The sequence below is a fragment of the Lonchura striata genome, chromosome 2, assembly GCF_046129695.1.
Source record: "Lonchura striata isolate bLonStr1 chromosome 2, bLonStr1.mat, whole genome shotgun sequence".
Taxonomy (NCBI): Eukaryota; Metazoa; Chordata; class Aves; order Passeriformes; family Estrildidae; genus Lonchura; species Lonchura striata.
The window spans coordinates 87,906,443-88,037,395 of NC_134604.1; the positions used below are offsets into that span (position 1 = coordinate 87,906,443).

At 38.8% G+C, this 130,953-nt stretch overlaps 4 protein-coding genes and 1 long non-coding RNA gene across 5 annotated transcripts; all 5 read left to right on the top strand.

Annotated features, from left to right (window-relative positions):
* Positions 1-4,301: 4,301 nt before the first annotated feature.
* LOC144245940 (uncharacterized) lies at positions 4,302-7,730 on the top strand. Its single transcript, XR_013339507.1, has 3 exons — positions 4,302-4,396; positions 5,015-5,123; positions 7,536-7,730. It is a non-coding gene; the product is annotated as an uncharacterized LOC144245940 (long non-coding RNA).
* A 140-nt stretch (positions 7,731-7,870) lies between these two features.
* On the top strand, positions 7,871-26,638 carry IL1RL1 (interleukin 1 receptor like 1). Its single transcript, XM_021538756.2, has 11 exons — positions 7,871-7,960; positions 8,792-8,867; positions 11,051-11,252; positions 11,527-11,695; positions 11,776-11,938; positions 14,035-14,103; positions 15,102-15,234; positions 15,327-15,484; positions 20,866-21,009; positions 22,967-23,125; positions 24,921-26,638. The coding sequence occupies exons 1-11, from the start codon at positions 7,958-7,960 to the stop codon at positions 25,268-25,270; spliced, it is 1,626 nt and encodes a 541-aa protein (XP_021394431.2). The 5' UTR covers positions 7,871-7,957; the 3' UTR covers positions 25,271-26,638.
* A 3,960-nt stretch (positions 26,639-30,598) lies between these two features.
* On the top strand, positions 30,599-50,290 carry IL18R1 (interleukin 18 receptor 1). Its single transcript, XM_021538734.3, has 14 exons — positions 30,599-30,775; positions 31,836-31,891; positions 32,081-32,247; positions 33,143-33,227; positions 34,733-34,851; positions 35,890-36,130; positions 40,763-40,940; positions 41,850-42,003; positions 42,505-42,567; positions 44,738-44,894; positions 45,073-45,206; positions 46,042-46,203; positions 47,707-47,865; positions 49,526-50,290. The coding sequence occupies exons 4-14, from the start codon at positions 33,220-33,222 to the stop codon at positions 49,924-49,926; spliced, it is 1,776 nt and encodes a 591-aa protein (XP_021394409.2). The 5' UTR covers positions 30,599-30,775; positions 31,836-31,891; positions 32,081-32,247; positions 33,143-33,219; the 3' UTR covers positions 49,927-50,290.
* Positions 50,291-56,353: 6,063 nt separating this feature from the next.
* IL18RAP (interleukin 18 receptor accessory protein) lies at positions 56,354-75,089 on the top strand. The gene is made up of 11 exons (XM_031506418.2): positions 56,354-56,361; positions 62,323-62,454; positions 63,497-63,764; positions 63,919-64,093; positions 65,359-65,533; positions 67,184-67,252; positions 67,410-67,530; positions 69,261-69,415; positions 70,284-70,421; positions 73,905-74,075; positions 74,699-75,089. The coding sequence occupies exons 2-11, from the start codon at positions 62,331-62,333 to the stop codon at positions 75,064-75,066; spliced, it is 1,764 nt and encodes a 587-aa protein (XP_031362278.2). The 5' UTR covers positions 56,354-56,361; positions 62,323-62,330; the 3' UTR covers positions 75,067-75,089.
* Positions 75,090-78,131: 3,042 nt separating this feature from the next.
* On the top strand, positions 78,132-109,777 carry SLC9A4 (solute carrier family 9 member A4). Its single transcript, XM_031506416.2, has 12 exons — positions 78,132-78,570; positions 80,747-81,210; positions 86,478-86,737; positions 89,801-90,018; positions 91,975-92,177; positions 93,357-93,443; positions 94,699-94,769; positions 97,050-97,211; positions 102,856-102,952; positions 104,611-104,742; positions 105,441-105,528; positions 109,479-109,777. The coding sequence occupies exons 1-12, from the start codon at positions 78,294-78,296 to the stop codon at positions 109,775-109,777; spliced, it is 2,358 nt and encodes a 785-aa protein (XP_031362276.2). The 5' UTR covers positions 78,132-78,293.
* The last annotated feature ends 21,176 nt before the right edge of the window (positions 109,778-130,953 follow it).

Sequence of the window (130,953 nt, forward strand, 5' to 3'; positions counted from 1 at the left end):
CTAAGGACGGAACCACCTGTGGGAATGGAAGATTCTGGAGCCTCAGCAAAGTGTTTCAAATTTCCATAAGAGCAACAGATGTGCTGCACAGATCCTTTCTGTGGTAGGGTTTGTGGTCTTCCCATGGGGATCCTACTGCTGGCCTGGTGACATTCAGACACTCAGAACAGCTGCTGTTGTTTTCATTTTGGCTGCTGTATCCAGACCCTGTGGGATGACAGTGCAGCTGCTTTCGTTTTGGGGCAAGGCATGAGGCAGAGAAATTTAGAATTTCTTTAGAAAAGGAAACTGGTTTTAAGATACAAAGGCTTTTTTAGTGATATTATGGTTTTTGTTTAAATACTGTCCTTGGCCTGACAAGCATAACTAGCATTGTTAGATCTTTTATAAACTGCTGGTGATCAAATAGCTTATCAAGTAATGTATCAATGTGCAAGCCAAAGGAAGGAAATATTTGCCCTCCACATAAAAAAAAGCACAAATATGATTCTGTGATATGATTGCTTTATCCAATTACTTCCATCAAGATAGTCACCTCTATTTCACATCCTCTGAACTGTAATACATTATCTGGCATCTACAGTGTATTTGAAAACCTCATATGATACTTACTGTTTCTGGCTTGGTGGGATGAAGGAGCGAGATGAGTAGGATAAAAATACCCTGATGGTTAGGGTAAAAAACTTAAATTCTTCTTGTTAATCCTTTGCTGTCTACATGCATGCCCTCACTTACTGCTGTGTGGGAGCCTGTCATGCCAGTTGACCTTGCCTGGCCACCATGGTCCCACCAAGCTGCTCTATTCCCCTCTCAATAGGATAGGGGAAGGAAATATTGAAAAAAATCCATAGGTTGAGAAAAGGATAGGTGGATGACTTATCAATTACCACCAAAGGCAAATCAGACTCAACTTGGGGAAATTATTTTAATTTGCCAATTATTAACAGAATAGGATGGTGAGAAAAAACCCCAAACTAATCCCATCCTCTCCCAACCCCTCCCTTCTTCCCAGGCTCAATTTGACTTCCAAGTGTCTTACCTCTTCCTCCTGAGTGACATGGGGGAATGGAGAACAGGGGTTGTGGTCAGTTAATAACATTTTGTTATGAACTTCCTGCATTCCTTCTTCCTCCTCACACTATTCCCCTGTTGCAAAGGGGGTGTCCCTCTCTTATGAGACACTTGACAAACTTCTCCAGTGTGGGGCTTTCCATGGGTTAGAGTTCTTCACCAACAGCTCTAGTGTGGGTCTTTACAGGGGCTGCAGCCCTCTGGAACAGACTGCTCCAGTGAGTCTCACCTTCTGGAAAACCTCCTCTTAAATGGCTCCCCTGTGGCCTCAGCTCCTGCCAGGAACCTGCTCCAGCATGGACTCTCTATGGACTACAGCTTCCTTCAGGTCACATCCACCTGCTCCACTCTGGCATCCTCCATGGGCTGCAGGAGGACAAGCCGTGTCATCATGACTTTCCCCATGTGATACGGTCCTGTTGCTAGGGTGGTTTTCTCTGGCTAGCCCACACCCTTTAGGATCATGTCAGGAGTGGCCGCCCCCAAATCTCTGCTGCAATTTCTCTGGGTGACGGCGCACACAGAGGCACACAGACCCTGCGGCAGCTGAGCAGGCAAGGCCCTGCACCGAGGGTTTGGGGCAAAGGAAGCCAGAGGGGCCGCTTGTTTGGGCTCCGAGAGGCTTTATTCTCAAGGGGGATCCAGGGACAAATGACCAGGGTTAAAGGGGAGAACAGCTGCTTTTAAGGAGAGGAGGATCAGGGGGAGGATACAGCTCCTGGCCAATGGCCAAAGAGCATGGGAGGAATATAGGGTAAGGATTAGCCAGTGGGGGATAGGATGGGAAGTATAGGATGGGGAGGCTTGACTTGCCAAGAGATTACTGAGACAAGGATGATGGACAGGGAAGATTCTAGAACAAGGGGTGTACATTCTCTTGACAGACAGGGGACAGGGCTATCACTTTAGGGACAAATAAGGAGACAGGGAGATTGGAATGGGGATTGATATTTCAACTGGTGGGAAAAACTGAGGTAAACAACTTCAGGGACAAACCTTCTGGGGAGCAGAACAGGGTACCTGGAACACACTGTTGCAAACTTAGAATGAAAATACCTAAACAAATCAACTCAGGAGAAACTATTGCAACAAATCAAACTGTAAAAAACCAACTACCACACCCATGGTCTGAAAGGGAATCTTTGCTCCAGCACTTGGAGCACCTCCTCTCCTTGTTCATTGAAGGGTTGTCTCAGCCCTTACTCACAGTTGCTGTGAAGCAGTTTTTTTCCTTTTCTTAAATATGTTTCCATAGAGTACCTACCAATGTTGCAGACGAGCTCAGCTGTGGCCAGCGTGGGTCTCTCTGGGAGCTGGATGGAACTGGTTCTGTTCAACATTGGGGCAGCTCTGGGTGTCTTCTCACAGAAGTCACCTCTGTACCCTCCCAAGTTTTGCCGAAAGCAATACACTCTGGTTAAGAATGTATCCACCAACAGTGTCTTCTCGGGGTAACTGTCTCAAGCTTCTCAGTGAAAGGAACCATCAGAGCTATTTGGAGACAAGCCCCTCCATCACCCACAATGTAAGTGGTACTAGGGCTGCATGACCAATGATAAAGGCCAGGGGAAACCTTTTCCTTGGAAACAGTCCAGCTCTATTAGAATACTACAAACCTTGAAAAATCTTTCTAATTTCCCTTTTACAGAAAACATGAGATGCCTTTGCTACCCACAAGAAGCGGACCTTGTCACACATGAACAGGAAGAACACTGCAACCTCAGCAGGCTGGATCCCCACCAGCCAAAACACATTCGACCTGACACAGGTGTGGGCACACCCAACAACAGCGTCCCCTGCCATCCCACCGTTTGCCAATTCCATCAGAGCCCCCTGGGCTGGCCTCAGTAAATGCACATAGTGAAACCATTCCTGGTAAGGTCACTTCTGTCTGAATGTTTCCCTACTGTGTCCACTGACAGCCTGCAGGCGAGGTGCGGAAACTGTACCCAGCAAATGTTTCCTGGCTAACAGAGTCAGGTATCAGGCAAGCGAGGCTAATGTGCTGCTAGGCTAAGCACTGCTTCTTGGAGCAAAGTGAACTCTGAGGGTGCTGAGTTTCTGTTTTCTTATCTCTGTTTTTTATCTCAGGACTTTATCTTTTTTCAATCTCATTGTTTTTCCTCTTGCTTGAACTCCTAACTCTTAAGAGGTCAGTAACTTAATTCAGTCTGGGTTTTCAGGTTTTGTATCTTGTGTGGCTTTAGCTTGCATATTTTTCACAGGAATAATTTTGCCAACATATTTAAGTTCATACACTCGTGCTGTGCCAAAACAGTCAGTGAATCACTGATGGTTGAATCTCTGGATCATTGACTCCTAGTACTGGTAAGGACCTGTGGGGCCAGCTGCATTCTTTGTGATACCAATACTAAATTGTTCTTTAACACTGAATGGCAGCTCCACTAGTTTCCCAGCAAATTTCTAGTGCTTCGCTACATTACCTTTTAAAAGATTTTTCTGCAGTCATGCTTAACTATTCCCTGCTTTTGTTCAAAGCTATTACTTCTTGATCTCTTTGCTTCAAGAACAGATGATTCGCTTGCTTGCTGTAGTGCTATGCATACAGGCTGCCAAGGGAGCAATTAACCCCTCAAAGAAATCTCTTGAGGTATTTCTGTAATCTCTTTTTTCCATAAATTTATCAGTAGGATTTTGTTTTAGAAGATGGGCCCTAAGTTGCAAGGCATTCAGCATTGATTTTAGTTTCTTATGAAAGCTACAGAATGGCTTTTGTTCAGCTAACAACAATCCTCTTTAGCCAGGAGCTGTTTCCCATCGGCACCATGATCTGGGAACAAGCTGGGCATGGGGAACAGACTACAGGATTAAGGGCTCTTCTGAGGTATGAGCAACACTATGAGCACCTCTGGTCTAAGTTTCAGTGGACTTTGTCATAGAACAACCTTTTATGTGCCTAGAAAAATGAAGTTAGCTTTACCTGAATATATTTAACCCTTTCCTAGATGAAAATGACTTGTTGTGGTTAGAGGATATTGAACCAACCACTGAATGCAGATGGTTACTCCAGAATTTTCACCAAAGTCTCTTACACCAGGAAATGAGAAAGACCTTGATTCTGATGAAACCTCACAAACTTGAGCAGGGAGTAATTTGTGAGCTTTCGAAGGTAGAAGTCTGAACTGTTTGACCAAAACATTTTGAGATTTCATTGTTGCAGGTTGGTTTGCTTATTTTTTTAGCTCTTTTTTTTTTTTTTTTTTTTTTTTTTTTTTTTTTTATGTCACATAGTAATTACAACCCCACGGATCGCTTCAAAGGAAATATAATACCAAGAGCTGGGGAGACCATGGGTGTGACATAGGTAAGGTTTTTGCACACTGGCACAAAATTGGTATATCTTTGTGTATTGATGTGGAGTTGTTGCATGCTGACAGTAGAGTCCCAGGAACACTGGCAGGAACAGATAGAATCCACAACACTGCCAGGGAAGGGAAACAAATGTTTGAATGACCATAGGATAAAATATTTCCATCACAGACTTAATTTAGATCTTGGTGCAGATAACTGGTTTTTCAGCACCTTCTTCGATCAGCTTAGCTTCAGTGAAACAGTTTCCTGCATTAAAAACTGTTCCTGATTCTCCAGAGACTTTTCAAGCTGTTCTCGGGGAGCTGCTGCTGGACTAGACCACGCAAAGCTGTTACTTGTTTTCAAGCAGAATCTGTTTCAAAGTGCCTTCTGCCATCTGAATGTCTCCTCTCTGTGCTCCCCAGCCAGCAGATTTATTTTACTATAACTTTGCTAAAAAGAAATAATTTGCAATAAAGGAAAACCTGTGCTAGTGGTAAAAGTATCTGATTAATTAGAACTATAAGATGCTGTTATAGGTACTTAAAGTAAATTGCTACAGTAATTTGCATGTTGTGCTCTGTTGAGTGGGAGGTGTCTCAGAATTAAGCTGTGTATCTTGTTGCTACAGATAGGAACTGCTGAAGCCAGATAAAAGGAGCTCACAGTAATATCTGGTACAAGATAAGACACATCGACAGAGAACAAGCCACTTGTATGCTTTTTGATTTTTCCATATGGTAGGTCAAATTTTTATATTGTCATTTAACCAGAAATAATAGAAGTATTTTATAAGAAAGTTTATTTCAGTTCAAATAGTGTCGTGACTAACATAAAAATTTACCTTGTAGTGAAGTGTATTTAGAAATGGATTTTGCCATCAGTTTCCTTGTATATATTTTTACTAATTTGACTAATTAGTAAAAAGCTTCACTCCACAATTGATTTTCCAGAGTTTAGCATATTTATGTATTTTTTGTTTAAAAATATTTTTTAAGAATAATGCGTGTGTCAATTCTAGAAGTGCTATGCTTTAATGCTGAAATTCCTAAATTTTATACTTAACACCTGTAACGTGTAATTGTTAACTCTTGTGAATGCTAGGTTTGGGAAGTTGAGTTTTGCTGTTGCAATTTTAACAGGACATTTTTAGTCAGAATGCATTTTCTGGTTTGATAGAAGAATGAAAATCACTTCCAAAAGGTGTATGGATGTATATATCTGTAAAAAAAAATTCACAAGCCTGCTCTTTTGTGGTATACTTACATTGTAAAGTCTGTTAAGTTTTTTGGGTAGAAATTGCAATACTATTTCCAGGTTTTGTTAGTATGCTAGGTAATTTTGTCACTTATATAAACAGTATTATAAACATCTTGTTGGAAAATAGAATTTTGGAAAGAAAAGCAGAAATATGTTTTTAACACAGTTGCCTTCAGAGAAGTAAGGAGTTAAGCCCCAAGGACCACTGCTTCTGCAATATACACAGTGGGTTCCCCCTTCTCTCACCTTCCTTTGGATCATTAGGAATTAGGCTTTGACCTACTCAGCTAATTGTCCCAAATTTTGGATCTAGTGCTTTTTCAGCACCACACTGAAGTTCTTGTTTACAGAGCTTAGGCTTACACTCCTGCCATGTGTAGCTATAGGAAGGAGCTGTAAGGCACTGCAGAGCCTGTCCTTCTCTTGCTGTTTTCTGTCTATACCTGCAAACTCTGTTCGAGTTCATATTGAGGTAGTTTGGTGTTTACTGCTGACTTCAGAAAATTCAAACAGAACCATGTTGCTTCTTTAATTGCATGAGCTCTTTGAATTTTCAGGGAACATTCCTCTTTTATTAGAGCCCTCTATATTGTACATATTCACACACACATCACCCGTACCCTACTTGAACTGCTGGTGGTACACAGCAACTTAAAAATGGAGGGAAATTCAATAAAGCAATCATCAAATTTGTGGGAAGCATCTCAGCTTAAATATTCTGCATTCTTTTGGTGCAGGCTGGTAGCCCAGTATGTGTAAGGTCTGTCAGATATATTTTTTCAGTAAACAGAAGGCTAACTGCAACAACTGGCAAGTATGGAGATAGGAAATTATGAATTTCTTACTCCTGAATCATTCTGGCACTTGTTAGAAAAGTTGGTGAGGGCAAGTAATTGGCTGTCTCCCTTCCTGGAGAAAGCTGTATCTTAAAAATGGTGGAAGCACATCTCCTTGCTACTTTCTGATAATCACCAGCCTTCCATTTCTAGGGCTGCAATAGCACTGGCAATAAGGGACTTGCCAGAGTTTCCAACAGTGGTATTACTTGTGGCTAAATTCCTAATAAACTCTTACAAATAAAATATCAAATGAGAAAACCCCCTCATTTTAGAAAGACTCCAGACTTAGTCTATGAAATTATTTTTCTTTAAAAATCAATCAGTTTAGTTTTTGTCATCTTGCTGAGGTATCACTCACTTAAACAAGATAGCTCTAAAAAATAAAAGGGCGGTTAATATAACTGCTGGCAGACCTTGTCAGGGGCAAATAAGTTGTTGGAACAAAACCAAAGACTTCGGCAATAAAAAGCCTCCCAGTAGAGAAGGTATATTCTGGATATTTTTGCTCCCTGATAGTGTTAGAAATGATTCTAGGAACAAGCCTCATGCTCTAAATGATGAACAAAGCTGAATGCTTTGCTGTGCTGATGTTGTGAATTTCATTGTGCCATTTTGTGACATGTCTTTTTCTCCTAAGGGTCTGTCCAGTCCTAGGTCACTCATAACCTCTGTTCTGGACCACCTTGTTCATTCCTTCCAGGGCAAAACTCTTGATGTTAGTGTTGAAAGGTATCCTCTAAAAATCTCCTCAGTTGGCCTAAGGTTTCTTTAAAATTAAAGAAGTCAGTGGATTTGCACTTACATGTGGTGCTTTTCTCCAGCAATAATGAAAGCAAGTAGAGTCTCATAAATAATGTTTCTCCTGACTGGTCACTCACTTCCTGTAAAAGGCATGGCATCAGTTTTGCTGGGACATTAACGCTGAGATGCTGCATTTTTTGCTCTAAACCTCATTTTTCCTATGATTTGAGAATATCCCCGCAATGAAATGTGGATATATCTACAATGAAATTCTCACACTTTTCTAACACTGTTTTATTATTGTTTTTTCAGAGATTAAGAATAACCCTCTGGATATTATTAAACCTTCTAAAAGAAGAAACTTTCCATATCAATACAAAGCTGATAATATTTCTGAAAGCTCAAAACTGAGTTTGCTCTGAATTTCAGACTTGGCAAAAACATAGAGCTTGATAACTCTTGTCAATGTTTATTTAGTCTGGAAGTTTTTGGCACTGAAATAAAAATTCCTTGCAGTAAGTGTGACGACAGTACTTAACATTTCTTGCCTGTTTTTACTACTCCCCTTGTGCTCACTATCTTCAAGATAAATTATATTTCCTTTCTGACTTATTTTCTCTTGAAAACAACTTGTCTATTGTCTGTAGGACTCTGTGACTGCTGCTTACTCACACACACCCGAAGAACCGACTGCTCTGTGATCTGCAGTGAAGAACTGCATTCAAGGCTTTGTCATGGTAAGTAGGATGCATACAGGATTGCATGCCTGCTGTCTCCTGAGATATTCCTGGATTAGGTCATCTTAATGCCCCTGATCAAATGGTCAGGTTTTTTAAATACAGGGGTTTGCTGGAGAGTTCTTGAGCCACACCATGTGGTATCAATTACAGCTGGTGCGTATCAGACACAAGTAAAAACATCAGTGGGATACAGGACCTGCCCTGCTGCTGTTAGCTAAGTACAATATTATGCTCCTTTACCTACCTTTCCAGTTCATTTCTTCAGTTCTCCTTCAGCTTAGAATTGTTTATGACACTCACCTGGTTTTGATCTTAATGCCTAACACTTACTTAGAGAAGCTGTCACTGAAGAGAGCTCCTCTTTCATAAAAATACATGTAAAAAGTATTTTGCATCTAAACAATTGATTGGATGTAACCTTAATTCAAAACCAGGGTGTACATTTTCAAACCCAGGATCTGTCCTTTTCCAAGCTGGGGAACAGTTTCTCTGCACTTGACTGTGAAGAGAATGCCAATGTACATTTATCTTCCTTTAAAAAAAAAAGCAAGCAAGTTGAAAGAGGCTTCTGCCTGAGGAGCATCATGAGAGAGTAATTCCCTGACTCCCACTAAACTAAGTCATAACTATAGTTTCAATTATGATAGAACAAATAACATCACCTCAAAGCTGCAAAACTGCTGCTAGGTACACACACTTTACAGAACAGCTCACATGATACAGTTTATCACTGCATGATAACATTTTCTCTTCAATTTTCTGATGTACAATGATACATTGCTGATGCAGTCAGAGTATATTCTAAGATATCGATGTTTTTCTTCTTAGTTTAGAAATATGATGGGGCATATAGATTTGATCCTCCTGTCTACCTTCCTCTCGGTTTCCATGACATCTGAAACATGTAAGTCATGTTTTAAAAATACTTTCTGATAAGATTTGTTCTGTACACATCTGAAGGCTGTTTCCAAATTGGTGGTTTTATTTTTAAGCCTAAAGATAGAGAGTTCACCTCAAGCCAGAAATCATAACTTAAAATCTAGATTTTAATGTATATTAAAATGCACCAAACACTATCTATTTCTATGGCAGCAAGACTAGGTTCAACGTCTGCCACTTGACACCTCTGCAAGCAGAAAGAAAAGGGTCTTGAAAGAATTTGAGAGTAGCTGGTGCTCCAGGTCCCAGCTGGGCACAAACTCCAAGAGCATGTTTTAACTGCACTGAGCAGCGTGTATGCATATGCACCCTGCTGAATCAGGGCTGTAAATGGGTGCTGTCCTCTACAGAAATGCTCTTTAATGTCCTGGATTTGGGGGTGTAACAATAATTTTTCCCTGCACAGGGAGAATGTCCAGAGCGGTAAACTATTTCTGATGGGCCAGCTCTACTGACTCAGCCATACAATGCTGAGCAGTGACACAGTGTTGCACAGCACTCACGTACTTCTATTCTCGAGCTGAGATGCTTATTTGTCTGAAAAATTCTCTAAGATATGATCTCTAAATATTTCTTCATATTCTCAATTTTACAATAGGAATGCTAAAGTTCAAGCAAATTAGATTTAAGATTCCAAATTCTGCTGAAGAATTTGCTGAGATGATTTTCACAGATGTCATTGAGTTTAGATGAGGCTTTTCTTTTTCAATGTCTTCTCTCTCCACACTATTTTTCATTGAAGAAATCTGTATTTTCAATGTGTTCCATCTTTGATGGAGCAATGTTGCCTTTTCTGACCCCCTTGATATGTCCCAGTGTCTTTGCAAGACTTGTGTGCGGGAAAACTGCTAAATGATGTGGTTGGGGTTACTCATACTCATACTTGGCTAATTTAGGAGCCCCAAATTAATAAGCAAAATGACAATATCAGTGGAGATTGACCACTTCTTTAGAAAGAACCAGGGCAGAAGTGTTCATCATGTAGGGGCTCTCAACTCCTGATTTGTACACCTACATGTCTAAAGCCACCACTGGGAAGTGTAATTTCTGATAGGCACTGTCTGTTTTGGTTAGCTGTTTGGTTATCTACTCTCATTTTCACACTCCCTTACCTACTGCAGCTCCTCTGCCAATCTATCTCAATCAGTTTCATTTCTCTGTATTAAAAAGGCATGAAAAAAAACACTCTTTGTTCTGTCACCATCCTTGCTCATACTCCCATCTTTTTCTTCTTAGAATGCAATTTAACTTTCAGATTAATGTTTGTTTTCAGTGGCCAGTACAATATTCAGGTACCTGAGCACTTAAGTATTTGTCAAAATTGCTTGATTCTAGTTTCTCTGGGCCAATTTCAGTACCCAAAAGCAGAAGTATACTCAGCTAAAAAAAAAAAAAAAAAGTTTAGTGTCTTACTCCCAGATTTTCTTATGTGTGAGCACATGTAGTTTATTTTTCTAAGCTTCTTATTTTTTTTAGTTGTTTCTGTATCTTTTCACCTTCTCACTTTCTCATCGGATTCTTCCTTTCAGGCTATCACATTGCTTTCATTTTTCCCCACCCCATTTTTATGAACTTCAGAGATAAGCTGTTTTTTTGTGGTTTTATTTTATATTTCCTAAGGATCTAATCTACAGACTTCCTTCTTCTGTGATTTTTTTCTTCCAAAACAAAAATCAATTTCATTTCTCTGTATTAAAAAGGCAGGAAAAAAGCACATACCTATTGCATAAATAAATATTCATTACACTGAAGTAAGGAAAGATAACTACATTAAAGCCAGCATTTTTCTTTGTTTTAATTAATTTTTTGATTAAAAGCAGTATTTTAGGCAAAGATTTACATAATAAGATCATTGTAAGAAATCACTATTTTTCAATTAAATCCTCTTGTTTTTTACTGTATGCCCACTTCGAACCTCAAGATTTGTTTGTTTGTTTGTTTGTGCCCCCCATGTTAGTTACTGTTTTTGTTAACAAATTGCTTAATAACTCAAGGTAAACAAAATCTTTATTGAAAAACAGTCTAGTGAAAATAAGCTTGCTATGTTTCATCTCTGGGCCTACTGATCTCTGTCAGAATGCCAAGTTCTCTGTCTCAGCAGACAAAATTTTAATTTATCTGAGAATTTAATCTTTTGTTCTTTTGCAGTTGATCCTGTGGAAGGTGAGGCTTTAGTTATAAAATGTCCCAAGTGGAATTCACCTGTGAAAATCACCTGGTATCACACGGATACTCTCAAAATAATTCCTGCGGAAGAGGAGGGATCACGAGTATTTTCCATAGATAAATTTCTTTGGTTTCTGCCGACTTCTAGAGAGGATTCTGGAAACTACACTTGTGTAACACATTTGTAAGTGCCACATGGAAAGTGGAAGATGTAAGACTGGCAAGAATATATATTTTGATAATATATTCTAATTTTAATTTTTGGACATGATGACTTTTTTTCCATAAGTTTTCAGCCTGCAATTGCTATTTTTATGGCAGATCATTAAAACCAAGCTACAACCGAAATATAATAATCATCCACATGTTTATAGAATGACACACATTTGTTATAAGCATTGATATATTCCATGTAAAAATACAATTACTGACTGACATACTTTATTCCATTTTGAAAGTTCAAGTAATCGCACAAAGTCATACACTGTGAGTGTGCAAGTGCATTCATACAAGCCAGGAGAATGTTTCCAAAGTCCGATTCGTTACCCAAATGACACTGGAAGAGGAAAAATTGTTTGTCCTACCATTGATAACTATAAGAATGCTACTATTGTCCAGTGGTATAAGGTAAATAAAACCCTGATAGTGCCAGTGTAGGTCAGAATACTAAAAAGCTCTTTGCAACCAAACACATTTTTCTTTTCCAGGACTGCAAACCTCTTCAGGGACAGAGATACTTCAAAAAAGAGAAATATATTTATATTGAGAATCCAAGAAGGGAGGATGATGGTTATTATACATGTCACTTTATTTATACCCATAAAGGAAATGTGTTTAATGTATCAGCAACAAGAATTTTCGTAAGTGAGGGTAAGACAGTAATTCTGTATCTTGCTAAGATTAAAAGACTAATGTCAACTTAGAGCAAAGGAAACTCCTTTTGTACATTAAAAAGAGAAAGTGTTTTGGTTGGTTTGTTTTATCATAGTTAAGATTTACATCAGCTTTATTAGATTAATTTTGTGGCTGGTCACCCACACAGAGCAAGATGGGGTAGTCTGCTCTGTTCTCATTCAGTTTTTTGTTTAAAAGATTCTGATGACTCTGGTTGGGTGCTGTGGTTGTTAGAGTTCTCTGGTAGCACATTTCCAAAATGAAGGATCTTCTCAGTGGAATGCCACAATGCTCTGCTTTCTATTTCTTGAGTGCAGCAAAATCTGTGGCTAATGAGGATTGTCTGGTGCTCACTAGATCAGTCATGTGTTGAGGACCTACAGCTTAGTACATTCATTTGATAGCAGGACTGAAAAAACTTTTAAATTCGTCTTAAATGAGACAAAATGAAGACGATATATATATATATATATATATATAAATAGAAAATGTATGGATCTCAGTCATTACTATGTGTCTGTGATTTTGAACATAGCCAATATGACTGAGATGTGTGGACTTTGGGTTGCCTCTAGGATGCATTCTCCTCAAGGAAACTTTGTATTTGGATGGTGTTCAGGAAACGGCACACAGAAATTTACAGCTTCAGATTGCATCAACTTGCAAAACTTCAAAATGCAACTTCATTTCTGCTATCAGATCAGTAGAAAAACAGTCAGAAAGACCTTTTCTCGGGGGGTGGTGGACATCTTGAGTTTGGCTCATGTGGTTGTTTTGTTGCTGTTTAGTTAGTTTGGTTTTTTTTAAAAGCATCCATCTGCAGAGTGAATATCAGGCCTTTTTGCTTTGGGAAGGTTCATATCTTGTGGGAAGAATGCAGGAGCCCTGGATGCAGCTTTTGCTGCCGTGCCCAGATCTCAGTAACAGAGCTCATTCTGATTATTCTGATCAGGACAGATTGAGCAGAGACCTAGTTCAGCAGCTGGGAAATGTGCTTTTCCTCCTTTTCTACCTGCTGCTCTACATGATCACAATCATGCTTTCCATGATACTTCTCTGCCTAACAATTTTTGTTTGAATGTACTTCTTGGGTTACAACAAAAATTTCTGGGTTTTATTTGGCCCAAGGCATTCAAATTTACAAGGCCTTTGTTACATCCAGACAGATCTTGAAGATCATCTAACTTCCTTTTAAAATAATTGCAGAAAGAAGACATCACAACATAACTGTGAAATCTGGGCTGGGTCTGGCATGTCTGCTCCAGGTTTTGCTAAATTCCAAGTACTTAATGTCAACTTTGAGTTTTTATCAGACCTTAAAATTGGTATGCTGACAACTGGAGCTGTTCTGTTTTGTTAGTATTAGAGAGTTATGATATATATTCCTGTTGCCTTGCAGATCCATACTGATCCAGAGGAGTTTCTGCCTCCGACTGCTGGCAGCTAAGAACTTAGCATAGTCAGATAGCTGGGAAGCTACTGGCTTTCTTCTGACTTCTATTTTATCATATCCAGTCAGTCTGGGAAACAGGAACCGAAATGTGTTCCTAGAGAATTTTTTGGGAAATACATGTTTCACAGAGGTGCCTTGAGATGGAAAAGCTTAATGAAGAAAGGATTAGAAAGCCATATATTTGGAGTTCAGATACTGCATAAAAGTACATATTCGCTATTTAATATAATTGATATGAGTAATTTCTCAAATGTCTCTTAATAAAACCCCAGAACAGTGGAGAAATTATAAGCCTATAACAGCATTTGCTTTTTTCCCCCACTCAGCAGCTAAAACAGTACTTCAAAACCTATTTTTTTTCCTTACTTTCTATATACAAAGGTAAAAATTAAATAGATGGGAAGAAAATACTGAAACTAATAACATATACATACTCCTCAGAGATATTTGGTTGTTGGAATAAAACCAGATGATCCTAACAGGATGTGAAACACTGTTAGTTTGCAATTCTCTTTTGTGATCATAAAATATTAATTGTACAGATTACAAGCCTTATATTACAAAATGCATTTTCACAGCTTGTTAATGCATGCTTTCTTTTCCTCTTTGATTTATAAAGTGAAATACTCACCTCTACCACCTCAAATCATATTTCCAAAGAATAACGATGTAGTAGAGACAGAGCTTGGTGAGTACAAATTTTAATTTGTTTTTAAATTAACATTTTGTAATGGTACAGTAAACATGGGTATTTTCAAGATGTAATAGTGAAACTTTTTGTCACAGTTTTGCACCATTTACCAGATTTAGTTGACTGACATTCACGTTCTTTTATTCCTCTTTCCCCAGTTGTTCAGAAATTAGATGCTCAAGAACAAGCTTCCTCTAGTAAGATGGTCAGTGCCTAGTGCACTGTGGTCTCTGCCTATCACTGTGGCAGTGTTACACAGAGAAAATTCACTTTACATTTGAAACCCAATTGCTGTACTGGTTGTATTGTCTCTTGTTTGCAAAAATGAAGGTATTTCTCCATGCTCCCTAATACCAAATCGTGATCTAACCATAAGATTTAATAATCTTATCTAAGACCTGCTTAGATTCAGACTTATGTGGAAACAATTTAACATGTTTGAATGATGCTTTCTTTCAGTGCAGTGGTGACCCCTACTTTGGATTAAATATTTCCTAATGGGAAATATTTAATAAAAATATTTTCCTGTTTCAGTTTTGCTTTGACTGGCTTGCTTTACTTTTGTCCAGCTTGAATAAAATCCAAGGATAAGGCTGCACACAAGTCTTATGCAAAATAATAATATATACTGAAATTTAATTAGACTATTTCTTTGTACATTTGTGTGTCAACCATCATATCCATTCTATGTTCTTCACTAGCTGATTATATGTGTCAAGCATCACAAGTAAAGGGTACATTGCCGCCATCATAGCAAATATAAGTAATTCCTTTTGTAATCCTTAGTGTGTTATTAGATTGTTTGCTGAAAATTTCCTGTTAATAATTCTTTTTGTCTCTTCTATGTATCATTTTGTCAGCAGTAGTTCAGAAATATATGTCAAAATTGTGATGAAACTCACAAGTTGTATGAAGATTTGTAGAGAAAGATGTTACGAGGAGAATACAACTTTGTTTTTCATCAAGGAATTTTTACATCTCTGTATCTTGATTAGGTGCTTCTCTGTCTCTGAGATGTCAGGCTCGCCTGGGGATTAAGAAACAGCCACTGGCTGCTGTCAGATGGGATGTGGATAACATCCCAGTGGAAAACCTTTTTTTTTCAAGATTTCATGAAGAAACTCATTTGTAAGTGGACATAACATAGAATAATCTTTCTTCTATGCAAACTGTGCCTAGCCATTAAAACCAATGGTACCATCTCTTTCTCTTTATATTAGTTTTGATGGACATGCGCAAGTATACTATGAAGAGAGCATTTTGAATATTACTGAAGTAAAAAAGGAGGATCTGCAGTCAAATTTCACATGTATAGCACTGAACATAATGTACAACACAAGAGTCACGGTGACATTACAACTCAAAGTGCAAGATAAGGGTAGGATTTTTAAATTTTGATTCTTTACAATTTGCACTTACCTTGAAATATGTCGGTGAGTTTATTTTATTATTTGTTTCAGATAATAAAAGAGTTTCAGTTAATAAGAAGCAAAACCAGCCTGCTTCTTCCCTACATGTTCCAGCCAGTTGTAAAATTCTCATGGCCGAGTCCTTGTCCTTGGGGCTGGGGAAAGAGGGGGACATTACTCAAACAGTGTCAACAAGAGTTGAACTACAGAGCGTGTCTGTTTCAGCTCTGTGACAAGAATATCCTATTTCTAAGATATTATTCCACTGTGACAAATCAAACCAAACTATTTTCTCTAGACAATAGTTTTCTGTGGTAGAAAACAGGCAAACTTTAAATACAAGTGTTTGAGCTGCTGGTTTGCCAGATTGTTTGCCTTCCTTATTATACTGCATCAACTGTAGTGCCCTTTTTGGACTGAATGTTGCACAAATCACCTCTGCAAAATCTTTATCTTCTCTGAGTGTCACTATGTTCCCTCTGTGCCACACAGAGGTGTGAGTAACTATCAGAGGTTATGCCTTGGTTTTGTTTTAAAATTCCTGGTTCTAGTAGTACTTGAAAGAGAAGGAAAATCCAGGACAGTAAATGATGGGGATAGGGACAGTCCTTAGTTCATAGAGGATTTTTTTTTTTTTTTTAATAGGGATAGTCAGATCCCTAAGCACTATTGCCAACACCTCTGAATCAGATTCCTATGGCAGAAAATGCTATTTTGTCTGTGAAGGCTCAAGAAGTAGCTGTGATCAATTGTATCCTTTTTCATCCCTTCAGATATGCTAAACCATGAAGAATCATGGCATCATAGAATGGTTTGTGTTAGAAGGAACCTTAAAGATCATTTAGTTCCAAACCCTCTGCCAAGGGCAGCAACACCTTTCAGTAGACTAAGTTGCTCAAAGCTCCATCCAACCTGGCCTTGAACACTTACAGGGATGGGGCATCCACAGCTTCTCTGGGCAACCTGCTCCAGTGCCTCATCACCCTCACAGGAAAGAATTTCTTCCTAATATGTAATCTAAAACTACTCTCTTTTCTCGAGGACTTTGAAAGTAAATGTCAAGATCTTTAACAGGGATTGGTTTTTTATAAAAGAGCGGTGGGAAGAGTAAAATCAAGTGTACTGTGATCACAGGGTTTGCACAGACCCATGTCCTGCTGTATTCTTGGCTGCTCATGACTTTCCACAGGATCATGGATTCAAAACCTAGACAAATTTCCTTGCTGCAGCCTAGACTAGAAGAGATGTAGGAGAATTGTAACAGCAGAATAGCACTCAGCAGGAAGATGGCAGGAGATGTTTTGGTTGGATAGGTGAGTTTGAGTGCAGCTTCACTCAGGAAGCTGGAAGCACACCAGCTCTGCACTGAACTACCTGATTGTGGGAGTATGCTTGGAATGAGAGGGAAGGAAACTGAGCAACAGTTTCTGCTCACTAGTTTATTAATGCCAGTCCCTTGTTGACCCCATATTACAGACTAGATGAAGAAAAACATATAGCATATCCTGTATTCATCCCATGAGTCATTGAGCCTCATTTCTGTTATGGACAAATCTTGTTTTTTATTCATAGGTCTTCAGTAAATGATCATGAAAGCTCTTGTCCGTGACCATGCTTTCACTGCTACCTTTTATATGTTCTTGTCCTTGCTGCTGTTGACAAGGTGTCTGCCTCTGCTCCTCAGCACTGCTGCTGTCAGCAATGCTATGTCCAGAAGTGGCTGGGCTCTGCTTTAGTCTTCTTCACTCAGTCCTCACACAGCTCAGCAACATTTATGCTAAAGCAATGCCTCTTTGTCATGGTTTGATGCTGGCACAATGCCAACACCCCCATGAAAATGCACCTTCCCAGGTAAATGCTGTGAGATGCAATCCGGAACAGAGCAGAGCAGGTCCAAACTTAGTAACAAAGGGAAAGAAAACTTTAGTAAACTACTACCATGATAAAGGGGAAAAAAAAAGAAAAAACACACACTAAATCCAAAATGAAAATCTTCCAAAACAATCCTTCTCCCCCCACCCAACTTCAACAAACCACAGTGAAACACAATTAGGACCCTTAATCAAGTTATCACCCTTCAATATAATAAATACTCAGTCCACCGGGGAGAGAGGAGTCTCCCTTGCACCATAGACCCCCAGGAAACACAATTGCCACTTCTTGTGTTTCCATGTCACACATGGCACCGCGCAGAGAAAATCTGCCAGTGTGACACTCTCCTCTCCATGTCACAGTGCTCTCACCACCGTGCATGGACAGACCGCTCAGAGGGCTCCTTTAAGGGTGCTTTGCAAAGGACCAACAGGAACAACAGTTTCTCATTTTGGGACCACAGTTCCCACCACTTTCTTCTTCCCCTGGGGCCGAGGGTGAAAACAGAGATCTTCATTCTCCTGAAGACAGAGGGCATCATCACACCCTCCTCAACTTTCCTCTGTTCATTCCTGCACTGGTAGTTGCTGAAGCAGGTCACTTGGCTCACTGGCATCCTCCTAAAATATAGTCTCTTTCTTGGAGGAGAAATTGGTTCAGTCTATGGCTAACAACAAAAGTCCAGCCAAAAGCCACTCCATCATCTTCCCCCAACCTTCTTTCCCTAACATCCCAGGTGCCAGGCTGTCTCTCTTTCCTTCAAATTGAGGAGTAATATTTCACAAAGCCTTCATTTCCCAGGAAAGGGTTAAAAGTTCTGGACTCCCCTGATGGCTGAAATCTCGGCCCAGGACTCCATCTCTCATGCTGGGCACCTTCCACCCTCCTTCTGCTCTGCCGGCAAACTTCCAGGTGTCTGCAGGCTCTCTGTTTCTCTTTCCCTCTAGGTTGGGGGCAGGGGGAGGGGACAAAGGCATCTCAGCCTTCCTCCACCCCTCCATCCACAGGAGCTGGCCCAGCTCTGTTCCAGACCCTTCACCCCCTGTCCTACCTCCCCAGGCCACATGGCTTCCCCTCCACCACCCAGCCCAGGGCTGGGCAGGGGAGTGTCTGCTCCCTCCCATGACCAGAACCAAAGAGACAGTTCTCCTGGGAGTTCTTGCTTTTAACCCCCTGTGTTCTCAGAGGTGTGTCCAGCCTTCAGTGGTCACTCCAGGTGCCAATATCCAAATGTAACACTGATTGGTTTGACTACCAACTTCCTGAGAAAATTCCCTTCCGTGTCAAACCACGACACTCTTGTTTCTCAGAATAATAAAAATGCTATAGGATTCACTTGTGCCTCTCATCTTGTAAATGTGTAATAAAGATATGCACACTCCTTTTTTTTCTTTTTTTTCTTTGTTTTGTTTGTATGTTTGTATTTAATAGGAAAAAAATTCCAAATATATTATTGCTTCTTAGTGTTTCTCACAGCACACTATCCTGTTAATGTTTTTTTTTTTTAATTTTACACAGTCATTCAAAGCAGAGATAAAGTACAGCCCAAAGCATCATCTCTGTTCTTCCTCAAAGATGTTTAATGCAAAAGCTAACCTTTTGGCTCATATTTTGTAGACTAATGTGGACAGGAACTCTAGACCCAGATCTCTGCCTTCACTGTAAGTAAGTGCATCCACCTTAGATGCCAGAGAAGATAGAAAAAATTGGATGCTCTTCTGGAGTTGGTCTGGAACTCCTTTAAAAGTTGCTTTCTGACATTTTTTCTCTGGCCTTTCCAATATTAGCCCTTGTGAGCTGTTAGTTCTGTATTCCCATTGCTCTTGAACATAAATAGAACATGGCTTACTCATGAACTCAGCTGCTAAATGATGCTGTGAAGTCAAAGGGGCTTGTGGCACTTGCCCCTACTGTACTGAATGTCTACTAGTCAATTAAATTAGTGAATGTTCATTAATTAATTCCAGAGAAACAAGAGGCTAAACTAGCATTACTGGTAATTGAAGCTGCTCTTCCAGGAAGACACACACCTCTGTGGGGGTCTCGTCTGACACATTTCAAACTGCATGAGCACATCGCTTCTTTTCCGGCCTTGGTTGAATCAGTGCAAATATACACAGCATTTTTTAGGTTCAAAATTGCCAAAGGTGATACTTGAACTTATTTTTTCTCTAGATCTTTATAGAGATTTAATGCAATGCACCAGTAATTGTAATGTTATGATGAGCACAAAGTCAGCAAACGTACCAGTAAGAAACAACTGGTGCTTGGATTAGCCCCTCTGGGTAGTGAAAGGGGTTTCTTTACTTTGTCTGGATTGACGAGGAAAATGGATCAAATACTAAAATTTGAAGTGATCACTAAGGATGAGCTTCCTTCATATGCATCATGTGACACAGTTAAAAATATAGCCAAACTTTACTTTAGAAAGAACTGGTTGTTTTCTTGCTCAATCTTATTGGAAGGTGTTTCCTCCTGATCTAGTTCTGGTGAAGTATGCTTTATCACAAACCTAACATTTATTTTTCCCTTTAAATGCCAAAGAAAGAAATGTTAAGAGTGTGAAATCTTGTTAAATTTACCTCACATTTTCCCTTTCCAGAGGGAAAGGGAAAATGTATTTGTAAACTCTTCATTTATATACCTTTTCAGCAGAATTTCTCAGGCACACCCTCCACTAGACCTAATCTCTCAGCACCCCATCCAAGCTATTCTGGAACTTCCAGGGATGGGGCATCCACAGTTTTACTGGGCAATCTGTTCCAGCGTTTTACCATCCTCAATGTAAAAAATGTTTTCCATATATCTAGACTTTATGCATCATGATAAGTCTTCATCTCTGAGGTAAAGGTGGATAAATTCTAGAGCTCTTCCATGATGGAAATTGGAACTAAAGTGGGTGGCTCCTTTCTATCGCAATTTTTCTTACTCATCATTGCTATTACATGCTCCTTGACCCTCTTGAAAGGAAAAGGCAGGAGAGGACGTCATCTGACTTCAGCATCGTTTATTTTATTTCTGTGACCAGTACATGTTCTGTTTTCCTGCTTGTCTAGTGCTATCTTAGTTCTTATCTTGCAGATTTCATTGCTTGCACATGCTGTTTGTATCCTATTTGTGCAATCATGCCAGAAGCCTCCATTTGTCCTTTTATGGATTTTTATGTGTAGGCTTAGATGTCTCACAAAATGGTTATTACCAGTTTTTAAAAGCTAAAAGGTACATAAATATAATTGTCAGCTGTAGTTTTTAGCATAAGTAGGTCTGGATTCAACAAAGTGAATATTAATTATATACTGCATTATATGCTTCTAGTTAAGGGGTCTATGTGTTGGCCATGCCAGCTAGGGAAGGAAAAAACTTCCTCATCTCTGTTTTGAGCTCCTGAAAGCTGTGTCAGAAGTAAGGATATGAGCCTAAAGCTTCAGCACATGGGTTAACTTCTCTGTGGCTAACAATATATTCCTCTACCTTGCAGAGGTTCTTCCTAATGTCCTCCTGATCACAGGATCTCTAGTTTTGCTAGGTGCAATAGCACTCTCAGTTATCCTTTACCAGTCCTTCCGAGTTGATATTGTCCTGTTGTATCGGGAGATATTCCAGCCCCACTCAGTCAAGGATGGTAAGTAAGATTTGAGAAAGAAAGTTTAAAAAAAAAGAAAATGACAAATCATAGAAAAAGTAATTTATTTGATAGTTGCTAACCCATGACACCTGAGCCTGATTCTTCTCTTTCTTACACTTTTAGTAAAAAGAAGTCATACATAGCTCTGCAAATGCTTTATATTCCCTTGTTTCCTGGGTTTTGTAGCACTGAATTACATAAAATAGAGATTTAGTCCTAGTTTTGTAGTTTTTTAAATGAAAGTATTTTCCATAAAATACTGAATGACATTGAAAACCTGATTTACAGTGCTATTAACTCTACTTGTTATGTGCTCTCTAATGCAAAGGAACAAACCTGATAACTAATGTGTTCAAAGCATGTATTAGAGCAAAACAGTTTTTGTAGGCCAAAAAGAAAAATACCAATAGTGTGGAAGACATTTCTGGAGGAATACATCCCATCTAACTTTACTGGTTGCCTTCAGCTCAAGATTCAGACATCTACATTTAGTTGTATGAAATGAAAGTGTACACATGCAAGTTTCCACCCTAGACACGAAACCTGTGGCTGGGTCCAGCTGTCTAACCAAAAGCAGTTGGTGCTGTTGGGACTGCCTTAGGGCTTCAGTGAGACTGAACCCCTTTGCAGGGGGCAGCTGAAGGGTAGACAGTGCCTAATGACATGAGGAGGTACATGTTTTTAAGAGACCAAATCCAGCTAGAAGGACAATTTTTAAATCTGAAGCTTACTCTTACCACAGATGTGTAAGATATATTAGATATCTACAGCTGATCTAGTTACTTCTCATTAAAGAGGAAAGAACTATGTTTTTAAGGAAAGTTTCCATGTAAGTATATTTTATTATGAAATTAATTAGACTCTGGAAATGGACATTTCATTATTATTACACCATCACAGAATCACAGATTCACAGAGTCAATGAGGTAGTGATCATCGAGTCCAACCTATGCCCGAACACCATGTCAGCTAGACCATGACATTCAGTGCCATTTCCAGCCTTTCCTTAAACACCTCCAGAGGTGGTGACTCCAACACAATCCTAGGCAGCTCATTCCAATGCCTTATTGTCCTTTCTACAAATAAATTCTTCCTAACATCCAACCTAAACCTCTCCTAGTCCAGTTTAGCACTGTGTCCTTTTGTTCAGTCACTGCTTGCCTCAGAGAAGAGGCTAACCACTATCTGGCTACAATCTTCTTTTGGGATATTATGGAGAGCAATAGGCTCAAACATGAGCCTTCTATTCTTCAAGCTAGATAACCCCAGCTGCCTCAGCTGCTCCTCACAGGATCTATTGTTAGAATGGTTTGAGCAAGAACCTCAGCAACAAAAGAAAGGATACAGCCATTTCCACCAGAAAGAAAGAAACATTTGTGATTAGAATAAAAATGCTGTAATGGAAAACTTAATTTATAGAAATGAAGCAAGGATGAAACAAATACTTGACTTTGTATTTGGTTCTGATTTGAAGATTGTTTCCTAAGAAATGGGATTTTCACTCAGGAATATGATATGTTGTAGGAATGATGAATAAAGTCTTCAAGACGGAAGAATTTAAATGGAATATCTTGTGCTGAAGACACAGCCTGTTAGTAGCGAATTGTATCACTGAAATAACAAATGCTGAGTTTCATCACTGTATCATGCTAATATGCATTGATCAGTTGAAATCTTACTGCATATACTTTGGAATACAACCTTCACAGTACAAAGGCCAGGTTCTCCAAAGCTACAAACACACAGGACAAAACACTTGAACATGCAAAACACCAAATATGCACAGTCTTTAGTTTCCAAACATGCACCAGATGATATACGTTATTCAGAGTGGCTGGAACTGCTTCTTAGATCTATTTCAGTGACTGATATTTTTATTTCTCTCCTACTTTTTGCAATAGACAGCTCTAATGCATATTAACACAATACTCCTTCCTCTTGTTTTGCCTTATAGATGGAAAGATATATGATGCGTATGTTATCTACACCAAAAACCACACCAGTGAAGCTAATTTTGTGGAATATTTTGTTTACCAAATCATGCCAGATATTCTGGAAAATAAGTGTGGATATACATTGTGTATTTATGGGAGAGATATATATCCTGGAGAAGGTAAGTTTCAAATCTGGTAATGCGCTGAATTACTTGTCAAGATTGAGCAAATTGTGATTCTAGTCCCTTTTAGGTGTATAGGAGGTCACTCTTCATTCCTGACCTTGAAGCTTGTCTCCTCAGCAGCCATCTAGATGTCTGCTCTTTCAGGCCAGATGTCACAAGGGCACTCTGTGCTTTCCAGTGTGATAGGAAAAGCAAGCTACAAGGAAGGGGCACAGACTTCTTATCATCTTGGAATACACAGAAAACATGACCCTGACTCTTTTAAACGTCTCTTTGGAAAGTCTAATTCTGCGCAGCCATTAGCAGCCATTATCTGGGCAAAGCCACAACCAAAGCGTGCGTGAGCTGGCTTGGCTGACAAGGAAGAGGAGAAACCCGCAAGCTCAGCCAAACCAACAAACTCAGTTGAGAAAACACCTTTGCTGTTACCACTCAGGAGTTTTCAACCTTTTATGAGGGTGTTAGAGTCACAAGAAGTTCAGCTTCTTTTCACTGACATGTTCTATTTTCCCTACAATTCCCAGCATCAGCTCAGCAGAGAATTGGTATGCTTTAGTCCTACTTTCTTGTATTTCAGGATGAAATTGAGTTAATTTCCAGACCCTCCACATTATTGCATATGATTGCTGCCACCTAGGTGCGATCTGCTCTCCTCCAGAGGATCTTCTCTCTCTGTTGGTGCGCAGGCATGAAGCCTAAGCTGGTGCATTTTCTGTTTCACATTTCTGAAATCATCTGCATTGGGCCAGATGTCATACATCTGCCCTGAGCTGAGGCTGAGATCTTTGATACCCTTCTCTTCTGAAAAGTTGTGAAAAGGCTGCCTGGCCTTGGGAAAATGAAGGTAAAGAAAAGCTGCAAAATTGTTGAGCCAGACCATTCCCAGATCTAGCACAAGGAGCTACAGTAGCTCACAAACCTGTCAATGGCAAAAACTTGCACCACTTGCAGTGGTCTGGCAGCCCCCAGCAAAGGAAAAGAGGGTACATAGGGATCTGGTGATGCATCTATAAATCAGCTGGTTTGTTAAATAATTGGTGTGTTGAATATCCTCAGCTGGGCTCCCACTTCCTCTCTTTTGGCCCAGCAAAAATTACAGTGACAGTAGCACTGACCAGCTCTCCCTAACATGGTAGTGGGAAATTCAAACACCTTCTCTTATGCTAACACTCAGGTGCCCTGAAAGTCTGGATTTACCTCTGCAGGGTGAAGGCCAACACAATGCATAGACTAGTGTATAAATTAGCACATGACAACTCAGGACAATTCACTGTAATTTAACCTCACCTGGAATTAAGCCTCTTAGATGCAAGTCACCCAAAAGTCTCCTAATGACTAGTTTTCATAGATAAGTATTGCAAGATCATCTATAAGGCATTAAACTTGGTACAACACAATTCCTTACTTGTAGACTGTTGATCAAACACAATTTTGATAGTCAGATCTATTGAACTTGACCCTAGGTCACTGGAATATAAATTCCTAAAAATACTTAAAATCAGTGAATATATTAATGTTTCAACCAAAAAAACCATTTGAAATGAAAGCTTTTTGTTTTGGGCTTCTTGCTTTTCTCTCCCCCTGTTCCACTGCCTTTGGTTGGTTGTTGTTTTTTGTCTTTTTAAGGGGGTAAGGGAATAAAGTATTTCTCTGCAAATAAACAAACTGTATCAGACTGAAGTGAGATAGAAATTATTTCTGGTTACAAAGCAATGAAGATGGAGTTTCCAAACTCAAAAGAGTTTTAAAAGTAATATCAGTGTCTCTTCCTTTTCTTGTACATTGCTAGATGCAGTCAGTGCAATTGAGACGAGGTTGCAGAAGAGCAGAAGGTTGATCATCCTGCTAACACACCACCTGATTAATTCTAAAGAAGATGCTTTTGATCAACACATTGCTTTATACAATGCCCTCATTCAAAATGACACAAAGGTGATCCTTCTGGAAATGGAGACAATTGGGACTTATGGGAAGCTTCAGGAATCTCTTAGGTTTATTATTAAGCAGCAAGGAACCATCAAATGGAAAGAGGAGCACACGGTGCACCCACAGTCACCGAGTTCTAGGTTCTGGAAACAGGTGAGGTACCATATGCCACTGACACACAGGCCCTCCTCACGCTTGGCTGACACCATGTGAACAGTCTTGGAGAGCAGAGCTGCACTATCAGGATGGATTACAGCCCACAGCTGCTTTCCTTTCAGAAGGTAGGTGACTATATAGTCTGGAAGTCTGGCTGTGTTTTTTGAACTTTTTTCAGTTCTTCAGTTGAGTAATGATGGGGAAATGGATGGAAGAGGTTTAGGAAACTGAGAGGACATTTTATAGGTATGAGAGTTCTGTAAAGAAATAATCCTAGATTTTGTGGAGAATTTTGTATGTCACAGAAAACCAAATGTACCTATACTTTTTCTATATATAGCTGTATATATAACAGAAAGTTATGATTATGAATAACTGAATGCCTTGCAGGTTTACTTAATCTTTCTAATGCAGTTGATAAAATATAAATGCCTTCTGTATTATTTGACTAGAAAGTATAATGTGTATTTTGCAACTAGAAAGTATAATGTTATGCTTTTGTTAACTTTTATTTTCTGACACTTACTCCTCTTTGATTCAATAGTGATACTCACAAGATGAAATTTTATTTTTCCTTAGTATGGCTGCCTCACTAAAGGGTCTTTTGAGACTGATGTGAATATGGTGTTAAGGGAAAGAAATACACTTATATATCTATATGTAAAAATAAAATATGCATTGTTACAGGAAATAAATGCATTGATATATACATATATATATTACATGCATTGTTAAGGGAAATAAATGCACTGATACATATAAAAGAATTTTATATGCACATTAAAATATTGTATATATCTATTAAAATATTAAAATGAATGTCACACAAATGGGAAATTTGATGTTTTTCAAGTACAATAATCATGCTGTTACTGTAATTATTATCTCCAGATAGAAATAACATATTAAAATTTAGAATGATCTTTTGATACACTGACAGCATTCCTTTAAGCTACTGAAAAAATAGACTACTTTTTTATAACAAGGGTTATCCACCTTTTTTCCATGCTTTGGCCTCATGTGTAGTTATACTTTCTGATATGAAATAACCTTAAATGCAAAGGTCAGAACCAAAACTCCTTCTAGTTCAGGGGAACAGGAACAAGATATATTCTTCTATGGGTATCTCTGCAAACTTTAATATTTTTTGATTTTTAAACCCAGAAAATTATTACTGTGAGAGAAGGCTTAGTTTTCAGCTTTAGACCTGCTACAGAATAGACTTAAAAAGTGAAAATTAGATGCAGAATACTCATGTTACCAACTCCAGGAATACAAACAGGCAAGTTCTTTCATTTTACTGTAAGTTTTTATTGAATATGGATCTTCAGACTTATGGATAGCTATTTGGAATGGAAAAAAATGTGCATAAAATGTATGTATGGATATTTTTCAGCATTCAGTTAAAAGACATATGGCAAACTAGACAGTTTTTCACTTATGAGTTGTATTTTCAAGCGCTCATTCACTCATTGCTCACTTCACCACAACTATAAAGCATCAAATGTTGCATTTTGTAATTACCTCAGATTGTGTGCAGTGTTGAGTCCTGTTCCTAAAGGTACCTCTGGATAAACCTTACTGTTTCTGTGGAGGCCCCACAAGATGGATTCATGCCAGTGTGACTTGGTTTATTCCTACAGTACCATTTCTTCCCACAGGGAGCATACCAACACTAAGGCATGTGTAAAAGCAGGAAAGCCTATTGCTATAAACTATGAAGATTTTTCATATAAGCTGTTGAGTAAGACAGAATATTCACTTCCAAGATTATCACAGAATTAGTTTTTAATACCGTTTGAGTCCTGGGCTGGTGGAGTGAGTACAGCAAAGGGCCATGAGGTTGGTGAAAGGATTGGAGCATCTTTCCTATAAAGAGAAGAAGAGAGAGATGGGACTCTTTAGCCTGGTGAAGTCCCTCACCTGAAGGGAAGGTATAAAGAAGAGGGAGTCAGGCTCATGTCAGTGATGCCCAGTGACAGGAACAGAGGCAATTGGTGAAAACCTAAAAACAAGAGATTCCCTCTGAACATCAGAAAGGCTTTTTTTTTTTTTTTTTATGGTGAAGATTACCCAGCACTGGCACAGGTTGCCCAGGGAAGTTGTCAGTCTTCAGCCTTGGAGATACTAAAAAACCTCCAGGCTGATTCTGGCCAATCTTGAGCAGGAGGGTTGACTAGATAACTTCCAGCAGTGTCTTCCATCCTCAATCATTGTTTGATATGCAACTTACAAACAACCTAGATTTTCAAAAACATTTTTTTTAAAAATTAAAATTGGCCTTTTGTACTCACAAGTCCGCCTTCATGGAATAACAGAATTATAGTCTGCCTTAGCCCCCTCCTCCCCCCAGAAAGTATTCTTTCAACATAGAAATAAATAAACATAGAAAGAATAACATAGGAATAAACATAGAAATCTTATAGAAGATTCAGTTTGGATGTTTTAAGCTTAAACTAAACAGCACCAAGGCAATTTTGTAGCTGAATTATATTGTCCACAAAGAGTTTTAACCTTCTTTAGTTTCTCCCCCATGCTTCTGTGGTTTTGGCACCTCAAGGGACTCTGGAGAGCAGATTTGCTTTCACTTCCTAATAGAGCAGAGTCATCCTGCCCTCCCGTGGGTGAGCAGGCACTCAGAGATTCTGACCAGCTAGAAATCCTTTAGGGTTGAGATTCGATGTTCCTACAGCTCATATGGTTGTGAAGCCCAAGAGACTTACCACTTAAAGGAAGGTTTTAGAAGTTTTTGAGAGTTTTCGTAGAAAGCTGTTATTTGTTATGCAACATTAATATCTTAGAGCATTGGATAAGGCCTGTTTGAAAGATGATGTGTAAAATTGATAGTATAATAAATTGAATGTACCTTATATTAAATTGAATGTTCCTTACTCTTTAAAGGGTTGAAAAACTACAGCTGTTGTTTTAGACACAAATCATGCATATCCAGCTGTGTTTCAGACAGTGGGAAGACACTGGATACTGTATATCTTGTGGTGAGCAAGGTCCTTGACACAATCTCTGCTAGACAGGCAGATCCAAAAAAGTGATCAGAAAAACAGTGGGACCTGTGGGAATAAGAGGTTGTGAGCAGCATACAAACCTCAGCTCACAGCTAATTGCTAGAGGCATCCCTCAGGGAGTGATATCGGTACCAAGAATGTTTAGCATCCTTACTGATGACCTTGACAATGGGACAGACTGCACAACGAATGAATTTTCAGACAAAATCAAACTGGGGAGGGATAGGTGACCCACTGGAGCACAGGGCTGCTCTTTTGGACAGAAATTGGCTGAAGAAATGGACTGATGGGAAACCCTCAATGTTCAATCCAAGGCATGTGCTAGGTGCTGTATCTGAGATGGAACAAATCCATTCAGCAACGCAGCCTGGAGGTCAATTTAATGCAAAATAGCTTTGCAGAAATAGACTGGATGTCCTGGTTGACACTAAAGTGAACACAATTCATCAGTGTGTCCTTGTGACTCGGGTGACCAACGGCAGTCTGCACCTTACTAATGAGAATGTACTTGTGGAAAGTGATTATTCCCCTGGATGCAGCATTTGTGGGACCATCCCTGGGGCACTATGTCAAGTTTTGGACTCTTCAGTACAAGTGAGGAGGTACTGATATACTGAAGTCCAGGGGAAGACCACCAAGAGCACAAATCATACAGGGAGAGGACATGAGGCCCTGTTTCTGCCTACAATAATCTAATGAAAAGACAGAGAGAATGAATGGAACCAGACTCTTCTCAAATAAGCCCAGAGATGGGACAAAAAAGTAACTGGGACTAATTAGAACATAGGAAATTTATATTACATACTAGGAAAAAAAATTCACCATATGCATGTTCCAAAACTGGAACAGGTGCCCAGAGAAGTTGTGGAATCCCCATCCTTGTTAATGTTCAGGGCTCATTGTTTGCACCCTGAAGAGGGGCTGCACCTGAGGACTCCCAGAGGTCTCTCCAACCTAAATTATCCTGTGATGCTGTGATGTGGAGGAATGTTTGAAAGTGTCCAACTTCTGTATTTTAAAATTTCTGAGAAATGTATGAGGCTCTAACATGATCAGTTTGTAACCTGCTTTTTTGACATCAGAGGAAGATAATGCTGAAAAACTATTGAACATGACTTAACGTGCTAAGAATTAATATAACTTGTGTATAGAGATAATAGATGTAGCTTAAGAAGAACTATTGCCACATAAAAGCAAATGGGTTTAAACTGTGGTTACCTGAGCTGGATGTGTTGCAATTTATGATGGAAATAGTTTCAGTTTTTAAGTTAGCACCTCTATATAGTTTATGTTGAATGGAAAGGAAGATGTGAAAAACTGTGTGAAATAACTGGTTTTCTTTAACTGATTCTCAACTGGTCAGGTTGTCAGAGCTTCATTCAAAAATCTGCTTTCCAATCTTAGTGCAAACTTTCATGTTCATAGTGACATTTTCAAAATTAAAATCTAAACAGTAGCTATTTTTAGTCAAGTTACATATCTATTACCAGACTATAACTTATCCATTAAAATTGTATTAGTTTGAGACTAAAAAGTGTAAGGTTTATTCTCCTTTCACATATGTTCATGTACCACACAGCTAGTTATGACATTAGTTGAAAGGATCAATTGAACAGAGCACATTCTGCAATGCAGATTAAAGTTCAAAAACTTGAGAATATTTTAAAAGAATATGAAAGCAAATAAATGTGAGAAAAGCTCATGGAAAATATTGCTGTAAAAGACTGAGTCAAAAAAAGAAGTTTCCAAACTGTCACTATGAAGACTGTCTATGAAAGCAAAAAGCTGATGACATTTTACTTTACCATTTTATTTGCTGGCTGCTAAATAGTTTTCAGAGTACCACAGTTCCAATATATCAACATCTGGCTAACAAGCAAACTCAACTAATGGTATGATGGCTTCTTTAGAAGTTAATCCATACACTCACTTTGCAGCAATGGAACTACAAAATATTTCATGTCTTGAAAATTTCCATTATTCTCCCCTTGGAAGCACAGAAAAAAATATCATTGAAATGGGGACATTTTTCATAAAACCAGTGTGGAATCTTATCTTTTGCTGCCTTATCTCTTTTTTTCTGCACACCATAGTTTGGCGGGATTTTTTTTTTTTTTTTTTTTGGTGTGTGTGTGTGTGTCTGTGTGTTTTTTGAGGTCTTTGCAGAATACCAGCCTTTCAGTGTTAGCTCTTTGCACGTCCTCATTCGCAAACCAGGCAGCGATGTGGGGAGGAAGCTGTAGCAGAAGTAAAACTTCGTATACTCAGCACACTCCTTGGAAATGAGTCCTACAATGTGCGTTGAGCAGAAAAGCGGAGGAAGAGGCGTTTCGGCTAAAGACGACGGAAGACATCACCTCCTCACGCCTTTTCTTCCCCGAAAGGATGTGAGGCGGAAGAGGCGCACACACTCCACGCCCCTCCGCCTGCTGAAAAAGCCGAGCATCCCTCGCAGTGCTGGCGGGGCAGCTCTGGGTGTCCGGGGACCCCTCGCCAGCCGGGCAGCTCCGCCCCGCTCCGCCCGCCGCGCTGCAGCCAGGTGGGGCAGGGCGGGGGGCAGCGGGACGGGAGCGCCGCGGCTGGGCACGGACACCTCCTGCTGCCCTCGCTCGGAGGAGCCGAGCCCTGCCCCGCTCAGGGCATCCCGGCGGTGTGCGGGGGCCTCTCGCTGGCCGGAGACCTCTCCAGGGCACCCTGCCCTTCCCCAGCCCTGCCCATCCCCAGCCCTGCCCATTCCCAGCCCTGCCCTTCCCCAGCCCTGCCCATCCCCATCCCTGCCCTTCCCCAGCCCTGCCCATCCCCATCCCTGCCCTTCCCCAGCCCTGCCCATCCCCATCCCTGCCCTTCCCCAGCCCTGCCCTGCCCTTCCCCAGCCTTGCCCGTCCCCAGTCCTGACCATCCCCAGCCCTGCCCTTCCCCAGCCTTGCCCTTCCCCAGCCCTGCCCGTCCCCAGCCCTGCCCGTCCCCAGCCCTGCCCTTCCCCAGCCCTGCCCTGCCCTTCCCCAGCCCTGCCCGTCCCCAGCCCTGCCCATCCCCATCCCTGCCCTTCCCCAGCCTTGCCCGTCCCCAGCCCTGACCGTCCCCAGCCCTGCCCGTCCCCAGCCCTGCCCTTCCCCAGCCCTGCCCTGCCCTTCCCCAGCCCTGCCCGTCCCCAGCCTTGCCCTTCCCCAGCCCTGCCCATCCCCATCCCTGCCCAACCCCAGCCTTGCCCTTCCCCAGCCCTGCCCATCCCCATCCCTGCCCAACCCCAGCCCTGCCCTTCCCCAGCCCTGCCCATTCCCAGGCCAGCCCTTCCCTTCCCCAGCCCTGCCCATCCCCAGCCTTGCCCTTCCCCAGCCCTGCCCATCCCCATCCCTGCCCAACCCCAGCCCTTCCCTTCCCCAGCCCTGCCCATCCCCAGCCCTCCCTCCCTCTCCCACCCAGCCGCGCTTCCCTGTCCGTGCACTGCCCGGCGCTCTCAGAGTCACCTCTCTTGGACACCTCTGTCCAGGGCCCACGCTGTACTTTTTCCTTATTGCCCAGCTGGCATAAACAGCTTAGCCCTGAAAACAGTTTATTTCAACATACAGCCCTTGTTGCCGTCTCCACGCTGTCCGCAGCTCTTTTCCTCGCGCCTGGGTGGCTTTGGAAGAGGATGGGCTCTGTCAGCACTGCTGTAAGTGGTAGGAGCAAAAGATTATGCCTAAAACATTTGGGTATCAGCTCTCAAATGCCTCATTTGGAAAAAAAAAATTAATATCAATGACTTGCTATTAACTTTTCATTAATGTTAGCAGAAATTAATTTCTCACATTTCCCTTTTCTGTTTTCCTTCCTGCAATCAACAGTTCTTTTTCTTTTTCAGAAGGTTTTTCAAGCTGAAATATCTATGTATTGACTCACTTGCTGAGAGAGAAAACTCTCTGTTTCAGTGAGGAATGAGATTCAGAAGAGTTGTAAGTTCAAATTGCAACCCTCTGGAGTTTGGAAGGCTCCCTCTCCACTCACTTTCCACCTGGCAAGATTTGACTAGTAAGTAAACAGCTTTTTCTTTGAAATTAAGACAGATTTTCATTTTTACCAAGAAACTGCAATCCGGGCAGAATGGTGCTTGGATCTAGGATGGTTAAGACAACTGTTTGTTAAATATTTTTGTTTTCTTCATCAATGCTGCACAAATTATGGCGCTGTGTGGTAATATTGAAAAAAACTTAAATTCTGTAAGAAGCATTTTTAAAGAGGAAAGACTAGTGCTTTCCTTCTTTGACCTCAAAATGATGTTTATAACAGTCTCATGTTCAGAAGAATCTGTTGTGGGGGTTTTTTGTTTGTTTTTTTTTAAAGGAAGTCACAGCCCTTCAGGACCAAATTGAATTTTCCAAAAGTGTTGATCAAAATTGAGGATCAATCACTTTTATGTATCAGCCCAATTTCTGGTGATTCTAGAAAGTGGGGAATAATTTTAATGGTGCATGATTTTCTAATGCATGAGACATTGGTAATGCGCTTTACAGAATTTAAAATTTGGTTTTGTTTGAAGTTTTTGTTGGTTTCACAGTGGCAAACCATTTTTAAGAATCATATTTCATTATTAAAACCCCATCAGTGGTTTTAAACATGTATAAAACATTTAAAAAATGCTTAAAGCTGTTGTCACTTTGAACCTTATAGACAACTTATAATTTAATCAATTTTCATTGAATCTGTCATTTCCCTCTACTGCCTTAGCATTCTGTCCATTAATATTTCTGTACTCCTTTATTAGGAAGAGAATCTTTGCTTTTACTTTAAAATAAGTCTCAATTTTTTTCTGAAGATTAAAAATTTTATTCTGTTTATCGAAGATTCTTTCTGGATTAACTGGCTTTCACTAAAAGCACTTTTCTTTTTTTTCACATTTTTCTCCCCTCCTAACTTTGCATTGAAGATTACTCAAACTGCATGGCTCAAATGTTTTAGCCTACAGTAGAACAATTTCAGACAAATTGATCGTGTTCAACAGCAATGAGAGGGTAAGATTAAGGTCTTGTGTCTTGATTTTTAGTAGTCATGAATCCCAAACTTGGTCATTACTAAGTCACTTCCATTATATCATGTGCATTCATCCAACCTTCCACTGTGTGCTGATGTGATATACCAAAAACAGAAGTGGATTTAGAATTAAAGATCTGGTGTTAAATGATTCTATCTTTATGTGGTGGACCATAGTCTTGTCTAAAGGCTGTATTTCTTCTGAATGTGATAGGAAAGAAAAGCAAAGCAAAATTCAAGAAATTAAGGAGAGAGGTCCTTCTTTCCTTATGAAATGTATGCATTTGAATTTCCATGTGTAATAAGGAACTGAAATTTTGTGTTGCAGTATTCAGTGTCCAGATTCTCTTAGCTTTCTAAATCTGGATCTGCCTACCAGGCCATCTAAAAAAGGGATGTGAAACACTTCCTTCATCTTGCAGTGCTTTAAGGGATGATGGCACACTTCTAAAGAAATGAGAAGAAAGGTAAGAGAGGGGGGCAGCTACCCACTTTGGTGTCCTGGAATACTGCTGGAATTGCAGTAGCCACCTGCCTCCAGACTTTTCAGGTCAAAGGAACTTTCTGACTCCAGATCTTAGGGCAGCCTAAGGTTTACCCAATAAAAAAGAAATTGATTGCTAATGAGATTTTTTTGGGCAGATCTCAGATCTCTGAAATACATCTGATGTGTGTTTGTCTCATCTATCCATTCATGTTTGGGTCACACTAAGCAAGGTTATCTGTTTTGGACTCAGGGGTTGAACTGAGCTGATTGTGTATCTCACCTGTCTGTTTTGCAATCAAAACAGAGGCCGAGTCTCAGGAGTAGCTCTGTCTTTGACTGTGAGTTAACCTGCTGTTCTGAGGAACCTCAGAATATGCTCCAAGCCAGTCTTACTTAGCGGTGTTTTTCACTTGCCTTTGAAATAGTTGACTACACATGAAACAACTGAATATAGGCTGCTTCTTGTCCTCCCCCTCAGAGGGAATGTTAGAATTGCCCCTACAGACCAAATTGTGAAAGAAATGACATGTCCCATTGCTTTCCAACAGGCTCAAAGTTAGCCATCAACATATCCAGTCTATAACATTGTGCTGTTCTCATTGAAGGCAAGGGAAGTTTCCACTGGCTGTTTCTACAAGGTCCAGTCTTGCAAAGTTTATTCTCTTTGTGGAGAAAAAAAAAAAACACTGTCCTGTCCTTTGGTAGGTATCTGCTGGCTCAGGATTTGAGTGCTCTTGTAATATTTCAAAATGCATCCATGAAATAAGAAAATGAAACAAGCAAATCCTGAGGTGCTTTCTGAATTTGAAATGAAATTGCAAAGAAAAAAATCTAGATGCATTACCTGATGTATGAAAATAGCTCTTATGATAAAAATATATAGCTTCCCATTTGGAAAGCCCTCTTCAGCAGCAGGCAATAGTTACACTGCTCACATGCTCAAAGGAATCTGTTTCACTGGACTTGTGGTGAGCTGTGAATCTTGTGGTTTTTTTGTAGACTTTCAGACAAGCAGGAGCAATTCAGTTTCATATTTTTTTGGAGAAGAAGTGAGAAGCAACTCAAGAAAATGACTCTGATGTTTTTTTTTGTCATATTGATCATGGAATCAGCCACTGGTAAGTAAAAGTCTTCAATTCAATAATAGAACATTCAAAATATGTGCCAGCTTCTTGACAGTTGCTTGCAGTAGGAAAAGTTTTGTTTTTTGCAGCCAAGAACAAAATCTTAAAGGTTTGGCAATTACAGCCCAGCTCCAGACTTGGGAAATTTGGTCCTAAACACTGAAATTAGGAAATGAAAAAGCAAGGATGCTACCTGGAGAAACCTGATAATATTGTATGTGACCATAACCATATGAAGAGACATAGCAAGCAAGAGAAAGAGCCTGCTTCTTTTTGTGCCATTCAGAAGTGTGGTCACAAGTGTGGTAGTTGCTAAACAACAATGATCTCCGAGAACCTCAGGAGAAAGAGAGACTGAAGGCTGATTTTATTTTTGACTCTTAATCCTCGATCATGGTCCCTTTTCCATACTTTTAATAACTTCTGTATTCAAAAGTAAATTGGGGAAATTTGTTTGGAAAGGCAGACTTGAAGACTAAATTTTACACACATAATCTCATTCCAAGGCAGTTGTCCAAAGATATCTGAAGTTTTTCAGAAATGTATCTACATAATGATTCTCTTTTAATTAAAGAAGATAAGGAAATGCAAATGTTAATTTATAGGATCTGCTTTTATCTCAAACATATTTGTCAAGTGAAACCATATGTGAGGAATTTCTTCTTTCTCTTCCATTTGTGGCAGTTGCTTTACTGTAGAGTGTGGCCAGATTCTGCCCTTTGAGCCAATGTGATTCTGACACTGTGGAACTCATGTGAAAGAATTCTAGAGATAGGGAAATGTCTTTTTATTTTCAGTCCTTCATTTTCCTTCTGGTGTTGCTTTGGTAAGATAAAATAAAGGCTTGGAAAAGGCTGAGTTTTTAGTAAATATTGCAGGAATAAATAAATAAATGCTGCCAAACCATTTTGATAAAAGAAGTCTTTTTATAAAATATAATCAGCACAGCAAATCACTTTTAAGTCAGGCTAATGCAATTTTCTGAAATAAGTACTTGGCTTCCTAATATATCTTTTTCCCCTTTCTCTGAAGAGAAACTGTGTCCCCTTCGTGCCTCCATTGATGTTCTAGAAGGGGAATATTATTTTCTTTGCTATCTTGAGTCAAGGCAAGAACATTTTCAGGAAGAAGCATACGCAATAAACTGGTACAAAGAAAGTGCTGGAAAGCAGCAGTTGATAAAGGATACACACAGAATTGTTTCACAATTGAATTTTCTGGAGTTTTGGCCAGCTGAACTCAGTGACTCTGGGAATTACTCTGTCATTCACAGGTGCGTACACAACACAATGGGTAAATGTCTTGCCTGTGCACATGTCTATGATGAAGATAATTTCTTTGTCTTGTTTTCTATAGCTAGTGGCATCCATATAATAGGGGCTTAAGGAACTGCTCTAACTGCAGTGTCATTTCCCACTTCATTTCACAGTAACTATCAAGGTAGACTTGTAATATTTATAAATATCTATAAGGTGTTTCAGCCTTTTAAATGTTCTGTGAATTTTTTGATAAGGCAGGTAGCATTTTTGCTGGCTTGTGATTAATTACCTAAGAAAAATTAGTGTCAGGCCACCCTTCCATTCACTGTCAAAAAAAAGGAAACATTTGCTTGTCTTCTTCCCCAGAGTTGTTCTTGCTTGCTGTGTTGTGTGGATCTCATGCTATGAGGCTTGCCAAATCATCAAAGTGTATAGTAAAGATTAAACATAGCATAGCTGAACTCTGTTTGCTGTGCAAACCTTTGCCTGCATGGAGCCATTCAAAGAGCAAATTAAATAATTGGATTTGATTTCTTACTGCTGTAGAACACCATGGGTTAAAAGGAGAGACAAGGACAAGCCCTCATTATTTGGTGTCAGTCTTCATTGGAACACCTTGAAAGGTACTAAATCAAAGGTTTGCTGCATGGAGTTCTTATGACTAACTTGCACTAAACCCATAATTCAGCATTTACAGTTGAAGCAATGATTAATTTGAAGCAGATCACCTTGCATGTAATGATTTATGCTGTTCTCCAAGTAATATTTTTAAGGTTCTACCCAGGTTTATAAAGCATATGGGACTATGGATACTGAAAATGCTCTCCACGTTTTTCTAGAAATACCTCAGACTCAAGTTTGATAACTTACAGTTCTAAGACAGACTTCAGTTGTTAACTTCCAAGTCAACTTGGAAGCTGAAAACATATTTATGTTTTCATATATCATTACTGTTATCTTCTTACTGATATTATTTTAAAAAGTACTGATTCATGGTATATGAAATGCAAAATATTTTTAATTGTAGGGTAAATATTGAGAAAAATTTTATTCATCTATGTTAAATTCAAGAGGATTTTCTTTAGGGATGATGAATATGGTAGTTTGTCCAGTTTGTTGTGCTGTTTTGTTGTGTTGATCAGTTTTCTGTATGGTCACTTCACAAAGAAGCTATTAAATCTAAAATCTCACTCCAGTGCCACCTAATGAGTGTTGAAAAATGCGGACTGACTAATTTTGGGATGGGGAAAGCTAGGTGGAGATCATACCTGAATTGCCAGGCTACTGAAGGAGACTGCCATAACGAGTCTAAAATACAGGGCAAAAGAGAAGAGAGCTGTGATAAACTCAGCCTTAATTCATGATCATTGTGGATTTCTGATTACTTTAAGGACTTGGTGTAATAACAGTAAAGCCAGAGTAAATCACAAGAATTCTACAAAATTACTATGAAAAAGTGTACATCTCAAAACTGAAGGAAACAGCCTTACATACAGAAGAAGGAGATGACAAGAGAAGAAGTGAAGTAAAACTATTACAATGAAGTTTGTTAAAATGAGTAATTGTTGGAAAACACTAAAATGTCAGAATCCTTTATGAAATTACTTGATTTACTCATTTGCTTAAGAGAGAAACTAAAAAAAAAAAGTTTTGATTACATCAAAACATTCATTTGGAATTGAGAGTTTTGATTTTCTCCTTTATTATCTTTTCTTCTAGAGATATGTTACCTTGTTACCTGCTACATTTTAAAAATCAGTTTTGAAAGAAAGTATTTTTGAGGAAAAAAAAGTCCTTTTTTTTTTTTTAGTTTTTAAATTTCTTTCTGCTAGACCCATATGACACTGGCACTCATTTTCTGTTAGGATCAGAATGATGCCAGAATCTTGCAGTCCTCCTCTGGGAACTCTTCACAGGTCTCACTGCTGGAACAATAGGCATAAGGGGATTTTTTAAAATGGGATTTTTATGGGATCTTGGGCTTAGTTTATATGATGGTTCTTACTGTTGGCAGGCATATTAAATGCGGTACATTTTAGGAAATACAGATATAATTTCAAAAACTTTTTTTTTGCAGAGCCAGAGGACTTTTAGAAGTTTCTGTAGGGAGCAGTTGTGGGCTGTTGTAGACTACTGACCTTGTTTAAGATTTAATATGAATGAATCAAGTGGAATTATTTTAATTTATGAGTGTTTATAGTAGGTTAAAAGTTTTACTTTTGAAAGAAGATATGCTAAGTATATTTTTATTTATCTTTTTAATTTTCAACTATTTATAGATAGGTATTTGTAAGCTATATGGGAAATAATTTTCAGAATACTTATAACTGTTTAGGCAGTTTCAGGGAACAATGTGAGAATTACATATACTGCAGATTTTCAAGAAAAGAAGACAACATGTTGACAGATTTTGCAAACTAATTAAATGTAGGATTTTTTTTTTCTGATGTGTTGCAATGACAATATCCAAGAAGCAAGTGGTGAAAGTGATGTTTTTATGATATTTTAACCACATTTTTTTTTGCTTAAAGAGGAACCAGAAGTTTTACAGTTAAACCAGATGTGTCCTGCTGAGACACCCATAGCTGAAGTGTGCATATATGTGTGTTGACATGCTCATGTGTGTTTGTTACTACACTAGACTTAGGATACAAATTCAGGAATCAATGGACATCACCTATAGGCCTGAATGTGTCCATCTTCAGCAACATCCTTGAAAGTAAAAATTGTACTTATAATAAGTGTGGTAAGCAGCAAGAACTGTGTCACAGGTCTTTGGAAAAATTTGTAATTTGAATGATTTTTTTTGTAGCCTGTATCCTGTTGTTGTCAAAGAGAAAAACAGAATACAAAAAAGCGGGTCATTGGATTGCTCTATTTTGGTAACCTTGAAACTGTGAGAACTTAGAGGTTCCTTAAAAAGCAAAAGACTACAGAGAACCACAATAAACACACGATAAATTTTAAAATCCAAATATTGCTCAATTTTTCAATATGTTTAAAACAACTGAAAGATGTGGCAACACATATAAAGTTAATACTGCAATTTGGAAAGCAGAGTGACAGTTTCTACAGAAGATTGCAATATTGAGATAACACTGGCTTATTGCAGAAAAATAGCTAAGGGATTACTTAGATTTGGCTGTGTATCCAGTAAGCTTGGTTTATATTATCTAAGGTCTTTCACTTCCCTGTATCATCTTCTGAGTCAAGCTGGATTTTGTTGTTCTTTCTTGGTGGGTTTGTTGAGGGGGAGATTGAAAAGCTGTTTAACCAGAAATGGTTTTGTTCCCAACAAAATATCACTGAAGACTCTCCAACAAGTGAAAACCAGGTTAAAAATATATAACAATTCAGACACTAGCAGTTTAAAAAATACAACTAAATGTTTTGTGTGTGTGTGTGTTGAAAACCATGCTATATGACAGACAACTAGAAATTATGTACAAAAAATTAATTTTTATTTGCATGTATGGTATGGTTTTAATACTTTCCAGGGACATTCTCTTTGCCAGATTTTGGCTCATCAGGTAGAATATCTTGATCCAGTTCAAGTGGTTTCCCCAAACAGGATCACAGAAGAAAGCCTCTGTGGAGTAACAGTGCTGGGGAGAACATGTGGCTTTATGGACCCTTTTCTTTCATCTGCTGAATCTAGAGAGTAAAATAATTTGCATTTCATGGCTAGATCTGTAATTAATTCTCTAACAGTATTCAGATTAGTAGATGATGTCTAAAGAAACACACAGACTCAGTGGAATTAATTGGAATTAATGGTTATGTCCACACCTGAATTTATCTTGGTTACTGTAAGGGAGGGAGAAGACTTTCTGGGTCACAGGTGATTTTATCCTAAACAAAATATATAAAATAGGTTGTATAAACTGCACTGTGACAGAGTGACTTCTGACTGTGGTCCCACTGCTGACTGTGATTAGTAGCTCTGATTTAAATGTGTAAATAAGATGTTGAAGAAAAGGTGAGAAGAGCTCCACCCAACATGAATACTCACATGAGCTCGTCTCTGATGGAAAAGCCTTGGTAAGGCTTTTCCTGTTTGTGACAGCATAGTTAGTCGATTTACCAAAACCACTATATGTTTTTAAAGAGTCAACTACAACTAGGAGTCATGAACATCTCAAGTGGGTAGACAACCTGTGTAGCTTAAGAAAGGGCTACAATGCAAAGAGGGTAAGCATAAATACATTTGTTTGGGGAGCTTAAAAAGCAGAAAAGAAAGAATCCAAGACTTGGTCTAAATTCATCCTTAAAATGATGTCCTAATAGCTCTTCTGAATCTTGTACACTCAAAAGACATGTCAAGAATGTGTTTAAGCTGATGTACTCACCAGGGATGCATCCTTGTTCAGGTCAATATAGCATATATTGTCATATTCCATAGATATAATTGTATTGTCAAATGTTTTGTAATTGTGCATTTATTTTAGGTAATCTGCTTGGTTAAAGGAAATTATGCTTATTTGGGAGTGGGAAAGTGATAAAGGGAAATAAAAATAAATGGGTCACTGTAGATGTACCTTTAACCTAACAGATGTATTTAGAATTTATTTTTATTTTGTAACTCACCAAGCTGCATTATTTTTAGAAAGCTCCTAAAACTGATTTTGCTATATTTTTTTTCTTAGTAATGGAAAACAAAATTTCACAATTCAAAAGTGGACATTGAATGTACTTGAAAGAAATAAAAGCAGCTGTTTCAATGAAAATCATTTAACTACAGAAATTAAAAGTGCTGGAACTGGTCATTCACTGAGATGCAGCGAATTGTCTGTCTATGAAAATGACAGCATAACATGGTATAAGGTAATTACTGAAACAGTATCACTCCACTCCACTCATTGGCTGTAAAAACAAATGATTACAGGGAAATATTAATTGCAAACAAATTTTTAGAAGGATCTACAAACATTGTAAAGCCTTAATTTCTCATGAGATTAGGGAGTAAAACTTTAGACAGATACAAAAAACAAAGCTTTTGTCTGCTTTCCAATTTGTAAAAAAAAAAATATACCTGTTTCAGAATTATTAAACTAGTAGTTTGGAATGATAAAATATCTGATGTGCATGCCTGTTTGCTGATTTTGGCAGCAGCTGGTTTAGCCAGCTGCTACTTTGCTGATACAGATATTGTACTGATGCTAATTGAGATGCCAAGATTTTTATTTTACAGTTGGCATGTACTTATAAAGTAATTGCAAACTTTTCAATTTTGCTGTTTCTGAACAGTTTTTAAATGTGTAACAGATCCAGTTCTGTTCATTTTTGGTAAATCATCTCTTTGGGGTGTGCTCCTTATTCCTCTCAGGTCTCCTGGTTGGAGTAACAGATCCTCTTCACCCCAAGATCCATCAGTTTCAGGAAGGGATTTTGACTGATTTATACAGGCATCTGGAGTAGCCTAGCAAGAATGAGCTACAGCCCTGTTGTTTTGTCTTTTGGGGCCTGGGAGGATGGGACCATTGATGGATAGGGCCACAGATTGTTATGTTTTCCTCAATTGCAGTGTTCTCAGCTTCTAATGGGTTAAATGTTCAAATGTTGCATATAAGTGACCATGAGTGAAAATTGGGCCGGCACCTCTTTTGGGTCAGACACATGTCATTGAGATAGTGAAAAGGTGATGGTGACACTTCATTTAAAAAAACTTGATTTCTTTAATGTTTTGAATGCATGTTTGCTGCAGAATAGTATTTTCTGATTTTATTGATGCAGGACTGTAAGAATTATGAACATGAAACGGAGAGGGAACTAAATTTTAGAACCTTAACAGTACAAAACTCTGGGATATATACATGTAAAATTTTAATCAGTCATGAAGGAATGGTATACCACAGCACAAATACAATTAAACTTGTAGTAGAAGAAGGTAAGAAAGCTTTCTAAAATTTTGAAGCATAATTTTTGGTTCATTTTACTTAGGAGATTTTTAATTGCAGTTCTTCTTTGATAAATATATACCAGGGTGACCAAGTCTGGTAATCTGAACCACTTCAGAATAATTGGAGAAGTAAAAAAGCAGAAGTTAAGATGAAATATTACCAATTTTGGAAAATGTATTTAGTATGTTTTCCCTGCAGATTTTTTTTCTTTTTTGTCAAAATAGCTGCTCTAAGTCATACAAACTTAAATTTTACTCTGTGTGTGTGTGTATATATATATATATATATATATATATATATATATATATATATGTGAAAAAAATTCAAAAAGACATACTGGGTTTTAAGCTACTCAGTAACACCAGAATCCAGATATTAGTCTGTGAATTTAATGGAATGTTTGTGATTAATTTTATATATTGAGCAAGTATATGACTTCTACTGTGGAAGAATGTAAGTGAGGTATTAGTTCAATACTTTTATTTTAGATGCACCGGAGGCTTTCACTTTGGAGATAGTTGGACGACATGAAGTGATTGAAACAGAAATAGGTATGAAATTAATACAGAAATCTTTGAGGTAACAACTCTACCTACATGCTTTTGTTCTGATTTCTTTTTGGTTGATGGTCTGGATAAGTATAATTAAACTAATTGTCTGTGCATCATCCTATATGTGGTCTAGCCTCACATCTGGTAATATTTTGCCTAGTGATTGATACACACGTGCACTAAATGTACCCTTTCACAGAGGCAGAGGCTGAAGTTTCTGCTACAACCTGCAAGAGAAGGTTGTGGTGGTGATAAAACATCTCTCCATGGCTTTATTTTGTAGAGAGAAAACGCCATGAAGCAATGTGTAAAAGATGTATGGTTTACTCAGTGAACAGCAGTAATGAGTAATCCCACTGATACCTGATGTGGTTGAGAATGTTATTCTTCAGGGAAATGAGGAGTGTGAGGTGTGACAGTCCTGGCACTGTGTGCATGTATATCTGTACTGTCAAGAGATCTTATCTGTGCTTCTAGCTGGAAGTAGGTTAGATAAAATGACCTGCAGGTTTCTCACAGTCTTGGACAGGATATTGTGATTGAGGCTGTAATTAATATTTTAAAACAGAAATTTACCAGACTTTTTCATGTCCTCTTCCCTCCCCTTGCCTGGGGGCTTCTCTCTCTTCTGGTTACCTAATTCTTCCTTTCAAAGTCTTGCTCTGTGTGGCTCATACCTGTATCTCATTTACTAATCTAGGACCTCAGATGCTAATTTTCCTTCCTTCCTACCAATACTGCTTGGTAAATTATTTTCCTAATCCCATTATGCCTGACACCTTTCAACCTCCCAAATGCCCTTCCTGCACATTTCCTCCTCGTTACTGTGCTTGTCCCAGCACTTAGAAGTTAGCAGGGTTTGGCATCAAATGCTTACAATCTACCTGTCTTCCATCCTTTACCTGCCTTGATAAGATCATTTGATAAGGCCATTGAACTCCCTGCTAAGTGATGAGATCTGGGGAGACTGAAGGGAATGCAGAATGAGCCAGGTCCATGATCTTTAAAACCTATCATTGCTTAGGATGGTGTTCTATGATATTTGCCTCCAAATAGCTGTTGTGTGTGGTGGAAATGCTAGAGTTGCAAGGCAAATGATACTAGGTTAGGTCTGTGCAGCTCCAATTTGGATTTCTAAGATCTGAATCTGTGATGGACAGTTTTTCAGCTGGATCTTGCTTTGAAGGTTCTAGAAGTATCTGATGAGTCTTGAGAAATCAGCTTCATGTGCTCTTAGATAATTGCTGGGTAGGCCTTGCTTACTGGAAAGTATTTGTGCATGATGGTCTGAAGAAGGGCTAACACACATTTTTCCTGGCTTAATAAAGAGCATTCTGGATGTATTCCCTGGTAATGATACTGCAATAGCTTAGAAACTGTGGTTGCAGCTAACTTCAGGTCAAGCTTCCCATGACAGTTTTGAAAATCTCACACTCCAGAGCTGTAGTCTTCTGCCCTTATTTTTTCCAAGTGCAGAGTTGTCTTTTTAGTTTTGCAATTTCTTCAAACTACTGGAACTTTGTGGGGTGGTTCCTATCAGTTACACTTAGTGCTTTGAAATAGGACAAGTAGCTGACTGAGTAAATGACTTGTTCATGTATTCAGGAATTTCCAGTTGTAATACTGAGATAATTTATTCTGTGCATGTTCATCAGGGGCTTTGGTTTTGTTGAGTAATCATATAGTTTCCCTATTATAATTAGTTGCTTGTAATTCCCCTTACCAGTTACTTACTTTTACCTGGTCCTGGAGCACTGGTGATAGGTTTTCCTCTTCTGTTCTCAGCCTGCAGAACTGTTTTATAGAATCAGTCTGATTTATAGAATCAGTCTGGTTTATAGAATCATAGAATATCTCAAGTAGGAGGCCATAAGGATCATCAGCTCCAATTCCCTTTAGTTCTCTAAAGCCTGAAATTTTCAGGTCTATTTAAACCCACCTGGTTGTGACAATTTATCTGAAAGAGTGGATGACTGTCACTCTTCAGCAGTGCATGATTGCTGAGGTCACCACCAGTGCAGGTGTAACAAGACATTGAGCAGGGGCTACAAAATTCAGCAAGGAGCACAGCTTATAGGACACATTTCCTGGAAAGCTGACACTTCACTGCACTGTGTACACGAATCCTACTTCTCACTAAATCTTCCCATGTTATACTTTTTTTTTGTAGGTAAAGAAGAGATATTCAATTGCACAGGTTCCTTGGGTTATTATATGCAAGAAGATGCCAGCCTCTACTGGTTAATTAACCAAACATTTCCGGAACAATGCACAGGTATCCCTGAGAATGAACCTTCAATATGTGAAGAAGAACTCAAAAAAATACAGTAAGTTTCCTGAAAATGCTGTATTTAGTATGTGATAATGTCCTACGCTTTGTGGAACTGCAAATTCACTAAAAACCACAGTCTGAGGGTTTTCTCTATAACTTTTCCTCAAAATCTGCCTCTCAGGGGTTGTGGGTTTCTGTACAGATAGTGTTGCTAACACCATTCCTTGTTGCAGGTTGGGAAACAAGTTCTATATCACAAGGCTACTACGGATTAAAAAAGTAAGAGATGAGGACATGCATCATAATTTCACCTGTGTGCTGCAAGCTGATGAAACCACACAGATAAAAATAGTAAAATTGAAGAAAGGTATGACATAATCTAGAAATAATTTATTAATCAGCCTTCTCAACCCTGAGGGCATTTCAAAACACCACTCCAAATACTGTCTGCTTAGAAAGGTCCTCACACATCTAGCGCTGGACCTAACGATCCCTGGGTGATTCCTCCTGCTCACAGACAGGGACAGGAGTGCAAAGCAAAAGAAATACAGACTACAATGAGCATGTCTTGAGAATATCTTCACAAAGATTTAAGTGTTAAAAATCTGTATTTGGAACTAAAATCCTCAAGGATTGTTATTATTATTATTGTTATTATTATTATTAATAATAATAACAACAACAACAACAAAACAACAATAATAATAATAATAATAATAGTAGTAGTAGTAATGAAGAAAGGCCTTAAAGAGACTAGAGAAAACAAAAAGCAAAAGTATCTTGGCCAAAGAGATTAAATAGGACATTAAGGACTTATGGATGGGACTGAGAGAGAGGTGAAAGGTAGATAATAAGAGGAAATAAAAAAACCTGAAGAAAGCTCTCCACAAAATTGAGTGACCATCATTTGGGGATGCTGTACATCTATGAGGATCTGTAATACCAGTCTTGATCTCACAATCTCTGCACACACATAAATGAACTGTATGTGATTGCGTCCAAGATTGTTTCTCCTGTTTTTTACAGTAAAACATGTTTTGTAGTTTATCTTAGGACCAGTGCTTGAAGCATTATCAGGAAAGGATTCCCATCAACACTGTGATTTTTTTGAAGTGATTTTTATCATTAGTATTTGATACAGTAATCTTGTCATACAATACTCTTTTTTTAAGGCTGTATTTTGCTTTTTTCCTCTTTTACAGGGAAGATTCAAGACTTGCCAGTGCACGTATTTACTACTGGAATGGTCCTTGCTCTGCTATTTTCATTTGTTGCTGTAGCTGTGGTGTTTGTGTTTGTGATGTTTAGGGTTGACTTCATTCTGTTTTACAGAGATATATGCAGGAGAGATGATACTGCTGAAGGTATGTCTTTGCTAATGCTGACACTGAAATAAGTATATTGATGAAGAATATTTTCTGGCAGGCTCTATGAAGTAATCAGCTTTGATGAAGACAAAAAAATTATCTTAAATCTGGGAGCAGTGTGAGAAGAAACAAAGAATATATAAAAGAGAACTTGATGGTCAGGGGCTAATTTGTGCTTGTTGTATATGTGTGGCAATGACAACAGATAAACACAGTGAAGAAGCTGTTTCTGGAGCAGGCAGTGGAAGGAATGTGGTTGGATGCTGTTCAGATGAGCTCTGTTCTGCTATATTCTTCATCACAAAAGTTGATAAGGACATTTTCAGATGGGCAGGCTGCCACAAGTTTGTTTTCACCTCACTGATGCCCTTCAGTAGGGTGAAGCTTAAAATGTTTCCTTGACTGTAGAGGCCATTGCATGTTTATAAATGCACTTAAGCATGAGTGGGAGTGCACATCATCAGGCAGCAGCTCTGTGGCCTTCACAACAAGCAAATCCAACAACTATTTTAGGAATTATTTTTAGGGATTATTTTTATAAAAATTGTGGTATAAACTTGCTGTATACATAGGCCTGATTTTCTTGGCCTTCCTTTGTCTCTAAATCAGCTTGAATATAACTTGAATGAACTGCAGTTGTTGGAGATTTTTTGGTAATGGGTGGATGTCATTTATGCCTGGCAATGTTATTACATATTTGTTGATATCAGTTACCACAGTGACTTTCACTCAGTAAGAATCTCTGAGAACCTGAACTATACTGCCCTACAGGAGCTGCCTCTTGGGGAGTAGGAAATCCATTGGCTAGTATCCAGGTGTGGGGTTTCATGGAGTTTACTTTATACTTTCTCTTATAAACTACATGCAGTAAAGTATTCAGAAAGGGAAGAAAATTAGGGCAGTTTAAGAAACAAAGCCATGTGTTCTGGTGTATCAACCTTGATAGTTGCTCTGTGGCAGTGTGGTGGACCTGGCCTCTGGACTGGTCTTTGATTTTCTGTTTGTAAATTAGTGCTCCAACCATGACCAGACATAGCATAGTCTCATAACAAAAATAATTAACTGGTTTGTTCTCTCTCTTGCTGGTACCCATTCCACTTGATACTCTTTGTACACACAGTGTACAATAAATGTTGAAATCTGCAGTATCGCTTAAATAACAATTTTTTCAGGCTACAGACACATTTTTTGCTTCCCTTCATATCTTGATTTTCACAGATGTGTCACTAATTGGTTAAATTAATCTGATTTTATTTTAAAAGCACCTTAATGTAGAAAGAAAATATTTTCAAGTATTTTTCAAGTGAAATCAGAATCTTTTTTATCAACCTTAAAATTTTTCAGGACATTTTTTGAATCTGATGAAAAGTGTTTGAAGACTCTTCAGATTCTTCAGAAGAAAAATCAGGGATTTCTTGATGTTTTACCATCGAGACACTAAGTTTGAAAACCAGAATGGTGAATCAGATACTGGATTTCTAATGGTTGATTTATTTTCAGATGGAAAAGAATATGATGCATTTGTGTCGTATCTGAAAGACTGTGTTTCTCCTACTGAAGAAGAGAGAGAATTTGCTTTGAAGATATTGCCCATGATATTAGAAGAAAAATTTGGGTACAAGTTATGTATATTTGAGAGGGATGTATTCCCTGGAGGAGGTAAGTGTATTGAATATTCTTGTCATTAAATAGGCTCATTGTTTTTACACAAAGGTAGAAGTCTATAATTAGAAGGAATTCTGTCACATGTTGTGCATTGAAAGGTTATATTTTTCATTTAATCTGGACTGTGTGCATGCAAAGTTTGGTTGCAAACATTTCACATGTTTTATAGTTATATGTACGAATTCATATACACTTACATACACTGCACACATAAATCACTAATTAGAAAGAATCAAGATGAAAATATCAAAGAGCAAGCATCAAGAAGGTTTAGGTGAGGACACAGAAGATATCAGATATTTCCCACTAATAGTGCTTTTGCTCTGCTTTTGCTGAGAGCCAATGAATGAACTCACATTTATTGCACAGAGCAGCTGATGACTCTGGTACTAGTTATTCTTAGGTAACTTTTATATTTGCCATATCTTCAGTGTGATGGTTGAAACCATTTTCTGAATGAAACAGGTGCCATAAAAAAATAGAAATAAAAAATGAAATTTTGTTTGGCCTATGGATGTATCTGGCATCTGCCTTTTGCTTGAATAAAAGGTACTTTGAATTTCTGTTTAGTCCAAGGATACAGCTGAGGAATAAAATTTCATTGTTCAAACCACAGAACAGTAAGATCAGTTAGATTCCTTCATTAAGCAGGATTTTGTCTCTTTATATCTATTCCTGAAAAAAATTTTCTAACCTGAAAGGAGCCACAGCTCTTCCAAGCCCTTTTTTATTACCTATTCTCTTTCTTTAAGTATTAAAAAATTGTTTACTGAAGTTTGCAGTCTGATTCTTCCAATAGTTTTAGCTTATTTCCTTTTCTCTGGTCTGATCCATTGTGAACATGTAAAATAGAATATTTCCTTCTTTGCAGAGGAGGCTTTGGTGTTGTAATACCCTTGTCAGCCTCCAGAAAACTGGGGGTAACTCAGTTTGCTCTTCATTAGGTTAGTTCTTCAGTTTGCTTTGCCTTTCTCTACAAGTCATGTTTTGTAGATCTCTGGTTTGTGGAGACTTTGTCCCATGGTGTTTAAACAAGCACTGGAAGCTGTGCATGAAAATTCAATTTGGTGATATTAAATGGTGATATTTAAAGGGTATCACTATTCACTTTCATTCATCAATTTTCATACCAAAAGTCATCAATCTAAAACACAGTTGGAACTCCTTCTGTCATCACATGCTGGTCTCAGCCCTGGATTATTGGAAATAGATTTAGGTGTTTGGTGTCATAAAGGAAGGTGTAACCCCAAGGTTACAGAATTCTTGGAGAGAAGTTGCTGTTTGTGCCTTTCTGTGGAATCACTCCAATGGTATCTATTAGGAAAGGGCAAAGAGATGTCTGGTTGGGGGAAAGTTAATTTTGCTGTTGCCTTCTGTCCATGTGACTACTGCCAGACAGCAGTCTGGGGTAGATGGAGATTATAAGTAGGTTTATGTCTGCTCTAGAGAACCAACTTTGACCATACATGACTTACTTTTCAGAGACTCCTAATTTTTGATAATTTTGATTAATCTCTTCATAAGGACAGGATGCTTACATGCTGTGACTTTATAAGAGGGACATTTTTGGTGCATATGTGTATTTAAAAGATAAGTTGATTCAGTCCCTATCCTTTCCATTTAATATAACAATAAATTTATCTTTAATTTGCAGCGTTTGTTGATGATATCCATTCATTCATTGATAAAAGCAGAAGATTAATTATTATACTGAGCCAGAACTACGTTTCTGACAGAGCCATATATGAACTTGAGAGTGGACTGCATAAAGCTCTAGTTGAAAGAAAAACTAAGATCATATTAATTGAATATATGCCTATAAGTGACTACAATTTCTTGCCAGAATCACTGTCACTTTTGCCATCAAAGAGGATGGTGAAATGGAAAAAAGATAAATCTCTTCCCATGAATTCCAGATTTTGGAAGAACCTTCGGTACCTGATGCCAGCAAAGCCTATCAAAACAAAGACCAAAGGGCACCATAGTAATCTTGACTTAGGCTCAGAAGCTTCTCAACCCTGGACTGAGGGCTCTGACTTTAATGCAGTCATATAACAATTCTGGAGACAGACGATGTACCAGAAAACTGTGTGTTTTGCTAACTAATAGAACTAATTAACTAATATTTTGAGAAATAGTTGATTAAGAGGCCAGCTCTGAGGTCTGAGAAGAATACAGAAGTTACTGCAGTGGCCAGGATGATGTTAATCCCAACTGATAAATCCTATCCCAGAGGTTTCCTCAGCAATCTGCAGAAGGTGCAGAAGTTTCATTCTGCTTAGGACTTACCACATGGCATAAAGCATGATGAAAAACATTTTTATTTCATGATTTTCAGTGATGTAGAATGATACTATTTTTACTTCCATATACTTTTTAGACCCTTCAATAAATAAATCAGTTCTTGCAATCTCTTATTATTTAGATGTGGAGTTGTGTGATTTATATGTTTTACTATTTCTGTATTATGTATTGGTTTGTTCCTGTACACCCCTATTACCACTTGGTTTGTTCCCTGTTTTCCCACCTGGTCCTCCCTTCCCGCCTTTCCAGTACTTCTCCATCATCCTAAAAGTGCTAAGTCATCCCCCTGTCTCCTCCCAGGTGCCTTGTCTGTCACTCGGTGTTCCTTCCCCTCCATCCAGAAGCTTCTGCTCAGGGCACCGAGTGATTGGACGAGGGCCTGGGGCCCGTCCCATATCCTTCCCCCATTGGACCAGGTCAGATCACCCCATCCCGGAGCCACTCCCTTCCCCTTTCCCCATTGGTTAATGGATACCCCTCCCTAAAGGTTTATAACCCGGTGTCAGACCCCTCTCGGGGTTCCAGTTGGCTGGCACCGTTCCTGTGCACTTGGCCCCGTTGGCCTCGAATAAACTTGGACTTGGCCCCCAGCTGGATCCGCCCTTTCTCGCCAGCGCTACCCAGGGACCCACAAAGGCACCCTCCAAACCCTATCAAGGAGCAGCGGGGGGTGCCTCCACTGCCCACTCTCGCCCCAGGAGAAGAGCTAGCCGGGGCTGAGAGAGCAGGGATCTGGGGCGGGAGCGCGGCATTTAGATGCTCCTTGTTTTGTATTTTGGTATTTTCTAAGGACTGTAAGAAGACGCACACAACTCCTGCCTTGAAGAGCTTGGCATGCACACTTTGGGCAACATCAAGTAGGAAAAAACCCAAGCCAACAGAGAAAAGAGAGGTTAGAAAAAGTAGGGCAGTTTTTTTCAATGCTTCAACAGTATTTACTACTGAATTGTACATAGTCTATGACTGAAAATCATTTGAAGGAATGGTAAAGACTGTTTACATCGTATTTCACTGAGAAGATTACAAATGCTCATTTTGACAGGGACAAGAGGGGATTGGGATAGAAAAAACAGTATTTTGTTAATGTATTTTGTTAATTGATACCACATTGGAATCAATTTCCCAGCGAGGTTGTGGAGTCTCCCTCAATGGAGATAATCAAGAACTGACTGGACATAATTCTGTACAACGTGCTCTGGAATGACCCTGCTTGAGCAGGAGGTCAGACCAGATGTTCCACTGTGGTCCCTTCCAAACAGACACGTTCCATGATTCTGTTATATCCTGAGCTGCCTTCAGCCATTGCATGTAGGGGATTTAGGTGAAAATTAGGTCTTTGGTGTGTATATAGACTCCTAATCCTTTGGAATTGTTGTCTTAATATTGTTTTTTAAAACAATGTTAGAAGAGCTATTCAAAACTATGCTAATTCTCCCTTATTATTAGCTGCCTTGCAGAAGATACCAATCTGACAAACTTCTGGATAAAATGGAACCATCTTTCCTCCTAGCATCAGTGGGGAGAAGTCAAGGTAGAATCATTTTGGAAGATCTTTTGTCAGGTTATTAGGAAATCATCAAGGCTCTGCCCACTCTTGTCATTGCCTTGCACGCCGTTACTGCTGATTTTGAGAAGGCATCTCTTTTACAGTGACAATTCACAGAGGTGGAGGAGCTCCATTGCCTTCTCAGTGTGCTTGAAAACACGGAGTGTTTGGTGACACTGACAATGTCTCAAGTTTCATGGGAATGAAACATTGTTTGTCAAATATCCTTTAATCATGCATAGTTTCTGGAAGATGTTTAGGTAAAAGAAAAAGCTAAGTATATATTTCCAAAATGGAGACAACATTGTTGTCAGGTTAACAGGTAGATGGAAGGCAAACATCCGTAGTGACCTGCAGATCAGTTCTAGGAGGTCTCCTTTCTGTCAGACAACTACGGAACTATGCAAATGTTGTTCATAGGCAAAAGCCATTCCCTGGTGTAAGATTTTACTGAAGAAGATTTCTCCTCTGCAGATGCATGCCTTTACATTCCAAATCTCAAATTTTTCACAATTTTCAGTTCTTCTGTACCAATGTTTCCTGTGTTTCCTAGTCACAGATAAGTTTTGACATTCTTTGTCAGTACAGAAATGCCATAAGACATACTAGGCACACAATTTTCTGGCCAAACATCTTACAGAAATATTAGTTACTTTCCTAATAATTAACTGAGGTATTAAACTTTCTCCTTGGGCATGTAGTTTTTAATATACTGTTGTCAATGTATTGCCTAACAAATTAGAGGTCAAATGTGTTTTACTACATATGCTACTGTGGATGGTGCTCATGGTTTGTTAACAGCTCTGGACCAAGCCTACCCTCTATGAGAATCAGCTACTATAAATTGAACTTGAATTTGCCATGGATGCCCCCTCACCTCACCTTGGAGAGACAATGTGCATATACCTGCTACACCTCATAAAGATTGTACCCTAAAGCCTGTGACACCCTACAGAATTTTACTGCCCTGAAATTTTACAGAATAACAGAGGATTATATATAAGGAAGTTGAAAGCCAAATGGCATTAACTCCCAAGTTGTTTGAATGCCAGCAAAGCAGATGCATGTTGAATTACAAAATCTGTGAAAGGGGAAGTATTTTTGCACAGAAGGATATCGTGACACAGTCACTTTATAGATGATCCTCACTGCCCATGATGCAATGGTAAAGGGGGACAAAGGAAATTAAGGATCAGTGGGGGGACAAGGGAAATTAGGAATATACATACTCATACTAATGCCAGATGTTATTCTTATTGCTCTTATATCCTGAATTAGTGACATTAATCAGACCTTGGAAATGCCTGATTTTTGTTTGCCAGTCCATAGAGAAAAGGAACTGCTAATATTACTTTTATAGACTGTAGTTGCAATGATTTGCCTCATCATGTATAAGTGAATTCACATGATGGTTTGAGGTAATGGGTCATTTCAGTAATTTATACTGTGGGTTTTGTTCACTTTTGCACTTAATAAAACTATATTTATCTTCTCCACATCTATGGCTTCTTTTTTTGCTGTAGCTAAACAAGAAATATAATGAATAAATGTTTTTAAGGTTGCTTATAGAATCACTGATATGTATTAGCAAAAGCAGATTTAATATAAAAGTGAAAGGAAGAAAAAGTTCATTGCCAAAGCTCACTCTACAATTTAGTGGATGGCTAAAGCGCAGAGAAAAAAAATCAGACTAAAACCAAAAATCAATCAATCCAAAAGTCAACCCAAAAATTATCCATGAGGAGGCTGGAGGGGGAGTGGGGGGAAGAAAAGAGTTAGGGTAAGGATAAAAAGGAATAAGGAAGACCCTCCCATTTAGGCACAAGGTTCAGAGCCACAGCTAAACTGAGCCAGTCTTGACCAACAGTTTTGGCCTAAAGGTTTAAGAGCACTTAATTGATAGCTTAAGTTAAACAATTTAACAAAGAATTAATATAGCATACATATTTAAGTATTTTAGGAGAGCAACATTCATAGTACATTTACTATAACATATTCACACTTGCTTGCACGCAGACCTAGAGAAGTATTTCTCAGGTATCCCTTGAAAAGTGCCCCTCAAATTCAGTGAAGTGCTCCCATCAGACAATTTTGGATATTCTCAGTGGACAAAGGGCTGAGCCTCGAGCAGTGGGGGTGTCAGCCCAGGTTCTGTTCTTGTCTGGTGATTCTCCAAGTATAACAAAGTTGAGATTCCCAGAATCTGTTGGAGCAGACACTCCCGTGTGTGCAGGGCAAGGTTAGTGTTCACTGGATATCTTAGACCTTAAGGATACATAGTACCCTGTGTAAGGGTACATAGTTGATTTATGCAAAATGATTAATGCAGAATTTTATGTTTCACATTCAGAATTCAGTAGATTGATTCCTCAGGTAATTAAAAATGGTTAGAGATTAACAGTTATGAAGATAGATGTGTGTTTCTGGCCTGGAAGATTACTCTAAAACTGTGGTTTTATATTGAAAAGAACCTTTTCTATCTTGATTTCTCAGAGAAAGTGAAAAAAGTTGTTTTCTTTTTAGAGGCAACTTGGTCTGGCTTGCAGACTTTAAGAATGTTCAAAACATTGCCTTTCCTAATGAGATGCTTGTGATGTACTTGAAAAGCAATCAATATTTTGAAAAAGCAAATGTGATTGCATTTTTGGGAAATTATTTTCTGAAGTGGAATTAGATTGTGTGTCTGGGTGAAGCAGCAGTTACCAAGCTTTCTGCAGTATCCACAGTTTACAGCTTCCTGTAGTTCAGCAATCCAAATTTTCTGAATTTCAGTGAAAGCAGCTGCAAATAGGGCACAATAGTATTTTTTGTTTGTTTGTTTTGTCAGCTAAATATATAAAAAAGTAATCACAGGGTTTTGTCTTTTATTGTCTGATCTCCCATCTGGCCTCTTCTGTTAAGAAGTAGTGTGTAATTCAGCAAGACAGTCCAGTGTAATATACTTTTTTCTTGTAAACTATTAAATACAAAAATAATAGAGTTCAGTACATTGATGCCTTAGGGTATTTCTTAAAGACAATAAAATAGATTTATGGGTTATTGCTGTATTGCTTTCAACCACTACCATAACTAAGCCAATTTCAGTGGTGTGCTGGAGACCTTATTCTACTATAATGTTACAAAACTCTTTTCTGTTCATTGCTGGAAAATTGTAGCTGTTTTAGGGGTTTTGACTAAGGTGAAGGAATGCTCCATAAGAGGTTCCAAAACTCCTTGTAATGATGTACAAACCCAACTTTTTAGAAAAAGTTGGGCAAATTCAGAAGTAACTGTGTCTAGTCTTGAAGAGCAGGCAGTACATACTAGGAATTATCTGAATATCACTAGCAAAAAGATCTCTTGAGGACTTCATAACGACACTTCATTATGAGACCTCCTCTTTCAGGAAACTTGAAAGTAAATATTTAGCTCTCAGCTGTGATAGCAATGTCCCTATTTGTGCATATTGGGTTGATAAGCCATACATTAAGCATATTTATTTATGTAATACATAAGGAAGATACTGGCTTTATGGATCAGCAACAAAAATTAATCTACAAGGAAGGAACTCGTACACTGGAAATGAAAACTTGTGACAATCTCAGGAGTGTCTCCAGCTCCCAGCATGATGAAGGAAAGACAAATAATGAATTGCTTCCAATGAAACAAGACCTTGAGACCTGTGAGGCAGAGCTATTAAGGATCAGCAGGGGAACCATGCAAAGGATCCTGGAAGAGTTTAAGTGCTAGCTTGGTAAAATGGCCAGGGAAAAGAATAGGAGCATTTTTACCAAATGCATACAGGAAAAGAAAAGCACTAGAAAGAAGAGCTGTTCAAGCTAAGGAATGATATGCATACAAGGATGTCTACTTGAATAAATGTATAATGGGCATTAAAGCCATTATAAGAGTAAGGTCTCCTGTGATAGTAAAGGAGAAACTACTACTACTCTGACCTACTTTTAAGCTGAAGTACAGTAAGTTACTAAAAGAAAACGAAAAATTCAGTGGTGGTCATCTCTGTCAGGTTTATGTTTCTTGGCTTGAAGTAAGCAGGCTGAACTACCATGGAAATCAAGAAGGAATTGTCATGGAATTTGAGGTGCTAGACAATCTTTTCTAATTAACTGCTAAGAATTGTGAGAATTTGCTTTGCTATTTCTCTGTTGGCATGTGGCTATTCAGTTATTAGTATATTCAAAGTACCTCTGTGGCTCTAGATATGTTAGTCCCTGATGCCCGAGGCAGAATTCACTGTAATGCAGCAAATTGATGGTAAGTATCACCAACTTCCTTTATTTCACAATCACCCACAAGTTCCAGAAACCACATGTGACGGTATGTTATTTCAAAAGGTACATAAACTAGTACAAAATAGACAAAGGTTCATATTTAGATATTGTTCAGACACCTCCTTCAACAGCAGAATCAGCACCACTGACTCAGTGCAGAAGATAATTGGAGTGGAAAATTTCTTACCTACTAGGTGTTAACCATAGCAGGGCAGAGGAGGAGGTAATGTGTAAATGTGTCAAGCCAGAAAAGTGTCATAATAGTACCAAAATAGTAAAAAAACTAATCCTCTCAGCACTGTAAGTCTACACTGCATACACACCAAGATGGTACATTTTCCCCACTTGAGCAGAAGTGAGATGGACAAGGTAAGATAAAGCCCCCAAACTTGACTTTCCACAGGGGTGGGGATGTAAAATTTTCTGGAGATATAGCATAAAATGTGCTAAATTTTAGCAGAGTGGGAGGGTAAGTGAGTAAAAGGCAAGAGAGGGTGGGGAGAGAGTGGAAGCAGGGAGAATATTCTGGAGTGGTCCTTTACCCTCTTCTTTATGCACTTTGCCTTGCAGTCAAAGAGAAATACGAACCTTGGAAGTGCAAATGTGTAAGGCTGCTTTTTTACTGTCTATATTATTTTTGCAGAAGACAAAAGGGTGAATTGGAGAAGAGGCTTAGCCAAATATTTGGTATTATTATTTACAAAATTCTCATCCAGTGTGGTAACCAGTATGACATACCACTTAGACTTCTGGTAGTGTGGCTTTCAAAACTATATGTGACTGGTGCTCCTATTGTATTTCTAAAATGTATTTCTAATATAATTGTTGGACTGTTATGCTTAATTTTTGATTGTGGTAAGCCTTATTACTTGGAAACTACAACAATTTACACTTAAAATTAATGAAGGATATTTTATGTCTTTAAGATGCATCTCCATGAAAGAACCATTTTTTTTCTGATAATCTGAGTTGGAAAGAAGAAAGGCTTTGAATTCAGCTGTGTTGCACTCTGTAATTCCTTTAAGTGAAGAGGGAACAAAAGACTTTTTTTTTTTTCTATCTGTCAGGACACCTTCAAAAGCTTAATTCTTTATACTGAAATTTCTAGACATAAATGGAAGCCTTTTGTAATTTATAAATCAAACACGTATTTTGCAATAGGGCAAAACATTGACTATAGTTTAGGGGACAATCACCAAGGCTGATCATCAGTGGGCTCAGGTCTGGAATAAGCAGAAAGCTAAAAATGTGGTGGAAGCTGAGAATACAAATCCTTTATCTCCAAATGCTCAGAACCCAACAGAATCAAGCATTAATATTGGTCATTGCATAAAGGAATGTGCATAAACAGAGGCAAAATTGAAATCCCCTGCTTTGAGACAAACAGCATTTTTAACCTTCTTGTGGCAATATGCAGTAAAAAATAAATAACTTCACACAAGAAAAGAAAACCAAGTCCTACTGTTCTTGAAATAAGTCTGTTGCGAACTGATGGACAAATATTTACATATCCTCTATTGGAATAGGGATCATTGGGATCTGAATTGATGGCAAAGTGGTCTCACATGCTTTTATGTAGCTTGGGGCACTCTGCAGTCAGTTTTTTATGGGTTTTACATCCAAGCAGGAAGCCTGAAAGAGGGGCTGGACTGTGTGGGACTATGTATGCTGAAGTGCTCTGCCTTCTTGCAGGTCCAAGAGGGGCAAGTCACAGATGGCTCTAATTCTTCAGGGCTTGTCTTCCCTCTCTGCCAAGGCTGTGTTTGGCTAACTAGTGAGGCTGAGCTAGGAGGACACAGGAGGAAACAGTGTCCCCATGTAGCTCCCACTTACAGTGGGTGTGGAAAGTAGCTGAGGACATTAATGGTAAGGAGAACTCAAGTCTTAATGTGAGTATTATTGTGTATTGAATAATCTTGTAGATCTCAGATAGTACAGATTTTTGTGAACTGTTTAAAAGCAGCATTTGGAAAAAGAAAAAAAAAGGAAACAGTACTCTTCTTAAATGAAGCAAACTAAAAAAATCCAACACAATTTTGCACACAGTGCAAATAGAAGATTTTAGAACCCAAGAAGCTTTGATCTCTTACTAGGAGGTGTTTCCCCTGTTCTTTTTTACAAGAAAGTGACCCATAAATTTCAACATAATGCAACTAAACTATGAAAGGAAGGGATGATGAGTGAGGTAGAGGAAATTCCTGTAAAGGAAACAAACTCAACACAGTGCACAGCTAGAACTAACCACAATTCTTATCATGTTATGTAGGATGTGCAAGAAAGATCTTGAGATAATTTTTTAAAAATTAAATGTCTTAAGTTCAGATTTTAGCTCTCCCTATCCTGTCTGCTTGAAGGTGAGTTCATTTTATTGCCTTTGAATGTGCATTTTAAAATAAATTTGCTTTAACTGCTTGGTCAGACAAACAGTAATGTCTTAGTAAGTAGCTTCATTAAATATCCTTTTCAATTTTGTAGACATGGTAAAGCTTTTTTCATCTGCTGTGTGGCTGTTACTAATCTTAGTCCTAGAATCAGATTATGCTTGCCCTTCCATTGAATGCAAGACACAGGAATTGATAGCTTGATGGTGAAGTGATTTTCATCAGAATAAGAATTGTGTTATGGAAGGATTGTGGTATGCCACTCTTTACTAGACTTCAGAGATATCCTGAAACTTGGCACAGCTCTCAAGAAACTGATTTTGATTTTTTTGCTTATATTTTATGTAAAAAGCTGAAGAAGAAAAAGAAGAGGCTGAAAGGAGACCTCATCACAGTGTACAACTAATCTCTTCTCTGTGGTGACCAGTGACAGGATCTGGGGAAGTGGCCTGAAGTTGTGTCAGGGGAAGTTTTGGGCTGCATCTTAAAAAAAGGTTCTTCATCCAGAGGGTGTCTGGGCACAGAAATGGGCTCCCCAGGGATGTGGTCGCAGCACCAAGCCTGACAGAGTTCCAAAAGGGCTGGGAGTTGGACTCGATGATCCTTATAGGTCCCTTCCAACTCAGCTTATTCTGTGATACTGTGGAAACTCTCTGATATAGAAATTTACTCATTTTTTTCTAACAGTCCTTTAGGAATTGAAACATAGCTAATGTATTACAATTCCTATTTTTCACTTGCATTCTTTTAGCACAAGAAATTATGTGAAGATCACATTAATTTCCTTATATACAATACTTTTCGATTAAGTAGCACCCTAAATCCCTAGACTAAGAACATTATAATATGGTTTTGTACATGGCAGGAGAAGGTGGAGAGACTTTTGATAACAAGTTGCCTGGAGTAGAGTCCTTTCTTTCTCTGGTAGATACTGATAAAGACAAATCAGTCCTTGAGTAAACTGAGTCACCAAACCACCTGCAGTGCAAATGTACCTGAATGATGATTGCTGTCTGCTCCTGCTGTGAATTTCCCTGTTCTTGTCAAGCACACTTGCAAGATGACAATTATTAATTTCACATCCTACTATACTTTTTAAACTATAAAAATGCAATGAGTACAAGATTCTCTAATAAAAATGTTATCAGTTAGCAAAAAAACCAAAACCAAAACCAAAACCAAAAAATCCCCAAAATGACAGCAGTGTATTTTCCCATGCCTAGCTAAAGACAACAGAAAAATTGAAAAGATTGCTAACCAAAGGTGTAACATTCATTAGTCAATCTTCCCTTTAGCACTTCTTTCCCATCTGTGGTGACCTTTTGGAGCTTAAAGAAGGTATCATTAGTATGGCAGCAAATTGCAGAACAAAGAGATTATACATCACTGGCATTATTAAATGCTTTGTGAACAGTCACTTCATGCAGTTTCACTACACATGTCCTGTATGTCCCCAGTTACACACACATGGGAAGTTGGGAAGTAAACACTCCCACTGCTTATCTTGTTCCAGGTCAGATGCTTTTCAAATAGCTTCTGGTGGCTTAACAGAGCCACAGGTGGCTTAAAGAGTCACCAGGAAGGACCAGAGCTGTCACAGGAGAGAGACTGGACCATTTACCTGGGGTCAAGAGAGAGTGGAGTGCAGAGGACAGAGAAATACATAATAGAATCATAGAATAATCTGAGTTGGAAGGGACCTATCAGGATCATTGAGTCCAACTCCTGGCTCTACACAGGACACCCCAAGAATCACACCATGTGCCTGAGACTGTTGTCTGAACATTTCTGGAACTCTGTCAGGCTTGGTGCTGTGACCACTTCCCTGGGGAACCTGTTCCAGTGTCCAACCACCCTCTGAGTAAAGAAAAATTTCCTCATATCCAATCTGAACTGCCCCTGACACAGCTTCATGCTGTCTCCTCAAGTCATGTCACTGGTCACAAGAATGAAGTGCTTGCTCTGCTTTTGACAACAGCAACACCTGCTCACCTGCTCAAGGACTATAGCACTGAACCACCAAAAAGGCCCCTGGATCTTGATTGCTACTGGCACCAGCATGCCTTTGACATGTAGGCTGTTGGATGACATAACTCAAAACACCATTCTTGGTTTTATACAGAATTAACATGGCTAGAGATACAGCCTCAGTGAATACCTTGAGCGAGGTCTTCACAGTTGTCATAAACCCAGATTCGAGAGTCAGGATCTGTTGATCTTTTATCAGTGGATAAAAAAGTTGGATAAACTTATGGAGGGCTTTTTCCCAGTGCTGGTAGCAAACTCAATTCATTGAGACATACATAGAGACTCAGAGTTTCAGGATGATTTAAAAAAAATATGTGGGTTGATGACAGTTGGCAGCCAACCTGTAACAGAGCACCAGGATGGGGTGAGACAAATGAGTTAAAGTACTTCCTGTGGCCTCTGAGCATAAAAAATAGATAATTCCATTCACTTGCAAGGAATAGAGACATTCTGAAGAGAATGGTGACTAAAAGTTCTCCTCTCTACACAAAACAGCTGCCTGGAAAAGTGCAGCGTGGGAGTTCTCATCACCTCTCTCTAGCTCAGTGTGCACTGGATGCTCTGTCGATGCTAACCAGTATGAGTAGTATCTGATTTGCATGAGGTGCCAACAGACAAGGGATTAACCTTTGCCCAACCTCTCTGCTTTTCCTTTGGGCTGACTCAGTGCCTCTCTGGCATTGCAAATGCAGAGTCACTCTATGGCAAAAGGAAAGAAAAAAAATCCCTTGAGGGCTCTGTTGCACAATGCACAGCTGTGCAAATGGAACAACAGCAAAGTACTTTGCTCCTGAACCAGGCAGTGTGCCTTTACTCCTGGAGCAGACACTGCAGATGTGTCAGTCATAGACATTGGGTATGTCCTTACTAAATACCCAGATTAAGCCATGGCTGTTGAATATGCACACTGGGCAGCATGCGGATGAGAAGGCTATGGGATGCAGATCAGACTTCTTAGTGGAAGAGGCAAAACATATCAATATGGTTTGGGGTTTCACCTTGTACAGGGTACTGTCATATGGGAGTCTGGATGCATCTGAGTGCTTTGTGAACCTGCTCCGAATCCCCTGGGTGTTCCCAGTCTCAGTTTACAGAGAGCAGCCTGCAGAGCTGGTCCCTTATGCTGGTGTGGGTGTTACCCTTCTCAGCAGGGCTGCTCAAGCACAGCATTGTAGTACAAAAGTAAGGCCTGATGCTGTACACACAGGCACACCACGGTGGAGGAGAAGGGGCTTTAGGTTGCTCTGCTGGCCCTAGTAGACATCCTAAGTATGCTCATTTTGGCTGGTAACAAAGCCCAGTAGGAGCATGTCTCTTGAGGGAAAGAGAGAACCAAACACATGTGCCCATACAGGACATGCTTTGAGGGCTTTACTTCTGCATGGTTCTCCAGTCACATGGACTCAATGCCATTTGCAGCTGCAGCACATCTTCAGATTTGGTTTAATCCCAAAGGAATATAATCTGAGCCTGTTGACCTTCAAGCTACAACAGCGCTCCATGGATTTTTGGTACCATTTATACCTGTCAGTCTCTTGCTGATAGGCATTATTAGCTGGAGGCTGATGATATTTGATATCTTACCTCTCATCTTAGAGAACATGCTCCTATCAAAGGAAGAAGGATCTGCATTTCCATTCTAGAGGTGGAGTTCTGCATTGTTGTAGTATGACTTGGAAATTCATCTGTAAGCAATTTTATGCAGGTGTATTTAGAGAGACTGTTGCATATTCTTGAGTATTATCCATTCTGTATTTCAGTGAAATAGTATGAACAGGAAAAGTGCTCCAAACCCCATTTTTAAAAAACACAATATGAAGAAAATAATGTTTGCAAAGTTTTACAGAGGTACACAATGAAATACACTATTTTATTTGACTCTTATTTACAAAAAAATCTACCCCATTTTCCTCTTTTGCAGAGAGCAAGATGATTCTTAAAGAAAATGTCTCTGAATATCAGCCAAAATTGATAAAGAAAACAATGCTCACTTTGTGCTGGATATTAACAGTATTTGTCAGTGGGGTAGAAGTTAGAAAGATTAATTTGCCAGGTAAGAATATGCTTCAGTGATATTCAGTGTTTGTGGTGCTTTCTGAAAACTTAGAAAAGGAGATCTTAATTTTTCCTTGCTTTTGCACAATGTCCATGCTTGTATCTGACAAATAGCCTTTCTGCAAGCTTCTGAAGTATACAAGCTACCCTAAATTTGATTCAAAAATCAGTTCCGCAGTGAAAAGGATAAAGGTTAAGGAAAGTCTCTGAGGCCTAAATGAAACAAATTAATTGCATCTGTGATTTAGGTCTCCAGTATCTGGTCTAATGAGGAAAGGACTGAGGACAAGGAGGACAAAAGCAGAAAGAGATTGATTTATCAAATTCTTCCACACACACAATATATCTAGAGGATCTTGATCCAATTTAGTGCGCAGAGATAAAATGAAACTGTAAAGAGTTTCCCAGGTGGGCAGATAGGGAACAGATTTCATGACCTCCCTTCTGCTGGGGTGAAATCCTGCCATACTTTCAAAGATCACAGCAGCCTAACTGGCAGGATGGGCATTAGGATGGCTGACCATATCTTTCAGAATTAAAAAAAAGTGTAATTTTAGAGACAGTTGCTGAAACATAGGAGGGTAAATATTTAAAAGCAGTGAGACAATGATGTTTGTCAATCATACCTTAAATAGGGCATGTGGTGGGCAGGTTCTGCTTCTTCAGGCTTATGTCAGTCCCTTATCCATGAATATGGTGAGATCAAGAACAGCTACATCTGCATTTCTACAGACTTGAGGTTTAGCAGGTTAGCACGCACGCAAAAGTCTGCACATCACAAAAACTCTTCACATTAAGCTTCTGAAAATAGGCCTAAGAAACCTTTGGAACCTTTGAATAAATTTTCAAGAACATTGGCAAATTACATATTTAAGAAAACCTGTTTTTTATTAGTCCATGTGCTGTGCTGATCACATAAAGAAATATTCAACACAAAAAAGATAAAGTTCTATTTTGTTTCTAATTTTTATTTTTAATTTTTTCACCATGACTCTGCATTTTTTCAGATGGTACTGATATCTTACTGTCCTGCTTTTCAGGATGTTCCCATGTTGAACCTCAAATATGGTATCGTGCAATTAATGGCGAGGAGTTTGTTCTGCAATGTGCTTTACCAGATAAAGATGCTACCAACATTTATAACAGCTCACTTCTAAATCAACATAAGGTGAAATGGTTCTGGCATCAGAAAGATAAAGAGACACTGAAGGACATCAAGGAAAGCTCAAACCTGACTTTCCAAGGGGATGCACTTTGGTTTAAACCAATAAGGGACAGTGCTTCTGGAGTGTACATCTGTAGGATATGGTAAGTAACAGAGCAAAAAAGTAATGGAGTAAAGGAGCAAAAGGTTTCTATTTCTATAGGAGAATTATTGAGAATTAATGGTTTGGCTTGTGTATTAAGTGTTTAACTTTTTTTTTTTTTTTTTTTTTTTTTTTTTTTTTTTAACATCACTCAGGGGAAAAATCCCATGTCTCAAAATGGTTTTGGATGTTCAAACAAAGACAGCAGCAAAATGTTCAGGTTATGACACAAATATTCTATATCTGCTTGCTGGCAATGGGAATTCAATAACCTGTCCTGGGACAAAATGTTACAGCCACATCAAAAAGCAGGATGTGAAATGGTACAAGGTAGGAGTCAGTCTATTGAGTACTGGAAACTGCTGAGTGGAGGTGAAGCTTCAGATCTAGTTAATGTCCATGTGCCATAGTACTTGAACTCTTCTTTGGCAGGCAATGGCAAAGAAACTAAATCCAAAAGTAGACTCTTGGACTGATATATATCAAGTATTTAAGGAAGAGTATTGAAGAAATTTGCCACACCCAAAACATTATTATACAAAACAGAAGCCAAGAAATGCTTGGTTTCAGTTAAGGAATTTAAGAAATTGAGAATTAAAATAGGCTTTTTACAAAACTGACATGATTGAAATACAACATTTTAAGTTTTGTTTTGACCTTTCAAATTTTGAAAATATCCAATATACCAAAGAAAACTGGCATTGTTAGACACAAAATTATTTTAAGAATAATGTTTCAAATTCTTCTTTCCAAGAGTCCTATTTTAAATGAAACACTATTCCACTGAACCACTACTGACTTAGTGTTCATAAGGATGGTAATATAGCATCCAAACCTGTATAAAGGAGCAAAAGAAAATGACTAAAATTTTCAATTATGCATTTTCCTGCCTGGTATTATTTACATTATTTTATTCTATCAGGTAGAATTATGATCTAGTCAAAGTTATTCTGCATTTGCTTTAAAATTTTAAATAAGGTTTATCTTTACCTACATCTTGATCTGAAATCCACTGATGTTAAGGAACATCTTCACATTTGCGTTACTGGATATTTTAAGGAACTTGATTTAAGGAAAATTCTTGCTGGTTTTGGTGGAATATGAATATAATAAGCTGAAAAATAGGGGCACTTTAAAAAAATAGAACATTCTCATGCTTCTAAAAGTAGTGGCAGTGTTCTCAACCTCAGACCATCAAAACTCATGGTTTACTTCTCATAAAATAACTTTTAAATTTTTCAAAATTATTTATTTGCAAAAGAAAAAATACCTAGTCCATCAAAAAAGTGGTCCTTTTTGTTTCTCTTTGGTAATAGGAGTTTAATTTAGATTAGTTTTGTGATTCCATATTTTTACATCAACCATTCATTATAAATAATTTTTTAAAAATCAAGGTGTTCCACATATTTTTTAGTATAAATGAAAAATGTCCTCAGGCTTCTAATATATCCCTTTTTGGGCTTCAGTGAAAAAACTTTGGTTTAGCCCTTATTCCATGAAAATCCTGTCCAAATATATTAAAATATATTTTACTAACAGCAACAACAGCAAGAAAAAATCCCAAACCTTTAATTCTTAGACATTCTTTTCATTAGGATGGTCATCAGATAAAATACAGGAAAAGCAGACCAAGCCTAAAACTTAAGCAGAATGAAATCTACTTGAATCCAACCTATGACAAAGATGCTGGGACATATGTATGTGATTATACTCTGTCTGAAAATATTATCAAGTGGACAGTGAGAACAGCAGTAACAGTGGAAGTCACTGGTGAGTAATATAATAACCCAGAATAAAACACCTGAAGTATGTTTTCTTTATTATGTTTATTTCTGTCTTTTGTTCAGGCTCTTGTTCTGAAAAACCCATAAATTGAATTAGCTACAGGATCATTCAAATCCTCTTCCAAGTATTCGGAGGACATCTTGGGACACCAACTAGAACATCCAATAGTAATAGCACTAGGTCCTGTAGGAAAGTATAAATCTAATCTATATCCTGAACTGTATGGATGCAGTACAGCTGTTTCTGTATGAAAACAGCACAGGACTATTCCTTAGCATCCTGGTGGAAGATAGGCCACTCTGTGAAAGGGAGAACAAAATTTAGGGAGCAAAAGATGTGTGTCAAGTGAGGCAACCTGGTTTTATGGTCTAGTGAAGAAACACTCCTTTGAAGCTTCATGGATATTTTATAATGAGGATATTTTCTGAACTAGGTGATCCATCTTTCCGCAGGTATTTTAAGAATTTGGTTCTAAGAGTTCAAGGGAAAAATGTATCCATCCCATCAGGACAGGAAACCATGTCTTACCAACCTGTGAGAATTCTGTGTGGTGGCTTAAAATACTCTTGCTCTTTCACTCTTCCTTCTGGCTTTATTCCCACAATATTCTCCAGGCAGGCTTGGACAAGCTCTGCTTTTATTCTGATCTGACTGTACTTGACACATTGTCCTTCTCAGTTCTTTTCCCTCATTTCTAGAGCAGTCAGAAAAACTTAAAAGGCACCATATGCATCCTATAACCTTGCAGACTGAGGTGAGACCTTCTTGCAGTGGAGGTCTTCCATGACAGGACCTGAGGGAATGGCCTGGAGTTGTGTCAGGAGAGGTTTAGGGCAGATATTAGAAAAATGCCTTTTACCCAGAGGGTGGTTGGGCACTAGAACAGGCTCCCCAGGGAAGTGGTCAACAGCAGCAAGCCTGACAGAATTCAAGGAGTGTTTGAGCAACACTCTCAGGCACAGGGTGTGACTCTTGGGAACGGTTCTGTGCAGGGCTGGATGCTGAACTCAGTCCTGTGGGTCCCTTCCAACTCAGCTCGTTCTGTGACTCTGTGATCTATTTCTCTGCTGTGACCCAGTAAAAAAGAACAAACAAAAACAAACAAAAAAAAACCCAACCAGAATGAAAAGATGTTATGATGCACCATTTCCTGCAGTATGTGACTTTCCTAGAATATCAGAGCTGTGGGTTTTATTCTACTACCCGTGGGTGTCATTATCTGTGCCCTGGGGTGACCTGAGATTTGAAAACAACATGGCTATTTTGGTACAAGTATCTGTGCTTATGAATGGGGTGTGCATGTGCTCTGTGCTTACTGGGCATGAAAAGAGGTTTGGCAGGGGACTGGTATGAGGATTGCACCCTTCAGGGGGTTTTACAAGGAGGGGGGGGGTTCCTAATTTTTTAATCCTAAATAATTTAAAGCACAGACTAGTTGCTGAGCTTCTCAGCTCGTGTAAGAGTAACTCTGTAAACAAGATAGGAGATGTTTGAGTAGCTATGCAAGTTTTGTTGTCCTTCTCTTGGACTTAGGTGTCTAAATTCCACCTAAATCTTGAAAAATTAAATCTTATTTTTTTTTGTTTTCTACACTGCCAATAACTTTATACTTAATTATATTCTTATTAATTGCAGCAAAAAACACTATTCATCCACCAAACCTTTTGTATCCCAATGGTGTTGTGATCCTCGAAGTAGAAGTTGGTAAGTTTCAATTCCTCTTCTAGAAAAAATGAAAATATTTAAATGAGGTATTGATAAATAATGACAGATCTTGATAAAGCAAACCAGCTTTGCTTTCTAGGCTATTTAAGAGAATAATATTCTGCAGGCATGGTTTTTCTGTGTTCATTTTTTCCAGGCAAACCACTTGAATTGGAATGTCGTGTACAGTTTGGGTTTGAAAGGGTTTCTCCAATGAGGGTAACGTGGATAAGAAACATCGAAGAGAATGTAAATGAGAAATTGAATCAGGAAACAACGTGAGAACCTCCTCCTCCATCCCCCCTAATAGTCTGGTTATTACCACCACAAGCAACTTTAAAAGTCCTTCTATAACAACTTTACTGAATACACTTTATTGAAAAACTTTAGAAGGCTCTTTGCTTTCAGCTAGTGATGCATATGTCCACAAGCAAGGGACAGGCATGTGACTTTCACATACAGAAGCACATATTGATGGCCATACAACCAAGAACTCAAACTCTGCATAATCTTAGCTCTTAAAACTTTAGCTCATAGATGGTTTCAACATAAAGGGTTCCTGCTTGCCTGTCCCTGCCTCAGTTGTTTTCAAGTGTTCTTGTTTCCAGGTATTCTTGAGAGCACAGTCTCTGTTGTGCCTTGCTAGCAATTCACACAGTCTGCCTTTGGAAGCTGTCTCTGAGTGGGGAATTAATCACATCATCAAAACAATACTGTGGACATTGAAGGGAGTTTGTGTGACTCAGACACTGGGGTGTTGCAGACCATGTCTGAGGAGGGCTTGCAGCACTGAATTTCAGGACACTGAATTTTGAGACTCCTCCCTGGTGAGAATTAGCCAGACCCTGCAGAGAAGAAACATGTAGGGGAAAGGTTTCCTGTGAGCTGGGGCAACCCCTGTAAGTCATTACACTTCCCTTTCCTTCCTGTTTTCATTCACTTACGCAGTGTTCAACTTGGGCAAGCAACAGCATAGAGGCAAAACAGGCAAATCTGTCTTTCACCACACAGCCCTGAGTAAACTTTATGGGTAAACTTTCTGTACACTGGGGGAAGCAAAGGCTCTGGTGTCACTGCTAAAATCAAGTTCATAATAGGAGTCATATGGGAAAAAAATAAGTTATGATATCACACACTTAGGAGATAGACTGCAAATTTTCCTAACTTCAGAATGTTTAGATTTGGAATATTCTTGTTAACAAGTTTTTAGCTGTTTTCATGGGCAGAGTTTCTGTTTATTTTTAAAAATACAGACAAGTGAAACATCCCCAACAGATTTTGGTTGAATCCTTGCCTATGCTCACTCCTACATATCTTGAGGTAGCAGAGGCAGAGCCATGGTCTACTATCATTTTGCAGGGGCATGATGCGAGATGACTTTTGGGATGACCCAGAGATGCTTATACCTGTGGCTTTCAGCAACTCAGAAACCCTGGGTATTCTGGAGTGATTGCAGATACAGATCTCTTTCCCATATCCTTCACTCAACCCTGAAGGAATTCCTCAGTTACCTCTTCATTTCCTGTACTTCTGTCCCTTATTTCTGTCTTATTCTGTTTGCCTATCATGTCCTTTTTACCCCAGTGCAAGAGGCTGAGCTGCTCAGTCTTTTGACCAGCTAGTTCTCTCTCTTTTTGAAGTTTTATTTCTCTGCATTTCTTCCAGGTGAATATTTTACATCTTAGAAAACCACAAGTAATTTATAGAAGTAAAGGGGACTATATATTGAAAACTAGGCAAGTGGTAAATATTTTGCTGAGTAGCTGAATTAAGGATAAACCTTCCAGTCCTTAGGCTTATCAAAATATTTTCTTATGATGCTAGTTAGTATTTTCTTACCATGTATAAACCAAGAGAAGGTTCCAAACCAGAATACTGCATTACTATTAAAAGTTCAAGATGAATGTTAAGAAGTTGCAAGCTCCTCTGCTTTTGTGTGTAAGACATTAGGAAATTGTGTGAATGAACAGCAAAGGTATCATGCAAATACACATTTTTTTCTCTCTAGTGTCTATCCAAAAGGTTTGAAAGGACACACACTTCTTCATGTTGCAACTTTGAAAGAAGTTACTGAAAAGGACCTCAGAAGCAGCTTCACATGCTTTGCTGAGAATTCAGTAGGGAATGCCACTGCTGTGATCCGGTTGAAAAGAAAGAAGAGAGGTAAAGCTATCAACTGGTGACTATTTACCCCTGAAGACAAATTTTCATTTACTCTACTGCTACTAATTAATTCTCCATTGACACTGGCTTTTAGCCAGCAGCAGAAGTTTCTTGAACATGAGTGGGAAAAGTCTGATTTGTTAGATGTCTTGAAAGCCACAGTATTTTGAGGATTACTCAGAAGAACAGGGCTATCTGGGGACTTACTGCAGGCAGGTGAGCCAAGTGGAAGTTAGAGAGTAACTGAAAAGAAGAAGAGGAGAGTGCAATCTCTGAACATTAATAGGCAATCTACTAAACTGAAGCAGAGAGGCTGCTGAAAGCAACAGAATTCCCTGATTTTCATAGGATAATTCTGTTTATTTTCCCAGTCGTTAGAGTGCATGTTTCTGAGAAGTTACCATAACTGATATGATTGTGGCAGTCTTTCAAGGCCCAAACCAGAATCAGTGTGGAAATTAAAGTGTTAACCATAGTTCAGAGTGGAGGTTCATCACTAGGGTGCAACAGGAAGCTGCCAGAAGGGCACTGTGTGCAGCTGTGTCTGCTCTGATGCAGCTTTTCCATCTCAGGTGATGGCTATTTTCAGCATTGCTGAGCATAGAAACTATTTTCTCTGTGCACTCTGTCATAGATTGGTTTTTCATACCACCAAAGAGATGCCATGATAAAAAGGTCACTGATGGTAGACTGAAACTGTGTTGAGGTTTGTGGCTACATGAGATCTTGACTTCCCTAGATTTTGCCAGAAGGACAAGAAAAAAAGATTCTGTAAGATGGTTTGTCCCCATTTCTGGACGGAATTTTTATCTAAGTGTCAATATTATTTTGGAAACTTGAGTTATGATAGACTCTTTTCTCTCTGCAGTGTTGTTCTTATATGTACTATGCAGTGTCATTTCTACTCTATTTGCATTTGTTTTGTGCACTGTCTTTATTTACCAGCACTGGATTGAAATAGTGCTGATGTATCGAAGTTATCTGGTCCACAACAAAAGTACAGAAGGTAAGAAACCTTGTATAATATTAATTTGTTCTAGTTTTTCTACTGCCTTTTGCCATGTGGGATAATCTGATATGAATTACTCATTTAATGAAGTTATTTAAATGAGCCTGTTCTTTTTGAGCCAGTACAAAGTCTATTAAACCTTGCAAGATGCTCAGTGAATGCAGATGGAAAAAAGGTCAGATAGTGTGAAAGAAATATCTAACACCAACAGAAACACCAGTTAGACTTTTACCTTAATTTACCCATAGAAGATAAGAGTAGGAAGTTGAATTTTGGCAGTCCATGTGCAAGGAATAATTTAGCATCTCCAACATTTTAAAATCTTTCTCTGAAAAAACATTTTAAAGGCATAACAAAGTAAAGGATTCCAGGGTTTATTGTATTTTTCACTTAAAGCCAACAAGTTTCTCAAAGGAATAAACACAAGAGAGAAATAAGATGATAAAGGCCACCAACTGGCAAATGAATGCTTGGGAAATATTCATATTTCCTAAAATCTTTGGAAACCACTTCACATTTGGACCAGAGTGATTAACTTTTGATTCTTCAAGTCTTAATAGTAGCACTGCCCCATCACCTCAGCTAAAACAGGCCCCTGAAGGAATCACTATGACTACATCAAAGAACTTAATGTATGATTTTCTTAAATGTGTTGAAAGAATTCTGATAGTTTGTGCCTGAGAAAATTTTTCTAAAAATCCTTGCATCTTGATGCAGTTTGAGGTAGGGATGTCTGTTTTTATGTTTGTAAATGTATCTCATATGTGAGTGTGAAACAACTATATCTAGATACCTCTAAGTACATGCAGAATTGGAAAATTAACTGCCCTTCTGGAAAGCATTTTTACAAGCACTAAAGCATTTGGCAAAGGCAATTTGGAAAATCACTCAAAATTTCCCCTCTATCTGGTAACAAAGTGATTTAAGAACCTGTGGAAAGTCCCTTTAGAGCACACCCTGCATGTCAGCAGGACAGACACAGACCTGCTTGTGCACTCAAGCTGAAGACACCGTTGGGTTTCACCATGACAGCCCCTGTCCCCTGCCTGTCCCCTGCTTCTCAGGTGCCTTCTGCACACAGCTCCATCTGCAGTACGGGGGTGTGGGGGTGTGCAGACCAATCATGCATACCCAGAGAGTTTTCTGCCCAAGGGAAATGTGTTCTCACCTGCAGGATTATATGTCCTTCTCACTTCATGGATGCATATCAAAGTCACCTGAGGACTGAAAGGACTTGCTCACACAGCAGCAAAGCAGCAGTTATGACTTGATTTTGCTGTTTCTTCCTTTGTATAATTTTTTCTCCTGTGTCCTTCTCAGCACAGAATCAGACAATTGAATAATCCTACAAGACTGGAAGGTACCCTGTGCACCTGCTCAAAGCAGAGCCAACCTAGGTTGTGCAAAACCTTATGGAGAGAGAAACCACAACCCCTCTGGGATTATTTTGCCTCCTTAGCTAATTCAAATATACCTCAAAACTCCTGTCTTCTTCCACATGTATGAAGAAATACTGCAGGAGATTTGATACTAACATTTTTAGAACACGTATGCCATCACTTTGCTTAAATTAGGTATTCTTTATTTCCTACACTTCCAGCACCTTAAGTACACTACCAAAAGTTCCTCAGCTTGTAATTTTCTTGTGCAATTATGTGAAAATACGGCCTAATGGTGCTTATTGTGTATTTATTTTTAGCTTACCACTGTAATAGTAATGTTATAAAGGCATGTGTTAGTGGTTGTGGTCTAATAAGATTGCAGTGACCTCTGCGGGTGAAATGAGGAATACCTGGCTTGTAGTGCAAGTTAGTGTTATTTAAAATCTGTTTTCAAGGGAGCTTCAATTTAAAATATAAATGAAGTTCATCAAAACCAATCTAGTGAACCTTTGGCCCACCTTTAATTTCCACATTAATCCTGTGTGCCTACTGCTGCTGATTCACTCTTGTGGGCCCAAATTGGCTCAGCTTGGCAGAAAAATAACTCAGTAAAAGACAGTGTGTAACCAGCAAAGGGAATCATCTACCCCTGTTATCACAAAAGCTTCGGCACCAGTAGAAGGATGTGATTGAAAGTGTGTCTGGGAGCAGAGGGGAGGAGCAGAGGTGCAATATGTGTTGTCTGATCACATTCTTGGCCTCCAGACCTGCACACCTCTATTTTCTTTTGACGACATACCTTCTGCTATGTGCTGGTTCTGAATTTAAGTGTTGAGCCCAAGCTCAGCCATGTTACTTTTCTGAATTTGCTTTACATACAGGCTTTTCTAGATCCTGTAGGAACTTGGTGACTCTAGCTTGTGTCTGTGGTCCTAATCTCACATCTAGGGATAGAAATCGGGAGGTTAACACCAAGGCACATGGGTCATGACACTCAGCACTTAGGTCTCTGTACTGCTTGTGGGTGCCTCAGCTCCCAGGCAGCCAAGCTGAAGGTGCAGTCAATGTGGTGGAATCCAGAGAGCCTCTCAGCTCACCCTGCAGCAGCACCCTGAAACACATGGGAATTTCTTTCTGGTTCCTATTCATTATATTGTCATATGATACAATTCAGCTAATTGAACATAGGTGTCTGATGGTATTTGGGCTGCCGGACAATGTCCTGCCATTCTAAAATGCTTGAGTCTCCAATACTTCCCCTGTCAAATCTGGCAGTCTTAGGATAACTTAAATATCCTCAAGTAACTGGGAAACTGGACTGGGTCTACTGTGCCTTTTGCTTTCACCAGAAATGATTTTATTTTACATTCCTTCTCCCTCAAGTGTATTCAAAGTTTATTCAGCAGATAAATTTTGCTTTTGCCTTGTAGTTAAGAATGCACCTAACTCAAGACATTGGTGCCAGGGTGATCAAAGCTAAGAAAAATTCTTTACCTATGTTTCATCTGCACTGTACAAACATTATTTTAAGGAGACTTAAAGTTCAATAACTAGTCAGTACTTGGTGTCTGAACTGATATTTTGATCAGACTTAGCCTTTGCTCCTTGACAGAGTCTCTCTGTTTATAAGCATAACAGTGTATGAAAGCAGCATAGTTTTGCAAGCAACTAATATTCAATAACATTTTTCCTTTAAGCTTTATTGTATTTCAAAATAAGATTGGTCACTGACAAGTTTTTTTAATTAGCATTGGGCAAATTAGAGAAAAGATGGGGAATCATTCCCTACCACATAGCTTTTGCCTGGAAAGGACTAAACCTTTAAAATACATTGCACTAAACATCTCTAGCTTGCTTGTTTGCTTTGGTAGCATATGTCTACAAAATTTGCAAGACAGTGAGACAGCAAGGTTGTCTTTGGTGACTGGATAGCTGTAATCCAGGAATACGTCATAATTTTAGGTTTGTGTTGTGCCTACTTAAACAGATATAAATGGAAACAGGGCATTAAGAAAGAAGATGAATGCTTCAGCCAGACTTGATAATGTATATAGTAATTTACTTATTATTTATTTATTTATTTATTTATTTATTTTAGATGGCAAAGAATTTGATGCATTTGTATCATATGCAAAACTAAACTCTTCTGAAAGTGACTCTGCTTTAATTAGTGAGGAAAAATTTGCCCTGGAGCTTCTTCCAGATATGCTAGAAAACAAATATGGATACAAGTTATGTATTCTTGAAAGAGATATTCTTCCAGGAGGAGGTAAGTTCCTTAGGCATGGTAAAAAATCTTCAGTTTTTTATAAAATTGTGTTTCACTTAAAAAAAAACAAACCAAAACCAACTTTTTCCACCAGAGCAACAAATTGTATAATTAGGTAGTTGAATTTATGTTCAAATCTCATAATGTTTTGATCTTTGTGTCTGGTCCCTGTGCCTGATGCATACATACTTTGGAGTGAGGTCGCTGTGAGCTACTAGGCTGAGACAAGGCTTCTTGTGAAAGAATTTCTTTGTAAGCAGACTCCTTTCCCTGGAAAGAAGACTTCAACTATTTCAGTAGTTACTTTCTGAGCAACTTTAGCCAGTGCTACCTCAGTAATTAGAAAACCCTGTGGGAGAGATGAAGGCAAGTCCAAGTGTCCCTTGTTGAAGTGTGCTGAGGTCTCAGCTGTGTCCTTCATGTCCTGAGCAGAAAGTTGCGTTCCTCAGTTGTATAAGAGCAGCCATGGTACCCTCTGATAGCAAACTTATTTCTAGGTGTTGTATGATTAGTCAGCATTCCTATTGTCTTTCCTTATTTCTGGGTTTTATCTATTGATAAAAGAGCTGGTAAGATAAAAACCCCTTTGAAGAATGCAGTAACTCTCACCATTTCCTCTCCAGCATACACAGATGAAGTTGTCACTGCTATTAAACAAAGCAGACGGGTAATAATTATTTTGAGCCCAGCCTATGTCAGTGGACCAAGCATCTTTGAACTGCAGGCAGCGGTGAACTGTGCATTGGAAGATAAAGGGATCAAACTGGTATTAATAAAATTCCAGGATTTCAAAGAGCCAGAGGCTTTGCCTCCAGTAGTGAAGAAAGCACTTCGGATTTTACCAGTCATTACCTGGAAGTCTTCCATTTCTGCTGCTCCACGCAAGAAGTTCTGGAAATACATGCGTTACCACATGCCAGTGAAAACTACTAAGAGGATGGAAAATTTCAGCCTCAAGGGCTTCTCCCAAAGGTTATTCAGACTGGTATAGATATTTCACAGGGAGAGGACATCAGGCTCAGGAGTGGTAACATGATTGTCAAGGACCTTTTCTGTATCATCTGACTGCTGCCAGCTGTCACTACAGCCAGCTGTCACTACAGCCACCAGTAACTCCCTCTGAAACAGTCAGAAGCACTGAAGTGTGACAGTGCCCAGGAAAACTGTGCCACTGCCTGCAACTGTAAATGTGAGCCATCTTTCATAAATTAATATTTTATTACCATTTTTATTATATTTATTACACCATTTTGCTCTGATTTTGAGACATACAATGTTCTTTGCACTGCATTCATTTCTGGAACATTTTAACTCTTGCTTTCTAGAAAAAGATTTTAAAAAGGGAACTCCAGAGGAAGCCTGCAGTTTAATTTTCTGATGCAGTCCAGTGGGACATACCCAAATTCTTCAAATGAGTTACCTCCTCCAATGGGAACACCAAGAAAATACCATGAGAGACTCCTATAGTTGGGTATGCCAAAGGGATTCAGAAAAGAAGGACCACTGTGTAGCTTATCCCAGGCATCTCCATCCTTCCTTCAATGAGGGGAAGAATTCAACCACCCATAAATCAGTTCACACTCAGGGATACCTGCATCTGATCATAGCTGATCCTGTCTGGTGCTGGTCACTCAATGTCCACTGAATCTGTTGGCATTATGGGTGTGTTGCAGTTGTAAATCTAAGCCCTGATTGGCACAGCTGGTAGACTTCCAGGGACTCTAAATCTTTCCCTTGCAGTCCTCTGGCTGCCAACTCTCCAGAGTTCATACCACTTATTCTCAAACCATCTTGCATTCTGTCTGTAGCTGAGTGAAATGCAATGGTCAGTATTGAGCAATCTGAGAGGTATAGCCTCTTCTCTGTTGTTCTGCTTACTTAATTTGGCCTTCAAGTTAACAAATCTTTGTTTTACAATGCTACCTGAATATCTCATCTGCCAGATTTCCTACTGGAAAGCGATTCCAAGAAATACTACTGTTAACTGGATCAGTACACTGGAAAAAAGAACTCTTTTGCAAGCAGGCTGAGCTTTATCTACCTAATGCTATACTGGGTTCCAAGTTTTTGTGGGAGGACTGATGGTGCTGTGAGGCTGACAGAAGATAGTACTTTGTGTAGAAGCAGAACATCAAAGGGCATCACTGGCTGTACTGTGGAGTTTTAACTTTTTTTGTTAGGGTCAGGATTAAATGCATGAGATGATATTTTTTTGTTTGGATTAAGATGTTTATTAATTTTTATTTATATTACAGCCACATAAACTGTGAGTTTTACAGTACTTTAATAAACTAAAAAATGGAGCCTCAAGTGAAAGTATTTCTCACTTTACAAGGTTTTTAAAGGATAAACTGTCTAATTAAGAAATGATACTTAAATTATTTTTAATTTTAACTAAATAATGAACTACTCGTGGCTCATAATGCAAACTTTTTAATTTAATTGCACAATACCACCCAAACACATGAAGAAGAAGGTGAAGAAGAAGGATTAGTTTCTGCTCTAAAATTTTATTTTGTTTTATATACATTATTCTAAAACTTTAAACTCTAAGTTTTCTATTATGGGATATTACACACTTCTATTCAAATTGCACACTTATAATTTTAGTTCTATCATTTAATTTTGGAAGCTTTCTCTACAGCATCAGGTTAAATGTACTGTTCTTTTGGAGGTCAGTGTCTCTCAGCACAGAAAGTCCAAAATTCTCAGTGACTAGAGTTCAAACACTGCACTACTGAGAATTTTGACACTGCAGTTGCACCTGTATTGGCGATCTGGTTGAGATAATTTTGAGATAATAAAAATTTGCATTTTGATGCAAATTTCCCACTTGTCACCACTGAGAATTTTGATACTGCAGTTGCACCTGTATTGGCAATTTGTTTGATATAATTTTGAGATAATCAAAGTTTGCATTTTGATGCAAATTTCCCACTTTTCACCACGTCACCTTTTGCTTTGCATTTTATACCATTGCAGTTGCACACACTGGATCCCTTCCTCAGAAAGTCAAGTGGAAGATATTCTCCACCCATGAAGGGACATTCAGTCTGTGGGGCCAGCTGGTTTGAAGGAATCCCCTCCCAAGCACATGCAGAATGGTTTCAGGGTCCTCAGAATTAGCTGTTTTGGGGTATCACAACTGTTCTCCCCACCCACCCTGTCTGCACTGTTTTCTAACGGAGTCAAATCATTGAATAATTTGAATAATTTGTCAGTAAATTAAATGCATTCAGTTCTAAGATAAGTAATACAGGTTTTAGATGCTTCTAATCAACAGCATTATGTTTGCACACCCTGTTATCATGACACTAAACATGGTAGTTCTCGTGGAGGAGAAAATATGCTGGCATTTTAAAAAAACTATCCATAAGAGGATAATGTATTCACTCGGTGAGTGCCTGACTGGTATGAGTAAAACAATGCTAAACACAAGACAACTCAAGGTCCAATTTCAGGCAGGCGGTGTGACTCAGCCCTTCCTCTTTATGTTGATATTACCTGCTAAAGTACATACACGTGTTTAAGAGAGGGAGCCCCTTACCAAGCGAGGCTGTCGTTTGCACGGTCCCCCACCAGGTGTCCCTCCCGCCAGCCCTGCCCAGTCCCTTTATTTATTTACACACTGAGTAGTTTTGTTGCCAGGTGTGACAGGACCAGGGAGTCGTGCCAAGTGTGGTGCCCGGGGTGCCACTTGCGCCGGGGAGGCGGGTGGGGAGCGAGGGCAAGAGAGGAAGGCACGAAGCAGCCTCTCCTCTCTCCTGCCTGCCAGGCTGCCTCCACCTCTCCCCGCCGATGCAATTCCCTCGTGCTGCGCTTGCTGCCTGAACGGTGAGCTTTGAAAATTTGTGGGTTTTTTGTTTTTTGTTTGTTTTTTTTTTGGGTTTTTTTTTTTTTTTGTGACAGTGGAAAAATCAGAGAAACTGTATAAATTACATAGATGGAAAAGTCCTATTATTCCTCAACGGGGTAATGCTGTGGCCAAGGTTTTTCTGGGTCAGTGGAACCTGCACAACCGGTATCTTCATACAAGCTCCAGGTCTGTCTGCAGCACAAGGAAGGGGGCAGGCACATAAGGACTATAAAATGACCTCTAACAGGCAAGTGAAAGAGCCCTGAGGAGGAAGAAGTGGTGTGGACAATGTGAATCAGCAGAAGTGAAGAAGTGACTGCGCACACCTTCATGCACCCACTATATGCTAGATCTGTAATAAAATGGTCACAGCCCCAGACATGGGCTTTGCCACGCTTGCACATGCAAAGCTTTCCAACGCGCTGCTGCTGTTGTGCCTGGTATCCTGTGCTGCTGCTGCTTATGGGGGTGAGCCCAGCCTGGGCGAGAGGTCCTTGCCTCACTATGAACATGATTCCCGTAGTGCTGTTGACTCTTCTCAAGACATGAGGCTACATGTTTTCACACTGGACTATGACTATGTGCAAATTCCCTATGAAGTTACCCTTTGGATCCTCCTTGCCTCTTTTGCAAAAATAGGTAAGTAGAAAATGGGATCTTAGGTCCTCCAAACTTGGAAAGAAGTTAAAAAACTATGATGTAACCAATGTATTCATTCATTCATTTTGTAGCTGGGATTGATTTTACTGTGTCTGTCCTCAAAAGAACAGGTGTGTTCATTACCACGGCAGTGCCAAAATTCCACCTTAGAATGATTCCATCTTGCTTAAGTTAACATATGACCTCTAACCTTCAGGTCTCCTGGGCTGTGAGTAGCAAATAGAAACAGAGCTCCCTAACACAGTGCTGTCCATTCATTTTTCTAGTCCTTATAGATCACAAGATACTGGAATCTGCAACCTGACACAGCTGTAGAAATCAGTTACACCAGGCTGAGACTTCAAGTGTATTGAATTTTGGGGAGAAAGTGTAAAGAATTCTTCCTTTGTATGAATAGAAGAAAACATTTCCCTCTGAGTCTTTGTTTTACATATTTGCTCGTAAAAGTTGATGTGAAAAGTAATACCAGGGAGAGAGAATGAGAGTCTGAGGGTGTGGCTCATCAGGGATGTAGTCTAAGTATCTTTTGAACACAGTGCAATGCATCTAGCTTCTATTAGAGCTCCATGTGGGTATCTGAAAAGGGAAAGGCAACTCAGGGAGCAGTATTTGCAGTAGGAACCATAATTAATATAGCAAAAAAGGCTTATCATGTCTTACACATTTTCATGGCTGGACTGAAATTATTTTGACCATTTAGAATAAATGCAGAAATATCAAATGAAGAAGATGGTAATAAATCAACGAGTTTCAAACATAAAATATCCCTTTTCTTTTGATATTTTTGTGGGATTTTCAAACTTCTCCTTAGAATGAGCTGCAGGTGAGACTGATGTTTTTCTGGAGGTGACCTGAAGATAAGCAGTTCTCCTGTCCTAGCTGGATTTACCCAGCTGACAAAAATCATTACCACCATCCATGATTTGCCAGTTTCATTGTAGCTGATGCCCTTAATCCGATTTCTACAAATGTCTTCACGGGTAACATAACAGTTAAAATTTTCACAAATAAAACTTGTTGTGGCATCAGCAGAGTGTGTTGATATTAAACATATTGACCAAATTCTTTATTTATCATCCATAAAAGCACAGGAATTGACATATGGCACATCTACATAATATTCTTCTTTTGAACATGAAATAGATACTTTAGAAGAACTATATGATGCTTCCCAGGCGGACATGTTACTTTTACTGTGAATTTTCAAATAACATTATTTTTGATGAGCTGTTAATTTTAAATATATTGGAAGAAAGAGTTAGTCAGAATAATCTGGTTACCCAGGGATGAAGTTTTCCAAACTGTTAAAGTTTACAGTGTTTTGTTCAAGTATTATCTTCTTTCTGGACTTCAGTATTTAAGAGTGGGAAACAGTTCCAAGATCTTGAAAGGCAAAACAATCCCCTTATCTGTAAAACTGGAAGAAAAGTTGAAAATTATTTTTTAGATTAAAAAGAAAATGAGAAGAGTTATGATACAAACATAAAAAATGTTTAAAAATGGTAAAAAAATGTAGTGTCCTAAAAAATATTGAAACTGTCATAAAAATATTATGTTCCTTTGCTTTTGAAGACTGATAATTCAAGGGTCATAGAAATAGTGTCATGGCAGAACCTTCTAGAGTTGCAAGATGAAGACTGATCTAGCTTCAAGCATGGAGTCACAGACATTAGATTTAAAGATTTCTTAGTCTGCCTCAGTCTCATTCTTGTGAATTTTAAAACATTGTGACAGTTTCAGTGCAGGCACATCTCATTTGCGGTATGATGACACAGCTCCTTGTATAGCAACTAGACAAGCCAGTAGCGGGTGGGCAGTAAGGATTCTTGGAGAATATTTTTTTTTCAAATTGTAGAGGATCATTTCAAAGAGGTTTCTTCCTTCCCAGAACTGGTGATTAAACTCAGATATGCTTGCTTGGAAATCAGGAGCTTGGCAACAGGAAGAGAAGAAATTCATGGTCAAACTCTTGCCCTGCTTTAGTGATACAAGTGTGGGAATGTTTAGTTTTGAAAGGAACAGTACTGACTGTATTTACCTTCATAATCCTTAGAGCAAAAACTGGCTTCTGAAGACAGTGTCCAAACACAGGCAAGACAATTGTCTGATATCAGGTTAATTTAAACTTGAATAATGCCCTAATGTTTTATTCAAGGTTTCCATATCTTCCACCGATTACCGAGACTTATGCCTGAAAGCTGCATCCTGATTGCCATTGGAGCACTCGTAGGAGCAATCATCTTTGCATCCCATCACAAATCTCCACCAGTGATGAACAGCAGTATTTACTTCTTGTACCTCCTTCCACCCATTATTCTGGAGGAGGGTTATTTCATGCCAACTCGACCATTTTTTGAAAACTTTGGATCCATTCTGTGGTGGTCTGTTCTGGGAGCTCTGCTAAACTCATTTGGGATCGGCCTCTCCCTCTATGGAGTCTGCCAGATCGAAGCCTTTGGCCTGACTGACCTGAACCTGCTGCAGAACTTGCTCTTTGGCAGCATGATTTCAGCAGTGGACCCCGTGGCAGCTCTGGTGGTTTTTGAAGAAGCCTCTGTTAATGAGCAACTTTACATGATGATCTTTGGAGAGTCATTGCTAAATGATGGCATAACTGTGGTGAGTTTCTTCCTGCTCCTTGTCTTCACCTTTTTGGACTCTTTTGGCTTGTAGGGTTCCTGGGCACAGGACAAGAACAGCTCAAAAATGATCCTAATATGTTATTTATTTTATGAATACTCCACTCAATTACACACAAGGGATTTTAATATATGCAAAAATTGCATCTTATATTACCTCTTTCCAAAGCACGTATTTTAGAGCTGCTGGAAGAGGAAAACATACATGTACTTGTGAGATGTGCTCTTGCATTCCCTAAAGTGGATGCATAAGCAACAGCTGATGTTTCTGGTCAGACCAGTGTAGACCTTGGAATGTTCTTGACATTGTGCAAGCAAATAAATAGAAAATTGTACTGCTTAAAGACTGAGGGCAGCAAGGGTAGAAATACAGGAGACCCTGCTTTGTCTTATACCTGAGAGAGTCCTCTGGGGAAAAAAAAAAAGGCAAACCATATGTGGATAACCTCTGGAGGCCACACTGTCCTCCAGCTCCTTCCAGAAATTTCACCAGAGACCTTAAACAGGAATTCCAAATGCAACTAAGAACTTTGCATAACTCTGTTTCTATCAGTAAAAATATTGACATCTGACAAACGTTTACTTTTTTTTGCTGTCTTGTCATAAATATCCAGAAGCAAAGTTTCCTGAATAAGAGATATTTGTTTGGTTGGTTGTGTTTTTGTTGTTATTCTTGTTTGTTGTTGTTGACTTTTTGTTTTTAATAGGAAAAGAGTGTTTTTACAAAGATCCTATTGCTAATATTTTCCCCCTTATCTCATTAGTTCTGCTAAAATTGGAGCAACCTGAAATTCTAGCTGTTAGCAGAAGTGACAAGAGCTTTTAAAACACATGTTTTTCATGGAAGAAATTTCAAACAGGAAGTTTATTGCTCAGAAACCAACAGGATTGCTCATGTGGTACAAGTTAACAGCAGGTTAAGGAGTTTCACTAGATAAGATCTTTACAGAATTTAAATCACAGGAATCTAAAACACACAAAAACTATTCAGATACTGCTATGCCTGAGGTACAGCCCAACTCAGACTTGTAAAATCAGTACAGAGTTCACTGCTGAAAGGCTTCATGGGAGAAGTGCAGTTTTTGAATACTGAGGAATGAAAAAGAAACTAACTTTTTAGCAGGGACAGCCTATGGATGATAAATCCTTCCTCTTGGTGATCAGAGACACAGGACTGACGTAGAACTAAGGCACATGTGTTATTTAATTTATTTCCAAACTACTTGGGTGCTACAGTTGTAACAGAAAAATCCCCAGTGCATCTATCTCTTACATTTGTCTTTTTGGTTCCTTCAAATACTGACCTCAAAAATGTAGTACCTCTTTTTCACACTGGAAGAGCTTGTTTCATGCTTTTTTTTTATGGGCTCATTACCCATTGCCTTTGCCTTTCTCCCAGCTATTTATCATGTGAGTCCAACTCCTGATGGTATTTACCTGAGTTTTCACTCAGGATCCTGTTACAGTGCAAATGTGCAGTGACAGAAAGCCTGTTAAAACAGTGGATTTAGGCACTCCTCAGCAGCACTGGGTGTGGCAGTAAAGGAGATGAAAGGGCTGGACATGGGGTATGTTGGGTGCACCACTGAGAGCTCCCATTGCCCCACATGCTCTCATCTTTGGGGCTCATCTCAGAGCAGCTGCACTGACATCACTTTGTCAGATCCTGCTATTGCATCTCTGCATCAGCCACCATTCATCCTCTTTTGAAAGCATTTGAGCTTTCAAAATCTCTACTTGGCTTCATGCTCAAGAAGACTGAAATATTTGTCACTTGAATGGAGTCCAGTAGGTGACTGTCTCCTCCCTGATACCCCACTTACTTTTTTCCAAGACTTTAAAACTACTTATCTCAGGTATCTTCTCTTACCTTTTCCTTCTTTTTCTCTCTTAATAGTTTCATTTGAATTAACTCTGTTTAAAAAAGATAACATCACCAAGATATATTAAGCATATATTTTTTTTTAATTGTTTAAATACAAATATCTCCTGGTACTCTCCAGCCTGGTTATCAGCTTGAACATTTTTTTCACCAGCAGGAAAAACTGGTATGATTTTTGTTGAACTTGTGTATTACATGTGGGGCAACAATAGCTCTGTCTCCTATATTTAGTTCAATATACTGGTATATTAAAAATATTACAAAATAAAAAACTGTAGAATTAGATTTATATTATAGAAGTTATGACTTTGCCTTAAGGGGGTGGGAGAAAAGTAGATTATTTACTTGCTTTACCTATTGTTACCTTTTCTTTTTTTCCTCAGTAGGGCCATATCTGTGAATGGAAAAAAGAAGGTTCCAAGTCCTGTTAACTACTTCTTTCCCCAGTTATTTCTGAGTGGGCTGTTAGCATCAGAATAGTTCAGACAGCAACAGAGCTGGACCTAGGATGCATCACACATTAGTGGAATTTCAAAGCCCTGTTCAAATCCAGTGAAGATTTTATTCAAGACTGAACTCAGGTGGAATACCCTGATTTTTCTGTGAAGTGTTTCACCCATCTAAAGTTCTGCTCCCACATATACAAAGACAGTTTTGTTTCTAAATAGGAGCTGAGCCACCAGTATGAATCAGGAAATGGAATATTCCCTGACTGCTTCATCTCTGAGGCTTGGTTTTAGAAATACTGAGAACACCTGTATGTCATGCTGTACTCAAAATGAGTGGCACTGGCTGTATTCTCTAATGGAACTCTCTCTTCTTTGTAAGCAGCGGAACAGTTAAATCTAATACATGTTGAAGACCTAAGTAAAATTACTTTTTTTATTTGAGGAGATTTGAAATTGCCTCTTTGATGTCACTGAGAAAGACCTTGGCCACTAGCTTGGATGCTAGACAGGAAGATAGAGATATATCTGCTCCTGCTGTAAAAGTTGTTCCACTGTCTTTAGAGTAAAACCAACTACAGTAGTCAGAAAGAATTAGCAGGGTGGCAAAAAAAATTATCAAGGCAGACTGTGTTTGTTGTTAAGGCAGTCACTCGAAAATCTCTTCTTCCAGTGCTTCTGGTGTGGACTCTGTGTGCAGTAATTGTACATAGACACCTGGAGCAGCCCCTGGGGAGTCTCCTGTGTCAACAGTGTCATGCTCTCTGTTCCTCTCTGTGGTTCTGAGAGCTGCACAGTGGTACAAAATCCTCTCCAAGCAACCAAAATCATTACATTCTCAGAGTTGCTACATGAGACCACTATGAATCCATCTCTTCTTTTTGTGTGAACAAAAGCCTCCTAATCTGATTTAGGCTTCCCTAATATATAAAGAATTCTAGTAATGCATTTACTGGCATTAACACTGCAATGTAACTTAGCTGAGCCTTATTGATATGACACAGTGCAGGCTGTGGTATAGAACAGTTTACTCCCACAAAGCATGTTACAAAAAAAAAAAATAGAAATTATGTCATATTTCCATAACTTTCATTTTTATGCCAAATCAGTTAAATCAAATGGATACTTTAGGAACTAGAAAAGTGAAAAAAAAATCTTAAGTAATTTGCTGAGGATCTTTCATCATAAGTCAGCGTAGAATCATTTATGAAGAATCATGAGTCTTAGGAAGATGTCAAAGTCTACAAGAAAGGGAAATAGAGAAAACAGGCTCTGAAATTAAAAGCTATAGGGTAAGTAGGGTGAAGTTTGCTTACTGTGAAGACAAGACCTCTTTTCCTTATCTGCTACTGAAGAGACAAATTTCATACACTGGCATTAAGAAAAGGAAGTTCTGGATATTTTCTTGAAAGAAATATTTTGTTTGGCTTTGTCTGTCCCCCAGAACTATAAGCAGTGAGCCTCCTGGAGAACAGACTGTATGACAGCTCAAGGTTATATGTCCCCAGCAGCAATTTAAGATTAGATAGCAGCTGAGCAGTAATCATTATCCTAATAAGCTTGACTCTTCTACCTGCAAATACCTGCTTTAGTCTTCCTAATAACCTTCTGGAATTAACTAGATGAAGAAGAAAGACCAAAAAAAAAAAAAAAAATCAAATTACTTTGGTCTATTTATTGTTTTTTAACTAATGCTATTAGTTTTTTAACTAATGCTTTAGTGAACTAATGCTTTAGCAACAGCTTTGGAGAGCTGATGTCTACTTGTTTCTCAAATTCTCTTCAAAACTGAAAGGTGACTTTCATGTGTTACACACTCACAGTAAACACTCACAGTAAACAGGTCTGACAGGACTTAATATTAACTGATTGTCAGCAACCTCTAAGGCCTTTTCATTACTACACCACTCTGAAAATTTTCTATTAGTTTCTAAAAGGTGAATGAAAGTGGAATATGATGAACATTTTTCATTAACATTTCTGCAGAATATAAAGTATTGATAATAGAAGTTTGGTAAAGTTTTCTGCTTTAAGATATTATCTTTACAGACCAAATTATATAATATATTATATAAAAGTATAATTTGAATTAAATTGAATCTTTCTTCTAATCTGATATTTTCTTTTATTTTTTGCAATTTCAAGCTTTCTAGTCAAAATGTGTATATGTGCAGGGTCTTTAGAACATTTAGATTATCACAGCATTTGGTTCATAATTTGAGGTTATTATTTGGGGAGGTGATTAAGTGGCATCACACTCCAAATATATGATGATGAAGAGGCTTTTTTTACCTAGCTATAGACATTATGAAACTGATGCTACCATCTTCCCTTCCCCTTCCCAGTGATGTTTCATGATTTTTATGTGTCAAGTGCCATTGAAAACATGTAACATTCCCATGTCCATCTGATGAAATTTGTCAAGTCTATTGACTGACCCTATAGACAAAAAAAGGGTATTTAAATCAAATATGTGACTCTTAGTCACTGCCCTGCCCCAGCCTGAGTCAGACAGAGAAAATGGAGGGTAGAGCCTGGGGTTTCTAAGGTACCCAGCTGAGCTTTTAATTCTTCTACAAAGAAAAAAAAAATTAAATTTACTGTCAAACAAACAAAAAGAAGAGAGTATTTTTTATTATTCAATGGCATGTGGTCCTCCAGTAATTTACTACTATTCCACAGCCATTTGCCCTTCTTTTTATTTTTTTTTTCTCTTTTGCAGGACACTTAATGAACTCTTATTTCTGAAACTTGTTAAGAACCAGCTGAGATTTCAATTGTTACTTTGCTGATCTGTCTAAAGCAATTTCTGGCATATATAGACACTTAAACTCACGCACATTGTTTCACCTATGAAATAAGTAGGCCTGCCAGGTTCAGAAAGATGCCTAACTGCTGTCTTCTTATTTTCTCATGTAGGTTTTATATAACATCTTCATTGCCTTCACCCAGATGCACAGGTATGAAGAAATTGAATCCATTGATGTCTTTGCTGGCTTTGCACGCTTCTTTGTGGTAGGGCTAGGTGGATTCTTGTTTGGCATCGTGTTTGGATTTGTCTCGGCATTCATGACTCGTTTCACCCACAACGTCTCTTCAATCGAGCCGCTGCTGGTCTTCATGTTCAGCTACCTCTCATACTTGTGTGCTGAAACCCTTTACATCTCTGGCATTTTGGCGTGAGTATTCCTTATGGCTTTTTGGATGACCTCTTTGAGGAACTGGTGTTGTTTTGTGGTGGTTTGCTCAAGGTTGGTACAACACAGGCATTCAGTCTCTGGCTTAGAGATGCAGTGCACAACTTCTTAGAGATCTGTAAAATGCAGTGGTAACTAGGAAAAGCAAACCTACAGTCATTGTAGGCACAGCTATTGAGGGGTGTTGGTAAAAGCACTGCAAGTTGTGGATAAATTGGCCACCGCTCTCACCATCTGTCTGCTATTTCTGATAAGATCAGCAGCAGGAGAGAATGATTTGATACTACATCAGTTTATCTGTATTTCTAAGCAGCTTCACCATCAGATTCTAAGAGATACAGAAAACAATGGGTATGGAAAATATAAGAAAGCACATCTGAGTTCTTTGTGAATATCAGCCCTAACACAATTCACTGGAATTATATTACATTTGAACAGCATCACTGGGATTGCAACTGGGGAAAAACCAGAGGAAAGAGAACATCACCTACACATGCATACTTATAGTCATGTGTATGAATAACATCACCTAGACATGCATACTTATAGTCATGTATATGAATATTGACAATCATTTTTTTGTGGTCAGGATAGCTTGATACCTGTAAGGCAGGGGACATGCTCCTCAAAGTGCCTGCTGCAGAGAGAAAGCTGTTAGGTTCCTGACTGGAGTAAATGCAGAAATGGTGAGAATTGTGGGAAGAAAAGAGGATGGCAGCAGGAAAGGAACAGGAAGGGAAAAGAAGGAACAGGGATGGAAGTGAGAGGCATAAGGAGAAAGCTGCTGGCAAGTAATTTGAAGAATACCACCCAAAACAGCCCACCTGCTTGACGCAGCATAAAGACATGGAGACCTCATGTTGCTAAATGCTCCAGCTGGTGCTGCTGCTGCCACAGGCTCAGTGCACAGCAGCAGCTTTGCACGGCCTCTGCTGGCTCTGAGCTTTCACAAGGGGCCTTGGATGACCTTGTGTTGCAGAAAGTGCTTCCCTTTATAGAAGATGAACCAGTTTGAACTTAACAAATAGAAGCATATGGCTGCTGATTTCCAGACAGGTACATTTACTCACCTCAACTTGTGAAGCTCTGATTTCACAGAATCACAGAATGGTTTGGGTTGGAAGGGACACTTAAAGGCAATCTAGTCCAATGCCCTGGTAATGAGCAGAGACATTTTCATCTAGTTCAGGCTACTCAGATTCCTGTCCAAAATGGCCTTGAATGTTTTCACAGGTAGGCTCTCTGCCACCATTCTGGGCAACCTCTCTAGTGCAGCACCACTCTCATTATAAAATAGATTTTCCTTACACCTAGTCTAAATCTACTTTTAGTCTAAAACTATTATCCCCTGTCATATTGCAATAGGTGCTACTAAAAAGTTTGTCCCCATCTTTCTTAGTGACTTCTTTTAAATATCAAAAGATTGAAATAAGGTGTTCGTGAAGCCTTCTCTTCTCCAGGCTGAAGAATCCTGGGTTAGTCAGCTTCAGAGCAGAATTGCCTTTATAAAAGTAATCTCTGCAGGATGGTCCAGGGAAGCAGTATTTGAATATTTAAACATATTAAATAATTAGTTAGACTGGATATAGATTATCTTCAGGGATTAGACAAGGCAAATGAGTCTTGTACTATGTTTTGTATACCCAACACATATGCTCAGATTGAGGTGACTAGTTGAGCACGATTAGATGTACAGTGAACAGTAAAACCATATGGACCCTTTCCTACCTGCACTGCCCAAAATACTGCTTCTTCACTACTTGCACAAGATTACATAGCTCTTTATTTCTTTCACTTCTTATTTTCATTAGAGTTCTGAAATTATTAGTAATTTAAGAATGGTAATATAATTTGGATTTATTATTCTTACTGCTTCATTAAGGAAATTATTGCTTGTTTTAGAGATGGGAACTTATTGTCACCTTTCTGAATTATTGAGGATTCATTCATTTTTCACTTGGATCATGAAAGTCTATTATGTATGTGTATCTGAAAGTCAACAGTATTAATCATTAATGCCTAATGGCCTTGTCTTCGAGTGTCCTTGGACATGCTAAATGACTCAGCTTCACCAGGATACCCTTGAGATTTCTTCAGTGGAAATTAAATGAACTGAAACTAGAGGAAGGTTATTTAATGAACAGTCATCATTCTCTGAATTCACAAGTTTGGAAATATATCATTACAAGAGGTCCCCAGAGACTAAAATCATATAAGTAGAAAAGAGGTGATGGAATATATTACTAGCATAGCACTCAATCTGTGTGTTACCTATGGAAAATGCAGAGGGGGAAAGGGAATCCCATTCAGTATGGGTGATCAAAGAGTGCTGTTCCATGTGATTGTCACCAGCGTCTGTGCTGGGTGGCTGCTGATGTCTGACACAGGCTCTAGGCTTCATTAACAGTGAAGAAGTGGAAAACGTTCCTTTGCTTCCTTAGGCACATTCCACACACCCTAGGTAACTATGGGGAGAAGGACACTTCCATAGAATAATTGGATTTTCTCCTGCTGTGCCACAGTGGGCTGCTGTAGTTGGAGAGTCCTGAAGCTTGCCCTAGCATTGCTGATCTGGCAGCCAGCTGCCAGGGAGGGAGCCTTGGGAGCTTTGGCCCTGGCATGGGGCTGCCATGCACTGCCACCACAAGGGAGATACCACCAAGAGGCAGGTTATGTCTCTCTAACTGATCGACCTGCAGGCTTGTACAAAACTGACCTGCCTATTGTTTGAGACAAATATTTGGTGCTTGGTGGCTCCATGTTAGGCATTCAGGATAAAATGGACTTTGAGCTGGAATGTGATACGCTCCCTTCCTTGTCAGAAAGGCTGACTAGTTTGCTTCCTTTATCCTATAAGTAAAACAGATTTGTAAACCTGAATGAAGATCCTTTTCTATCTAATGAAATAGCTAATGTTACTGAAGAGATAAAATGCTTGTTATGATGAATATGGTGGTGGACAGTACAGGTAATGATGACTGATGTTGTCCTTAACTGAAAAGAAGAACAGGTTGTGGCTGATCTCTGATGTTTTGCTTGATACAGGATGACAGCATGTGCAGTGACAATGAAAAAATACGTGGAGGAGAATGTTTCCCAGAATTCTTATACCACAATAAAATATTTCATGAAGATGCTAAGCAGCATCAGTGAGACCCTGATTTTTGTGTTCATGGGAGTGTCTACAGTGGGGAAAAACCATGAATGGAACTGGGCCTTCATTTGTTTCACTCTGCTCTTCTGCCTCATTTGGCGGACACTGAGTAAGTCAGCTTTTGCAGACAACCTTCTCTGTACCTATGAGAAAAACTCTTTGGCACAAATTTTTGTCAGAAAACTCTGTGGGGACTGGCACAACTGGTTTAACAACAAATTTATTAGTTTATATTAGTGACAAGCAAATTTCACAAACCGACACACAGAGAAAAAATGGGGAAAAGCCCCACACAAATCTGAATGTGAGTCTCCAAGCATACACTTTGCATTTAGCTGAAAATGGAATTTTTTTAAGCAAAATTAAAATATAAAGATTACAATGTATAGATGTTTATATATTAATTTACTATATGCCCCTTGGGTAAGTGGGCCTCATAATGATTTCACAACACACGGTCATTAATTTATTAATTAGATAATGTCTATCATCACACTTCCGTGCTATAACATTACAGGTCCTGGGCTGGGAGTGCTGGAGCCATAGGAAAAGAGGGAAGGTGAAAATTAGCACTGATAGATAACTGAACAGGGACTTATACCACATGTGGGCTGACAGCACTATGCTACTACTCCTCACAAGTCAAATCTAAAGTTTCAAACTGCTAAAAATAGTGCCCATATGAAATTACTATATTTTTGCACATGGTATGTCCCATTCCTCCAAAGGTATCCTACTCCCTGACCCGTGGGACAGATTCCTCTAGCATAGGCAGGACAGTTTATAGATAATGTCAGACAAGTTGTGAGACACAGTTTCTCATCTCTTCCTAATGTCCAGAATGGGTTGAAAGTAATGCTGAAGAAAGAAGAGGAATAAGAGGCTGGTGGTTGGTGTTCTGGAGGTGGTAGCAAAACGAAAGTAATTACATATTTTCTTGCTATATCTGGACCAAATGTGGTCTCTAAATTTTTAAAGGCTTGCTTTCCATTTTTAAATATCCTTCTAATTAAGACAGAAACAATGCTGTCCTGATTAAAAGCTGTTTTCCAGCCACATGTCCATCCTTCTCTCCGACACCAAGGGGAGTGCTAGAGCTTTCTAGAGAAAGGACAAAACATTTTCTGCTAAATTTGTGTTAAAATGATTGCATCATTCTCTCTGAAGCCTGAATAAAGTAAAGAGAAGTGGTCTTGAAGTTGATACCTCACATAGGCTGTTTCACTGAGTACCTCGTGCCTAGCATAGATATAAGTAGCCAATAAATGTCTTGCATAAAGTGATATCCAGCAACCTACATCAGAGGATGCTGTTACTTGCTTTACCTCTAATAATCCAAGTGTATCAGTGACAGCTGTGTAAAATAACACCAGTTACCAGCATTTGTCAGCTTTTATGTCAATAATTTAATGTTTTCCACATAAAACATAGGATATATATTTCTTGTGGAGGATGAAGAAATAAATCAAACAAATTATTAAAATTACACTACAAAGACAAGTTGCAGTCCTTACACAACTGCAGATTATCTTATTAATTTTAAATTTTATTAAAAGTAAAATGAAGTTTAAAAAATAAACAAAGAATTAGAGATGCAATAAGCCTGAGGATTAAAATTTAAAATGCTATTATTCCTTGTCTTTCAGTGAACCTGTCCAAAAGACTTGTTGGTAAAGCACCGTTCAAACACTTTAGGCAGATACTGTGCAGAAATCTGGAAACATTGCAAGGGAAGGTACAGGGAAAATTCTCATCCAGTTGTTTTTCTTTTCTCCAGAATACTTTGGAGGAAACTATACAACATACGTATAGGAAGTAAATATTTTCCCCTAAACTGCATTAATGAATTAAATCCTGAAGCTGTTAGGAGCCACAGTATTTTACAGGAGATATTTCACACAAGCCAAGTTTAGCAGTTGGTCAAAGTGAAGCTACAAGAAACCAAACCAGAAAAAAACGGGGGCTGTCAATGTTCCCCAAGCCAAGACTTGTTTTGCTTTTAATATTTAATATTTTCTTTTTCTCCTTGATTAATAATAGCTGTGTTTTTTTATTCCCTTCCTAGGTGTGTTTGCTCTCTTCTACATCAGTAACAAGTTCAGAACATATCCCTTCACCTTCAAAGACCAGCTCATTATTTCTTACAGCGGCCTCCGAGGAGCCAGCAGCTTTTCTCTTGCATTCTTGCTTCCAAAGAATCTTTTCCCCAGAAAAAACCTGTTCATCACTGCAACTATTGTGGTTATATATTTCACTGTGTTCATCCAAGTACGTATATTTATTAATGGATAGCTTTCATGTAATAGAGGTGGCTTGTTGTAGCGCGGCAGGCGCTCCCCTCGCTGCAGTACCCCGAGCAAAATCTTCATAGTGAAAATTGCATTGAAGTCATTCCTAGGCTAGGACAAGTTATTGCATTTTAGGGCCAGATTTAGCACTGTACTGTGTAATTAACCTTTTTTAGAGCTTTTAGGGAATACAAAAATTCTGTATTGAAAACATGTATATTTTAAAATATACAGGGGAGAGGGCACTTGGTGTCCAAAATTATTTATGCTCATTCCACATACATTTCCTGGTGCTTCCAATTCAAGAAGTATTTTAGTTTTACTTTTCAGTACTAATTCTTTTTTTTTTTTGTGATATATCTTAAACTGACCAGAAAACAGTATGCTTGTTCTGTAACAGATTTCAAATTTTATACTTTTATCTTCATCTGTCTTGGAGACCAAATAAAAATATTTTGAAATCCTTTGTAAAAGAATATTAAGACAAATAAAGTGAATAAGTCACATTTGTAAGTATAGGTGTCTACTTTAGATATTTGAGTTATTCCACCTGGCTTACTGCTGTACCTGGAAGAACTGAAACTTCTAGTGTACTTGCATCCCATCTTTTGCATTTTCCAATACCAAGGTCCCAGATCCTCTAGGGTGCCAATGGGGCACTATGCGCTTGTGATAAATAAGGTGCTTAGATTCTACCAGAACATTGTTTTTCACAAAAAAACCCAATTAGTTTCTATTTCTACTTTTAAAAGAGTTTTCTGTAGCAGTTCAGTAAAGAAATGGGAAAAACTGAAAACTATTTCTAAGTGAAAAACCCCTGGAAATTTTAATTCTGAAAATGTTGAAGTAAATGGTTTTAAGACTTCAAGATCTCACAAAGATAATATTTTTCTCTCAAATGAGTCTCCTTTTGAAGATTAATGCCAATGAGTCAGCTACTTTACATAATTAGAATGTCAATAAATAGAATCTCACTTAAAAACCCCTCTTTAAAAAAGCTTTTGATTTTAAATTCTCTTCTGTAGCTCTCCATACTAATAATGGTTAATTTCTGTGCTAAGACACAGCTTTCCTAGCTGATTAAAATTATCCCCTTTTGCTTTCTTTATATTTTTGCCTAAAATTTAACTAACAATTCAACTTATTATTCCAAATGCAGGGAATTACAATTGGACCATTGGTCAGATATCTGGATGTTAAAAAGACGAACAAAAAGGAATCTATCAATGAAGAAATTCATGTGCGAGTAAGTTTTTTATATCAGTAACCAGTATTCCAAAAAGCAAAGAACAGGTATTCCAAAAGAGCTGGAATGAGGGAGCCACTTGGAAACCTGGCATTCAGTGCATTTGGATGCTCAATGCTTTTAAGAATGTATGGAGGTAACCTAGGCATAATTTTCTAAGATCTTGCATTTCATTTATATTCATATCTACTTTTATATTATACTATCATTCACAAGTGTCATGGTGTAGTAGGTCCCTTACTTATTGGTACTTTGACCATGGGAGGACAGAAAGAAAAAGGTAATGTTAACCAAAGCACTCACCATCCTTCCTAGGTGGATTAGTCAGTGTTGCTATCTTTTGACCAGTTCTAGACACTGAAGCCTTAAAAGCCTTTAATCCAGATTTATTGAACTGAGTTGAACCATTGAACTGCAAACTTAGTTTCAAATTAGTCTGAGTAGTGATCTTTTACCCTCTCAAACATTCACTTCAGTTCCCAATTTACTATTATATAAAATAACAGGAAGTTCTTCAATCTGATTTAACATTGCAAAAAAACTATGTGCATTTCATTTCACAATAGGGAATACATTTGAAATTAACAGAAACACTGTGTCTAAAAATGAAACACACACAGAGATGTAAGCTGCAGAGACATTAGCAAAATTAGAACATCTGAACTGATTTTGAATTTAAAGTGAATTTAATTCTTATTCTAGAATTAATTCTTAATTCTATCTGAACTTTTACACTGAACCTTGAAGAGAACTTGCATTTTAAAGTACCCCTTATGACAATATGTCTGTAAAAACTGGCCTTTTTCTGTCTCTATAGTGCTGGAAATGCACAAAAAAGGACCAAAAGTAATATAAGTTAGCAATGACCAGTCTCACGTCATTCTGCAAAATCCTCAGAGAATTTACCTGTCAAGGTGAAGGTGTTGGTGTGGCCCTGTGCCTCTCCCAGAAAGGCCACACATGAGGAGGGGAAACTTGGAAGGGAAACAAGAACCAAGAATTTATATTTTGGGTCAGTAGACAAAAAGGGAACCGAACAATTTTTTACCTCCATCAAAACACTGCCACTGCAGCCAAGCTGCCACAGTGGCATCTTTTCCTTGATTTTTTAGAGAAATGTAGGTGCTTTCAGAATTAACTTACATGCTCCAATAAAAAAAAAAAAATCTCAAAATCATGTCAATAAGTACATATTTGTGGTAACATTCTTTTTTCATAATGGCCACTTAAAATGTTTCCATGTTTTTTTCTGCAGTTGATGGATCACTTGAAGGCTGGTATTGAAGACATATGTGGACATTGGAGTCATTATCAGCTGAGAGATAAGTAAGTATCTCATGATAAGTAAGTATTATTGCAGTCTCATATAACAAAATAACCTGTCATTTTAAATATAGCAGATAAATAGAATAGGAAATCAAAATGCTGGGGTCATGTGCCATATCTCTTTTTAGAAACTGAATTCCTGAGTAACCATTAACCCTTGAGAGTGCAATGCTCATACATTGCCTCCTAAATGGGATGAGCTCAGGCAGAAAATAAGCCTTCAGAAGGAAAAACATAGCATGGGAACTCATGCTGCAGACATCAGCCTGTGCATAGCCTTGGTATAAATTTGAGATCCCATGAAACACTTCTTTAACTCTGGATTTAGAACATAAGCTACACATGGTGTCAGTACTTCACTGACTTTTGCTGTGAGCCTCCACAGCAAAAAGGAGCCCTTGCTGGTAGTAGAGAATCAGCAATAATTACTCAACTGTCCTTACAGGTCTTTGCATTCAGTAATGGCTCTTATCTAAAATAAGAGTGCTGAAGAGAGTGTTTGAACTTAAAAAGTCAGTAGCATGAGCAGATACTCTCAAGCTAGTCTACTCAGAAATGCAGGGCCCACATTGTCCCTTCCATAAGCAGGGTGAGGTGCTTCTGTGAAGCTTTGCAGCTCTTCAAGCTCTGCCCAGAAGAGATAGATCTGCTGTTCCCTTTACCTTTTCCCTAAGGGAGTTCTGTGGACATGTTGGCCACCACCACAGCATGTGAAGGGAAGTAGGGAAAAGACTGATTTTTCTTTCCCCTAAACATCTTATTATGGTGCTGTGGGATAAAGGTTATCCCTAGTTATGCCTAGGCTTCTATGTTGGAATCCTGTCTGACCTTTCAGTACTGGAGTCCAGTAATCCAGCCAAGGGTGTCTGCTGGGACATGTGGCAAGTCCTTTCATGACTGGGTTTCTCCCTATGGAAACCAGAAATTCAGAGTGGGAAGTGGATGACTAGTTTGCATCGAATTCTTGTCCCAATGGGGAATAATAATATAATGTACTGGGGCATACACAGAATCTAAAATGTCTTCCTGGCTCTGAGTACAGAGATAGCTTTAGGATAGCCATCTTCTGGGACCACACCACTGCCTGTGCAGTCAATAAACTGAACAAATCTCTGTTGGAGCAGTAAATCCATTGAAATAGCTGCATTTATACATATCTGTGAGTAAATGCTATCCTTTGTCCCATATCTACCTGATATCTCTGAAAAGAGAATTTTCCCTGAACTAGCCATAAATGTAGTGTTTTAGTTCATGGACAGATTCAAAAAAACCCACTGTGTCTGACATTTAATAGAAGAAGATTGTATTAAAAAGTATTCCCTAAACTTTTTTATGCAACTTTAGACTTGTGTATCAGAATTAATTACCTAAACAATGACAATCCAGGAGGCTTTTTGTTACACAGAAAAGCATAAAGAACTCGAATCCCCGTGCAAATATTTGTGTACCTTCCTCTGGTATTAATGAATAAAAAATGGCCTTTGCTAAGGAAAAAAAAGACACAAATCCTGTAGTGCTTTTCCCAGCATCGTGGAGCACCTTACCTTGCTGTGGTAAACTGTTTCTTTGAAAGAAACGGAACTGTTGCTCTGCTGAAGATCTGCTGTTGTTCTGCTAAATGTCTGCCTGAAAGCATGTACCTGTTCCAAGGCACCCACACACATTCACATTCAAATTATGCCACACATTAGCAATATTTTACAATCTGCAGCATGCAAGCACATAGTATTTTGGGGTCCTTTCAATTTCTCTGTTATTCAGAATACAAAGAAATGTATTTTCTCTGCTCTAATTGTCAGGATTCAAAATGATCAGCAATGTAATGGGCCCTAACTACTGTAACTGCTGCGCCACTTAGAGCCTCATTGGTGGCTGGCTGAATAGGCCAGGATTACAGTAAGAGCAGCTGCTGCTGTTATGTCCTTCTATAATGCAACATTTGTACAAAAGCATGGAGACTGGCCGTATTCTTTTCTAACAAATGTGGCAGTGTAATATGCAAACATACACGCAGCCTTCTTTTTTGCTCTGATTGCAGCTTGTTTCTTTCTTTTGTCTAGAGGGCTCTGCAATCTCTGTGGACCAGTAGACTATGCCAAATATCCCCCTAAAGGTCTCAGCTCACCAGGCCTTCAGGAGTCCACAGGTGCCTCTAATTTGTATTCAGTTTCCCCCACTGAATTGTAGATATATGCATTTGAATGAAGATCAGCTTGTACTGCAGAAATGTTTGTAATAAATATATTTTTCTACACTTTGATTTTGGTATCTCTTTTGCAGATTTAATAAGTTTGACAATAAGTATTTGAAGAAAATTTTAATTCGGGAACACCAGCCCAAATCCAGCCTTGTGTCATTGTACAAAAAAATGGAGATAAAATTGGCCATCGAAATGGCTGAGAGTGGCATGAAAATTTCAAAATCATCCACTACTTCTCTACAGTGAGTACCAACCTCCTGACCCTTTGCAGTGTAGGGACAAGAGCACAGGGACAAAAATGAGGAAGTACGTAAGGTATTCCATGACTTAATTGAAATGTAAGAAAAAAGAAGACAGTTATGAAAAGAGAAGGTGCAATTTGGTGTTCATCATATTTGTGCTTTGCTCAGAGAATGAAAATTAAAATCATGGACATTCCTGTTTCTTTTCCATGATGGGTAGTCCAGAAGAGGAATCATGAGTCAGATGTACTTATCACTTACCTGGCCAGTGGGTTTTGTTAATCCCTGCGAGGTGCTGAGAGACCTGCAAGATGGCTTAGCATACAGGTCCTGACTCCATTGTCCCAATCATGAATTTTTGCTGAGAACAGATTTTTTTGTAGCATTTGCAATTTTTGCTGCTGCAGTTTGCAATCCCTCAAACCACCTTGCCATATTTTGGTATTTTGAAAACAAAAAAATTTGTCCAATTAAACATTGATAGCAGCCTGCCAAGAATGACTTGAGGATACTTGTGGTGGAAATGCTGGACATGAACTGTCAACGTGCACTCGCAGCCCAGAAAGACAATCATATCCTGCATCAAAAATAGCATGGCCAGCAGGTTGGGGGAGGGGATTCTCCCCTGCTGCTCTGCCCTTGTGAGACCCTGCAGCACTGTGTCCAGCTCTGGGGTCCTCAGAACAGGGAAGACACGGACTTGTTAGACCTGGTCCAGAGGACTGCCACAAAAACGATCAGAAGGCTGAAGCACCTCTCCTAGGAGACAGAGAAGGATCTGGGAACACTTGCTTGCAGCTTCCCAGTACTTAAAGAGGGCTTACAGGAAAGATGGGGATAGAATTTTTAGTAGGCTTGTAGCAGTAGGACTAGTATAAGGTAGGTTCAGACTAGGTGCAAGAACTTTTTTATGATGAGGGTGATGAAATTCTGGAACAGGTTGCTCTGGGAGATGGCAGATCCCTCATCCCAGGAAACATTCAAGGTCAGGTGTGATGGGCTTCTGAGCAACCTGACAGAGTTGAGGATGTCCCTTGCTCATTGTGGGGGGTTTGGAACCAGATGCAAGGTGTTCTGTGGTTCTACCAAAGAGTAATGCAACTTAGCATCAGACAGACCATGGGACAAAATTGGTAGGATCTCCAGAGGGAATGGAGGGAACATCCTCTAGGAGAGAAGCTGCACAAATCTTCCATCTTGCATACTATAATTGATATGCATGTATTTATCCTTGCTTTGCAACACACTGTCCAGAGCACAGGTATTGCTGCAGGCACTTGCCTCCATAATTTCTTTCCTGGGTTCTTGCTGACCACTGTTGCTCTCTTGCTATTGCCTGCTCTTTCCTGTTACATCCTTAAAGCACTCTCCATTTTACAGCAGCTTCTGGTAGGGTCTGGCATATTGCGTTTTTTGAATTATGATCTCTACCAATAACAGAAAATCCAAATATCAACTGGATATTAAATTAAAATGCTTGAAACTCTGGCTTAATCATGTCAAGATCAATCTGCTTTCTTGTACTGATGTCAGCATGCAGTGTAAGACCTAGCCCTTTTCTCTCTAAATTATTCTTTGTTGAATGGATAATATTAAAAAAGACTGCATGTATGTCAGGCTTCTTTCTGTCTGCTGTAATCCCTTAACCATTCTGAGCCAAGAGAAAATGTGCAAGGTTGATGGAGAGTCCATGGCAATCAAACCACATCCCTCTTCTTTTCCTGAGGGAATGAGAAAGCAAGACAAATCACTCTAGCATAGTTCAGAAATTTTCTCCTGAGCTGAGAATTTAGATTGAAAGATATTTTTTAATAAACAGCTGATAGGATGGACTAATTTTTGCCATCTCTACCCTGGCTGTAATTGAATTTTGCTGTGCATCATCATCTGATGAGAAAGCCTTTTTAAAAATGAAGTGTCAACTTCAGAAAAACAGCCTGTGGCTCAAAACCATAATGATCTTGCAGGCTGTGAGTGTTCTAGGAAAATACAATTTTCCCCACCTCTGTTCATTGATACGTGTCTACTGTTGAGCACTGCAGGAGGCAGGATATTGAGCTAGTTGGTGGATCTTTGGTCTGAGCTGATACAGCAGTTCTTGCTGCCTTTCCCAACAGCAATTAAATTAACTTGTATAAAAGGTTTCTAAATGTATTTATAAATTTCCTGATTGCTGTCATGGATTCAGTGTGTACCTAAAGTCTCTGTCTTCAATGAAGGTATAAAACTCTGGCCATGAACAAGAGGAGATTTGAAATAAAATTCCAATGTATGGCATGGAAATAATTATTAGCACTACCAGAGTAGTGAGAAAACTCTCAGTCACACTTCTGATCAGTTTTTGCAGCCTTTATGCACACAAGGAGATTTACTTTATAAGAATCAAAGCAGATCTCCAATGCTGTAAATTAAAGAATTACATTCATGCTGGTGTGATTCCTGCAGGTGGAGTGGGTGTCCAATTTACAGTATTTTCAGTGTGGAGTAAGAAAATTTGCCTATGGGTTATGCAACAAACAATCCACACTGGAATAAAAGCAGAGCATTTGGTTATGATATTTTGGAGAATATAAGCCTCATACATAAGGCGAGAAACGGCAAAATTGGAGTCTAGGAGATATTACCAAAACTGAGGGTTTATGGCTCGTTTTGGTTGGCAATATGACCATTACAGAGAGAGATGATTTGGTACTGAGTTTACTTAATGCTGGCTTCATATTGCTGCAATATTGACTTTGGTAAATCTTAGAATATATCAATATAGTACAGATCAGAACCAACTGTTGTGTTACCATTTGTGGAGATACAGTTATGAGAAAGTTGTGCATGATAATGTTTTCATTCACAGGATGAGTGAAGAATAATGAAGAGTTTACAAAGTTCAAAAATTTTTGATAGAATATAAAAAATAATATTACACAGATTGTGCAAGTATCAGTGTATTGAGTACCAATGTATCAAATATCAAGTATCTCCATATCTAAGGAACAAAGAAATAATGTCATGACAGTCATTACAGAGGGACAGCTTTCATGGCATATTATAATTTTTTTCTTCACAATATAGATCTTGTGCTGTTCTTTGTTGTAACATGTTGGAAGATTCAATAAGAACAAAAGAAATTGTTTCAATAAGGATTACTTTATAGGTTTAGTAACATAGTGAACAAGTTTGGGTTTTTTTGAAAGCCTTTTCTTAATGTATTGCAAAATGTAAAAGCAATCTGTTCGTTGTTACCATATACATGCATTGTTATCAGTTGGGTTAATTTCCAATCCCATTAAAAGAATGTGTTTTTTTATTTGTGCTGCAGAACAATATAGATTATCTTCATGCTATTTTTTCTTTTGCTACCCCAGCTCAACTGAGACTCAAGCAGTTTTATTTATTCTATTTAATTCACTTTAAGAGCAAAATAATAAGATTTGAAATTACTTAAAACTGGATAATTCTGTGCTGTCATGTGGAGAAAGTCAGGTGTGCAGCTAGAAAAGTAATCTGATAATCTCCCCAGTGGAGTCAAGTTTTTCCCTGTTTAGATGCTTTTCCCTGTTTATTCCCTTCTGTAAGGTATAAAGACCCTGTGGACACATTCAGTGAAGCACAAAACAGGGAGGCTGTTGTTCCCTGTGATGTCAAAACCACCTGCAGCAACTATTCCAGTTCTATTTGCATTATACAAATGAGCCAAGCCTGTATTTTAGAGACCAATCCTTGTTGAAAGTCCCCAGTGCTTGTGCTTGTGTATATTTTCCCAGGTGTGCCGAGGGTCTCCCTGTTGTTCAAAGGGACATCAGACAGGGGCTGCTGACAGCAAGGAGTCTGGTTTTCCTGTGTGGAAGGCAGCATACATGGGCTGTGCTCCAGTCTGAGACACACCACACCCAGTAGGGAGTAAAGGTGCAGTGCACCCAAGCCTGAAAAATTGGTAGTATCCCCAAATCATCTCAGTGTATCTCAGAACTGAAAGCAAGTGAAAAAGGAACCAACCAACCAATGCACCCACCCACTCAGCCTGGAACTGGGTGATGGTGAAGGTCTTTTTTTTCCCAAATGGTAAATAGCTAACTTTGTTGTTATTGCAATTGTTGAGAATCAATGAATGTCAATTAAACATTTGATCAGAAGGATATATCAAGGATAAGATTTCTGGTCAAATCCAGAAAGGCAGCCCTTTTCTGTCACACTGACTTGCCAGCATCTCAGTGGCAGACTCATGGGTCACACATACTTCAGTGAGGTACTTAACCTGTTGCTTATCCCAGTTCTAGCTCTAATACTACACATTAACCTGTTGTTAATTTCCATCTTTTTTTATTTCACAGGAAAAAAAAAAGTCAGATCTCTGTTTTAGCCTGATGGCAGAATGAAAACACATTCCAAAACCTTGAAATATATCAGGAATTAATTATTATATTCCAGGGGCTTTGAACAGGGGCCAGGGTACCAGAGATCACTGTCTACTTGATGGTAGGAGGCAGTAAAATATAGAATCCAGGCAGTTCATGTTGGTCCTACAAGTTTTCAAGAAAATCATGGTAGGTCATAGAACAAAACAGTAGTAATATCATTAAAGTAGATGTAATTGTAAATTCCAACCCTTTTCCTATGTTTACATCTTAATCACAGTTTAGCTTGAATACATCATCCTTTACTATTAAAATTTTAAAATTTATTTTAGAGGAAGTGTGAGATAGATGTACACAAAACTGGCAATACTGTACATAGATCGTAATTGATTTTCTAATTGCACAATATACAGACAACACTTTAAGGATATCACTTAGCAGAAAAACACTACTTGCAATCACTTTTTTTTTTTTTTTTTAAGAGGCAAGAAAACAAAATGGAGAAAGGAAAAATTCACAAACAACAAGATAAACTCAGACTGATTCATCCTGGATGATCACTATCTATTTCCCTTTCTTTTCCTGGGAATTCATCTGAACATTAACTCTCACAGTGATTGACTGATGTGGTGAAACCCGATAACATTTCACAGCAGCTCTCCTCCACTATTTTGCTGGTGAAAAAGCCAAGCAGCTACAAGTGACTGTGGGCTTGTCAAAGTCTTTTAAAGACACAAAGATGACTATCTTTTAGGTGGTTCTTTCATTTCACATGGAGAAACAGGTTCAGTAGCAAGGAAACTTTATATGTTCTCCTCACCACAGGGCAGGTCTCTCAGACTTCATAATTGAATACTCTTTTGTTCTGAAGGATTTTCTTCACTTTCTCAAAGGAGTAAAATCCAGTAAGAAGGCAAGGCCCAGACTTCAGCTAGACCATGCTGAAGCTTTTGTTCAGGCAGAGGAGGAAACTTGCAGTGCTTTCCTGAGCTGGTTATGGCCTAATGTAACCTTAAATAGGAACTTCCTTCCGGAGGTTTAAGAAAGAAGGGTTTCTGCTGTCAGCTGTATGAGGGCTTAGGGCCCAATTTGAGTACCCACTGTACGCATAAAAACAATGAAAGAGCAAAATTTGACCTTTTTTATATTAATCTTCTGATGATTTGCAGGTGTTGCTGATCACTAAAAGGCTCTACATAGCCTTCTAGCACTAAAAATAGACCATGCATTATTTAATGGGATTAGTATTTAATCAGCTCATTAATATCATATTTGATTTCCCCTTTTATTTACAGGAGCAGCAGGAACCAGCGTGCACACAGGCTGTCCCCGGCAGAGGTGGAGGCCATGAGAGATGTCCTGGCACACAGCCTGTACCAAGTGCGACAAAGGGTGCGTGAGCCGCCGCTGCCGCCTCCGTCTGCGGACCCGCAGCCTTGTTTGCCCTCCCCGTACCGCGGCACTGCGGGAGCTGGGAGCCCGACCGGGGACAAGGGGCAAGGAAGGAACAACCCCGGGCTTGATCGTATTTTCACAGCCAGGAAAGCCTGTGACTGAGCTGTAGAGGTCAGGCTTCCCTCGCCTTGCCCCGGGAGCGCAGCCCGGCCGGGCCGGGCTCCGGCGGCTGCAGCGAAACTCCGCCGCGGGGCCGGGCGGAGGAGCACCGCGCGGCCGAGTGGGAGCGGCATGCGCCCGCACCGAGGGAGGGGGAAAAACACAAGGAAAAAAAATTCCACGGCCTCCGAGCTTCATTTTACACGTTTAGGTGTTGGGTGTTTTTTTTTTTTTTTTTTTGTTGTTGTTTCTTAGTTTTTTTTCCCTGTAAAAGTGGTGTGATAATACCTCAGCGTGGATTTGTTTTGAAGAAATTTGTAGCGACCCTGATGCAGCTCAGGGTATGGTATCTGCTTAATCCAGTCTCGGGTACTGAATAGACAATTGAAATCTCGCCCACAGCAACGAGTGGGAGAGGATACATTGCAGTAACCTTGAAATTATGCCGATAAACAGGGCCAACTCGTGTAACACACGTGTACTAGAAAATGCTAGGGCCTGATCATTTAAATGTGGCATTATTAGTATGTTATTCATTCCTAACATTGTTTGATTTGCCATGGCTAATTATACTTATGATATTAATTTCTTATCTTAGCAGCAACAATTTGCATATATAGTTATCTCTTAGCTTACTGATATGAACTCTCTCTTCAAAATCAATTACAGTAATGACTATTTGTGCTAGTCATTTCCTATGTAGTATTGAGAATGATGTGCTTTTGGAAATGAAAGATTGGATGAAAAATAAGGCCACTTCTAATGCTCCTTTTCAGCTCTGAAAAGCTGTTGCTCACCAGACCAGCTTTACGAGGATCCTTGCAAATGAAACTGAGATCAGATTCTGCTTTTAAAGAGGGATTATAAACTTCCGTGAATTTTTCACTTTAAGGCAGATACTTGTTTCCTTCATTTCACTAGATGTATGTGATAAACTAAAATGCTTGCCTTAAATGATGCTCAGTTTTAGGGTAATCTTAATTTGTAGTTTGTCTAAGTATAGAAAGGAGACTCAGTTGTGCATCTCATTCTGGAGATTCATTCTTTGTTCCTGAGTGCATCTGAAGCTTGCTCCAGGCTCAGTAATATTAGTACCAAAGCTCAGAGCTGAGTTAACCAGTTATCTCTTTCTTGAGACCTATCTGTAGCTCCCAACTACAGTTAATGAGATAAGAGATGACAAAGGACAAGCCCAGAGGCTTTCTTAGGTAGGTATATTTTATATACCTGCACTTTGAGCAGGCAGGAGTCTATCAAAAATGGCATCAAAACGCAGCCCTTGAGGTCTGAGACTTCCAGCTGGGTTCATGTTTTCTCCCATCTTGCTCTGCAGCATTGAGATTTATGCATGGCTGCATTTTGCGATGTGATACCAAAGAGATCTGTGATGGGTCAGTGACAGAGCTGAGGCAGATATCCCCTTGGCCCTGTGATTGATCAGACCGATTGACATTGCAAATGCACTGAAAATGAGCTAGCTGCATTTTCTGTTTCAGGCACCAGCATACAACCGGCACAATCTTCCTACCGACACAAGCGAGAAACAAGCACAGGAAATCCTCATCCGTCGGGAGCACAGCCTGAGGCAAAGTTGCAGGAAGGGAAACAGCTTGCCTTGGGGTAGACCGGTACTTGTTATCCATCTACTGTTTATGTAAAAATGCCTCTGCTTCTCTGTAGATATGGAAAGGCACAAGTTTTAATGTGATCTTTGCTGGTATTAAAATTGATATTTTCCCGGTGTGCTCATGCAACACTTACAAAGAAAGAGCTTCACTTAGTATATGAGCAGCAAAGTTTTCATGTCCAATCTCTATACATTGGTCAGAAATTGGCTACTCTGGCTGTATGTAGTAAAATAATGTAACTTGCATTGATTTTGCATGTGCGAAGTATAGTGTAATCAAAGAAGGCCTGATGAAAAGCCTCTGGCATGTTGATAATTTGGGTTCTCAATCAGGAAGAGATTTGTCTGACCAAAGGTAGGCATTGAACAGCACAGATATTTATAGCTGAGATAATCATGGTTAAGGAAGAGAAATAAGTTCTTGTTGGATAGATTAGTTGTATTCAAATTTTTCACCTGAAATAAGAAAGGTGAATCTTAGAAGAACATGGTTTTTCTCTGGTGATGGTAAAAAACCCTTTGGCTGTTATATCAGACAGGCATTCTCACTGGAGCTAGAATTCAACCATCCAAACCAAGCATTGATCTTATTCATACCTCTCAAAATTTGGCTGTAGAGGTGCAGCATATTGCCATACCTCTTTACTGTTTCACCAAGTACGTGCCAAGGCACTGGACACACTTCTGTCTCCTACACAGGTTAACACCACAGAAGTGCGCTACTTCTCCTTGCCTCAGGGGCCACGCCAGCCCACTAGAAGAAAAGTCAGGCACGTAACATTTACAGGTAATGGAAGTGCTTTACTCTGTATCCTACTCCAGTAACAAAAGAAACTTGGCCAGTTGTTTGGTGGATTTAACTATATGCACAGTCCCATGGAAGTCAGCGGCCTCTTTAAATGAGCTACCTACACCCTTCTCTCATGTCTGTTTTATTTACATTGTTTATGTGATCATAACTACAGCAGCGTCTGTTTTGTTGCAGCACCTCCTGCTTGTATCTTTTTTCCCTCTTGAACAAATATTCATTTCAGGTGATCCCTGCCGTTCCAGCTGGCCAAGCTCAAGAACACAAATTAGCCATTCCCTGCAGCCCCACAGACAGAGCTGTATGCAAAATTATTATAACTTGCTGAACCTGTAGCCCAGTCCAGGTGATACTGATGGAACTCGGTGTCCCCAGGTCCTGCAGGTACCAAGACTGAGCAGGTGTTCCCAACAGGCAGCCTCACACCAAAATGCAGTGCATGTGTACGCACAGCCAGACACAGAGAGCAGCACAGACATGGCACAAGGCTCACACAAATGCAAACAGCACCAATGGCCTCATCCTTGTCCCCTCTGTTAATGAAAAATTATAAATACGTACATGCTATCTGAATATTCAGTAGCTGGCCTGAGATACATGCTCTGCTCAGTAGCTGGCCCTGGACTTTCCATCTGCACATTTGGTGGCACTTGGGCAGGTAGGTTCCTGAGGACACAGCCCCATAGCAGCTGCATAGACACATGCACACAGAGACATGGTGTAGGACCCTCCAGTACCTGGCCTTGGGCAGCCAGTCTTCCCTGGAGCAACTTCCTGGATCCCCTGGTCTCCTCTTGCCTCACACACAGGGATGCACACATGCAAACCTGTCTCTTTGGTATCCAGTCCACATTATGTACTTACTAGTAGCCAGCCACAGATCCCATGGTCTTTTCACAGGGTCCCCTGCTCTGGACCTCCTGCTCCCTCCAGTAGCCAACCTACATATTTTCTGCCCTCCTCAGTCTTTGTTCCAGACTCCTGATTGCTCCAATAGGCAGTTCCAAATGCTCCAATAGGCAGTTCCAAAGCCTTTTATCCTACTGAATTGTTGGGTTTTGTTGGTTTTTTTTAAATTTTATTTTAGTTAGGGTTTGGATTGAAGTGTTTGGGTTGGTATTTTGTGTTTAGACTTACTATTTAAACTTAATGTTTATTATTTTTCGTTTATATTATAGTCTTATAAGTTGTGAGTTTCACAGTTATATGAACAAGTTATGCTTGTTCAAGGTATGCTTGAACAAGTTATACTTAACTAACAAGTTATAAAATGGCTTTTTTTTTCTATAAGGTCTTTTAGGGCTTAACTATCTAATTAAGAAATGATACTTAAATTATTTTTTCTTTTAACACAATAACTAACTACTTGTGTCTTGCAATGTGGACTTTCTAATTACAAAGTGCTATCTAAACTTATGAAGAAGGTGAAGAAGAACAACTAGCTACTGCCCTAAAACTTCTATTTTGTTAGATTTTAAAATTTTGAACTATAAGTTTTCTACTTTGTGATATTACGCACATCTATTTATAAACCACATGTGGGTAATTTGAATGTTATGAATTAATTTTGGAAATTTTCTTTATGGCTTCAGGTCAGATATAGTATTCTCTTGTGGGTCTGTGCCTTTCAGCACAGAAAATTTAAAATTCCCAGCATCTAGTGATCTAACACTTAATGGCTACTCTGGCTGGATGATTGCCAGCAATTTTGGACTGAGAGATGCGCCCCGGTCACTCCAGCTGCTGGCACTCAGACCTCCATGCACACAAGCACACGGTATGGGGAGCTGCTGGTAGAGGAACCCAGTCAGAAGTGTAGTCAAATGAACAAACAAGACAGACTGTGTTGATCAAATGCAGGACATTACTGGAGATATGTACTGACTGGACCTTTTTATCTTCTTTTTCATGTATTTTCCTGCACTTGTTTCTCCCTGGATTTCCCAAGTCTCTTCCTTTCACTGTCTTTGATTCCTGCCCTAAACGCTCCATTCAAAGTCCTGTATGGGCACCCACACATAATGACAGCAAAATGGAAACCCATAGGATCTACTAAGAGAGGAAAATAAATGTTACTCAGGGGGATTTTTTTGTCCTGTTTATCAGAACCTCTTTACAGGACGTCTGTATCTTTCTAAAAGAGTTAAAGTATTCCACACAGCAGTCTCAGACCTAAAAGCACTGCAGATACTTTTAAGGAAACAAATGCTGCTATAGCAGGTAGGCATATTATTTTAGTGGGGAGAGAGCTAAATCCTGAAGCAGTGAATGCAAGTACTTTTTTCTCTGTTAGATAGGACTTGAATTTAAGCCCTGCCTTGGATAGATTTATCCACATAAGTAAACTTTTTGCTCCAGCCTCTGACCCCATCTTAGGGCCAATGTGTAGCATTAACACCACTTTAAGTGTCTTCAGCAGGAAAAAAGCCATCCTAAAGTCCTCTCGTAAACTGTTGGGATAAGATGAATTGCACTTGGAAACTAAGAAGTGAAGTACTCAGTATGTAAGGAATTAGCATGACAACCTCATTCATGGACACATGCATTTTCAGAGATGTCATCTCCTCTGTTTATGCCTGGAAGACCTGGAAAAAATATCTTCCAGCAAGCTTGATTTAGGTCTTAATATATAACATGTGCAGAAATTTTAGTAACTAAAGGGTCAGAAATGACCACAAATAGATCCTTAAGTCACCTACCAGCTCTTTCTGCCACTCATATAAATTAATTATCCAGAGAGGTTGTTGACCAGACAAATTATGGACTGCCCATTCCTGAAGGTATTCATGAGCAAGTGGATGGGGCTGAGCAACCTGGTCTAGTGGAAGGTTCCCTGCTTATGAAAGAGGGGTAGAAGGAAGGGATCTTAAAGGTCCCTTCCACACCTAACCAGTCTATGATTTTATGAATTATTTCTTTGGCAGTATATATCATTCATACTTTGTAGCAGTGATGCTCCCAAATGGCTAAGTAGAAGCCCTGGAAATCTGAGAAATCTTATCCTGCTTAGGGTGTAGTATGTCCATGTGGCCTATGAGCAGCAATGCTTTACTGTGCCAGCTGTGAAATAAACCTTAGCTTAAAATAGATTAATAGTTATGGATCTGCATTAATTTCTTACATTTTGAAACTATGACCATAGTGAATACATGTGCACTTTAATTGTATCAGGATTTGGACTAATTTTACTGTTCCTAGGCCTTTGTGTTTCTATCCCAGAACCTCCTAGCTTAGATTGTTAGGAGTTGTTTCTTACATTAACTACTTTCCTACAAGTGGCTTTAGAAAAGTGAAAAAGTATATTTTATAAACTCAGCAAGATGAGAATGCTGGTTATTGGCCTCTTGCAGGCAAATTTTTACAATGTACTTGTGGCCAAGCAAGCTGGTAGGAGCAGATCTGACACACCCAAAGTAATCAAAGCACCTCTGGTTTCAGATGAAACTGTCTTCCCATTTGTTAGTCACAGGTCACTGGCAAACTTGGTTTTTGATGGACCAGAATTTTCTCCTTTGTCACATTTTTGTTTTGTTCTGTGTTTTTAAAAATGCTTTTTCATCATGGTACTAGGTACACCTGTGAAATCTGAGGAAAATTCAAATTACATAAAGGAGCACTCTTGCATTTCACTCGTGCCCTTCACCCTTGCAGTGAAGGCATTTGGCAGGTCTGTGAGACACAAAAAGCTAAGTGAATGTGCTTATCTTCTGGGGTTTCAGAGCAGAGATAAGATAAATAATTTTTTTTAAACAGCAGCTTTGAGATGAAAATTAAAAATTAGGGCTATTTTTAGCTCTTGACTGCTTCCTTATTCTATAGTAATAATTTAAAATGCTTGTATTGAATACCCTTTATCTCTCCTTTCTAGTACCATGACATTTCTCTCTTCTCTTCTTTAAAAAATGAATTCTTTGTCTATTTATCTTTAGATCAGCGTAGAAGTGGCTCTGATGCTGTGTTGCCATTAACATCGAGGTCCCAGCCCCGAACACGGCCGCTGGAAGCAAAGCAGCGCCAGGAGCTGATTCCGCTGGCACACGTGGACAGACGAGCTGGGCCACCCAATCCGTCAGCCCCAAGAGGAAATTCAGTCGGCCGTCGTCGTTTCACCAGAGCAGACAATCCAGCTCCAATGCCAAAGGCTGGGTTCACTGTCAGAGCAAAGGAGGAGTATGAGTCAGAAGAAGAGACAGAAACAATGGCACCAGCCAGGACATTAATTATATGAGGAGCAGAGATCATCAGTGTTTGCATCTCTAGGGCCCCTGGTGCACTGCTTCAAAAGGAATAACAAAGCTTTTATATGAACCAAATGATGATTTTCCTCTGGGGACCAGTGTACTTGCTCTCGTATCACTTTCAAGAGTTGTATTAAGGCACTTAGTGGTTCAGAGAAGACTCAAATTCTTATGTGCTAATATCAAGCTTTCTTTCCAATAAAACACTGCAAGAAAGAGGAGAACATGACATTTGTAGGGGTTTGGACGTGGATTTAAACAGCAGTAGTTGGGTGCATGCAGTGCTATGGGTGGAAGCTGACACTGCCTTTGTTTCATATTATGGTCTGCATCCAGAAATACATAAAGGCATCCCTGACATGTGAATGCACAGATTGATTACCTCAACTTGCATAGAGCTTTTAATTTCAGATCAGAATCAGCTGCATTCCAGGAAAGGGTTAAAAAAACAGAAAGGAATTTTTTAGGGCACGTAAATGTCACTGAAGATACCTAACGAAGACCTTAACTCAAAAGGAGTTAAGTGAACATTTCCAACTTGGGAACCTCTTGGTGACTCAGGTTTTGGCTCTGCAAAAGTGTGTAAAGTCATCAACAGTGATGATCCGTGACTCCAGCTACTTAAATCAATTTCAATATGTAGGCTCCTATCACTCACCTACAGTGGTTTTGGATGAATAAAGGAAGTATCCATGTATGTACAAATCCAGAGGAATTTTCAGGCAGGAGTGCTGTCAGGATTTTATTTTTAAGCATGGAATGGCAAGAACATACACAATATTTTTGTGATTCAGCAAGCAGGAGGCCTCCTTGTAAGGTATCTAACTTTTCCATTCCTCACTCCCACCTTGGGTGCCCAAATCCATGTACCATGTTTCACACTACAACTGGACCAGCAATACAGATAGGAAGCAAGAAACCGAGATTTAAGGTAGAGGGAGCCTAACCCTGTAGCCTGCTGCCCAGCGGGAAAGAGAGGCCCTGTGTTTGCCTCCCAGCTTTTTGTAGTGTCTTCCTATATATTGTACAAAGATTTTCTGGAAAAGAAATCAGAAATAACCAGAGGGATGTGCACTACAGCACTTGTATTCCCAACCTTTCTATGGAGCTCCCTTCCAAGTGGCTCTGTGTGCCCATGCTCCACTTTCAATGGTGATCTCCCTGGCAGCAGGAGAAGCAAGAAGTATGGTCTTTAGTAATTTTAGCTAAGTCCCAGACATCTAATTTCTTTGAAAAAGTTCTTTTCTGCAGAATGGAAACAGCATTGACACTGTCTTCTGGGTTTTGGCACTGTAATTGAGCTGATTTTATTCAAAGGAATGAACCCAAAAGTCCATAAACCCACCCTAACAGCTGCACTTAAGTAAAATCTATGGTTAAGAAATGCACCAAGTTCAGTGATGTTTTTGTCAAGTTTCCTCCTGTCTCCTCCCCTCAGACCTTGCTTAGCTGCCCAACTCAAGGTCTGTAAATGCTACTCTAAGAGTCAGAGATAGCGGTGCTGCTTGCATGTTTCTCTTTTTTATATTGCTGCTATTGCTTGTATGTCCTGGTCCTTATTTCTGTAAGTTATGATTTCACATTTCTTACAAATAGTTTCTGATTCAGGATAGGTAGAATCTAAACTAAAAAACTTGAAAATCACCGCCAGAGGAAGAAAAACCTACAAGCCCTTTTCCCCATTTTCTCATGTTTGCAGCTTTTATGCTTAGCAGGTTATAATGAATCATCTGTACTGAAATTGTACAAAGCTTTATGAAACTTGAGTTCTGTTTGTATTTCCTATTTGTGCCAGAGAAATTATATGACTTCCTTATATGAAAACAGTGGTACGTTATTAAAAAAGGGTGGGATTTTTCTTCTGTACCGATACTGAATCAGCAATGAAATACAGTTCTGTACCTGAAAATCAACAAATAAACCCAGCTCCACCAAAGGAGGAAGTGCTCCACAGAGTTTTTAAACAAAAGCTTTGCACCAGATCTCAGTCCTACAACAAGTTATATTGACATATCATAAATCTAAATTAAAACATGATATTAAGGGGAAGAGTTGTTATACAAACTCAGGTCTTAAATTGCACTGTGAGCCATGTGGTTGCCATGTGATATTTAATTGAGGCAAAATTAGTACCCATATGATGTGGTCTTAGGCCACAGAAGTGAATGGAGTAGGGCAACAGAGGTGTGAAACCTGCTTCTGCATTGCAGAGCTGTGGTGGGTTAGGATCTCCCAAACTGGCTGGTGGGTGATATGAACTGCTGGCAATCCTTGGGGGCAGAGAGAATGGAAATCTGAAGGAAAGATGAAGAAGGGATAGTGTCTCATCTTCCAAGAAAGGCTCACAAAACACAGCTTTAATGGAGGAATTACTGTGAGCAGCAAATTCAGCATTTCATCTTTAAGAAGATTTACTCAATGAATTGTCTGGGGAACTGGGCAAACTCTGTGAGACAAGGATTAATGGGATGTCAGGAATGGCGTGGGAAGGGATCAGACATACATCATGACAAAGAGTCTGTGCATTTTGGCCAGTGTATGTTTGACAGATATGCTCAAAATTGACTCCTTAATTCCTGTATATTCCTCCTAAATATTGTAGAAGTTGTACAGCATTGTATAACTACCCATCAGAAGTAGGGAGCAAAACATTCAGTTTCTAATTATGGGTTTATATTAGGACTAGAGAAAAATAATAAAATACTAAGATAATTAGTGCATAGCTGGAGTCAAACCTCCCTCCTTTGCTTTATTCCTAATCTTTTCATTGATGAAATCAGTGACCCAGAACTTCAGAGAGTGTAAAGCCATAGAGAAGCTAGAAGTTGAATGCTCTCAGATTTTGCAGTCTTGTTCCTAAATTTGTAAAGTCTATTTTTAGTTTTCTTTCCTAGCAATTAGTAAATAGTACTGGAAGAAAATTTCCTTCTGTGCCATTAGTTGCTGTTAATGGCTTTACTGATCATCAGCCAAGAAGCAATGCTGCAGATGCCTATATAAAATATGTTCCAAAATATAATGTTGCACATTTTATTTTTTTTCATAGTTATTTCTTACTTGTGGACAAAAAAGTTCTCCTGAAAGAAGCACATTACTTATATTATACTTAGCAATAACTACAGCAATATCTTATTACAATTTAATCCATGTCTATAGGCTTTCAGGCCTCACCATAAAGAAAGCTGAAATGGTTTAGGTCATGAATTTAAATCCAGTGTGTGGGCATTCTTAAGCTCTTGAACCTGGGTCACATCCAAGAACCTTGTGCTGGTAATTTACAAAGGTAAGCTAATTGAAGACCTCTTTTATTTTTATTTTATTATTTTTTTTAAGGCTGGTAGAGTGCTATTTACTCAGGAATTTAAATTCCACAGTGATGTAAGGTAAACTGCACAGCAAATACATGCCCAGAAGGTGAAGAATATTATTCAAAATCCAGAAAGGAAATAAGAGCTCAGAAAATTAAGACTATTTCCCTGGCAGTACAGGTGAGTTTCAGGAAGGAATAATAATTAATAGCCTTTACCTTTCACAGTAGATAAAACAGGAGATAATGTGGTGATGTAGTGGCTTAAGCCCAGTTTACAACTCAGCCCCATGCAGTCACTCATTCACTCCTCCATGGTGGGATGGGGGAGAGAACTGGTGGAAAACCTCGTGGGTCGAGATAAAGACAGTTTAGTAAGTAAAGCAAAAGTCACACACACCAGAAAACAAAACATTCACCACTTCAAATGGACAGGGATTCAGACATCTCCATGAAAACCAGGTTCCCATAACAGTGACTTGTGAGGTCAAACACCATCACTCTGACTGTGCTCCCCTTCCTTCCTACTTCCCCAGCTTTATTGCTGGCCATGACAGCACATAGTGTGGGATATCCCTCTGGTCCCTTGTCAGCTGTCTTGGCATCCCCAGCCTGTTCATTGTTGGGGTGGGGTGAGAGGCAGAACAGGTCTGTGTTCTGTGTACACAGAGCTCTGTGTAAGCACAGCTCAGCAATAACAAAAACATCCTGTTATCAACACTGTTTCCAGCACAAATTCAAAGTACAGGCCCATATGGGCTTCTATGAAGGAAATTAATTCTATCCCAACCTAAACCAGCTCACACTTGAACAGAACTTGTTATCAATGAGAAAAATAAGACAAGAACAGTGATAATGAGAATATATTTTAGTAGCAGGAGCAACAATGTTCAAACAGAATATTGCAGAAAAAGGGAAAGAGATTTACTGAGGTCAGTGATATGTTGTGAGGAGCTGGCAGTACTTTCATATTTATTGCACAGTGTGATTAACTGTTAGATCTTGTTGCTCTTGCTGCAGCTATTGCTTTTCAATTAATATCTCTGGTGAGTAAGAATGTGTAGTAAAAGAAGAATCTCTCCCTTAGAGAACTTAGCAAGAAGGATGGAGCAGCAAGGGGAGCTCCAGCAATCAGGACAAGATAGCAGGTTGTGCAAGGAGATCCAAGATGTGACCTCCAGAAAGACAAGTTAACAGGGTGCACTGGAAGAAGACATTGCTGTGGTCTCTCTTCAAGGGACAGTGGTGCCCACCCCTGAGCAGTCAGGGCTGCATCTGTACAGCACCCATGGGGAAAAGTGCTGCTTACAGCAGAAGCTGCCACAGATGGAAAAGAGCAAATGTCCCGGCGGGAATTCTAGGTGGACTGATTTAGTGCTGTGCACATGCCAAGGAGGGCCACTGGCTTAAATGACAAAAGTTCAGATGTCTTCAGAGCAGCAAAGGGAAGTTATATGAGAGTCAAAAGTAGGTGAGAGTTTATGGCTGGAGAGGCTTATAGTGATCATGTTTAATGTGAGAAGAATAAAATTCATATTTACAAGAGAATCAAAGAAAGAGGACCAGTGATATCTGTAGGGGAAGCCATCAAGTTGCTGTGGTTGCAAAACACAACTTATAAGTAACAGAAGATGAAAAAATTGCAAAATGTTCCTCATTTTCTTGCTCGTGTGTCTGTTTTGAGAACTAACACTTTCAAGGTTTTTTCTGCAGCCCAAACACTTAGATTCCAAAAGCTCACATTTTGTTGTCATCTATGAGTGGTAACTACTATTTAAAAGCCTGTGGGTGACTGGAAAATAGCAACAAATATTTTTAAGGTTTTTTTTTTTTTTTAACATGTACTTTTTAAAAAACTTTCTGTTTACATCTATACATAAAACACAAACACTGAAAGTGGAAAAGCAGATTACCTTATCTTTATATTTTGTTTGCTTTTTAGGTAGGACAATTATATTTATTGTTTTGCCAAACTCACTATACTTAAGAACCTTAAAATTAGAGATGTTAGGTTTATGAGTAATATTCAGAATAAGTTAAAATTACTGGAAGTCGATTGAGCTAAGTTGCCTAGTTAATTTCATTTTGAGACTGTCTCGGTGTTAATCACAAGTGAAACTCCTTTTTCTTTCCTTCTTTGGTTTCACAGGTGTTAAATTTCAAAAGTTAATATTGATTCTTGTATATTCCTCGTCCACCCATCCTTATGGAAAAATTTGACTACCTTTCAATCATCAGAAAAGTGGCATGGACTGAGGAAAACAAAGTCAAGTTCTGATTTTCAGAGTTTTCTTTGCAGGGCAGAATGCAGCCACACCAACAGTGAACAGCTGGTCAGGAACAGACACTCAAACTGAACCTTACTTATTTTTCTACCATCTTTGTGGGAGAAACAAAGAAAAAAAGAAGGACCTCTCAAGAATAGCGACAGTGAGCCATGGGCACAGGTATTAATCATCTGCAACATCCCTTTTACACGTGCAAACACAGGTCAGATTATTAGACATCTGCTCAATGCTTTCTCATCAGTAACCTATTCTGCTAAATATTAAATTATCATAAAAGATGCTTGAAGTTAAACTGCTGGCACCTGTGCCAGGTATTAATTTAGAGTCATTATTTGGTACTAAGCCTAGAACCATTTGCTCTTTGCTCTAATGAATCATCAGCAGTGATAAGGGGTGAAAATAAAAAAAATTTTAAAAAGAGGCATTGACTTGGGTTGGCTTGGAGATATTGACTTGGGTTCCTTGACCCCAAGTCTACCTTTACTTTCCTTTGGTTTTCAGATGACTGAGACCTACAGAAAGGAACAAAAGAACAGGCTTTTCATTCATCTCGCATCACAAAAAAGGAAACAATTCACACAGAAATTGTTTATGTACTGCTTCAAGCCAGACATCAGGACTTGCTGTTTATAAACACCCATTGTCCTAAAACATGTAATAAAATTTTGCCATATTTAAGACATATATACAAAATATATGTAATGTAAAAAAAATATTTTCCACTCATTCTTCCCTTGTACATTCATTGTTATTCCTTTCAAAAAATATGTATGTTCTGCATGTTTTTCTTCATTCCAAAAGCTGGTGACATGGTAGGAAGTGAATATACTATGGCAAACACACTTTTGTCTTGGAAAATGGAACAGAAACTCTTGGAAGCTGCTCCTCTTCCATTTTGGTCTGATGGGGATGGGAAGCTGGAGATATTTAGCACAGGTGTTAGAACTAGGACAAATCTCTTGGGGATAAAGACACTCAGGGCTAAGGCAGATACAGATGCCACAAGCCATCTTTGGCCACATTTGGTAGAGCAAGCACAGAAGCTCTTTGCTCCCTGAATCAGCAGCCAGATCTTAGAGAGGCCCCTTGGGGCACCTTTAGGGTGGCTGAACAGAACCCTGGGGCTGAAATTGGGGGGGATCTGCTCAAGGCTGCAAATGGCATCTAGGGCATAAATTGATTGAGCTGCAAGGTGGATGGCTACCTTGCAGTGACCTGATAAACAGCTCTGCCTCCACTGACTCCAATGATTGCTTAGACACCTACCCCATGTGCAGACACCTTGGTGCTGAACACATTAATGCAACTTACTGTGCCTGAATTAGTATTCCACTGACTTGATCCTTTTGGCACTTAGGAAAGAAAAGAGTCCTTTCAAAGAAAGGCATTATAATTGCTTTACCTTTGAGACAAATCTTTTTCTCCTCAATAAATTAAGCTATTTCTACATAGAACACATATGCACAGATATAAATATACACACACATATATATCTTTAACAGTGTCTCACTCTGTGCAACTCCCATATTCTCCTCATTTTTAAAAGTCCCTCTGTCTGCAAGTGTATTTGGCTCAGCTTTAATGGCTTTAGCAATAGAAAATTGCAGGGCTCACATTACTGCAGCCTCAGATGGACCCTTTGGCTTGAATTCCACTTAATAATAAATATTCCAAAATCATTCCTCATCATTTTCATAAGCATGCAGACAGATTCAAATGCAAGTGAAGACTGCTGACAAAAGTCTTAGCAATTTAAAGGAGCTTTTTTCTTATTTTTCCATAGTGTAGAATGCCTGATAGTGATTTACCAAGAACTGCAGAACAGATAGAACATCTGATGCCCAGATCAGATTTACATGTCTTGTTCCTAGGTAATGTAAAGAAAGATTGATGCAGCGACCAAACTCAAAACTTCATATAAACAAGTTTGCATGAATTAGGTTACATTTCAAAGATCAAATTAGCTCATTTTATTATTATTGTTGTTTTTATTGGTTATTAGTTTGTTTATATTTGATGGACTTTAGCCTTCCACTATGTGCAAATTTTCCTGTAGTAATTTTTCTGTCTCTAAAATAATGGATAAAATAAACTCCTGCTAGATGACAGCATTAATTATGCTTTATCTGCTGGAAGAGGAACGCTTTCACCAAAGAGGAAAGGAGCTGCAGTGACCTCTGTTGATAGAATTAAGCAATGTGTTTAAAGAACCAAAAAGGAAAGGCAACACATTCAAATCCTCTGATGTAAATCAACAGAACAAAAAACAAACTGTGCTAAAAAGAAACAACTTTCAGGCTGAATATGAGAAAGATTGACATGCACACTTAACACCCACTGAAGTGAGAAGACCTATCAAAGTAGTTACCTTTTAAAAATTTCTTCTGGAAAATTTATTCAGTAATTTTTTTTTTTTTAAATTTTTTTTTTTTTTTTTTTTTTTTTTTGTGTAGGATTAAGAACTATTGGCATAAAGGCAGAGGGCATAACACGGAAGGGAGATGTGGGGGTTTTGCAGTGCTATAGAGCATTCCAGGAGTTTATAATCACCAAAAGAAAACATCGTGCCTCTTTGTATTATGTGATCTTAATTTAGTGACCAGTTCTCCATGCCAGACTGACACACGGTATTCTTGAAGATTTGAGGCAAAGAAGCTTTCCAGTTGGCAGGCTGCCTGTGGCAGAAAGAAATATCTAGGAACTGTCATGCCTTTATGACCAAGAATTTGGAATGTGTCCTTATGGGCTAGTTCTGATACAAGAAAATAATTAAACATGTAAATACCCACAAGGATCTGGACCTTAATGCTTAACTTCAAGGTTTGGAGGAGTCTCATTAGAGCCAAATATTTAAGAATTCATCATGTATGAATAAAGTTATTGAAATCAATAAGAAAGCTTAAATTAAGAGCTAAGTATTTTGTGGAGCTAGGAGTAGTATGTCCTTAATTTTTTCAGACTTGGTCCTTTGCTAAAGACTACTCAGTATTTAACAGAGGCATACATGAGGAGCAGGGCTTTGTGCTCTTGAAGTTATTTTGTTTCCAAACTGCCCAGTAAAGTTGGTACCTATAATGTTTGTCTTTTCCAGGAGCCACAGTGATAGAAATTGTTATCAGTTTCCTCCAGTGTCAGGTGTTATGGTAGGTCTGACCATGATTACCAAGATGGAATTCTTCCCAGTTCAGTATTATACTTTGATAATACTGAAATACTGATAAAAATACTGATAATACCAGAGCCCGAGAATTTTTTTTTTCAGTATATTTCACAGAACCACTGCTATGCCTAAAACATCCTTCTCACAAGAGAAAAATGGGTATTACTAATGACTTTTTAATAGTATCTACTATGGTGTTCTCATTCAGGATTTGTAGAGAATGATTTCTGTAAATGTAAGGAGGGAAAAATACCAAGCTCATTTTGTTTTATTTTTAAAATACTAGAAAATCTATGTAATGCAATATCTTATTTTGATATAGGTAAATATAACCCCCAAAATCAGTGCACTATGATAGGATATAATTAACTAGATATTAATTGTGTACTTGGTCTGTCAGTCTAAGACTATAAGATACACAAAATGTAAAGAATTAAAACCTATCCCAGTTTGCATATGCTACAGAGATCATAAATATTATGGTGTTTTTATACAAATTTCAGAGTAAAGACAAATATTTATAGCTGCCTCTTTGAGAACTACATGCTGCCAAGCATGAAGGAAGTATTGATTTATCTTCTATATATAATTAATTATCCTGGTGAAGATCTTTATTGACTGCTGGGAAATTATGTCTGGATATTATCTCTGCATGAGTCTGACAAATTTTTGTTCATAGTGGTCAGGATGTGAGGTATAGCTGGGTGGTAGGTTAGATTAAAGTTTTATTTTCCTCAATATATTATCAGCCTACACAGACTTCTACAAAGGACACCAAATTCCCATTCACCATGATAAATATAAACCAAGAAAAGGCTATTCCTGGAAGAGTTTGCATATTAATAAATAAATTCCATGTTAGACTAGCACACAGAACCATTCTATATAAAGAATAATTGCTAATTGTTATCCTACCTTGTGGTATGAAATTTTTACATTGCTTGACATAATTATAAAATGAACTTTTGTAATATTGTACATAGCTACAACTTTTGCACTGAGGCTGAAATCACCTATGTTCTGACATCTAAGCTAAAACTGAGCTCCATTTCCACAAGTATTAGCTTTGTGACCTCAGATATCATTTTAAGAAGCAGATTGTAACTTGAAAGGAATCAAAATATCTAATTGCTGCTTTCAACTGTGCATTCTTATTACCCATCATTCAGAATTTATAATTTAGTTCTTTTCCAGTTTAAATTTATAGTGCATCTATGAACAAGTTCCTGAGCTGTTATTTATGTACCAGTCTTTAGAGGTCATCTCTCTTGGCTTATCTTATAGAAGAGAAAAGAAAAAGTCAGCAGTCATCTTTTTTTATATCTGCAAAAGTATCTTTTTCATACAATTATAACTGTTTGACAGGAATTTGCTCAAAGTTAATGAATATCTTTGGATAGAGATTAAAAATGGAAAATTACATCTTCAGAGATGTACTTTTCTTTAAATTACTAGTATGTGAAAACTGTTTTGGAACTTTAATTGCTGCTACAGGCTTACTACAAAATAAACTTTGCAATAAACCCTGGCTGATCCTTATCTATAACCAAAAAATTTCCACACTGGCAATAGCATAATATAGGGTGAAATCATATTTGGATTTGGATTTTTTCTTGCAACTGAGTTCAAAAAAGCAGGATTTTCTCTTCAAACAACCCCAAACTTCTCCTCTCTGTATGTAGAGATTATCTGAATCCTGCAGTAATTGCTGGTTTGGTCAATTGCTTGATTTTCTACAGTGAGGACACTTACATACTTTCTGGTTTTGGCCTTAAGAGAAGCATTCGGGTAGGATTTCTCAGGGTAAACTGGACAGTTCAAACCCAGAATTTGAGTGACCTTCTGAGTTGGAAGCCAACTGCTCTGGTCAGTGCCCAGCTCTGAATCATAACAATTATGTACATTTCCAAAAACTGCATCTGAACCTGCCATTCTTTTGACCCTTGTGATTTTGGCAATTTGTATCTCTCTGTTCATCCTATTTTAGTGTGATACAGGTGAGAGAATGCTGAGTCTCAAACCCAGGAGAGAAGGCTTCATCTAATCCTTCCAGAGAGGCAACCACTGCAGAGGTGATAGGCAAAATCCCTTATCATCACAGAAACACAGAATGGTTGGGATGGGACCTCTGGAGGTCATCTAATCCAAACCCTCATCTGTGACTCCCCTCTAGTGAGTAGTAAATTGGGAAATACTTGGAGAATGCACACACCTACAAGTTTCTTAGTAAGGGTCAAAACTAATATTCCATCCCAGCAGTGTGAGAATCACTTCAGGAAAAAAGGTACATGCAATGAGTCATGGAGGAGGAGGCACCCTGCCTAAGCCACCCTGTGATATTTTAATCACAGCTGTGGGCAAATGTGGGATTTGAATCCACCACATTTGGCTTCAGATGTGTGCCCAGTTTATCAAGGTGGGGTGTCTTTTGTGCTCAGCTCTAGGAGGCAGCATCTGCAGGCAGTGGTTGATGGGCCTGGGTAGCACCAAGCAGGCCTTTTTGAAGTGCCTACTGCTTTCCAGGAGCCCTAAATAGTTCCCAAGGTGCCATTGCTACAGGACAGATGAGGGCATCCTAAAAATAAAATTATGATTACATTTTTCTGAGGAGTTGAAGGGGGTTTAAAAGATTTTGGTCTTTTTTAGACCAGCATCTGAACACATTTTATGTGATGCTAGGGCTAAACTTGACAGCAGTTGTTAAAAAACATGCTTATACTTTTTTGTCTAGTTCTGTACCAAGACACTTGCGTGGGCTCTAAAAAAGCAAATTCTAGAATAAGACCAGCTGTATCATCATCTGTATCATGAGTTCCAAGCCCATCTGTTTTGCCTTAAGGATGCATCTGCTCACAAGTGTGTGGTACTGAGCCAGTCTGGGAATCCTGATGCTGGGACTGGACTGCATGCAGGATCAAAAATTTGTTGGTTCTTCACTACTGGACTTCATACAGCTTCCAGTTTCAAGGTATCTGACTTTTGCAGTAGAAAACATAGGTCAGACAGATTCCTCTTTCCTCTCTAAGGTTTTTCTGTTAAGCAACTCTGGTTTATTTCAAACACTTCAGGATGGTGTTTGCTGCCATTACAGCACTGGGACCAACATGCTGGTGTAGCTGAGAGGAGAACCAAACTGCTTATGTGACAACTTTACTTCACCACGGGACAAGCAGAGGTTAATTGCACAGGACAGATATACAGACTCTGCTTCACTCCTCAGAACTGGCATTTCCCGAGGCACCTGCAAAAGGAAAAGGGGCTTTACTTACTTCTATGTATCAAGAGGTGATAAACCTTGTTGCAAATTATGTTAGAAGTTTTGTTAATTCTGTATTTCGGCAGGGTGTTCCTTCCTCAGAAGGTATAGATGGAGTATCATGCAGGAGGAGTTAAAAAAATACTGGGAGTTAATGACTATGAATATAACTGCTCCACCTTTCTTTTCCATGACGCAATGTTCCAAGAGAGCCTGTTGCATAAGAAAGCAATCAGAGGCAGGTTAAATTACAAGGAAATGGATACAAACTTCTCAATAAAGTAATGCTATCCTAACATGGCTTCTGTGAGCAGATTTGTTTGTTGTTGGCACTGGACACACTTTACCACTCTGCACTTTTCTGCTAGGGTACTTAGGCTGGTTTTCCTCAGGGTGTAGTTTTTCTTTGTTGGGTTCTTTAGTTTGTTTGCTTGCTGTTTTTTGCCCTGTGCAGCCTTTTCTCTAATTAAAAAGTATGTTCACATTAAGGTGCCCATATGTAATTGTGGGATAGAATCCTACTGCTTTTTTATGACTTTTAAACACTTGCAATTAAGTTGAGAACTCTAACATTTAAGTATTGATGTCTAGCTGAAATGATTTATAAATACAGGAGCAGATATTATTTGCAAGATTTGCATTCATGGAAAAAGGGAAAAATAATTTCAAACGTAAGACTACTTATTAGAGCTAGTTACATGGAATATATACAAAATATAAATAAAATCCTGTGCATATATATATGTGCGTGTGTGTGTAAAAGTATTGATATAGATACTAAATATATATAAAAGGAAGAGGATGTCTGTTAGTCATTGAAGAAGCTGTAAATTTGTTCTCTGCTAAACTATTAGCATTTGAATATAATCAAAACCAGGGTAGAGAGAGATGAAGAGGGTATGGGAGCCAGTGATACTGTGATTACCAAAGGATTGTCAATACTGGAAATGTTAATCAGATCTTTTCAATGGTATGCTATGTATATCTTGTATTTAAAAAATTGGTCAAATGCTGAGAAAGTTAACTGAAATAATATCACTGAGACAAAGAAAATCTGACATCTTCCTCATTATGCCAATGTATCCTATTTGTTTCTATACCAGTGAACAGCCATTAGTTTGTTAATAAAAATTTCCACTCTTCTCAAAGCATTCCAAAGAAGTGTCCACATTTTCCATTCCTGAAAGCTCCTGTATGCATCTCCCCAGTTTAAAATGCCATATAAATTCTGAGAAGTTTTATAATATCAGCAATTTTTGCTATTACTTTTCTTTTTTTCATTTGGAAAACTCTGATACTGAAAATGTTGTACCTATTTCTTGATACTCTTTTGGAAAGTTAAATGAGTCACAGGGTTCAATAATACTATCTTTGAAATAATGAGAAGGCTCTTTCTAGGGAAAAAAATAAAATATTTTGATGCCTGGACGCTGCATGCTCTAAGCACTGCAGCTTTGCTCTCTTAAGCCCACACACTGATGCTATTCCACTTCAGAAGTGCTAAAATCCAGGCTGTAGGCTGGGGAGGGTTTCTTGTGCAGCTGAATGTTGTACCCTTTTTCTGTGGAGTGAAGAGGCAGAATTTAACAGCTGTAGTCCTTTTGACTCTAAATTTAGGGTGTCTTCAAATCAGAGGCTTTCTTCTAACTCTCACAGCCTCACTAGCTATTCTACCAAGCACACCTCTTCAAGAAACAGTGGGAAGGGTGGATTTTCCCATGATATGTCTTCTTCAATGAATGAATGATTTTCCTTAATTTCTTACCTGATTGTTTTATGCTAACTTTCCCAAGGACAGAATTATGTGAAGAGGTGAGGAAGATTTATTTTTACACATGAATCATAGGAACAATGAACTGGATTAATTTTTATTGAAAACAAACCACACATAACATTCTGTGTAAAATTTAAAGCCAAACTCCACCAAGTCAAGTGTAAAACCTATGTTCACATCAGCTGCCTACTGGTCATAGAGCCAAGCAGCTGAGATAAGCACTTACAGATTCTGCAGTTTATGAACTTTCTGCAGTGAAAATATAGTGACATAAAAGATGCAAGCAATGGCTAATTGACTTCAGTGGGTAGGCTGGATAAAGAGAAATAAGCAATACAAACCAGAATAGAGATAAACAAAACACAAGCCAGTGAAAGGAAGAATTAATCAACTCTTTAAATGCAGCTTTCTGAATTCTAACAGAAAAGTTATATACAGTCTATAAAAATTACCACCTATTCTAGGTTATTTTTTTTTCTAGACACCAAATGCTTACTATTTAAGTCCTGCATACACAGGATTAGTGTACAGACATTTAGTGCATTGGTAGACCACTGCAGCAATTCACAAACTACCTTCCAGTGCAATTCAAGTTACAAAACACCTTCTTTGTACTGAGGCTATTTCAGCTGTCAGGAGCACTTTCCCTGGCTTCAGTGGGATACGTACAACATCACTCAAGGGACAGTCAGCTTTGAGGTTTGTAGAGAATCTAAGATAGATTTCTATGCCTTTGCTGAAGAATGGCTCCTTGTAGCTAGTGATGATTGGAGAAAGTACTGGGTGCATTTGTTGGTATATTGCAGGTGGGTTCTTGGGATAAAGAGGAGAAACAAGATGATGTCAGAAACAAGGTAAAGATGAGAAAGGGGCCACAAGATGAACAGCTTCCTACACCATGTGCTAATGCTGTTCCAGCTACTGTTACAAACTGACCTTCATCACTGCTACAGGATGGTATTCTGTAGGCATCCCAGAAGACATTTCTAGACTCCTGCTCAAAATGAGTCTTCTTAGAGAAGTCCTTATCAAGGACCTAAATGTGACCTACTATACCTATTCAAACCAGCTTGTTGTTGGCAAAAGAGGAAGCAGAGGTTAGGCTGTGCTTAACTGAGAATAAATTGGTGATTGATTTCCTACAAGACTGAGCACAGCCTGGACACATTTTTTGCGCGCTTCAGAAGTGTTTGGGAAACATTGTAGCATTTATTTTAAAATGAAACTTTTTCAGGGAAAAAATCCACAACTCCTCAGCATTTTTGAAAGCCACACTTGTTCAACACACTTGTGCCATTAATCTAATGGTAAAGAGTGAGTCAGAAGCAAACAGAGGCTACACCTCTATGCTTCAAAGGTTGTCAGAGTTGTAAATATGGGTTACACCACTAAAGGAATCACTTCACCCTCTAATTTCAATGTACTCACAGGAAAGAGTTAAGAAATATGTTTATCATATCTGCCATAATCTATCCAACTCTTTCAAAGGAAAATTCTCATTGTTATTGATGGCCTTGTAGTGCTGAAACTGGAAGTGTTCTTTTAGTCATTAACTTGTTTTGCCCCCGAAGTTAAACATTTAAATTAGTATTTCTGTATTCATGGCAGTGACAGGTGTTAAGCTTGAGAACAGTGGCTACTTTTGACAGCCAGCATGGAGACACAGCCTCAGAAATCATTCAATGACTAAGTGTCCTGGTTCAGAGTGAGCTAAAGAGGGGATTTACTGTTTAAACATTAAACATGTTGCTTAGCTATTAAGCAATTAGATTGTTCTAAGACTTAAGAGAAGGTGATCAGCCTGTCATGTTGAATTCCAGATTTTCAGCAAATGTGCCCAACGATACAATTTTTCAGTGATATCCAGATCACCCAAAACAGAAGTAATAAAAGGAAAAACAGTACAGCCTCTCTCTAGGCAACTCCTCTTGTTTTTGCCTGTCTTATGAACAGAATGGCACTTAGAAGCAATAGGAGAAATTAACTTCATGGGTTATTAGTCTTCCTGGGTTATATATGTCCCTCTGGAGTTAGATGCATCACTTAGCCTTCTGCAATAGTTTATGCCAGGTCCCTTTTTTGTTCTTTGGGATGATATTTAATTCTGATGCCCTGCAGGGCTGCTGAAACTTCTCTGTTATTTGGTGTGAGGCACAAAAAGCTCTCCAGAGCTTCCTGGCTGAATCTGCTGGAGTTGCTTACTCATGGTGGGCAGAGTGCTATGTACACACCTGCTGGCTGGGGAAAGCCTTAGGAAACATCTTTAGGAGAGTGTTCACATGGGTGCAATTACTCTGATGCCCAGATTAGTCCTGGCTTTGGGGAGGTGGCTGCCTGTAATCCACAGAAGCAGCAACATGTTGCTCCCTCAGGGCTTCACACTGGAATAACTGTGACTGGTGTTGTGGCTAATGCTGAGTGTGGCCTAAAGAAACCCCAGAAAAGCAGAGTTCATCACTCTGAATTCAGCACTTCATTTATGGGGCTGCTTTTGAAAGTTAAAAAAATAGTTTTGCTCCTTTCTTCATGTTCTGCATCTATAGCCAGGCAATCTGCTGCTTCTACCATTCCTGGAGTCCTGAAATATTAGGTGGCTGATGATACCTGTCCCCTTTCTCAACTCTTTCCAATTAAACAAAACAAGTTCTGCAGACACAACTGTTAACAGGGCAAGTGCCTTAAAATAGCTAACCAAAGTTCAGACCTGCAGAGCTAAATTGCTGCCATTAAAGTGCCCACATGACCAAGGTATAATGTCTCTGGTAGACCTGGCTTATGGGGATGGTTACTACACAGTCCTGGAAAGGTCTATGGAAAAACAGTTGAGATATTAATTCACTAATTAATGAATTTAGAGACAGAATTATTCAGTCAAGGCCCTGATGACACAGCCCTTATAAAAAGAGTCTAACCTCTAATGGAATAGGTTTTGAGAAAGGATTGTTAACATAATGCATGTAGGTGAGTGACCAGCACCCACTCCCAGATAAAACCACTCTCAATCAAGCATGTTTATATTTTATAATCCTTAAATCTTCAATGAGGCTGCTTCTAAACAAGTAATAATAATAATAATAATAAAAATAAAATCTATGTCTCCTCTTTGGTGTATGTTTTCACTTAACTCCAAGAACATCATGGTTGCATGCACTAAAGGGACAGGCTTTCCTTGTGTAATTGTGATTCCCATGCAGCTGCAGATGTCAAGACAAGCCATCTCTTTGCCTGATATAGCCCAGAAACTTCCTTCCTTTTCCTAATGGAAACACTAGAGGTTTTTTACAATTTTAGTAACACACTAAGGTATTTCAGAAAGGTGGTCTGTGTTTTTCCTATGCACTAGGGGAAAATGCTTTTGGGGAAAACTGGAAAAGTCTTTGGCTGATTTGGAGAGCTTACTAGGAAGAATAGTGAAATTTATACTTTTCTTCTGAACAAGGAGCACAAATTTTACAATACTGCTATATGGACTGTGTCGGGGAAAATTCAAGAAGTATACAAGAGTAAGCTTCTCCGCACAGGGTTAATTTCCATTAAAATAAAACATCAGCAATAGAATATAACTGTTCTATTTTTTTATCTGCTGAAATTGTCTGTCAAACTAGAACAGCAATGAAAATTATGGAGAGATATTTATTATTATATTTATGATTTTCCCTTCCAACCATTTTTATTTTTGATCATATTTACAAGAGAAGACCTATAACATTTCTTGTAGGGGATCCAGTTACTGAAATAGTCACATTAAGAATGCTTCTATGGTGACCAAGACAGGTCAGAACACCAAGTTAAATATGACTTCATAAGTTTTAGGGTATCCCTAAAATACAGAGCTAAATTTATGATACAGTGAAAATTATCATTTTTTTTCAAATTACTTATTTTACTTTTCATTGTGAAAGTGAAGTTTTTATAATAGCAATAGACTGATCTTTCCTACTAAAAAGATAAAGCTGGATTAATAAATACAGACAATGTACAACCCCCTAACTCAAAGCCATGCTTACAATGAGAATGACTCAGTACTTCAATCAAAGTAAAACGAAACTGTCCTAACACCTGTATGAACCACTCAAGCTACTGCAAACCTGTGCAGTGTATCTGCTTTCCCAAACAGCACCCTGTGGGTACCCTGGGCAGTCCCTTGCTCTGGTAGCCATTTCCAGTAATAATCAATAAAAGGATTAGAAGGTAAACAAACCGAATCATGTGAGTTAGCATCTTGATGTATGAAATAACATGCACTTTGTCACGTGAAATGCTGTTAGCGCTGTATCTGGTAAAACAGACAATGCCTGCGAGCAGAATTAAAGAGATGAAAGCACACCAGGCGCAGATGGCGCGGCACAGCGCGGGCAGCGCTGGGGGCACTGCGGGAGCTCCTCTATGGATCAGCTGGAATCAGGCAAGTGCGGCGTACGTGCTTTCTGTTTGTGCTATCACTGAAATGGTGCGCAGCGACCTGACAGAAAATTGTTCTGAAGTGGAAGCAGATGCATTGAGCTGTCAGGCGCAGAGCCATGACGAGACACCGCGGCGCCAGGAACACACCTTCACATCTCCTCTATAGCTCCCCCTGAGCCCCCTCCCTTCCCTCCTTGGGCAGCACTGAAGCTCGGGGATATTTTTCTCGGTATGGAGAGGTCCCCAGGCATGGTTTCAGGAGAACCTGCAAGGCTGGGCGCAGTGTGAAGGGCAGCGGAGGGAAGTGAAGCTGTTGCTGGTGTCTCATACAGTCTACCTAGGTGAGGCAGAGGTAATAGGAATACCATACCCCATTCTGCTGTCTTAGGCAAAGCTCTGCCTGGATTCAAAGACCTCCAACCCATGGTGAAACCCTCAGCACCTGTGGGACCAGGGCTGGTGGCAATGAAAAGCAGCATGTGTCAAAATATTGACAGAATTTTCACAAGCGCTTCAGTATTTCATACCATGCTGAGCTTCACTGCAACCATTTCAGCCAGGTCCAAAGTCAAATAGGGTCCATTCCCATGCTGCACTGTTCTATTCTGTAAAGGCAATTCCTGCTCAAAAGGATTGTAATTTATACAATCCATCCATAAAATATATTACTTTGGTTTAATAATAGAATATAGTATCTAATAATTAATCTCTATACCCATTTTTTTATTGTCTCAGTGTCTTGGAGTCCCTTTTTATTACTGGCATGTAGTCTCCAGGCTCAAGATTAATGACATCTTTCCCTCATTTTTTTTTATTCCCTTTTACCAACTTCTCATTTTCTTAATATAAAAAGAAAGCCTATTAACCAGACCCACAGCAGTGTCAGAGCTAGAAGGATTTCTGCTGTCTACACCCTTTTATTTTTGGAGTTGAGGAGACTAAGAGGACAAATAATGGCAAATATATGGATAATGCCCCAAGGAAAGGTCCATTTTCCTGTGTGTGAGTGAAACTTTGTGACTAAAGGCACATGACCTGAGTGCTGAAGCATCTCTCTGTCTCTGCCAGCATGCAGCAGCCGTGTTCTGTCATCCCCTCACTGTAATGAGCAGGGCAGCAATGAGGAACATTTCCCATGAGAAGGAACCTTCCTCCACTTTTGTATGAGTCAGTCTTTTCCCACTCATAGTCTTCCTGCCCCCCTTATGGAAAAGCAAATTTCCTCAGGCTGTTCACAAATTTCCAAACATTGGTCCGGTGGTTGGTGCACCTGCAGGGCTGTTGCACAGTGGCTCAGGTCCCTGCTCTACTGTGTATTTTGGCTGTGTTATTGGATGGGGTTACGAATTCCAGCATAGATCAGAACTATGAGGTGATATTAGAGAAAAGGGTTGATGGGACAGCTTGGTCTTGTCAATACTTGACAGCACTGAAGAAAAGTCTCAGTTCAGAATCCTGCTGGTAGATAACTAGGAGGGACCCTAGGAGAGCAGGTATTGATGCTTTCATAAAAGTACTTTTTCAGAAAGGTTTTCTTCATCTCCAGAAAAGGTCATAAAATGAGACATGAGAGTACCATTGCAGATCTTGTAATTTTAGACTGAATTATAATTATTATTTATAATAAATAGTGTTATCACCTTCACCTGAGGGTTAGACTTCTCTTCCTATGGATGGTCTGACTGGGACAAGGAGATTTAAAAATGAAAGACCATTTTCTTCTTTTATTCCTTTTTCATATAAAGGAAATGTCCTCAGAATTGGCAATATTTATGTGTTACTCATAATAGAGAATCTAATAAAACAAATAAAAGAAGATATGAAGATATTGCATCAAGCTAGAGAGTTAGCTGGTGTGTATACTGGTTTGATATCAAAACATGTTTTCCTGACTGAATTGTATATAAATAAAATACAATTTTTTATTAATATCACATCTTAAAATTTGTCATTAAAACCACAGGCTTATTGCCCTTTTTTCTGTAAGTAAGGTTCTGAAAGGAAATGACAATTGCAGATATTCAGCTAATTGACTCTGAACTTTAACAGCATACAGAAACAGTAGCCACTGATAAATTTGTGGGGGAAAAAACCCCTCCTACTTCCTGCTTTAGTTTTATTGGAAGCCAAGAAAGACATGCTTTGCTATAGAGGCATGCAGAATGGTGTGCTCTAAAGATTTTATGAGTTTGAGCTTTGGAATACTGTCTTACTCGTAAGTGGTGAAGTCATGGGTAAATCACGGGTGAGATTCCGTTTTTCAGGAAATACAGAAGCCTGGTGCTCAGCAGTATCTGATGGAATCAAATTGCAGTGCCTTTAGAAACAGTATTTTGCCAATCACATGTTCAATATTTACAACACACACTGACACACCCATAAATATAGTATCAGTTGTATATTTATATACACATATTTATACGTATATTTATATACACATATTTATGTACACAAATATTTATATACACATATATGAGCAATCATATATGCTTACAGTGTGTAATTTTAACTGCCTGAATTAACAGAATGTATATCTCTTAATTAACAGAAATCAGATTGTGCCTATTGTGTGAGAAGTGGAAACATATAGACAATATACTACATATTATTTTAGATATTAAATATATAATATACTAATTATATATAGTAGAATATAAAATACCTAAAAAATAACTATATTCTATATCAGGCATATACATATGTATATGAACCTACATACATATATGTATACAGTGTGCATTTTTTTAAGTCTCCAAATTAACAGAGTTTTAATTAGTAATTCTGAACAGAATGCTATGTTTCATATATGTGGTAGAGGCACCTTTTCTGCATTTGGTAATGGCAAAATACATATGCTTATGCACAAATGCATATGTAAATATTACTTTAATATATATATATAAACATTCATATGCATACATATATATACATTTACACGTACGTGTACAGATGTTCGTGCATACACATAAAGTCCTAA

Bases quoted from the DNA above. Each gene is read 5' to 3' on its own strand.
- IL1RL1 (XM_021538756.2), top strand. The intron at 8,868-11,050 runs GTAAGTCATGTT...GTTCTTTTGCAG, and splicing joins TTCCATGACATCTGAAACAT to TTGATCCTGTGGAAGGTGAG. The intron at 11,939-14,034 runs GTAAGACAGTAA...TGATTTATAAAG, and splicing joins AAGAATTTTCGTAAGTGAGG to TGAAATACTCACCTCTACCA.
- IL18R1 (XM_021538734.3), top strand. The intron at 42,004-42,504 runs GTAAGAAAGCTT...CTTTTATTTTAG, and splicing joins TAAACTTGTAGTAGAAGAAG to ATGCACCGGAGGCTTTCACT. The intron at 47,866-49,525 runs GTAAGTGTATTG...TTTAATTTGCAG, and splicing joins GGATGTATTCCCTGGAGGAG to CGTTTGTTGATGATATCCAT.
- IL18RAP (XM_031506418.2), top strand. From the start codon at position 62,331: ATGATTCTTAAAGAAAATGTCTCTGAATATCAGCCAAAATTGATAAAG. The intron at 62,455-63,496 runs GTAAGAATATGC...CCTGCTTTTCAG, and splicing joins TAGAAAGATTAATTTGCCAG to GATGTTCCCATGTTGAACCT. The intron at 70,422-73,904 runs GTAAGAAACCTT...TATTTATTTTAG, and splicing joins CCACAACAAAAGTACAGAAG to ATGGCAAAGAATTTGATGCA.
- SLC9A4 (XM_031506416.2), top strand. From the start codon at position 78,294: ATGGTCACAGCCCCAGACATGGGCTTTGCCACGCTTGCACATGCAAAG. The intron at 78,571-80,746 runs GTAAGTAGAAAA...GTTTTATTCAAG, and splicing joins TGCCTCTTTTGCAAAAATAG to GTTTCCATATCTTCCACCGA. The intron at 97,212-102,855 runs GTGAGTACCAAC...TTTTATTTACAG, and splicing joins TCATCCACTACTTCTCTACA to GAGCAGCAGGAACCAGCGTG.